General features: G+C 58.0%; 3 protein-coding genes across 13 annotated transcripts in view; all 3 read left to right on the top strand.

Annotated features, from left to right (window-relative positions):
- LOC124972230 (basic proline-rich protein-like) overlaps window positions 1-7,250 on the top strand; it is a 17,208-nt gene extending 9,958 nt beyond the window's left edge. The window contains exon 4 of the mRNA XM_047536497.1: window positions 6,195-7,250. Coding sequence (XP_047392453.1) covers window positions 6,195-6,442 — 248 coding nt within the window. The 3' untranslated portion in view covers window positions 6,443-7,250. The remainder of the gene's footprint in view (window positions 1-6,194) is intronic.
- Window positions 7,251-37,227: 29,977 nt separating this feature from the next.
- Window positions 37,228-128,378, top strand: Dhrsx (dehydrogenase/reductase X-linked). 3 transcript variants are annotated; one of them, XM_047536439.1, is made up of 7 exons: window positions 37,228-37,422; window positions 56,924-57,031; window positions 61,392-61,460; window positions 99,844-99,945; window positions 105,945-106,152; window positions 117,556-117,763; window positions 126,865-128,372. In XM_047536439.1, exons 1-7 carry the CDS (start codon window positions 37,314-37,316, stop codon window positions 127,066-127,068), a joined length of 1,008 nt encoding a protein of 335 aa, XP_047392395.1. In that variant the 5' UTR covers window positions 37,228-37,313; the 3' UTR covers window positions 127,069-128,372. The 3 variants fall into 3 exon arrangements, with proteins under 3 accessions (XP_047392395.1, XP_047392397.1, XP_047392394.1); XM_047536438.1 differs by lacking the exon at window positions 37,228-37,422 and adding an exon at window positions 52,799-52,976 and having other exon boundaries at window positions 126,865-128,375; XM_047536441.1 differs by lacking the exons at window positions 37,228-37,422; window positions 61,392-61,460 and adding an exon at window positions 52,792-52,976 and having other exon boundaries at window positions 126,865-128,378.
- Zbed1 (zinc finger BED-type containing 1) lies at window positions 37,283-45,405 on the top strand. 9 transcript variants are annotated; one of them, XM_047536422.1, is made up of 3 exons: window positions 37,886-38,096; window positions 38,606-38,745; window positions 43,134-45,405. In XM_047536422.1, the coding sequence occupies exon 3, from the start codon at window positions 43,187-43,189 to the stop codon at window positions 45,269-45,271; it is 2,085 nt and encodes a 694-aa protein (XP_047392378.1). In that variant the 5' UTR covers window positions 37,886-38,096; window positions 38,606-38,745; window positions 43,134-43,186; the 3' UTR covers window positions 45,272-45,405. The 9 variants fall into 9 exon arrangements, with proteins under 9 accessions (XP_047392374.1, XP_047392375.1, XP_047392381.1 ...); XM_047536418.1 differs by lacking the exons at window positions 37,886-38,096; window positions 38,606-38,745 and adding an exon at window positions 37,283-37,422; XM_047536419.1 differs by lacking the exons at window positions 37,886-38,096; window positions 38,606-38,745 and adding an exon at window positions 37,288-37,422 and having other exon boundaries at window positions 43,137-45,405.
- Window positions 128,379-139,447: the final 11,069 nt, after the last annotated feature.

Raw genomic sequence — 139,447 nt, 5'->3', positions numbered from 1 at the left:
TTATTTCTTTGCTGCCAGGGATTGAGCCCAAGGGTGCTTAACCACTGAGCCACATCCCCAGACCTTTCTAATTTTTTAACTTAGAGACAGGGCCTCACCAAGTTGCTCAGGGCCTCAGTAGCTGAGACTGGCCTCCAGTTTACCATCCTCCTGCCTCAGCCTCCCGAGTCTCTGGGACAACAGGCGTGTGCCACCGTGCCGGGGGTGCTGTGGCTTTATTGTTTCTCTGCAGGGAAGCTGGGAAGGGCTCAGATCTTCGTTCTCCGTGTGGACAGACATCCCGGTTTCAAAGGCAGAGCTTGGCGTTCGCTCGGCCTCACTTGCATTTCCCGTTATTTCTAGGGTGCAGACCCACGAGGCGGGGCTGTCTCTTGCCCAGGGCGTGAAATTCAGGAGATCATTATTCTTCTACCGGAATAAAAACGTCCCCGAGGTCCGTTCTGCCTCGCTCAGGGTTTTATTTAGTCCAGTGTGCTATAAAGGGAGGCTGCTTCCCGCCGGAACCGGGTGACCTGTTTCAGGGCCCAAATTTCCCTGGTCCTCAGCGGCTTTCCTGGTGGAGGGGACTTCGCGCTCGGCCAGCTTCCAGCCAACCGTGACTGTTTGGGAACGAGGAAGGAAAAAAAAAAAAAAAAAAAGAAAGAAAGAAAAGAAAAGAAGGGAGGCCGGAATGTCAGCCCTTGAAACCACCTGGGATGTCACCTCTTGTCACCACCGTCCACACTTGGTATAATCCGTGCCATGAGCACGTCTCCTCATCCTCTGGTCTCTAACTTCAGGAGATGCAGGGGCGACACGCACAGCGCCCACCTGCACCCGAGGGGGCTCCACCTGCGCGCGCGCCAGTCTCGCCGGGGGGGGCTTCTCCTGTGTCCCCTCCCCCCGCGACCCCTCCCCCCACCGCGTGCAAATGTGGACCCTTGGCTGAAAATGGATCGTATGAAACATGCTTTTCCAGTTTTGCCATTTTCACAAAGGATCGGGTCAGCAGGACGTGGCGGCACGGGGGTCCTTGGGCACAGAGGCCTGGGGGCGCTTCATGGGGAGACGAGGGGTCCCCGGGGCAGGGGAGGGCGGCTGCCTGCCCCTTGGAGGGACAGCTGGATCCGGGGAGCAGCGGGGCAGCAGCTGCGTCAATCACAGAGGGCGCGGGGTCCCCCCCTGGGAAACGCGCAGAACTGGCCGCCAGGAGCCCGCGGCGCGCACGGTGGGTCCCCGGCCCCGACGTCCCTCGCCCCTGAGCCCAGCAGGTGGCGGTGCCCGGCGGGAGCGGGGCAGCTACGTGTGCATCCGGGGTTTCTGGCAGGAGGCCCCTGTCCCCACGAGCGTGGCCGCTCCGACTCGGACACGGAACAGGCCGGTCAAGAGGCCCCAGAACCCGCCGGGCTGCCTAACAGTCATTGGAAGGGTCGCCGCAGAGTCTGGCCGCTCCCTTGGGCGCCCAGCTGCCGTCCTGATGCTGCCGCGGGTCCGATGGCCAGGCCCTGGGCCGTCCCGATGGGCTTCTGTGTCCGACGTGGCAAAGACGCTCCTCTGACGCTGCCACGCCAGAGCCTGGTGGCCGCGTCACCTCCCGCTCTCCCTCCTGGATCCCTGCGCCCCTGGTGTCAGGGCTCCCGAGAGGCCACCGTGAGTCCCGGAGCATCGCCCCGTCCACCCCTGGATTCCACCTGTCCTCCAGGTTCCTGTGGGCACATAGCTGCCAAGAAGCAGCCCCCTGGTGGGACATCGTTCTGGGTGGTGGCTCCCACAATGGCCATCGTCCCAGGAGAAGAGTGACCCCCACCCCAGGGGCCGCTTGCAAGACAGTCTCCGGTGGCCCGGGGCTCAGGGAGGTCCCCTGCCCCCGATCTGGGTCGCCCTTGCTGTCTTCCTCAAGGTCGAGCGTTCTTGGCCCTGTTGCTCTTTGAGAAGAGCCGTCAGGTGAATCCTCTAAGGACGCTGCTCTGGGGACCGTGGCGGATGCCAAGTGGCAACTTGCGAGGGGTCCGCTCTTCAGTGCCACAGGCTCAGGGAACCAGACGGACAGGGGAAAGGGGGAAACGCAGACCCAATGGCCACAACAAAATGGCGCCCACTGCACCTCCATCACCTCTGTAAGAATTCATCTCCACGCACAGGCACGTCCCAAGGTCCTGGGGTCAGGGCCACCCTGGGGACCTCCTTTACATCATCACCCCTTTAAAGGCCCCATCTCCATCCACGGTCACCTTCCGAGGTCCTGGGAGTTAGGGTTTGGACAGAGGAGCTCAGGGGAGGGACAAAATCCAGCAGAGACCTGCTCAGGCCCACCTGTCCGCTGTCCACGGCTCACAGGCCAGCGGCACCCTCTGCCCTGGCTGCTGCTGGTGCCGGGGCTCCTGGCGAGACCAGGAAAAGGGGCCGATGAGCTTTGGGTATCGAAGCTGCAAGTGCAGAGTCTCAAAGTCCCACTAGGTGGGCTCCGTGAGACGCTGCTGGGTCCCCGGGGCCGGAGAGCGGCCACCATCTGTGGCTTTGGGGGATGGCGCACAGCATGAGGTCCTGCCGGTCACAGTGACTCAGCAGGTGGTCAGTGGTTCCCAGATGCAAATTTGAGCAACTCGGAAGGAGGCTGGCCCAGCTGCTCGTCTGGAGGAAGGACACCCCTCACCATCTGGTCTGCCTTGGTCCTGGATGTGGAGACTGTGCTAACGGGGACAGCGAGTCACGTTCTGTGGAGGAGGAGGGACTGTCAGCCACAGAGGCAGGGAGCGGTCAGTAGGCCTCAGACCACACTGAGCTCCTGGGGCCCCGGAGCTCAAACCACAGATTCATCCCAGGTGCCCATCCACAGAGGAACAGAGAAAGAAAATGTGGGGTCGATGCACAATGGAATATTACTCAGCCACGAAGACAGATGAAATGATGACATTGAAATATTACTCAGCCATAAAGAAGGACGAGGTGACGACTCTGGAATATTACTCAGCCGTGAAAAGGGATGAAATGATGACATTTGCAGCTCAGGGGCGGGGACTGGAGAACATGGTGCAGAGTGAAATAAGTCAGACTCAGCCAGTCGAGGCTTGCATGTCTTTTCTGATATGTGGACCCTGGAGCAAAATAAGGGAGGAAAAAGGGGTAGGGAATCCCATGAAAGTAGAGGGGAGATGGGTGGAGCAGAGGAAGGGAACAGGGTTAGGGAGGAGGGGAGGGAAAGAGAAAGCCCTGGGGACTGAGCTGGAGCAGATTACACGCCGGGCAGGCGGGGTCGCGTCCAGATGACCCCGCTGCTGTGCATGGCTGTAAGGCACCGATGGAAATTTGTAAAAAGAAGACAGTCGAACAAAATAGATGCAGAGGCAATTTTGATACTATGTTTCAGTGGACTGCTGTGTCCAACTAGTAACACACACACACACACACACAGGCACACACGCACACATATGTAAAACCCATGAATTTGCATTTTTATTTATTAGGAGTGCCAGGGATGGAACCCAGGGCCTTGTGCATGCTGGGCAAGTGCTCTACCACTAAGACACACCCCTAGCCCCAACTCTGTGTGTGTGTGTGTGTGTGTGTGTGTGCGTGTGTGTGTGTGTATGAATAAAACAGTTGAATCCAGGGGTACACAACCTGAACTACACTCCCAGCCCTCTCTATTTTTAACTTTGAGACAGGGCCTCGCTAAGTTGCCGAGGCTGGCCTCCAACTTTCGATCCTCCTGCCTCAGCCTCCTGGGTTGCTGGGATTACAGGTCTGCGCCCCCAAACCCTGTTCCCCACATGTATTTTAAACGCATGAGCTTTTTAATTTTTAAACGTATAAAATCTATAGATTTAAAATTTATAGATCCATACATAAAAAGTGTATACATTGTATGCTTAAAATATAAAACATATATGTTTCATGTATGATTATTTTATATTCAGAGACAGGGTCTTGTCCAGTTGCTTGGGGCCTCGCTTTTGCAGAGGCTGGCTGGCTTTGAACTCGCAATCCTCCTGCCTCAGCCTCCCGAGCTGCTGGGGTGACAGGCTTGTGCCACCGTGCCCGGGCTTTTTTGCGTGTGTGTGTAATTTTGAGACAGGGTCTCCCTAAGTTGACCAGGACATTCACACGTGACGGATGTGTCCACCTCTTTGATGGATATCATCTTTTGGGGTGACCTTGGGTGCTGGGATCCCAGTGGGCCTTCGAAATGGCGGGTCTTCAAAGGCTTGGTCCACTCCAGACAGCAGAGCGCCTAGTGGCCACACGCAGGGACAGGACCTGAGAAAGGAGCAAGGTGACCCCATACCTTTGCCAAGGGTCTCCCGCCTCAGCCCCGACTCTGCACTCTCCCCTTAATGTCCCAGGATCCCCGGTGACATGAGTCCCTCGGCTCCTGGAGGTTGGTGGCGGTTTCTTAGACGTCCTTGGTTTTCAATGACCTTGGCGGTTCCCCGGAGGACCTGCCCGGTGTTCGGGAGAATGACCGTCTTCTGGGATTTGTCAGGTTTCCTTTTCGTCACGAGGGGACGGGAACTGGTTCTGCGGAGGAAGACGGCAGGGATGCAGGGCCCACCTCCTTGCGTCCTCCCGAAGGTGCGCAGGACCTGAGGACCCGTCCCTGCGGGCTGGCCCTGAGCAGCAGCCGCACGATCGTCAGGTGGATAAAATACCTGCGCAAAACACCGGGAATTCTGCGCGCGAGCCTCCCCCTCCCCTTTCATTTTATTCATTAGTAAATAACTCAGTGGACATTTATTCTGGTGACGGTCGACATCACTTTGCCTTCTTGCTGAAGAGCCTTCCCTGTGGCCGCGGGGTGGCTTTTAGGTGGGTTTCTCCGACGTCCCCTTTTGGGGGGTGTATGCGAGCATGCGCTTGGTTTCCGGTCCTACAAGATGGTCCGGGAACATCCTGTCTTTTCCGAGCCCTCGTTCTAGATGTCACAAAAATGTGTCATCACTGTGACAAAAATACTTGATAAAATCGGCTTTTCAGGACAGATCATATATCCGATTCGGAATTTCAGAGGATTCAGGCGGGTGACCCCGTTGGTGCCGGGTCCGTGGTGAGGCGGGACGTCATGATGGATCCCGTGGCGGAGCAGAAGTGCTCAGCTCACGGTTGGTGTCCAGGAAACAGAGAGAGAAGAAGAGACTGGGGTCGGTCCCAGTGTCCCCTTCAAGACCACGCCCCCATGACCTAAGCTCCTCCCCGCAGGCTCCTCCTCCTCCCCACAGGCTCCTCCTCCTCACGTCTGACCGCCGCTCACAGCACCGCCCTGAAGACCGGGTCTCCAACACCCGGCTCTTGAGCGGTGCTCCTGCTCCCGGTGCAAACGCAGCTCTAGGACTGGGGCTCCTTTAGGGTCGGGGCTCCTTTAGGGTCGGAACTCCTTTAGGGTGGGGTTCCTTTAGGGTCGGAACTCCTTTAGGGTTGGGGCTCCTTTAGGGTCGGGGCTCCTTTAGAGTGAGGCTCCTTTAGGGTCTGGGCTCCTTTAGGGTCGGAGCTCCTTTAGGGTCGGGGCTCCTTTAGGGTGGGGGTCCTTTAGGGTTGGAGCTCCTTTAGGGTGGGGGTCCTTTAGGGTCGGAGCTCCTTTAGGGTCGGGGCTCCTTTAGGGTGGGGGTCCTTTAGGGTTGGAGCTCCTTTAGGGTGGGGGTCCTTTAGGGTTGGGGCTTCTTTAGGGTCGGAGCTCCTTTAGGGTGGGGGTCCTTTAGGGTTGGGGCTTCTTTAGGGTCGGGGCTCCTTTAGGGTGGGGGTCCTTTAGGGTTGGAGCTCCTTTAGGGTGGGGGTCCTTTAGGTCGGGGCTTCTTTAGGGTCGGGGCTCCTTTAGGGTTAGGACTCCTTTAGGGTCGGGGCTCCTTTAGGGTGGGGGTCCTTTAGGGTTGGAGCTCCTTTAGGGTTGGGGCTCCTTTAGCGTGGGGGTCCTTTAGGGTTGGAGCTCCTTTAGGGTCGGGGCTCCTTTAGGGTCGGGGCTCCTTTAGGGTTGGAGCTCCTTTAGGGTTGGGGCTCCTTTAGCGTGGGGGTCCTTTAGGGTCGGGGCTCCTTTAGGGTGGGGGTCCTTTAGGGTAGGGGCTCCTTTAGGGTTGGGGCTCCTTTAGGGTCGGGGCTCCTGGTTTCCAACACAGTAGTGGGAACCGAGTCGGGTTTTCAGTAGCTCAGGAGTCGCATCTCCGTTCGCCTTGGATGGTTCCCTCTCTTACTCCTGTTTTTCTTCCCCTGTCGCACTCGTCCCTTAGGGCGTCTGAAGCCACCGAGGGCCCTGGTGGCGGCGGAGGCGTCCACCAAGCCGCACGGCAGGTCCAAGCCAGCAAGTGGTGAGTCCGGCCCGCCCAGGACCACCCGCCCGCCGGACGCCGCGCCAGCACCGGAGGCCTCCGTGCCCGGACCCGGTCACCGCCGCGCCCCGCTCCGGGGACCACCGACCAGCATGCCGCTGCAGCCGCACTGGGGGACGCGGGGAGGGGTGACCGCCAGTGAGGAGTAAGGCCATCTCCCCGCCCCCGCCCGCCACTCATCTTGGCAAAGCCATCCCCAGGTGATCAGGACTCCTGGGCAGTGTCACCTCCGGGGCCAGGCTGGCCTCTGTCACCTGCGTCCACCCCCGTGGTCCATGCAGCCATCCCTGTCCAGCTGCCTGGCTCTGTCCGTTGTGAAGTCTCCATGGCCGTCCCCTCGTCCCTAGTGCCAACAGGCAGGGGTTCCGATGCCCTCGGGCGGCGTGATGGACCCCGTGCCGGGGGGACATCAGCTTCCCACGAGTCACATGGTTAAGGTAGGTGCCACCGGGCCGGCCACCCGGTTCTCAGATGCAACCCACGCCCTGTCCCTTCCGGCTCCGTCCAGTGCGCCCAGCGTCCAGGTCCAGGGGACACGCCCGGGGACGCCCGGGAAGGTCCCCCGATGCTTCTACCCAGAAGAGAGGCGCCCTCGGAAGCAGGCGGCCCCCGGCGACGCGCGGGCGGAGAGTCCGAAGCAGCCCGAGGGAGTCTAGATGGTGACACTGGGCCTCTCCGCGGTCCCCGGGAGACACGCGGCCCGCTCCGGGCCACCAGGAGGGACCCGGCGGCTTGCGCTCGGCCGGGCGAAGCCCCCACGGCCACGAGTGACCGCGACGCTCCGGAGCCGCGCCCCCGCCCGCGCCCCGCCCCGCTGCCATCGTGGAGTCCCGTCCGTCGTCCGTCCGTCCGTCCGTCCGCCCGCCCGCGCGGCGCCCTCGGTCCCCACCCTCGCTTCGCGGGCGGCGGCGTCGCGCTCCGTGGCTGCTCCAGGGAATAAAGTATTTTTGAAAGCGCGCTCGGCCTCCTGCTGGACGCTCGCCCGCTAGCCGCCCGCCAGGGCCCTGGACGCGCCCCCGCGCCCCGCACGCGCAGCCCGGCCAGGTCCCCGCAGGGCCCGCGGGAGCCGCACCTCCAGCACCCGCTCCGGGGAGGCCGCGGGACTCCCGGCTGGACGGGGCGGCCGGGTGCTGGACGGGGCCAGCGATTCCCAATGGGGACGCTTTCCCGGGTGGCGAGCGCGCCCCCCAGGTCACCTCCGCCTCCTGTGGGGCTGTGACCACACGCCCGAGGCCGTGGCTGACGGAGCAGCTGCGCTCAGCGCTGGCCCCGGGGCCCTGGGCACTGGGAGACGTGCACTCCCGAAGGGCCGGCGCTGCCCGCCGCGTGGGGGACGTGAGTAGGCACAGGTCACACGCAGGAGGAGCCCCCGCCGGACAGAGGGGCGCGGAGGCCCCGGGACGATCAGCTCCACCCTCGAAGGGGCTGATCCGCAACCCCGGAGCTACTGCTTCCACCCCTTCGTGAATGGGGCGCGTGACCTGGTCACCTCCCAAAGCTCCCATCAGCCCGGGTGGGAAGCGCACCCCAACCTGGCTGCGGGTGGGGCTGCCCCAAGCACCCTCCCTACACCCTGAAGTGACCGTCCATCTAGGCTGGGCAGTGGTGTCCCTGGGCTCACTGCACAGTCAGCGAGGACTCGGCCCTGGGCAAGGTCACGGGACAGGTTCCCCTGGGAACGGGCTCCCTCAACGTGGGGGCGGGAGATGACACACACCTGGGAACAGGGGACAAAGGCCGAGAAGCCCAGGCCTCTACGCTTTCTCAGGGGCCCACGCGCTGCTGGGGAAGGTCCTTGAGGCCGGGAGACCCGTCCCCACATGCTGGGGCCTCAGGGTCCTGAGACGCGGAAGGAGCAGCCGCGGACACACTGTCAATCATTACGCAGGCCAGGCCCCTCCGCCTGTGTCCAGCGGCTGGGCAGCACTGGGAAGCCCCTTCCAGGCAGGGCCAGCGCCCCCCACACGGCGACCCCCAAAACGGTAGGGTCTAGACCCCAGTCCAGGCGACTGACACCTGGGGTCGGGCACCTGGTCACGGGGACATCCTGAGAATAGCAGGCCCACCATTTAGAACCCAGGGTGCATTTGCTGAGCCCCACAGGCTGACCCGACGCTCACAAGAGCAATTCCATGGTGACCGCGACCTCCAGTCCTGAATATTTTAAGTTCCCCCAGGAACAAGATGAGCACAAATAGACCTGTGACCGTAAGTGTGAGTCTCGTGGAACCAGGGGGCAGGGCTGAACACTGAGTCACTCGCCGGCTGCAGGCCGACCCCCCAACGCTGGCGAAGGAGGTGACACGTTGGCTCCTCTTTAAAACCTGCTTTAAAAATAAAAACAGAAAAAGCAGCTTCCACCGAGTCTGAGCATCAGAACGGCGAGCGTGTATTTTGCTTTTCCGTAGAGACTCGGTGTGAGGTTGAGATGGTGCAGCTGAGTTAAGAGCCAGAGGCAGTAGGCTCAGAGTGATGCAAAAATTCCGGGTGTAAATGGAAAATTCTGTCCCTCAACCAGGCCCTTGGTGGGTGAGTTCCCGGGGGGTTGAGTGACACCTCGGGCGGTCCACCACATCCCAGGGCATGCACTCCGACGCGGGCACCCTACATTCCCTGCCTGTGGCTCACACGGTATTCTTGCTAAAAGTTTCACGAACGGCCAAAGCAAAAGAAAATTCCATTTTCTTTCCTTTTTATTTATTTATTTATTTTTTCCCAGTCCTGCATATGGATCTCAGGACCTCACACATGCCAGGCAAGAGTTGTCCCCCTGAGCACCACCCCCAACTCCCAATTCCTAAGGAATTCTTAGGATCATGATTGTTAAAAAACTGTAGGGAGCTCTCACTGGTAGTTTAGAAGAAAACATTTAAGATCAAGTGCATTTTAAGGAAGTTCAGAACAACCGTAGGCACACAAAACAGAGACAGGCTAGCGTGAATGGAGGCTGAAAGAAATAACGGAGATCGGCTCTGTGGTGTTGGTTCTAAGAGAATCAAGCAAGCCATTAATTGGGCACCGATATTTCACTCGGCACAGGCTCTGTCGTAAGGCAACCCTAAATAAAAAGATAGTACAAATGTACCATGGAGCCAGGCAAGGTGGGGCACACCTGTGATCCCAGCGACTTGGGAGGCTGAGGCAGAAGGATCGCAAGTTGAGGCCAGCCTCAGCAACTTAGTGAGGCCCTCAGCAACTTCATGAGATCCTGTCTCATTAAGATGAGAGGAAAAAGACACAGAGGAAAAAGAGCTGGGGACGTGAGTCGGCCATCGAGCGCCCTGGGCTCGGTCCCCAGGACCAAATATGACGATGCCGAGGTCCGAGTTGCCTGGTTCAATCCTTCGCAAGCCGCGAGGGAGAGAGGTTGGAGCGTCTGACCGCGGATCCCTGCCTGATCCCGGCCCCGCTGCTTCATCCTGCTCCCCGAGGCAGCAGGGACAGCACGTCGACCCTCGGGTTGGCACAGAGTATTCATCTTCCCTGCCGGGCTGACAGCCCTGCGATTTCCTGATTCCTCGCTTTCCAGAGAGCTGTGGGCTCCGGCTCCTCGCCTTGAAAGAGACGTACATTTAAAAGCGAGGTCACTCGCCTTAAAACTATACGCGAGTCGACAGGCTCATGCGGCTGGGAGGCGACTGACCTCATTTCCAGCCACTGGAGAGTACTGTCCTCAAGTGCGTTTGAAGAGGCGCACTTCACGATGGCTCTTTCCACGATAGTATTGTACGCTCAGCTCTCTCGGTGCCATCGAGACCAGGTTGGCTCCAAACAACCTTTTGAAGCAGGCGCCCTGGTTATCTCTGCCTTCACCAGACAGAAAAGAAACAGAAACATTGATTCACTTGCTGAAGATAACACAGCCATTGCCTGGGGCTGCTGAGAACAGCACACCTGCTCTTAATCACTGCTTGACAGCGAGCATTATTTATTTCCTGGGCTGGGCAAACAGGGCGAGGGATGGAGAGGAGGTGGCATTAAGCCATGAGGTTAAGAATCATCCATCTATCCAATTACCTAGGCAACTACTATTGATTCATCCACCCATTCATCCACCCATCCATCCATCCACCCATGCAACTATCCATCCATCCACCCATCCACCCAGCCAACAAACCATCCAGCCATCCACCTACCTGTCCATCCATCCACCTACCCACCCACCCATCCATCCATTCATCCATCCATCCACCCATCCATCCATTCACCCACCCACCCATCCAACCATCCATTCATCCATCCACCCACCCATCCACCCATCCACCCATCCATCCACCCATCCACCCATCCACCCATCCACCCAACCACCAACCCATCCAACCATCCATCCATCCATCCATCCACCCACCCACTCATCCAACCATCCATCCATCCACCCATCCATCCACCCAGCCACCCACCCATCCATCCATCCATCCATCCATCCACCTACTTGTCCATCCATCCTTTTATCCACCCATTCATCCACCCATTCATCCACCCATCCATCCATCCACCTACCTGTCCTTCCATCCATCCACCCACCCACTCATCCAACCATCCATCCATCCACCCATCCATCCACCCAGCCACCCACCCATCCATCCTTCCATCCACCCATCCATCAACCCACCCACCCATCCATCCATCCATCCACCCATCCATCCATCCACCCAACCATTCATCCACCCATTCATCCATCCACCCATTTATCCATCCATCCATCCATCCATCCACCCATTTATCCATCCATCCATCCATCCATCCACCCATCCATCCATCCACCCATCCATCCATCCATCCATCCATCCACCCACCCATCCATCCGCCTACTATCTTCTGAGACCAAGCATTTGCACGCACGTATTTGCAAGCAAGCTTCGATACCTGGCCCCGTCTAAAGAACCTGTCTTCATGGAGTGAAGTACATTCTTCACGAATTACATTCTTCACCAACTGACTGAGTCTTAATCATGATGCAGATCCTTCCCAGAGTCCCCCGCCCCAGGGAGCTGGGGAACAGCACAGGTTGGTTGGAAATGCCTGCCTTCCTCATGCCCCCGAGAGGATCATCTCCCCGAGAGAGGGCCAAGCTCGTGACGCAACGGTCCCCGGAAGTCTCGGTGCAAAGCGCTCGGACCTCCACGCGGCCATCTCTGCTTAGCTGTTTCTTCCAGAGGAAAAAAACCAAATTAAGCTCTGCAGAGTTTTTATGGTTTCGTATATTAAATGGCAGCTACGTGTAATTGTGATGTGGATGCAGAAGTCACGATTCATAAATAACACTAAAGAGAGGGACGGTGTCCTCCTAACGGTGCAGGAAATTGGAAGTGGCCGGGGGCACTCGGGACATCCTCGTTATTCCGCCTCGGTCCACTTTCCCAGGACTGGAACGCGCTCTAGAGACTCGGGAAGCAGAGGCAGAGCGTCCCGCCCCAGGGCGACCTCTGTCCGAATGTGGCCATTGCGCGCTAAACGCTGAATACCTCTGAGAGCTGGAACCTCGGGGACTTCATTTCTTCTTCCTCTTTTTCAAAAAGCAGCGTGTGTCCTTGTATTACGCGCTTGGATTTGAGAGTGTCCACTGTGGCCCACTTGGAGCAGAGTGGGACTACATTCAGATGGCCAGTGCTTCCCCGTGAACTGGATGGGGCACCTCACCGAGGCAGACGCTGGAAAGGCAGGAGAAGGAGACGCTTCCGCACCTTCGCGCTGCAGAGTCCCTCCGTCACCCACCAGAGCTGGGGACCCGGGCGGCAGACCTCTCCGGGACGCGGAGCTGCCAGGTCCTCTGTGTGGAACAGAGCCGGCGTGACCTCCGTGGACGTGCGCAGGAAGCCTTCCGCGGTCTTTGTCTCTGCCACCGGCAATGACGCCCCCAATCACGGGGAACCTCTGCAAGGCTGAGCGGAATCTCCACAGCATCTCCAGAGCGCGATTTGCAGCCCATGCAACCAAGTCCTTAAAAGCCGCGTGTTTCGCTGCTGCGTAGAAGCTGCTCTGTGCATCGAGCTTGGAATCGTCCCCTCCGTGGGTCTAATTGGTCCTCTGTGCATCGAGCTTGGAATCGTCCCCTCCGTGGGTCTAATTGGTCCTCTGTGCATCGAGCTTGGAATCGTCCCCTCCGTGGGTCTAATTGGTCCTCTGTGCATCGAGCTTGGAATCGTCCCCTCCGTGGGTCTAATTTGTCCTCTGAGCTTGGAATCGTCCCCTCCGTGGGTCTAATTTGTCCTCTGTGCATCGTGTATGGAATCCGACCTACCTGAGGTTTCCTCATCTTCTTTCTGAAAGGTCTCCTGGACACGTCCGTCCCTGAGACAGCTCCAGGCAGCAGCTGGCCCCTCTCCGGAGTTACTGACCGAGGGACCCCTAAGCTGGGCTCTGCCCAGCATGTTTGCCTAGAGGACCAGCTGCGCCCGGAAGCCTTGAGACTTCACGTGTCTCTCCAGGAGCCAAGAGCGTCTGAGACCTGTGCAACCTCGGGTAAGAAGCAGCTCATAGTCACCTTCTAGAGACAAGGTCCGCCCCAAACCGTCATTGTCCTCTTGTCCCCAGACCACCCTGAGGATCCACGAGGGAGAAAAGGAAGACGTGAGAGTGAGCCAGGCCTGGTGGCACTCACCTGTCTGTGGGAGGCTGAGGCAGGAGGACCGCAAGAGGAGGCCAGCCTCAGCAACTGTGCAGGACCCAGTCTCAGAATGTGAAGACAGTGGATCTTGGAGCTCAAGTTGACAAATGGTGTCCCGGGTCCCCGGGGCCTGGAAGGAACTAGAGTCCCCACTCTGACGCCCTCTCTTCGTGATTTTCAGGTGATTTACAAGCTGCATCCCTAAGCCCTGTGGCCACCTCGACGTTGGGCACCGCCAGGCGTCCGCTCCTGCCCCACCAAGCCCGCGTCTTCCACCCCAGGCTCAGATGTGGACGCCCGAGGCCTGAGACAGACGGGAGGGAAGGACGCCCCTTGCGGCCGGACGCAGAGCACCAAGGTGGCCGCTCTCTGTCGCTGGAACTGGATCTCCTCGCCATCTTTATTTTGGCTCAGGATTAGAGAGGTTTCCGTCCACCGTCAACCCACCCCCTCCAGCCACGTCCGCCCCTCACAGGCTCCACCGGCTCCCAACAGTCCACTCGGCTGCGAGTCCATCAGCGGCTGAAGCCCCTGGTGAGCTCAGAGCCCTGGGGAACCCGCAGCTGCCCAAAGCCCCAGCCCTGGTCACCGCTGCTCCGGGAACCAGGCCTTCACCACGTGACCCCGCGGAGGACATCCCAGAGTCACCCGAGGTCCCTGAGTCAGGGATCCCGTTGCCGGAAAAGGACCAGCCTCCTGCTGAAGAGCCGGGGTCAGCCGGGCGGGCTCGGGCCTGGTGGCTTCTCCGACCGCGGGCGTCGGAGGCTCCGTTTCGTTGGGCTCAGGGATTGACAGGCTTGCTGGCCTAGGAGGCAGCCAGGAAGATGGGCCCGCTGGACAGTGCTGGGCAGGGGCCGCTCGTTAAATAGCGGAGTGGAGTTCAGCACCCAGAACACCTCCCTGTCCCCCACCACCCCCGATGGCCCCGTCCACCCCCCGATGGCCCGTCCACCCTGTGCCCACACCGCCCCCCGATGGCCCTGACCGAGCCCCCGCTGCAGAGAGGCAGAAGAGGAGGCAGCCAACCTCCTTCCTGTTCGCATTCCCAGCAGAGCCGGGCGCGGGCCCTTGGCCGTCAGTGAACATCTGGACAATGGAGCCGCCCGGGTCCGACTCTGCTCAGCTGAGCCACCCAACACGAGGGAGCTGAGGATGCGGGAACGAGTCCCAGACGCAGAGTGGAGGCCGAGGCCTGAGAGGGGAGGCCGGACAGGGCTTCTCCAGCCCTGACCCCATGAAACGTCTCTATCCTCCTCTCCAGCATCTGGGAATGTGTGACCCTCGGTGGCCACAGGGACTTTGCAAGTGATTAGGGGTCTTGAGATGCCAAGGTTGTCCTGGGTCTTGTGGGGGGGACACTAAGGGAGTCCCTGTAAGGGAAGGAGAGAGGCTGGGGGTCAGAGATGGAGACGGAGTCGTGGATTTGGAGGTCAGAGGGCAGAGGAGAGGCTGCGCTGGAGCCTTCGAAAGTGGAGGCCCCAAGCCAGGGAGAGCAGGCGTCCCTCGGGGCTGAGAGGGCAGGCGTGGGGTCCTCCCCTGGAGGCTGCGGAAGGACCCGCCAGCCGGCACCTGCTCTCGACCTCTCGGTCTCGCTCGTCCTCCATGCGCTCTCCCTCTGCCTCTCCCACCGTCCATTCTCTATCTTATTTGGTTTCCATTTATTTGTCTGGTAAACAAATTAGAGATCATATTATATTGTGTATTTTAAAGTCACCAGATGGTGTGATCTGGCCATGAGGTGCCCCCCAAAAGCCCATGTAAGAAAGTTTAGAGGTGAAATGCTTAGATTACGAGAGGGGCCATCTCGTCAGTGGTTAACCCACTTGAATGGACTTGGTGCGTGGCCACTGTAGGCAGGTGGGGTGTGGCTGGAGGAGCTGGGTCACTGCGGACATGCCTTGGGGACTATGTCCCGTCCCTGGCTCCTTGGGGACTATATCCCGTCCCTGGCTCCTTGGGGACCATATCCCGTCCCTGGCTCCTTGGGGACCGTATCCCGTCCCTGGCTCCTTGGGGACCGTATCCCGTCCCTGGCTCCTTGGGGACTGTATCCCGTCCCTGGCTCCTTGGGGACTGTATCCCGTCCCTGGCTCCTTGGGGACTGTATCCCGTCCCTGGCTCCTTGGGGACTGTATCCCGTCCCTGGCTCCTTGGGGACTGTATCCCGTCCCTGGCTCCTTGGGGACTGTATCCTGTCCCTGGCTCCTTGGGGACTATGTCCTGTCCCTGGCTCCTTGGGGACTATATCCTGTCCCTGGCTCCATGGGGACTATATCCTGTCCCTGGCTCCTTGGGGACTATATCCTGTCCCTGGCTCCATGGGGTTTATATCTGGTCCCTGGTGAGCAGAGCTCTCTCTTTTTCCTGGTGCCACGTCCTGAGCTGCTCTCCTCCTCCAGGCCCTTCCGCCATTTTGTTCTGCCTCACCTTGGGCCAGAGCCATGGAGTCGCCCACCATGGACTCAACCTCTGACACCATGAGCCCCAAATAAACTTCTTTTCCTCTAAGATGTTCTTGTTGGGTCTCTTTGTCACAGTGACTCAAACTGACTTAACATTTGCTTTGCACGATTTGGGGTTTATGAAGCTCCAGCTATTGGGGAATGACAACCCCAAGTAGATCTATTTTATTTCCTGCATCCGCTTTATCTGTTTAATCACCACCTATTAACTATACAACCTTTCATGTCCCTCCACATAGATAATCAGTTAACAAATTAATACAAATTCCTCGACCCACCGACGCCATATGCAATGGCTTCCTTACCTTAAATGTGCAGAAAGAATCCCCTGTTTAGCGTGCACGAGGCCCTGGGTTTGATTCCCAGCACCCATGTGCACGCACGCAGACGCACACATGTCCAAGTTGTGTTTTTAGTGAAATTTTTCCTTTGACCCCCACCTACATTTTAAAATGAACTCACAACACAAATCTCCCTCAGTGCACGACGGCGACAGAGTGCTCTCTCACCCCAGAGCAACTACAGCGGCCGGAAACGGAGCCGCTATCTGCCTGGCGTTCCCGCGTTTCCCCAACGCTCTCATTTTTAGCTGGAAGATTTTTGGTGCCACCAATAAAATGGGAAGCCAGCGCATCCTTGCTCACGGGAGGGCTCTGCAGGAGCCTGAGAGGGGACCCCGGGCCGGCCAGCGTCCTCCTCCTCACCGGCCGCAGCATGCTTGGGCGGCGCCTGCAGCCTGAGGTTCCTGGGCAGGTCTTTGTGGGACTCAGCTGACCTCTGCAAAGCAGCCTCGCACGAGGTGCCCCCAGGGGTAGGGGATCCCAGGAGACGCTTGGTTCATCTTCGGTGCTTATGCACGTTGTTGATATTCTGCATACATATACATCCTCCCCTTGAGGCGGAGTGCTGCTTCTCCTTTGGGTTTTTTTCATTTTTTTGGCATTGGAGATTAAACCTAGGACTTGGTGCTGCTGAGCACCTACCTGCTCTGCCATGGAGCCACCTCCGCAGCTGCATGGCTCTGGCCCAAGGGGAGGCAGAACAACAAGGCGGAAGGGCCTGGAGGAGGAGATCAGCTCAGGACGTGGCACCAGGAAGCAGAGAGAGCTCTGCTCACCAGGGACCAGATATAAACCCCATGGAGCCAGGGTCAGGATATAGTCCCCAAGGGAGCCGGGGACAGGATATAGTCCCCAAGGAGCCAGGGACAGGATATAGTCCCCAAGGGAGCCAGGGACAGGATATAGTCCCCAAGGAGCCAGGGACAGGATATAGTCCCCAAGGAGCCAGGGACAGGATATAGTCCCCAAGGAGCCAGGGACAGGATATAGTCCCCATGGAGCCAGGGACAGGATATAGTCCCCAAGGAGCCAGGGACAGGATATAGTCCCCAAGGAGCCAGGGACAGGATATAGTCCCCAAGGAGCCAGGGACAGGATATAGTCCCCAAGGAGCCAGGGACAGGATATAGTCCCCAAGGAGCCAGGGACAGGACATAGTCCCCATGGAGCCAGGGACAGGATACAGTCCCCAAGGAGCCAGGGACAGGGTATAGTCCCCAAGGAGCCAGGGACAGGATACAGTCCCCAAGGAGCCAGGGACAGGATATAGTCCCCAATGGATGTCCCCAGTGACCACCTCCTCCAGCCACACCCCACCTGCCTTGAGTTACTACCACCTGGTTTATTTGGGGCTCAGTCCAGAGTGGGCGACTCCATGACTCTGGCCCAAGGTGAGGCAGAACAAAATGGCGGAAGGGCCTGGAGGAGGAGAGCAGCTCAGGACGTGGCAGCAGGAAGCAGAGAGGGAGAGAGAGAGAGATTTGCTGGCGGCTGCGGGCTTTGGAGGGTTGGTGGGAATCCCTCTCCCTGAGCCTGGTGACAACAGGTCACCCACGGGTCAGCAGAAGCACCTCCGGTGAAATATGCGTGCACTGTCCGCCGGTTTATCAACCATCAAGCAACGGAGCCCCATCAGCCGTCCTCTGGATCCAGCGGAAGCCCGAGTTTCCCGGGTGCGAAGCCTGGTTCGAGGCACAGGAGATGGAAAACACCCCGGCGCCCCCCGCCGCCCCCCGCTGCGATTCCTTCCTGCGCTCGGCCCGTGGACTTAGGGCCCACGCAGGCGTCCGAATCGATCTGTGGGATCATTTTTTTCAATTCCCATTAAAGGCAGGTGTAAATAATTCAGAACCACGAATAAACTGTGGCCTTGGAGGACGGATGCGTGGAGCAGAGGTGGCCTCTCTTGGTGCAGATCGCCCTCGGGAGGCTGTGACCCGCGCCCAGGGCCGTGGCCAGGGACCCCAAGCAGAGCTGCCCACCCAGGCATAGGCTCACTGCGCGAAGCCGGCTGGTGAGGGGCCCCGAGTCCTGCCAGCTCTACCTTGTGCCCCACCTGCCTGGGTCACTGTCCATGAAGCGCAGAGTCCGGCTGCAGACCGCAGCTCTAGGTCAGCCCCAGTGTCCCTCTGTTCCTGCAGCCCCGCCACAGAACTCCAGACCCGCCACTCAGGGTGACAGGCAGGAGCTGACTGGAGGGATGGGAAGGGAAGGGGACACTCTCAAGGGACACAGGGGTCCTCTCAGAGAGGAGGGGGCAGCAGGCCTCTCCTGCGTCCAGTTTTATGGGGTCCCAGGGGAGTTTCCAGAGAGTCCCGCCCAGGTCCGCCTCCTGGCTTTTGACGGACAGCAGGGCGGCCTCAGACTGTCCAGTCCCCACGGCCATGGCCACTCTGGGTCACCTGGCCCGGGCTGGCTGGCTCTCACTGGCACCTGTTCCTGCAGGTTCTATGGTGGAGGAAGGACCCTGGTCTCCCTGAGCCCTGGGACCTGGTCTGTGTCGGGGTCACAGCGTCCCCTTCAGGGTCACTGGGTTCCTCTGGGACATGATTTCAGGCTGCGTCTCTCCTGCAGGGAGCAGGCGGTTGGTGAGGAAGGGGCCGTGGGCTGTCCACGGAGGCCAGGCAGGGCTGCCGGCCAGCGGCTCCTGGGAACAGAAAGCCCAGGGGTCAGCACCGGGCCGTGGACACGATCCTCCCCTGGACCTCACGTTGTCTGTCTGTCTCACGTCTGTCTGTCTGTCTCACGTCTGTCTGATGTCTGTCTGTCTGTCTCACATGTGTCTGACGTCTGTCTGTCTGTCTCACATCTGTCTGTCTCACGTCTGTCTGTCTCACGTCTGTCTCATGTCTGTCTGTCTCACGTCTGTCTCACGTCTGTGTGTCTCACGTCTGTCTGTCTGTGTCACGTCTGTCTGTCTGTCTGTCTCCCGTCTGTCTGTCTGTCTCACGTCTGTCTGTCTCACGTCTGTCTGTCTCACATCTGTCTGTCTCACGTCTGTCTGTCTCACGTCTGTCTCACGTCTGTCTGTCTGTCTGTCTGTCTGTCTCACATGTGTCTGACGTCTGTCTGTCTGTCTCACATCTGTCTGTCTCACGTCTGTCTGTCTGTCTCACGTCTGTCTCATGTCTGTCTGTCTCACGTCTGTCTCACGTCTGTGTGTCTCACGTCTGTCTGTGTCACGTCTGTCTGTCTGTCTGTCTCCCGTCTGTCTGTCTGTCTCACGTCTGTCTGTCTCACGTCTGTCTGTCTCACGTCTGCCTCACGTCTGTCTGTCTGTCTGTGTGTCTCACGTCTGTGTGTCTCACGTCTGTCTGTCTCACGTCTGTCTTTCTGTCTCCCGTCTGTCTGTCTGTCTCACGTCTGTCTGTCTCCCGTCTGTCTGTCTCACATCTGTCTGACGTCTGTCTCATGTCTGTCTGTCTGACGTCTGTCTGTCTGTCTGTCTCACGTCTGTCTGTCTGTGTGTCTCATGTCTGTCTGTCTCACGTCTGTCTGTCTGACGTCTGTCTGTCTGTGTGTCTCACGTCTGTCTTACGTCTGTCTGTCTGTGTGTCTCACGTCTGTCTGTCTCACGTCTGTCTGTCTGTCTGTCTCACATCTGTCTGTCTCACATCTGTCTGTCTGTCTGTCTCACGTCTGTCTGTCTGTGTGTCTCACGTCTGTCTCACGTCTGTCTGTCTGTCTGTCTCACATCTGTCTGACGTCTGTCTGTCTGTCTGTCTCACGTCTGTCTGTCTGTCTGTCTCACATCTGTCTGTCTCACGTCTGTCTGTCTGTCTGTCTGTCTCATATCTGTCTGTCTCACGTCTGTCTGTCTCACGTCTGTGTGTCTCATGTCTGTCTGTCTCACGTCTGTCTGTCTGTCTGTCTGTCTCATATCTGTCTGTCTCACGTCTGTCTGTCTCACGTCTGTCTGTCTGTGTGTCTCATGTCTGTCTGTCTCACATTTGTCTGTCTGTCTGTCTGTCTCACGTCTGCCTCACGTCTGTCTGTCTCACGTCTGTCTGTCTGTCTGTCTCACATCTGTCTGACGTCTGTCTGTCTGTCTGTCTCACGTCTGTCTGTCTGTCTGTCTCACATCTGTCTGTCTCACGTCTGTCTGTCTGTCTGTCTCACATCTGTCTGTCTCACGTCTGTCTGTCTCACGTCTGTCTGTCTGTGTGTCTCACGTCTGTCTCACGTCTGTCTGTCTGTCTCACATCTGTCTGTCTCACGTCTGTCTGTCTGTCTGTCTCACATCTGTCTGTCTCACGTCTGTCTGTCTCACGTCTGTCTGTCTGTCTGTCTGTCTCACATCTGTCTGTCTCACGTCTGTCTGTCTGTCTCACGTCTGTCTGTCTGTGTGTCTCACGTCTGTCTCACGTCTGTCTGTCTGTCTGTCTCACATCTGTCTGACGTCTGTCTGTCTGTCTGTCTCATGTCTGTCTGTCTGTCTGTCTGACTTTTCTCTCAGACACCGGGGTCTCTGCGTCCAGAGAACAAAGCGCAGTCCCCTTGGGTGGTTCCGGGGGGCTCATTATGACCAGCTGCCCCGGACAAATCCGCTCACAATGAACAGACCAGAAATCCAGGCAGCCCAGCGGCGGCCGGAGAGCTCGGCAGGCCACGGCTGCAGCCGGTCAGCGCGCCTGCCTCGGAGGTCCCCAAGGGTGCAGCCTCTTTCTGGGGCGCCTGTTCCCCGCTTCCGCTCCGATTCCCTCGCTGTTCTCCAGATTGGTGGCCTCCCTGGGATGCTCCACCTCTGCGGACTCCGCGATCGCCCAGCAGCGTGTCCTGCTTGGTCCCAGACCCTGCGGAGATCTGACGGGGTGCGGACCAGGCTGAGGCTCCAGGGGCCCTGCAGCCCCCGGCGGAGCCGCGGTTCTCTCTCTGTGTCCGACTCTTACTTTCTACTTGCAGACCACCCAGCGGAGAGGGGGGCCCTGTGCTAAGCAACGGGAAAAATAAAAGCACCCGTTGGTGTTAAGAGACGACAGGTTCACCTTCCTGCCCAGGAGTGCGCGGCTGCCTGGCGACCAGGAGAGAGGGGCTGCTGGCCGGCGCCTTGGCCTCCTGCAGAGGCTGCAGCCTCCCTGGGGAACGGAGTCCACCTCCGCCGGCCGGGCTCCCAGATGCGCTCTCGCAGGTGCTGATGCGCCCGGAACAGCGGCGTATTGATTGACAGGCCCGCCTTGGACTTGGGGGCCCAGGTCGCCGTCCCGCCCACCTGCAGATGAGGCGGGGCCGAGAGCGAGGCCGCGAGATCTGGCCAGGTCTCCGCTGCAGAGAGGCGCCGCTCCTTTGAGCGGAATGAATCCAGTTTTATTTGGGCTCAGGGTTTCAGAGGTTCGGCCCGTGGTCTCTGCTCCTCCCTGACCGTTGGCTGGGGACGGCTCTCCGTCGTCCTGGGCAGAGTCTGCCACGACTGAGTTCCATTTCTTTCTATGAGGAGCACAAAGAGCTCATATTAAACCTTCTGTGGAATGGCCCAGAACTGACTCAAATATCCAGAGAGGTCATGTTCGTACCATGGAATATTATACAGCAGTGTAAAGGAATGGATGACTGGTACACACAATTTGTGGGTGTCTCACAAGTGTATCGTGGAGCCAAAGAATGTCACATACCAGGCAAGGGGCTGAAGGTGTACCTTAGTTGTAGAGTGGTTGCCTGAAGCCCTGGGTTCAGTCCCTAGCACCGTGTGAACACATATGAATGTGTGTGTGTGTGTTTTGCTGAAAGATAAAGTAACCTTTACCATTGATCTACATCCTTAACCTTTTTAGTTCTTATTTTCAGACAGGATTTCTCTAACTTAAAGAGGCTGGCCTCCAACTTGCAATCCTCCTGCCTCAGCCTCCCTGGTAGCAGTGATTACAGGTGTGTGCACACGGCTTCCTTTGTAATTTTTTAACAGTTGCGCCCTCAAGCCCACTCAATACTTGTTACTAGACCCTGACATTGATTTTATTGATCTGTGACCACCGGGGAGCTGGGAAGACCAAACCAAGATGGCGGCACCATGGCTCGGCTGAAGTGTGCATGACTCCCAGCTCTTCCATCTCACAGGCTTGAAGTGGAACAGATTTAAGAGAGCGAGGGGAGAATTCCCTGAGTGGAAAAAATTAAACCAGAATCCAACCCCCACCCCCACACACACCTGCATCTAGTGTAGATTCAGGTCAAATATTTACACAGAGGCGAGCTGAGTTTCAACTCTAGATGCTCTGCCATCTCTGCTATTTGAAAATTTTAAGAAGAAGAAGAAGAAGAAGAAGAAGAAGAAGAGGGGGAGCAGGAGCAGGAGGAGGAGGAGCAGGAGGAGGAGGAGCAGGAGGAGGAGCAGGAGGAGGAGGAGCAGGAGGAGGAGGAGCAGGAGGAGGAGCAGGAGGAGCGGGAGGAGGAGGAACAGGAGGAGGAGGAGCAGGAGCAGGAGCAGGAGGAGGAGCAGGAGGAGCTGGAGGAGGAGGAACAGGAGGAGGAGGAGCAGGAGGAGCAGGAGGAGGAGGAGCAGGAGGAGGAGCAGGAGGAGCGGGAGGAGGAGCGGGAGGAGGAGGAGCAAGAGGAGGAGGAGCAGGAGGAGCGGGAGGAGGAGGAGCAGGAGGAGGAGCAGGAGGAGGAGGAGCAGGAGGAGGAGGAGGAGCAGGAGCAGGAGGAGGAGGAGCAGGAGGAGGAGGAGGAGAAGCAGGAGTAGGAGGAGCAGGAGCAGGAGGAGGAGCAGGAGCAGGAGGAGGAGCAGGAGGAGGAGGAGCAGGAGGAGGAGGAGCAGGAGGAGGAGCAGGAGGAGGAGCAGGAGGAGCGGGGAGGAGGAGGAGCAAGAGGAGGAGGAGAAGCAGAGGAGGAGCAGGAGGAGGAGGAGCAGGAGGAGGAGCAGGAGGAGTAGGAGGAGCTGAGTGGAAATGAAAGACAGCGATGGGCAGGAAATGGACTGTGGAAAGGAAAGAAAGGAAGGACGCTGGAGAGAGCGAGGCGGGTCTGTGAGGAGCGTGGGGGCCAGGCCCCTGGGCAGCAGCTCCTGGGCGGGAGGCCGGGGCAGGAGGATGGAGCAGGAGGCTGTGAACCCAGACACGTCGAGGCGGAGGCAGGTCCAGCAGAAGCGTCGGGCGAGCGGGATTCTCGAGCCCCACGCCGTCTGGGGGGACGGCGGCGATGCAGGTTCCCGCGGTCCCCCTCGCCGCCGTGGGGTCCGCGGCCGTCGGGCTGTATGGGGGGGGGGTCCCTCTTAGGCTGGGGCAGAGGCTGAAGGCCGGGAGGCAAGCAGGCGCCGTCAGGACTCTGCCGTCCCGTCCGTGGGTCGTTTCCGTCCTGGGCCTCGCGTTTTCAAAACCGCGTCCCAATCGCACTGAGAAGCTGCGCTGCGGGGAGCCCAGGACCGGGGACTCGGGTGACCTACGATCAGTGACTCCAGCAGCGTCTCATTCCAGGGAAGCTCCGTTGACTTATTTCTTTTCTTCAGGGAGCTTCCCGAGTCCAGGTGATGCTAAATCTTCCCCTTCTTCTTGGAGATCCTGGTTGGCTCCATTTTCCTTCTGCCGGGTGGCGCTGAACGAAATGTGCAGGATTCAGGAGCGCTCCAGGTCTCGACCAAGGCGGGGACAGAATTTAAATCGGGTGCATACAAGAGAATTCTTGCTTCTCCTAGATGAGCGCACAGGAAACTCGACTTCAGGGAGCATCTTAAAATACAAGCCACGTGGAACAGCTTGGGTGGCACACACCCAGAATCCCACCCACCCGGGAGGCTGAGGCAGGAGGATGGCAAGTTGGAGGCCAGCCTCTGCAACTTAGTGAGATCCTGTCTCAGACTAAAAACTGAACGCCACTGGGGATGTGGCTCGGTCGCAGAGCACGCCTGAGTTCAGTTCCAGTTCCAAAAGGTCAGTTCCAGTTCCACCCACTTGATACCTAGGAGAGTCAAACCAACCTGGAAAATGGAGACCGAGTGAGAAGAGGGAGCAAGGAGACAGGACACGTCGCCCAGCATCCGCACTTTCCATCAAAATGACAAAAAAGTCATTTTCTCAAATAAATCACAGATCCCAGCGGTCAAAATAAACAAGACCAAGGACACAAAGCTCGACAGAATGGGATGTCTCCCTGATGAAGATGGAAGGCACCTGAATTTTCATGGCACTAAAGAAAGGAAGATTCTGGACCCATCTGAGTGAGAAATAAAAAAAGAAAAAGAAAGAAAATTAAAAGATGCCAGGCAAGAAAGAGAGAAAGAGGGCTCGCTTGCGATTTTGAATTTTCTTCTGTATTTTAGGCACCGAGTCACAACGGCCAGCACACAGTTGCTCTCACTCGGAGGTCCTTGCGATTCCGGGAGTTACGATGACCTGAGCGTTCAGGCAAAGGGCTGGTTTGGTTGTTTCATGACCCCCAGGGTCCTGTGTTGTTATGGTTCAGACGTGGGGGGTCCCCCAAAAGCTCATGTGTGAGACAATGCAAGACCATTCGGGGATGGAAAGGTTGGGTTATGAGAGATGTCAGCCAGTGAGTGGATTAATCCACTTGAATGGATTAACTGGGTGGTAACTGTGGGCAGGTGGGTGTGGCTGGAGGAGCTGGGTCACTGGGGACATGCCTTGGGGACTATATCCTGTCCCTGGCTCCTTGGGGACTATATCCTGTCCCTGGCTCCTTGGGGACTATATCCTGTCCCTGGCTCCTTGGAGACTATGTCCTGTCCCTGGCTCCATGTGGACTATATCCTGTCCCTGGCTCCATGTGGACTATATCCTGTCCCTGGCTCCTTGGGGACTATGTCCTGTCCCTGGCTCCTTGGGGACTATATCCTGACCCTGGCTCCATGGGGTTTATATCTGGTCCCTGGTGAGCAGAGCTCTCTCTGCTTCCTGGTGCCACAACCTGAGCTGCTCTCCTCCTCCAGGCCCTTCCGCCATTTTGTTCTGCCTCACCTTGGGCCAGAGCCAGGGATAGGATATAGTCCCCAAGGCATGTCCCCAGTGACCACCTCCTCCAGCCACACCCCACCTGCCTTGAGTTACCACCTGGTTTATTTTGGCTCATGGTTTCAGAGGTTCAGCCCATGGTGGGCGACTCCATGGCTCTGGCCCAAGGTGAGGCAGAACAAAATGGCGGAAGGGCCTGGAGGAGGAGAGCAGCTCAGGACGTGGCACCAGGAAGCAGAGAGAGCTCTGCTCACCAGGGACCAGATATAAACCCCATGGAGCCAGGGACAGGATATAGTCCCCAAGGCATGTCCCCAGTGACCCACCTCCTCCAGCCACACCCCACCTGCCCACAGTCACCACCCAGTTAATCCATTCAACTGGATTAATCCACTGATTGGGTTCCACCTCCGATAACGTAACCACCTCACCTCTGAACCCTCTGGCCTTGTCTTTGGGGTCACCTCAGCTGAACCACCTTATCTAAACCGTAAGACACCCATGTGTTTAATTCTGTCCTTTAACAGGAACGAGGAGCTCGGATCCATGAGTCAGCCGGACGAGCCGACCGTCTTGAGGACGAGGACTCCTCAGAGATGCTGCTCCGCGGTCGGGGCGGGTCTCAGGCATATTTTCTCTTTTTCCATTCAAACAAGAAAACAGCCCGGTCGGTAGCGGCTCTCAGCATGTCAAAATATTTTTGCAGCTTCCTGCGCGGAGAGGAACCTGCTGAATAATTCTGCTCTCTGGTGCTGTGTCACCTTGAAGGAAAAAGGTTCCCCGTCAGAAAACTGGCAGTGTCTTTCGCCTGGAAATTGGGACAGTTTCAGCGCCTCATAGCCCTTTAGGAATCGAGCGGAAAGAAGGTGCTTGGTTGGAGGGAGGCGCGTGGGTAGCGTGCTAATCGCTTCGCAGTCGCTGTCAAGAAAATGCCTGAGAAAAACAACTGGAGGGAAGGAGGATTTATTTTCACTCCGGGTCCCTTGATCGGGATCTCAGGGAGGGAGATCGGCCTGCTGGAGGGCGCGGGAAGGTTGGGGGAGTCAGGGAGAGGTAGGAAGGAGCCGGGGACAACGTACGGTCCCCAAGGTCACCCCTTAGTGACAGCTCAGAGCCCGGGGGCAGCTGTACCGTCCCCAGCCCTCCCAGAGTCCACTCAGCTGCCCATCCATCAACGGATTGACACCCTGGCAAGGTCGCGGCTTCTCCATCCAATCGGCTCCCCGAATCCCACCTGTGGGGGACAGGATATAGTCCCCAAGGAGCCAGGGACAGGATATAGTCCCCAAGGAGCCAGGGACAGGATATAGTCCCCAGGGAGCCAGGGACAGGATATAGTCCCCAGGGAGCCAGGGACAGGACGTAGTCCCCAGGGAGCCAGGGACAGGATGTAGTCCCCAAGGATCCAGGGACAGGACATAGTCCCCAGGGAGCCAGGGACAGGACGTAGTCCCCAGGGAGCCAGGGACAGGATATAGTCCCCAAGGATCCAGGGACAGGACATAGTCCCCAGGGAGCCAGGGACAGGATATAGTCCCCAAGGATCCAGGGACAGGACATAGTCCCCAGGGAGCCAGGGACAGGATATAGTCCCCAAGGAGCCAGGGACAGGATATAGTCCCCAAGGAGCCAGGGACAGGATATAGTCCCCAGGGAGCCAGGGACAGGATATAGTCCCCAGGGAGCCAGGGACAGGATATAGTCCCCAAGGAGCCAGGGACAGGATATAGTCCCCAGGGAGCCAGGGAAGGAGCCAGGGACAGGATATAGTCCCCAAGGAGCCAGGGACAGGATATAGTCCCCAGGGAGCCAGGGAAGGAGCCAGGGACAGGATATAGTCCCCAGGGAGCCAGGGACAGGATATAGTCCCCAAGGAGCCAGGGACAGGATATAGTCCCCAGGGAGCCAGGGAAGGAGCCAGGGACAGGATATAGTCCCCAGGGAGCCAGGGACAGGATATAGTCCCCAAGGAGCCAAGGACAGGATATAGTCCCCAGGGAGCCAGGGACAGGACATAGTCCCCAAGGAGCCAGGGACAGGATATAGTCCCCAAGGAGCCAGGGACAGGATATAGTTCCCAGGGAGCCAGGGACAGGATATAGTCCCCAGGGAGCCAGGGACAGGATATAGTCCCCAAGGAGCCAGGGACAGGATATAGTCCCCAAGAAGCCAGGGACAGGATATAGTCCCCAAGGCATATCCGCAGTGACCCAGCTCCTCCAGCCACACCCCACCTGCCCACAGTCACCACCCAGTTAATCCATTCAACTGGATTAATGCACTGATTGGGTTCCACCTCCCATACCGTAACCAAACGGTTACACTGCTGCACGGGGGACCAAACGGTCAACACAAGCCTGGGGAGGACACTCCAGATCCAAGCCATAAGAGGACGGGGTGTTTTTCTCTTTTTACTTTTTGAAGAACTTTTCTGATTATTTTACAAGGTTGAAATGCACAAAGACAAAGGCAGAGCCTGGGTCTGGACTCTGAGTTCCCACCGGGAGGGAAACACGGGGGACGATGCCGGCCGGGTGTCGGCTCCGCGAGAGAAACCCGCTGTCCTCTCACGAAAGGACACCGGGCACGGGGAATGAGCGACCAAGAATCATTTATTTGTTCGATTAGGAAAAAATGGAGCCCTTCACCAAGAGGCCCCAGAGACCCAGCGCACACAGTCGACCCGGAGATAAGACGTCCAAGAGACGCGCCCCCCAGGCCGCGGAACGGGGGTTCCTTCCTGGAAGCTGCTGGCTTTTAAGCGACGATTTTTTAAGGGATCTTTGGAGCTGATGGACGGGAATCGTGCCTTTCCAAAGGGCCGGAGGAATGAGCTTGTCCTTGTGGTCCTTCCACCGAGGATCCACCTTGGGAGCCTAGAACAAGCAGGTCTGCTAGAACATTGGACTCCGCAGCCTCTAGAACCTGAGAAGAAACTTTCTGCTGATTAGAAATTCCGGGTGTCGGGTATTTTGTCACAGCAGCAGAAATGAACTGAGGCATCCGCCATGTTTGAGGGCACGGCTTCAGAGACGTACGGCCGTCCACTGGGCCATGGGCAGCCTGCTGGGACAGCGGAGAGTCACCTCGAAACAAATCCTAAAATCCTTCCACCTTGGTCATTAGATTTGCTTCTTCCATGGGTGACTCTGTGGATGTCATAGACCCAGAGTTGAGGCCCCGTCCCCGTGGGGACCCCCACTCTTTCCATCATGGAGAGCTGGAGAACTGTCCGTGCCACACGATCCCATCGGATCCCTGCTTACTCGAGGGGCTCTACGTGTATGATTTCCTTTGTTGGCTTCCTCTTGGGTTCCAGGTGGGATGGACGTTTGGAGATGCCACCACCCAGCCTCCTGAGAGGGCGATTGTGTCCCACGGGGACCCTCGGCAGTGGCTGCAGATGTTTGGGGGTGGTTAGCTGTTGGCTCTTGGTTTCTGAAGGTTTCCTAAGAAGCCTGTGAAACGAGACGCTGTGCTTTTCTCTGGTTGTGAATCTGTATCTGGGTTCAGGAGTCTTGGCCGTGAACCTTGAGAGGCAGGAGGGACAGATATTGGTACCTGACCCCGGGGTGGACACCAGGGAACTGTCCAACACTCTGCGGAGGGCACTGCCCTGCTTGGGCTATCGAGCGTGCAGGACCAAGTGGCCCCAGACAGCATGGTTCTGTCCTGATTGCCTAGAACATTCACGGTTTCCAAGGGTCGAGATGTCAGTACGTCCTCTGGGCCCAGGGGATCTCGCTGCAAGCCGTAAGAGCTCCACCCGCCACATCAGCACTTTCCGGGTGCCAGCTTCTGGGAATTTTGGGTATCGGGCCCAGGAACCTTCCCTCTGATCCACGAATCAAAGCCCAGAGCCCAATGACGGAGTACGGCCCTCCCGGAAACTCCTTCACTGTTTCATGTTCTTCGTCTGAACGTCTCTCGTGTTCCGGTCAACGCTCCGGAGCTGGGCGAGCAGTTTTCAGATATTCGGTGAAAGAATCGCTTCTTTCTGAAGGTGCCCAGTGATCGCCTCCTGGGGAAAAAAAATCCTATTCCCTTATTTATCGTAGCAAGTGTGCATTGTTATCATGGATGGGGAGCTGGAAACGCCAACCTGGAAACAGGTGCCCTTCACATACCAGGTATCTTAAGATGAAGGAAACTGAAAATCTGAGGTATCTGACGCTGGCTCTCCTGAGACCCTCTATAGAGGCTGGAACCTCTCCTCAACCCCTCTTACTTACAGTCGGGCAAGTTGCCCTGGCCAGCCACTCTCTCCTGCCCTGAAAAACAGACAAGCTCCTCCTCTTCCTCCTCCACCTGCTCCTGCTCCTCCTCCTCCTCCTGGTCCTCCTCCTCCTCCTGGTCCTCCTCCTGCTCCTGCTCCTCCTCCTTCTCCTGCTCCTCCTCCTCCTGCTCCTGCTCCTCCTGCTCCTCCTCCTCCTGCTCCTGCTCCTCCTGCTCCTCCTCCTCCTGCTCCTGCTCCTCCTCGTCCTGCTCCTGCTCCTCCTCCTCCTTCTCCTCCTCCTGCTCCTCCTCCTGCTCCTCCTCCTTCTCCTGCTCCTCCTCCTTCTCCTGCTCCTCCTCCTCCTGCTCCTCTTCCTCCTCCTCCTGCTCCTGCTCCTCCTGCTCCTCCTCCTCCTCCTCCTGCTCCTGCTCCTCCTGCTCCTGCTCCTCCTCCTCCTGCTCCTGCTCCTCCTGCTCCTCCTCCTCCTGCTCCTCCTCCTCCTCCTCCTGCTCCTGCTCCTCCTCCTCCTCCTCCTGCTCCTCCTGACTCCTGGGAAAACCACACAGAGATGCCGAGAGCAATAAGAAGAGGCAGGGCTGGCGGGTTCCTCTCTTGCCCTCCAGTTTATAAAGCACTATGTCATTCCCTGAGGGTCTGCAGACCCTTTCCAATCCCACTTCCAGATTCTTCCATGAAGAACTCTTCGGCTTCTTTCAGGATGAGTGACATGCGACATCCATCTGTAACCCCACATGATGGTCTCTGTCAGCCTCTAGTTATTTTGGTCCTAAGGGTGAGAGAAGAGAGAAGAAGGAGCAAACCCTGGGGATCCTCTTTCCAAGTTGGATGTGCTGGTCAGCTTTCCATTGCTGTGACAAAATACCTGAGATAATCCACTTGAAGGGAGGAAAGGTTTACTTGGTTCATGGTTTTGGGGTTTCAGTCCATCACTTTGGGCCTTGGGAGCTCCTGATCATGGCGGCAGCCCATGGTACAAGCTTCTCCATCCATGCAGGCTGGGAAGTAGAGGAAGAGGAAAAGGGGCTGGAGTCCCGCAGTTCCCAGAGGCACCCCAGCCACCACATCCTAGTGGTTTCCCAGCTGTGCCCCACGCTGAAGGGGACCAGGCCCCCACGGGACGTGGCCTGCACGGGACACTCACCCAAACCCTGGCTCTCATACTGCTTGGCTGGAGGGTCACCTGCCCCCACGAGTCATGCTTCGGGCCTCTTCCCGACCCTGCTCACAGCCGGGGACACCTTCTGTCTCCTCAGCAAATCCCGAAAGAGTCAGGTCTCCTGGGGATTTGGTCCTGACTGAGCAGGACGTTCCTCCTTCCTCCTCCTCCACTCTCTCTTCCTCCTCGTCCTCCTCCTCCGCTTCCTTCTCTTCTCCTCCTCCTCCACCTCCAGCTCTTCTTCCTTCCCCTCGTCCTCCTCCCGAACTTTGCTTTTGAATAAGTAAGCTAGAATTTCTTCCATCCTCCCTCCTGGTCCTCCTCCTCCTGCTCCTGCTCCTCCTCCTCCTCCTCCTCCTGCTCCTGCTCCTCCTCCTCCTGCTCCTCCTCCTCCTCCTGCTCCTGCTCCTCCTCCTCCTGCTCCTCCTCCTCCTGCTCCTGCTCCTCCTCCTCCTGCTCCTGCTCCTCCTCCTCCTCCTGCTCCTCCTCCTGCTCCTCCTGCTCCTCCTCCTCCTCCTGCTCCTGCTCCTCCTCCTCCTCCTGCTCCTGCTCCTTCTCCTCCTCCTGCTCCTCCTGCTCCTCCTCCTCCTCCTCCTGCTCCTCCTGGTACTGTTCCTCCTCCTCCTCCTCCTCCTGCTCCTGCTCCTCCTGCTCCTCCTCCTCCTCCTCCTGCTCCTCCTGGTACTGTTCCTCCTCCTCCTCCTCCTCCTCCTCCTCCTCCTCCTCCTCCTCCTCTTCCTCTTGCTCCTCCTCCTGCTCCTCTTCCTCCTGGTCCTGCTCCTTCTCCTGCTCCTCCTCCTCCTGTTCCTCCTCCTCCTCCTCCTCCTCCTGCTCCTCCTGCTCCTGTTCCTCCTGGTCCTCCTCCTCCTCCTCCTCCTCCTCCTCCTCCTCCTCCTGCTCATTCAGCCCCTGGTGCAGCGAGACCGAGCCTTTCCCCAGAGCCCTTGGAGGCGGGCGGAGCTCCTGCCTGGGAGGTTCTGTCGGGCGGAGGCCAGAGCTGGGCAGAACCAGCACCTTAACCCTGGTGGGATCGGCGCATGCCACCCAGGTGGAAGGCAGCGATTTTCCCGCAGGAAAAGACCGCGCTTCCTCTTACAGAAAGAAAGAGGAGGCCAGGGTTCAGGGTCTGCAATGCGGGACCCGCACATCTCCCGGAAAGCGGGCTGGGGTCACTGTTCCCGGAAAATGTTTGCAACCCAACGCACGGTTTAATTTAGTTGGTGCCCAGGAACACTTAACCACGGAGCCACGTCCCCAGCTCTTTCAAGATTTTATTGAGAGACAGGGTCTCGCTGAGTTGCTGAGGCTGGCCTCCAAGGTGTGATCCTCCTGCCTCAGCCTCCATTTCGCTTTTGAATATGACTCTCAGGCTTATTTTTCAAAGAGACATGTTTTCCTTTTCCTCTTCTCCCTCTCCCCCTCCCTCACCTGGGGGCAGGGAACAAGATTACCCAGAGCTCTCTGTGCTCCGCAGGAAGGAGAGGCCTGCTGAGGATCCCGGAGATGAGTATGTCCCAAATTAACAAGTGAATTCTCACCCCCCAAGGAGGGCAGGCGCCTGGAACCCCTACCAGAGCACACCTGGAATGCTCCCCTGTCCCTCCCCCATGGGGAGAGTCACAGCCTCTGGGACACAAGTCCCCTGTGCTGCCCCTTTAAAGCAACAAACCTTTTCCTTTTTCTCAAAACTGTGTCCTCACTGTGGAATTGGCATTATCTAAATTAACACTATTATAGTACATTAACCTAATTAAGTTGCCGAGACCGGCCTCCAACGTGTGATCCTCCTGCCTCAGCCTCCAGAGCCGCTGGGAGGACAGGCCTGCACCCCATGCCTGGCTAAATGGAGCGATTATATTACATTAACTTCATTAAGTTGCTTAGGGCCTCCCTACGTTTTAGAGACTGGTCTTGAACTTGTGATCCTCCTGCCTCAGCCTCCCCTGTTACTGGGACCTGAGTTTTTACAGTGGGCTTCTTTGGGTCTTCAGCACAAAGAGAAGAGGAAGAGGAGGCATTGTGGGACTTCATGCAGAGAAAGTTCCAGACTTGCCCACTCCCTTCCTTCTCCACCGGCATCCTGGGCTCACCGGCAGGCTGGGCAGGAAGGGGCCCGGGAGAAGGGAAACAGAAACCTGCTCTTGGAAGGTGAGGCGGAGCGGCAGGGAGCCAGCCGAGCCGGGAGCAGCTATTTGAAGGCGTCTTGGGCCGAGCAGCCGGGGCGGCCCCTGCATCTGGCGCAGAACAATGCCCGCCAGGCCCCCGGCCGCGAGGCGCACGTGCGTCCTTTGTTCCTGCTCCTGACAAAGGGAGACCGCGAAATTGCAGAGCAGATTTAGAAACGCATTTCAAAGGCACCGGCTCTTCCTTCCCGCCCTCCCGAAACTTCAGATGTAAACGCCACTGTGCGCTGCCCACGCCCACGTGCTGCTCCGCACCCCCAGCCTGCAAAATGCAAAATAAGACAGAACTAAACCCAAACACAGGGCACCCCGCACACCAGCGGCCCCAGCAGACCACAAGACCCTCCCCAGCGCCCCCAGCGCCCCAGCCTCCTGCATTACCTCCTGACGGTTCCGCGGAGGCCTCGGCTTTGCTTTGCACCCGGAAGGTCAGCGGCCAAACGGATCCAAGGGAACCGACGGGTCTGCGCGTGGATTCGGGTTTTCAGAGTTGCGGTTTTGCAGGACCCAGGGGCGCTTGTCCACTGAGCCACACGCGCCCAGCCCTTTTCCGGCTTTATTTAGAGACGGGGTCTGGCTAAGTTGTTTGGGGCCTTGTTAAGTTGCTGAGGCTGGCCTCCAACTTGCAAACCTCCTGCCTCAGCCTCCGGAGTGGCTGGGATGACAGGTGAGCCCAGGATGGCAGGAATGTTAGCAACCCGCTACATCCCATCCCGGAGGCAGGAAATGCCCGCTCCCAGAGCCCCCGTGTTCCTCCTCTGGGGTGAAGGGGACATTTCAAGGGGACTGAGGCACAGTGATCATGAACTTCCTTTGCAAGTAAATGTCTGAGCGCGTCCAGCAGCCACGGTGACCCATCCCAGGGGAGGATCCGCTGCCCTGTGCACACACCAGTTACTAGTTTAATGCGACCTTTATTGAGTGCCAACTGCATACCAGTCTTGGCAGCACCCTGCTCTCTTGCCGATTAAAGGCTTCTGGAATTTCAGACAATGCTTTAGAACAACGGTCTATGCAGAAAGGGGGAAAGCCAAATTGTCACAGTGAATCTCAGCATCCTCTGCACCCACAGGAAGTTAATTTAAGCTGAAGGCACAGGCCTGTCAGCATAATGGCTCAGGAGGCTGAGGTAGGAGGGCGGCAAGTTGGAGGCCAGCCTCATCAACTTGGTGTGGTTTTAAGCAACTCCGTGAAACCCTGTCTCTAAATAACATATTTAAAAGGGCTGGGGAGGTGGCTCGGTGGTCGAGCACCCCTGGGTTCAATCCCTGGTACCCCTCCCCAAAAGCGAAATTAGTTTAAAAAATAACTGTGTAAACGGCAGAAAGATCACCAGAGGGAAGGGAACGGGGAGGAGAGGTCCTGGCATCTGATTAAAATGGATTCTGCTGTCGTGTAGAACTCAAAAGAACCAATAAAGAAAAGAAAAAAACAGAAACCCTGTCACCATCCACAGGGAACCTTTCTATCAGGCGAGGAGGAAAAGCCAGGACTTGAGATCTTTGAGTATCTTAGAGGCCCTGGATTTTATTATTTTTATTTATATTTTTTGGGAGGTGGTTCTGAGGATGGAATCCAGGGGTGCTCAACCCCTGAGTCACATCCCCAGCCCTTTTTCTTATTCTGATTTTTATTTCGAGACAGGATCTCACTGAGTGGCTGAGGGTCTGGCTAAGTGGCTGAGGCTGGCCTCCAACTTGCGATCCTCCTGCCTCAGCCTCCCCAAGCCGCTGGGATGACAGGCATGCCGTTCTGCTCCACAAGTTGAAGCTCTGCTCAGCCAGCAGCCTGGTGAGTCCTGAGGAAACAATGGCTGGCACAGAACACAGGATGAGTGACAGGGGACCCTGTGGAGAATCAAAGCTGTCCACAAGGGCATGCTTGGCATTAATGGAGTCCACACCCTGCACTGGGCCTCGCCTCCGGGCACTGTGAGCTTAGGACAGGAGCAGGGCAAAACCTCACTCAGCTCCTCCGCTTGCAGGCTGATCCAGTAAGCGCCTCTGGCCGTCAGGGAGGGGACTCTGCTTTCCCAGGAGCTGGGGACAGAACCTGAACACGGGTTCCCTGGGGGCATCTTGTGCTGTGGGTCCCGGTGAGGCTGGCAGGGCTGAAATCCTTCCTTTCAATCAGCAGCTTGTAGCATGGAGAGTCCTCAGAAAACCTGGAATGGACCTGGCATTGGACCCAGCGAGCCCACTCCTCAGTTTATACCCAAAGGACTTAAAATCAGCACCCTACAGTGACGCAGCCACGTCAGTGTTTATAGCAGCTCAACTCACCACAGTTAAACTATGGAACCAAGCTGGGTGTATTCAACAGATGAATGGATGAAGAAACTGTGGTACATCTACACAATGGAATATTACTCAGCCTTGAAGAAGAATGAAGTTCTGGCATTTGCTGGTAAATGGATGGAACTGGAGACTATCATGCTGAGTGAAATAAGCCAAACCCAAAAGCACCAAAGGCCAAATGTTTGCTCTGATTTGCAGACGCTGATTCACAATAAGGCGGGGACGAACAGAAGCTCGTTGGATTAGACAAAGGGGAATGAAGGGAAGGGAGGAGATGGGAATAGGAAAGACCTTGGAATGAACAGGACAGTCACTTTCCCACGTTCATATGTGAACACACGATCAGTGAAACTCCACACCATGTCCAACCCCAAGAATGGGAAGTGACACTACATGTATGTATCATGTGTTCAAATACACCCTGCTGTCATGGATCTCTAAAAAGAACAAAAATTAAAAATTGAAAAAAAAAATCTGGGATTTCTAGGGACCACCCACCCCAGGCCGGAGCCTAGGATCTGCCCCCTGAGGGACACTCTCCGGATGCCTTTCCCTTAATAACAGATTCCACTGCTAAGCACCCCGATTTGATCATCCCACGCTGCAGACCGGGCACCCAATTATGACCCAGAACCCATAAATTTGCACCATTAAAATCAATTAAAATGTCACCATTCTGCTGGCCAAAAGAAAAGGAGCCCTATTTGCATTTGCCAGGATGAGCTAGAGTTTTGCTTTCCAGGTTTTAAGAGACCTGAAGTGGAAACACGGTTTTGCGAACCCCTAAAGAGTCTAGGGAGCGCCTGGCACTACCCTTGGGACACTGGAGCCAGAAGGGCCGGGGCGCCATCTTGGTGACATTCCTCACCCCCTCCACGAGGGGGCGCCGGGCAGCCTCACCTTCCTGGTGGGGAGGCTTTCCCGCCCGGCCTCCTCCGCGGCCACTTTCAGAGGTGGGCACGTCGTCCTTCCAGGGACCAGAACTCGCAGGCCATGGTGAGATCAGCTAAATGGTCACCTGCCCTTCCCAAAGTTGGCCCTGGAGATCTGGATGGACACGTTGGTGTTGACCTCGTCAGCGAGGGACCAGCTGGGGTCCCCTTGGGACGTCTGGCAGCACCGCGCTTTGAAGCTACCCGGCTGCAGCGATCTCCATACAAATGCACCAGCACCTGGGCCGACCAGCTAGGTGGTGTTGGGGGGACCTGCTGGCACGCCCCGGGCCCCCCAGTGCCGGGACCCGGCTACTAAGGACCCTTGCACTTTGGAGGTGCGCCCACGCACGTCCTGGACACCCGCCCTCTCCCGTGGGGAGGCGCGCGCAGGGCCGGCGGAGGAGAAGCCCCACGCTTCCTCCGCTGCTCTTGCCAGCGGAGTCGGGCGTCCCTGGGGGGCGCGCCTGCTGTGGGGTTAGCAGTGCGGGCCGGGGTCCCGGGGTCCCGGGGGTCCCAGCACACCCAGGGCCTGGCGGGGAGGGGTCCCCGCTGGTGCGGGCGGGAGCGGACGTCAGGGTTCTGGAGAGGATGCAGACGGGGCTGGGGACGGGCAGCGGGCCGGGGTCTTGGGGGTCCACCAAGGGTTTCAGCCCGTGCCCTGGCAGGGGGCTGGTGGGGCCGGAGTCTGGGTCCCAGATGGTCCAAAGTTCCCTCTGCAGATCTGGGAGGGGACGGGAGGTCCCAAGGTTCCACAGGAGTGGGGGTCAGGGCCAGGGGCTCTCTGGCAGGGGTCCTGGTGCAATGGGGATGTGGGGGATCAGGGTCAGGTGGGGATCAGGCTGTGGGGGCGCTGCAGCCCCGAGGGGTCTGAGGTCTTTGGGGCAGGGTTAGAGGGGGCACTCAGGTCCCTGCTGGAACCGAGTGGGGGGCAGTTTCTGGCCAGGGTCTGGGGCTCCTATGGGGTTCATGGAGGAACCCGAGGTCCCTGCAGCGATAGCAGGAGTGGGGTGGGGACATGGAGGGGTTGCCCGAGGGGGTCCCCCTGGGGGTGCAGCTAGGGAGGGTGGGTGGTCTGCTGCTCAGATGGGGACCCCGAGCAATGGAGGTCTGAGGCCGCAGGAAGGTCTGCCGGCCTCTGTCGGGGTCAGGGAGGGGTCAGGCTGGAGGCTGGAGGCCCCTGCGGGGCGCGGCCAGGGCTCTGCCCTCCCTGGTGGGGGTCCGCTCTTCAAGCAAGCAGGGTGGTGGGTGTAGGTCTGAGATCCACGGAGCGTCCCAGGAAGGGGAGGGGGCTCTGCTGTGCAGAAGGGGGCGGGATGGAGGTCACGGTCCCTGGGGCTCCGGGCAAGGTGGAGGGATTCTGTGCGGATGGGGGTTGGGCCGGAGGTCCGCGTTGCAGGGGCAGCGGGGACCGAGGTCTGCGGCCCCCGGGGGTCTGGGCGGGGTCTGCTGCTGGAGCAAGCGGAGGAGGTCGGATGGAGGTCTGCAGACCCTGGGGGAGGTCAGGCAGGGGGCAGGCTGGGGTCTGCGGCGCAGGTGGGGCGGGTGGAGGTCTGAGGACGCTGGTGGGGGAGGCCCGGCCGGGGGTCTGAGGTCCCTGGGAGGTCAGGGCGGGGCGGGGGGTCTCTGCTGTGCGGGTGGGGGCGGGGTGGAGGTCCCTGGGGGTTCTGGGCTGGGGTCTGGGGTCCCTGGGGGCCCGGGCGGGGTCTGCCGATGGAGGAGGGGAGGAGGTCGGGATGGAGGTCGGGGTCCCGGCTCCGGGTGGGGGCGGGGGTCCGCGCTCCCTGCGGCCCGGGGCGGGCGCGCGGCCGGCGGCGGGGCGTTTCCGCGTCCCGCTGGGCGACGCCGGGTCCCGCGGGCGGGCGGAGGGCGGCGCGGCGCGGTGGCGGCGGCGCGGCCTGGGCAGCCATGTCGCCTTTGTCTGCGGCGCTGGCGGCCCTGCGGGTGTACGCGGCGGGGGCCGCGGTGCTGGTGGCGCAGCTCCTGCGCCGCTGCCGCGGGGACTTCGCGGAGCCAGGTCAGCGGCTGGGGGCGCGGGGGCGGCCGTGACCTTGGGGGGGTCCGCGGCCGGGCCGGGCGCGCGGTCGGGGCGGTGGGGCGAGCGCGCCGGGCCGTCCGGCTGCGCCCCCCGCGCGCTCCTGCTCCGCGGCCGCCGTGCGCGCTCGCGGCCTCCCCTGCCGAGGCCGGGCGGGGGGCTGGTCCCGGGGGGCGCGCGGCTGGGGCGGCGATGGCCGAGCCCCCGGGGGCCCTGCGCCCTGCACGCTGGACCTCGGGCGGCGCTGTGCTGCGCGCTCGCCGCCGGGGGTCTGCTGGAGGCCGCGCGCCCCGGCTGGGCAGGAGCAGGGGGCGTCGGGAGCCCGCGCCCCCGGCCCGGGTGAGAGCGGCCGGGCCTTCCGGAGGCGGGCCTGGCGGGGCGGCCCCGGAGCCAGGCGGCTGCGGAGGGAGGCGCTTCCGCCCCGCGCAACTCCGTGTCCCGGCCTCTGCGGAGGCTCTGGGAGGAAGTCGGGCTGCCAGGCCCGGCCTCGGGCTGCGGGCCCTGGGGACCCGGCGGGCCTCGATTGCTCCTGGGTGCGCGCTCGGTGCACGCGCACGGGCTCGGGCCGCACCCCAGGCGCGCCCCGGAGCACCGCTTGGTTTCTAACCCTAACCACTCCCGGAGCCTCGGGAGGGCAGGCGTGGTGTGCGTTCCAGGTCGGGCCTGGGCCTCCTCCCAAACTCCCCGTGCGCCATGCGACCCTGGGCGGGCCGGGCGACTCCGAAATGGCTTCTGCTCGCTTGAGTTTGGCTTCCCGCAGGGTCGCGGTGGGAAGCGCAGCTCAGGGCCACCGTCTGCTCTCGGATCGCCCCGACTCTCCCAGCCCTGCGCCGGGGAAGGGGTATTTCAATACGAGATGAGATCACCTTTCGGTGAACTTAAACCCCTGGGCGTCCTCGCAGAGGGCGGTGCAGGGAGGTGGCCTTGGGCCCCGTGGAGGGAGCAGCCAGGCCGCTGAGTTCCTTGCAAGTCAGCAACCCTGGCAGCGCCGGGGAGGATTGCAAGCCCACCAGCCCTGGGGCGGCCCCGCCGGGTGTGTTTCTCTGTGCCATTTTTTTTGCTTTGTGCTTTTGCTCGTCCTGCGTGAGGGCGTGGCGACACCCTCAACTGAGCAGAATTAAATATAGAAAATGAGATTTTAACATGGCGGGATTGCTTCCTGCAGCCACAGGGCCAGACGCGTCCCTTGGGAAACTCGTTTGCGCCTCCGCCGTGATTCCCACCTGTTGATTAAAAAGACAAAAAGAAGTTGGTCGACGGAAAGGGGTCGGTCCCCGGGTGCGGAGGCCCCTTCCTCTGTAGCTGGTGAGCAGGTTTTGCCTTCTCGAAGCGAAGCCCTGCCCTGGTCTCGGATGGGACATTATTCGAGCTATCCACGCAGGAGTGGCCGGTGGCCTAAATGTCCCGTGCCCGTGAAACCTGGTGTTTGGTTTGATTTCGTGCGGGGCTGCGCCTCGGCCCGGTTCTGGTTTGTCGGGAAGGCGGAAGGACCGACCTTTACCCTGGGCTCCCGGGCCGCGCTGGCAAAGGGCGCCTCATTCCTGCCTCGGATGGGAAGCCTCAGAAGCGCTCTTCTTTCTTTCTCTTCCTTGTTTTGCTTAGCATTGCCCAGCAACCGTGTTCTCAGGCGTTTTACCAAGGGAACGGTTCCAGCCTGCGTTGTGTGTGCCACCCGGGGCCTGGCGCAGACCGCAGGGCGGGAAGGCACATCCAGAGTCTCCTGCAGCTTGAACTGGGTTCTTCCTGCAAAAACAAAGTCATTGCTAAGCGAATGTCGCTGCTCCTTAACCTGGAGGGCTTACAGGCGGCACGGGAGGAATTCCCCTCCGGGTCTGTCCCCACCCTTCTCCCGGTCCTTGAGGCTGGATTTAAATGGCCCATATGGTAAGGCGTGCCTGTCAGTCAGATTCTAAACAGCTCAGTTTTAATGGGTGCATTTAGTAGCCCGGGGTGCGTGCAGGGTGATTGCAAGTTGCAGATCAACCTGGACAACTCGGCAAGACCCTGACTCTACCAGACCTAAACCAGCCAGGGACAATCAAACCCCAAAGTGACATCCAAAGGTCACCTTGGAGATGTGGCCGGACCCCCTGTTGAAAATGACCAGGTGCTTTCCAGAAGGGCTCTGTGTGACACGTGGGCATAGAAATCAGGTTTCTGTTGGGACATGTGAACAAGATTTTTCTTAAAAATTCTGTCCCGAGTAGGGGGCGGGCTTTCTGCAAGGGAGCTGATCTGGTCAAAACTGAACCTGGTTTCACATGATAGAATTAAAAAAAAAAAGAAAAGAAAAAACCCAAACTGTAAAGAGAAAGTGAATTTTTATTGGGTTGGTGAGCAGTGGCCTTGGGTCTTCTGTGGGTGGAAAAATCGGCAGTATTCAAGCCGCTTGATCCCGCGGCCTTTGACTCTGGTAAAAAGCAAGGACTCCGCGTTTGCTTGCTTTAAAGTACCCATCCCGGCCGATTGCCCCTTAACACCCAAGTGCGTGTACTTAGGTATTTGGTGGGTGCCTGTGATCTAGGGGGCTTCATTCTGCTCTCCTCCCACAGGCCTGTCATGCCACGTGATCCATCTCGTTCCCCAGTAGCCTCCGTTTATTTATTTTAGTATATTTTTTCCGCACTCTATTATTACTACCATTAATATTTTGTATCGGGGATTGAATCCAGGGGCTGTATAAAAACTGAGCCGCCTCTCCAGTCCTTATTTCATTTAGAGACCGGGTCTCACTAAGTTGCTCAGGGCCTCCCTACGTTGCCGAGTCTGGCCTCCCATTTGCCATCCTCCCGCCTCGGCCTCCCAGCCACTGGAATGACGGACATGCACCGCAGCATCCAGCGTATTTTATTTTTCTTTGGAAAATAACAGTCCTAAGTACTGATGGGGTCCGGTGGGGTGTTTGGAGCTGTATCTATGTGTTGTGCAAACAGTCAAAGCCGCGGGTGACCCTACTGTCGATACTGCAGTCCGAGCAAAGGCCCAGGTCCAGGCGCCCGTCAGGACAATGGAGGTTGGACGGCAAGGCAGGGAAGGACTTGATTCTCTGCAGCCGCCCAGCGCTGGTTGATCACGGCCTCCTTCAGGTTTAGGGGCCAAGCAGTGGCTGGGCGCAGGACCTTGCAAGAGCTGGCAGATGCCCGGATGCCGGGCTGACGGTACGGCCGCTGCTGCATCCGGGCCTCCTTGTGGAAGGAGGAGGAGCGAGGTTGACAGCCAAAGTCCAAGTAGCACAGGAGACAGCCTGGTGAAAACGCATGTCCTTCCTATAAGGAATCCCATTGGTAGCCCACAAAGAAATACACATGCAGAAGAAGAGCCGGTGCTTACCTGATAGATCGGCCACGTGGAACGCTTGTTTTCCAAGTGCTATTTTTATTTCTGTCTGTTGCTTTTTTTCAGTCCTGGGGATGGAACCCAGGGCCTCGGGTGAGCTACACCTGCGGGCCTACATTTTATTTTTAATGCACTGACTTAAATTATATATATTTACAGGGTGTGATGCTTATTTGTGTTTTGGTACTGGGGGATTGGACCCAGGGGTGTTAACCACTGAGCCACCTCCCCAGTCCAGTATTTTGTATTTTATTTAGAGACAGGGTTTCACTGAGTTGCTCAGGGCCTCTCTCCGTTGCTCCGTTGGAGGTTGCTGAGGCTGACCTCCAACTTGCAATCCTCCTGCCTCCGCCTCCCAGGCTGCTGGGATTTGGGGTGGGCAACACCGTGCCTGGCTATGGGCATTCTGAAATGCTGAATTCAGGCTGCCATCTGCCATCTCATCCACTTAGCATTTTGTTTGGTGATGAGAATTTTGTGCATCTTGATCACGGAGCCGTTGATTCTTGCAAAACATTAGGAATGGAGGTGCTGCTGTTTATGTGGGTTGTGTGGGTTGATCATTTACCTTGTTAGAAATTCAAAATGTACCTAGTACTTTATTTAAAAGTTCAGTAGTGAGCCAGTTGCATGTTACTACTGAATATATACATGTAGTATGTACTTAATTGGTTCAGTATTTTAGTTTTCAATGTAAAATAGTCATATTGATGGCGTGCTGTGTGCTGTTTTGACATGTGTGTGTAAATTGTAGGACACATCAGATCCAACTAATAGCCGTTACATCAGCGTTTTTCCTTGTGAGAACATTGGAACTTTACTCCTGCAGTAACTTAGAAACTGGTAACAGATACATAATTATCGGCGAGAGTCCACTTGCAGTACAGTGGTGTCAAACAATTTTTTCTGATTTTTTTTTTCCCTGTACTAGGGATTGAACCCAGGGGTGTTCCACCACTGAGCCACCTCCCCAGTCCTTTTTAGTTTTTAAGACAAGGGCCTTGCTAAGTGGTTGAGGCTGGCCTCCAAATTGTGATCCTCCTGCCTCAGCCTCCTGAGTCCTGAGAGTCACAGGAGTGCACCCCAACGTCCAGTTTGGCTGTGTGTATACATTTTTTTTTTTTTTTTTTCCCAGAGAAAAAGTAACTATAGTTTCCAAAGGAAAAAAATATTAGCGTGCCCTTGCTTTGGGGTTTCACAGGCATCTTTAATTACCAGGCACCTGGAAGGGAGCTTCCCTCTGCTGCTTCGCCCTCCTGTCTGGGATGCGTTGCCTTGGTTGGGTCTGGGGGAGAATATCTGGAAAATCCGGGGCTTCTCTCGCACCTGTGCAATCAGGAAAGGCAAGACCTGGCGGGTTGCGGATTGCATAGGGTGGTGGCTCAGAGAGGGCTGAACCAGCCTGGGTGCCGGACCCTTCCAGCCTAGAGGGATAACAGGAAATGATAAATAGTCACAAAGTGTGTCAAAGTCTCCTCCCAGTTTCAGGACTTACATAAGAGCAGTGACAACAAGAAAAGTAATAATGATTGAGTGCAAACCTTTACTCCAGGTATCTGGAGTATTGTTTCCAAATAACAACAATCATAACAGCAAACATGGGTGTATCTGTTTTGGTGAGGTGACCCTGCGTGGCAGATCCAAGGACCTGGACCTGTGCACATTCGGCAGTAACGGCCCCCAGGGTCCTGCACGTTCTTCACCCCCAGGGCTCCCAGCTGCATCCCTGGCCCCGGCGAGCCTGCAAACCAAGGGTGTTTGGGGAAATTCCCGGGATTAAAAAGAGACCACGGCTTCTCAATCACAGACGCACCTGGGCCGCTGGGGAGCCCGGGCTGTCCCGGGAAGGATGAAGTCCGAAAAGTGAAAACAAACGCCTGGTGGCCAAACCCAGGACCGTTTTAGCCAAAGCAGAGTCTCGTTTATGCTTCTGGAATGTTCTCCACCGACCTCCCTTGCTACTGGAGGCAGGTTGCTGAGGGCTGCCAACCGTGGTGCTGGTGGGTGTCCTCGCTCCCTGGGCGATGCCCGCTCGTCTCCTCTACCTCCTGGGTAGTTGGCGCCCACCTAGGACAGGGAACAGGAGGCACCCTGGGGGACGATCCCTAAGGTCGCCGGTCTCTTCTGATGTGCCCAGGTGGCACGTCTGCAGTGGACCCAAGCAGCGCCCTCTGGGGTCACAGTCCCGGGTCTGCGTGCGAGGCAGGCCCACCGGTGGGTGGTGTCTGTGATTGACAGCCGGCTGCCCGCCCAGCGCGCACACGCCTGTCTCCCGCGCGTGCGCTTTGCGCCCTCCCTGGCGGGGCCCCGCGCGTGCCGCGGCCCTTCTCACGCTGTGTTTGTCTTGCTGCTCTTAGCAGGTCGCCACGAATGAGCGCCCGTGCAGCAGGCAGGCCCCGGCGCCAGAGCGATGGAGGCTAAAGTCCTGGAGAGCGCACAGGCCGACCTGAAGCTCGTGGCCCACCCGCGCGCCAAGAGCAAAGTGTGGAAGTACTTCGGCTTCGACACCAACGCCGAGGGATGCATCCTGCAGTGGAAGAAGATCTACTGCCGCATCTGCATGGCCCAGATCGCCTACTCGGGCAACACCTCCAACCTGTCCTACCACCTGGAGAAGAACCACCCCGAGGAGTTCTGTGAGTTCATCAAGAGCAACACCGAGCAGATGCGGGAGGCCTTCGCCACCGCCTTCTCCAAGCTCAAGCCCGAGGCCTCGCCGCCGCCGCCGCCGCCGCCGCCCCCGCCCGCGGCGCAGGACGCGCTGGCCAAGGGCGGCCCGGGCCTGGAGGGCCGCAGGCAGCAGGAGCTCACGGGCGCCGTGCTGGCGCTGCTCTGCGAGGGGCTCTTCCCCGCCTCCGTCGTGGACGAGCCCACCTTCCGCGCGCTGCTCAGGGCGGCCGAGCCGCGCTACGAGCTGCCCAGCGGCAAGTTCTTCTCCAGCAGGGCGCTGCCCGAGAAGTACGGCGCCGTGCGCGACGCCGTGCGCAAGGAGCTGGCCGACGCCGCCTGGTGCGGCGTCTCCGCCGAGCTGTGGCGCAGCGAGACCCAGAACCGCGCCTACGTGACGCTGGCCGCCCACTTCCTGGGCCTGGCGTCCCCCAACTGCCTGTCGCTGGCCTCCCGGTGCCTGAAGACCTTCGAGGTGCCCGAGGAGAACACGGCGGAGACCATCACGCGCGTGCTCTACGAGACCTTCATCCAGTGGGGCGTCAGCGCCAAGGTGGCCGGGGCCACCACCGACTGCGGCAAAGACATCGCCAAGGCCTGCTCCCTGCTGGACATCCCCGTGCAGATGCCGTGTCTGGGGCGAACCTTCAACGCGGGCATCCAGCAGGCCTTCCGGCTGCCCAAGCTGAGCGCGCTGCTGGCGCGCTGCCGCCGGCTGGTGGAGTACGTGCAGCAGTCGGCGGCGGCCATGTACATGCTGTGCCAGAAGCAGAAGCAGCTGGGCGCCCCTCACGCCATGCTGGTCAGCGACCGTGTGGCCTGGTGGGGCAGCACCCTGGCCATGCTGCGGCGGCTGCAGGAGCAGCAGTTCGCCATCGCGGGCGTCCTGGTGGAGGACAGCAACAACCACCACCTGATGCTGGAGGCCAGCGAGTGGGCCACCATCGAGGGCCTGGTGGATCTGCTGCGGCCCTTCAAGCAAGTGGCCGAGATGCTGTCCGGCTCCAGGTACCCGACCATCAGCATGGTGAAGCCGCTGCTGCACATGCTGCTCAACACCACGCTCACCGTCAAGGAGACCGACTCCAAGGAGATCAGCATGGCCAAGGAGGTCATCGCCAAAGAGCTGGCCAGGACCTACCAGGACGCGCCCGAGATCGACATGTTCCTGAACGTGGCCACCTTCCTGGACCCGCGCTACAAAAGGCTCCCCTTCCTGTCGGCCTTCGAACGGCAGCAGGTGGAGAACCGAGTGGTGGAGGAGGCCAAGGGCGTCCTGGAAAAGGTCAAGGACAGCGGCTTCGCGCCGCCGCCCGCCGAGGAGAAGATCTACCCGGCGCCCGAGGAGCCTCCGGCCAAGAAGCCGGTGCCCAGCGCGCCCGCGCCGGCCAGCGTCATCAACAGCATGCTGGCCGAGATCTTCTGCCAGGGCGGCTGCGCCGAGGACCGGGAGGAGTGGCACGCGCAGGTGGTGGAGGAGCTGAGCAACTTCAAGTCGCAGAAGGTGCTGGGCCTCCAGGAAGACCCGCTCAAGTGGTGGTCGGACCGCCTGGCGCTCTTCCCGGTGCTGCCCAAGGTGCTGCAGAAGTACTGGTGCGTGGCCGCCACGCGCGTCGGCCCCGAGCGCCTCTTCGGCTCGGCGGCCAACGTGGTCCGCGCCAAGAGGAACCGGCTGGCGCCTGCGCACGTGGACCAGCAGGTCTTCCTCTACGAGAACGCCAGGCGCGCGGGCGAGGCCGAGCCCGAGGACGAGGACGAGGGCGAGTGGGGCCTGGACCAGGAGCAGCTCTTCCCCCTCCTCGGGCTGCGGGACGGGGGCTTCCTGTAGACGGACGCTCGGGGGCTGCTGCGCTGCAAAACGCGGATTTCCTGTCAAGCCCCAAAGACCAGCGAGGGCTTCAGAACCGAGACGGAGGGACAGACGGCCCGGGAGCCCCGAGGCGCAGAGAGCTGCTTCTGGGTGCCCATCCTCTGCCATGTTCCCCAGACCAAAGGAAGCGAGTTCCTTACGTGCAGGGCGCATCTGGCTTCTCCAGGGAACGGGCTGGAGGGAGGGCTTTGCGTCACCCTGGAAGACCCCAGACAGGGCGCCCCTGCCCCTCCCGGCGCGGGGGTCCCTGTTTCAGGCGGAGGCTGGGTGGGCTCCCCTCTGGGAAGCCTGGCCTGGTTCTGTAGCCACGATGCAGAGGGACGGGGCTTCTCCCTCTCTGCCGGTGGTGGTGGTGGGGGGAAGTATTGCAGATGGAAAATGAGCCTCAGTTCCCGGCAGGCACAGAAACCAGCCAGAAAATGAAAGAAAAAGTGGGCGGAGACGTGCCCTCCCTGGGGTCAGGCTGGTGGCGATCCGCCTTCCCTTCGTTTTCTCCTGGACGTTGCTGCGTCTTTACGCACGGCAGCGGGGCTCCGGGTGGCCTCGCCCGACCCGCGCGGAAGCTCACCAGGGCCGCCTGCCCGGGCTCGGCTCCGAGTGAGCGGCGAGCGCGTGCGTCCTGGGGTCCGGGTGCCTTTTTGTGCCCGGTTGGTGAGATGGTGAGATGATTTCGGTTTTCTGGCGGCCCTACTGGGGGGCATCGTTTGTATTTATTTTTTTTAAAGCCCCCCGGCAGGGGGATGGGTGTCAGATTCCCGCATGGCAGAAGGCGTTTGAGTTCTATCCTCTAAATCTCAGTCCCCTGGGGACGTTTAAGGGGCAGAATGTTCCTTGGCATTGGGGTACCGCCATTCCCAGAAGGGCAGCCTCTGGGAACGGAATTCCGCTCCTCACTGGGTTTGGCGAGTCAGCTCCCCCGCTGAGCGGCCGCCGGACTGGACAGGCTGCAGGGTGTGCAAGGGACGCCTTGTTCTGCAGGGACCCCCCACCTCTGCTTGGATCCTGCGTTTTTAGTGGTGGGGGTGCAAGGTGGCGGGATTTTGTCCCCGGGTCCCCCTGGGCCTGTTTGCTTTTGGAAAACGGAGGGCGGGGGGGACACCAGGCGGCCCTGGTGGCGTTGTGTCGGACGCCGTTCCGCACGCAGCCGCTCAGACCTGCGCAGAGCCTGGGACCGCAGAGCGGGTCGGGGCCTCCCGTGGCCTCCGGCCAGCGACCCTGAGGCCCGTGGGAAATCGCTTTGGCTTCGTTGCATCTGGTGAAGACGCTGGACGCCCCCGGCCGTCCCGAAGGCCTCGCTGGTCTTTGTGCTGCCCAGCGCGTGGCCTTTTCCTTATTTGCTGCTTTGACGTTTGGCTGTCGCTCAATAAACCAAGAAATGAATGCTCAGCCCCGGCTGCAGAGTCTGAATGCGCCTTTTCCCTGCGCCTCGCGGCCACCGGGTGGGGAGGTTCGCCGGGGGCGGGGAGACGCTTCCAGCGCTGGGTTTTGGACCTCCATTCAGAGGTTCTTCAGCATTTTTCTCTTTTCCTTCTTTTTTCCTTTGCTTTCCAAATTTGCAAGGGAAGAAGGTGGGCGTGGCATATTCCTGGGGAACAGGGACGCTCCTGCGTGTCCCTTCCCGGGATTGGCTGTGCCAGGCCTGTGGCCCGTGGCTTGGTCAGCTGAGTCCTTTGCACCTGGACTGCTCGTGTGGTCGGCTCTCCTACGTGCAGGTTCCACCTCTGCGGATTTAGCTGGTTCAGATGGAAACAATGATTTTTTTTAAAAAAACGATTTCATCTGAGTTTGTCACTGAGGGGCTTCCAGGAGGTCCCAAGGAGGAAGACCTGAACTCAGGACAGGTGGCTGAGACTTCTGCAAAAGATGGAAAAGAATGTGGGCAGCGTTAAGGTGTGGAGGCTGGAGACTTAGTCCGGCAAGCAAGGAGGGCTTCCTGTGAGACGCAGGGCAGCCTGTCTTGAATCTGAGAGGGGCCCCTGGGGTGTGGGGTCCTTTTAAAGGGAACTTAGGACTGGTCATGATGGCCCACGCCTGTCATCCCAGAGGCTCGGGAGGCTGAGGCAGGAGGTTGGCAAGTTGGAGACCAGCCTCTGCAATTTAGTGAGGCCCTAAGAAACTTAGCAAGACCCTCCCTCTAAATAAAAACTGAAGAAGGGCTGAGGATGTGGCTCCATGGTCAAGCACCCCGGGTTCAATCCCTGGTAACTAAAAAGAATAAAAGACAAACTTGGATAAGGCAGGTGAGGAAGGCGTGGGCGTCACACCGGTCTCCGCGACCCTCAGACTGACATCTCCGCTATCCCCTCAACTCTGGGGAAAGTACCCTGCCTTGTACGTTTCTGGGAAGGTGCCCTGTATCGAAGGCTTCGGATCCCCCTGGCTCTTACTTTATTTGTTCTAATTAGCTGCACCTGACAGCAGAAGGCATGGATGCATTTTGACAGATCAGACATAAATGGAGGGTCATCTCTCATTTTTCTGATTGTCCATGTTGCAGGATCACATGGTCATGCAGTCACACATGCACATGAGTCATCACGTCTGTTCACTCTACTGTCCTTCCTGCCCCACACCCTTCCCTCCCTTCACTCCCTCTACCTAATCTAAAGTACCTCCATTCTTCCCTAGTGTCCCCCTTATTGTGAATTAGCATCTGCATATCAGACAGAACATTCCGCCTTTGGTTATTTAGGTTTGGTTTATTTCACTGAGCATGATGTTGTCCAGCTCATCCATTGACCAGCAAATCATTTCGTTCTTCTTTCTGGCTGAGTAATATTCCATTGTGTGTATGCATCACCTTTCCATCTGTGGAAGGGCACCGAGGTTGGTTGCTAAAAACACCTCCGTCCTGGGCTCATGAACAGTGCCCAGGACCCGTTTGCTAACTGAGTGAGTTTCTGGAGACTTAAGATGGTGAGTGAAGATTTGGGTTGATTTCCTAGAAACTGGGGGGGGTTGACAGGTGGCTTGGGGACAGAGGTCTGAGGAAGTCAGGGGGCACCAGGCTTCCAGGTTAAAGTCAGAACACCTTTTTCCTTTCCTCTCCTGTCTCTTATCCTGCAAGCAAGATCCTGTTTCCTTCTCATGAATCCCTAGGTCACACCCAGGAGCCGCACAGAGATGCCGCCGCCTGGCAAGCTCTGTGCCTTTCCTCCCAGGCTCTTGAGCGCAGGGGTCGGCAGCACCTCCTTCTTAGGAAAGCGCCCCGCAATCTCCAGGAAGCCGGTTCCTCCGCCTCCTGCGTGTCTGGGTGGCCTCTCCGCCATTCCTGCCTGTTTTACCGCTGCGGTTCCTGAGCAGCAGGTCCTGGCTTGTTTTCATTTCTTTATTTTGTGCAAAAACTTAGCCAGGGTCTTAGGGGGAGGCCCCTGAGAGCCACAGAGGGGCTGTCAAGGGACCTGTCAAGGGACTTGCGCAGACGGTCGGAAGCATCCCACCCAGCCCTGCAGGACTCAGGAAAAAAAAAAAAAAAAAAAGTTTTTTCTTTTAAAATTTTTCTTCCTGTTTTCCCCCTTCTGTGCGGAAGAGCTTCGTGGAGACTGTTCTGTCTTAATCCGGGCAGCTCGGGAGGGCGTGCAAGGGCGGGAGAGGAAGGCTCTCAACGGTTTTTGGTCAAGAGACCCCGGGCATTTGACCTCGCTCACTTCTCACTTGCAAACCCCGATCTGCCCTGCAGCGGGGAAGGAAAACAGAAGGAAAACAAAAAAACGAAAAACACCTGCCACTCCCTGACCTCTGGCTCTTCTTCTTTTCCGGCTTGTGGCCGGGCCTCCTCCGCCGATGCGCAGGGCTGTGCGTGGGAGGTCCCGGTGCATCGCTGGCCCGGGGCTTGTTCCTGCGGGAATCGACGTTGGAGCCTGTGTCGCTGGAGCTGCGATCGCATAGGCGTCCCCCACCCCGGCTGCTCCCGGGAACATCGCGACCACCCCCGGGGTTCGCGCCCGGGCGCGCGGGGTTCCAATCCAGCGCCCGGACCAGCGGAGACAGGAAGGGATTCGAGAGATGCCACCGGGTGGGTCCTGGGTTAGCGTCACCGCTCTGCGCAAGTCCAGGGCGCGAAGCAAACCTGACAGGAGCCATTGGGTTGAGAGACGCAATGGCATCGATTTTACGCAAGGTGGCCGCGCACCCAGGACCGATTTTGACGCCGCCTGCAGGCAGGGGACAGCTGGCTCCCTTTGGTGCCCCAGGATGTGGCCTTTCCCTCTTGGCCTCCCTTCCCGGGACCCCCTTCCCCTACTGTTGCATTGATTGATTGATTGACTTGGGGGCACCTAGGATCGAACCCAGGGGGCTTCACCACGCAGCTGCACCCCCAGCCCTTTTTATTCTTTATTTTGAGACAGTACCTCACTGTGTTGCGGAATCTGGCCTCCAACTTGTGATCCTCCTGCCCCAGCCTCCCCAGCATCTGGGATGACAGGCCTGTACCAAGACGCCCAGCTTGGGGTCTTTTTTTATCGGTTGAGAAAACCGGCGGAGCCTAATTGTGTGGAAGAGGATCGCCTGTGAGATCTGCTCGCGCCATGAGGGCCGGTTCCAGGCCTCGCTGTGGCTCGGAGGTGGAGCCCTGCCTGGCTTGGGTAAGGGCCTGGGTTCCCAGGGCCCCCTAAAAACAAACAGCAAGAACAGAAGGAGAGAAGAGAGGCAGGAATTTGCGGCTGCCTGCCGCACCCCAGGATTCCGGGAGCCCTGTTGGACAGCATCCTAGAAACCGGGTTGGGGTCAGGAACAACGCTGTTGTGCGTTTGGCAGCTGCGTTCCTAACCGAGTCATTTGTAGGCAATCTGCCTAGAAATCAAGCCTTTTTAAAACATAAATAAATAAAAAACCTGTCATCCTAGCGGCTGGGGAGGCCGAGGCTGGAGGATCTCGAGTTGGAGGCCAGCCTCAGCCAAAGCGAGGCCTTGAGTACCTCAGGGAGACCCTGTCTCTCAGTAAAATGCAAAATGGGGCTGGGGAGGGGGCTCAGTGGTTAAGCACCCCTGAGTTCAATCCCTGGTACCGAACAGGAAAAATTAGATTATATATGTAGTTGTATGTATGCATACATTGGCCAAGCATAATTGTGATGACGCCATCGGTATGTAGAAATAGGCGGGCATTAGATGATATATAAATGTACATACAATTGGCAAAGCATAATTAATAAATGGCACGCTTGTGCGGTCTTGATACGGGAATGCCCGGTGGCCGCCTCAAGTCAAGCCAGTTGGTACACCCAGCACCTCCTCTCTTAAGGCCGTGAGCCTTTAAAACGTAGCGAGGACGTTCAGACGGGCAGACCTGTCATTCTGCTTCCGCAGGGATGGACTCACCCCTAGGGAAGGCCATTCTCTGTTATCGTATTATTACGATATCATTATTACTCTCCGCCAGGCATGAGCTGGATGGCAAGGAAGCCGGAGTGTGATTTTTATCACTTCAAGAGGCAGGAGGCCGGGTGGCGGTGGCAGCTGAGGAGGCTGAGGCAGGAGGATCGCAGGTTGGAGGGCGGCCTCTGCAAAGGAGCAAGACCCTGAGCCACTAAGTAAGAGCCTGTCACCAAATAATAAAATCAAAAGGGCTGGGGAGGTGGCTCCGTGATTAAGCACCCCGGGATCCATCCCTGGTACCTGAAAAAAAACCAAAAAACAAAAAAAACTAAAACTGAACTAAACAAAAAAACAACAAAAAGAAGTTCCCGTCAATCCCGCTGCAGGGTGTGACCCCTGAGGGAGGGTTTCGCTTTCCCCTGGAGGTTGGTCCAGTTCTCCTCGCTTGCAACAATGTGACTTTAAAGAACACCTGCGGAAAGCTTCGTGTAGCCTGACCGTGAACCCCAAATGTTTCTGTGAAAAACAAGGCCCTGGTGTGTGTTGGGGCCTCCTGTCTTTGTGCATCTGGCTGTAGGGTGGATTCTTTTGTTTTAAAAATATGTATTTTTTAATATATAGATTTTTTAGTTGGCAATGGGCCTTTCTTTAATTTATTTATTTACATCCGGGGCTGAGACTCGAACCCAGCGCCTTGTGCATGTGTGGGGGGTGGATTCTTAGAAAGGGCCTTGCCGGGTGGGAGAGGAGGCCACGGTCAGGTTTCCAGGGTGTTTCAACTCCCTTCCTGTGACCCTCCAGCCTCGAAGTACCGGGATTGAACCCAGGGGCGCCTGCCCACTGAGCCCCCTCCCCAACCCCTTTTGTTTTGGACTTGGAGACGGGGTCTTGCTGAGTTGCTTAGGGCCTCACCAAGTTACTGAGGCTGGCCTCCCACTGGCGATCCTCCTGTCTCAGCCTCCGGAGTCACTGGGGTGACAGGTGTGCCCCAGCAGAGGGGAATTTTTACATCAAGTGTATCAACCTCTAGTTCCTCCGGTGCCTGACACTCTAGGGGGAAACTCCCCGGTTCTGTCCCCTGTGCGGAGTGCTTGGTGAGAACTATTAGCTGGTTTTCCTCTTGGCTCTTCCTCGAGTCTGGGTGAACCCGCCCGCCCTGAGTCTTTATTGAACACCTGGGGTTGTTTGCTCCTCTCCTCTGCACGTTGGCGGTGGGTTTGTTACAATGAGCTCTTTACCCGCTGCATTTGCAGGTTTGTTACAAGAGCTCTTTACCCGCTGCACTGTCTCTAGCCTCTGGATGTGGCTGCACCTGCTTCCTTAGGCCCTGCTGGGGTGGCTCCTGGCTCCACCCGCCTGGGCCAGGCGGAAATGCACATTGTTCCAGCGCTGCTGTGTAGTTTTCCTCTGTGCGTCTTCCTTATAAAAATAAAACATGAAAAACCCCCAGTCTTTTCTGTGCGCTTCTGGATTAAGATGTAAAACCCAGGATTTTTTTCCTTCTGCATTTCCATGACCTGACCGTGACCCCCCTCCTGTCCCAGCCCCCTCCAGCCGGCTAGCGGGGGTGGCGGGGACAGATGCCTTCCTCTAATTGGCCCACAGGGAGGCTGGCCTCCGGGAGGCCCGAGGTCAGCGTCCAGGTTGGCCGCTTGCCCACGGAGCATGACCTCAGCAGGTTCTAAACATAGCCGGTCCTGGCAGGAAGTGTGCCCGGCGCCTCGCCTGGGCCAGCGGGGGTGAGGGGAGCCAGGGCGCCTTTCTTAGTCCGCCCGCTCGGTTACCCCAGTGCAGCCCCCAGGCGGTCTTGCGGCGCCTGTGGGCTCAGGAGCAGGAAGGAGCTGGGGACCGAGACAAGGGCCCCTGGGCCCCTCGCTCTCCGGAGGCCGCTGCAGAGCCTGGGCCAGGTGGTGACCAGGGCTGGCCGACGCACCGGAGGCCAAGTTACAGCCAGGATTTGGGGAGCTGGGTCCTTCGATGTCCCTTGGGCATGAGCTGACATCTGGGGGGAGGGTCAGGGGTTAACCCAAGATTAAAAGCTGCGCAGGACGCGAAGGAGCAGAGGGAGGGCGGCAGATCTGGCCTCCGCTGGGCCCTGCGGGTGGGCTGGAAACCAGTAAGGAGGCCGCCGGGCCAGGGAGTGGCTGAGGCACCTGTCCAGCCTCAGCACGGCCCGCCCGTTTCCCCGGGGAGCCCCCGCTGGCCAGGCCGGCCGTGATCTGCGCTTAGGAGCATGAGCGTCCATGCGCCTTTGGCACGGGCGCGTCTGGGGAGGGGGCTTTCCCCTGTGCGCCCCCAAAGTAACATCCCAGGGCACCTTAACTGCCGGTCCACCAGCCTGAGTTGTAAGTGGGGCCCCTGCAGGTGGAACGGGTGCAGACGAGCTCCCGGGGTGGACTGTGCTCCAGGCCAGCAACGCAGTCTGCGCTCAGCGCCGCGCGTTCCGCATCCACGGATTCGGCCATTCGCGGGCCGGAAGCAGCGGAGGACGGGGCTCTGCTGTGCTGTGTGCGGTTGTCCTTATTCCCCAAGCGGCGTCACAGGACCCCTGTTGGCACGGCGTGGGCCTCGTGTTAGGAACCCTGAGCCACGGAGAGGGAAGGAACGGTGCAGGAGGGAGGCGCGTGATTCCTCGCACCAACGCAGCGGGAGGTGAGCGACATGTTAGGCACGCTGTCGGTCACCTTATTACACGGAGGCCACGGTGTCCTGTTGGGTCATATCGGCCTTTAGGCCAGTCCTGCGCCTCGGCATTAATCATATTACAATTATATATATTATATGCAAATGCACCTTTAGATTAGTGACATTACATCCTGCATTATTATATCATTACATGCAAGTGCTGCACCGTTGTATTATATCATACTGTACATCCATTTCCATACAGATTCTGCACCCCTGCATTAATTATGCATAATACATATTATATTATGTATATTATGGAAATACCACACTCTCATATTGATCATATTACATATTAAAAAGACGCTGCGCTACAAAGTTCCTTATATTAAATAGCATATCATATATTATGCAAATACTATGGCCTTGTATTGTATTAAATATTATACTTTCACATGTAAACACTACACCTTTATATTGATTATATTATATATTATGTACAAATGCTCTGCTGTTAATTATATGTATCACATATGCAGATACTACAGCATTATGTTAATTTTAAATAGTATATCGTATATATCACATGTAAATATGGCACTTTTATATTGAGTACATTATGTTATGTTATATGCAAATACAGCAGCTTTACATTAATCATATTAAATGTTAAATCATAAACATATGCAAATGCTGCCCCTTTGTGTTGATCGTATTATATATTGTGCCGCATGTGGCTTATATCATATAGTACATCATATTATACATTATCATATGCAAACACTGCACCTTTACACTAATCAGTAAATATTGCATCATAACTACATATGCAGATCTGCACCTTTATATCGATACATATGACATATTATATATTATGCCGGTTCATTTCAGGGACGCGGACGCCCCTGGCTGTGGGTGTCCCGGAGTCCCGGCCGCCGTCCCGGGTGCGCGCAGGGCGGAGGCGCGCAGGGCGCCCCAGGGCGCAGCGGGCTGCGTCCTCCGCCTGCCGGTCTTGGCCTCCAGGGTTTCTCTTGCCTCGTGGGAGCTGCTGGGTTTCGTGGCGCCATCCTGAGCCATGCGGCTGGTATTATGGGATGTGGCTGCGGCGGTAACGCGGAGCTCCAGGCGCGATCGAGCCCCCAGGTGGAGGGAGGCTGGGCCCGGAGACCCGTGCCGGAGAGAAGCCCCGCACCACCGAGGACGCGCGCTGGTCGCAACGTCGCACGGAACCGAGGGAGCTGGCCATGCTGGGTTTAGATGCTGGGCAGGACAGCGCTGTGGCGAGGGCCTGACCCGTCCTCGCTGCCCAGGGGGCGGCACGTGAGCAGAGGTCCGTGGGAGGGGCAGCGCCCGGCCAGAAGGACCCAGGCTGCCAAACGTGGACACATTCTCACTTCACGCGCGTTGCAAGAACGAGTCACACAACATTAAGGAAACTGCAGGGCCACCATGTATTGGCGAATCTCTGCAGACCTCCCACCCGTGGGTCCAATCGGCCGCGTCCACAGATGGGCTTTCTTACCCAGGAAGGTGCACCTGGTGTTTCAGGAAAGCCCTTTCAACTGATTGGGCGAGGCCCACCCAGCTTCTAGAGGGCCGGCTGAGGACCAGCGTGCTTAGGGCAGAGACCGGCGAGGACCTGTTGCTTCCCGGGGGACCCCGCTCCTAGAGGGTGCCGCTAGTATTTTTGGGGTGGGTCACCAGGGATGGAACTCAGGGACACTCGACCCCTGAGCCACCTCCCCAGCCCTATTTTGTGTTTTATTTAGAGACAAGTCTCCCTGCGCTGCTTAGGGCCTCGCTGTTGCTGAGGCTTGGCTTTGAACTCGCGAGCCTCCTGGCTCGGCCTCCCGGGCAGCCTCTGCGCCAGGCAGTGAAGCGTAGGTGAGGTCCGCGAGCTCGTTGGTTCCATCGGGATGCAGAGTTTTCTGGGAAGTTTTAAAAAACAATCTCACAGCGCTGCTGTGCATGCTCACGTAGGTGGGTGTGTGTGGCTGTGTGGGTGCCAGATTTCCACCCACTGGGGAGGTGCGACTCTGCTCTGGATTCTGCCTTTCATCCTTAAAGCTCCTGTCGTTGCCCGGCACCGATTTAATGCTTTAAAGAGATTGTTGTCTTGAGTGTTTTAAAAACAGAGAAGCAGAAAGGACTGGAGGCTGACCTTAATCCCGAGGCTCAATCGGTGCGGTTCAGTCTGGAGTGTGACATCCAAGCGTCTTTAATAGAAGGGGAGGCGGATTGTCTAAAGCAATATTTTTTTTTTGTTTTTAATTTTTGGCTCAGGGATTGAACCCGCGGGTGCTTAACCACTGAGCCACCTCCCCACCAGCACTTTTGATTTTTTTATTTGGAGATAGGCTCTTGCTAAGTTGCTTAGGGCCTCCCTCCGTGGCTGAGGCTGGCCTCCCACTTGCGAGCCTCCGGCCTTGGCCTCCCGAGCCGCCGGGGTGACAGGCATGCAGTATCGTCTTCCTCCGGCCGTAGGTTCACATCTTGCAACACTGTCGAGTAAGAGTTCCATCCGGGCCTTTGGTCGTGAGCTCCTTTTCCACGTGACCGCCGCCTGTTTCTGGCAGTTCTCTTTCCCGGTCCAGGTCCGTTCACACGTCTGGCCTCAACCCCCCGGGATGAGTCGGGGTTTCCTGTCTGACGTGGCGCCTGTCTTTGCACTTGAACTTGAGGCTCCCGGGGAGGGAGGGAGGCGGGGAGGAGCTGCCTCCCCGTGCTGGGGACCTGGGCCTTGCTGACCCTCAGGGACCCCTGCTCCGGCGAGGGCCCCTGGACTCCGGAGATGGCGAGGCGGAGGTGGCGTCAGTGTGGCCTCCTGGGCTCCGCGGGGGAAGAGCCCCCGCGCGTCCTCCACGCTCCACGCACGGCTTTGATGGGGCTGTGGGGCCTGGAGGGGGTCTGCCTGCTGCAGCCCAGGACCCCCGCCGCCGCCGGGTGGGACCCCTGGAGACCGGCCTCCACCCCAGAGCGCCCGAGCATGCGCAGAGCCGCCCTCGCCCAGCCCGCGCCCTGGGCCTCCTGGGGAGGCCGTGGGGCAGCCTCTGCCTGCCCTCCGGGAGATCCGGTCCCCGGCTGCGTCCCCTCCTGGTCCCCCAATGCGTTCCCTCCTGTCTCGGGCAGCGTGACCAACACTCCGCACGACCTTCCTCTTCCCGCTGGATCCACCAACCTCCTCAGACGAACTGCCTCCTGAGAACCGGCAGCAGCCAGGCCGGCTCAGGGCCACCCCCGGGCGGGGCGCTTTCCCGGGGTGTCCCCGACCAGGGGCCGGGACACCGCATGGACTCTGCAGAAGACGATCAGGACGGGTTTCACCTCCGGTCCCGACTCAGGTGGAGGCCGCTCGGTCTCATTCTTGCATCCGGAGGTTGCTGATCGAGGGACTGGAACTCCCTGCGGGTCCTGGGAGGAGCGGTTCTGCCTCTATTTAATGGTTGGCCGCGCTGGGGACGCAACTGCGCGAACCCCTGACCACACCCCGGCCTTTTTTATTCAATTTTATTTTAAAAATTTTCCAGACGGGGTCTCGCTAGGTTGCTGAGGCTGGCCTCCAACTTGCCATCCTCCTGCCTCAGCCTCCCCAATACCCAGGATGACAGGCGTGCGCCCGGCTTGGACTCTGCTTTTTTTAACCCGGCTTTTCCTCCTCCTTCCTCAGTGTTCCCCCGGCAGCCGGATCGTGTGGCTATCGTGACCGGAGGCACAGATGGGATCGGCTACTGCACCGCCAAGCACCTGGCCAGACTGGGCATGCACGTGGTCATAGGTGATCGGCTCCCGTACCTGCTTAGCTGGGGCCCGCGGGGGGCGGGGACCCCGGTTTTCAGTCCTAAGTGTGGAAACGGCGATTTCCACGGGGACCCAACAGTCAGGCCCAGCAAACCCGTAAAGGGGGATGTTCAAGGGCCAGGAAGTACCAGGGACTGGTGCCCTTGGGGACGGCCAGAGAACAGGTGGCTGCAGTCCGGGGGGCATTTTTGGTATGGGGGTCACTGGAATAAATGCCAACCCGTCCACCAAGTCCCTAGGGCCACCGCCACCAAGTCCCTAGGGCCACCGCCACCAAGTCCCACAGCCTGGGGGCACCAGCAACAGACATTGATTGATTGACAGTCCTGGAGGCTGGAGGCCCGAGGTCCAGGCGTGGGCAGGGCCGGCTCCTCCCCAGGCCTCGCTCCTGGACTTGCAGATACCGTCTTCTCCCTGGGTCCTCACGGGGTCGTCCCTCTGTGTGCGTCTGTGTCCTCACCTCCTCTTCTACCAGGACCCCAGTCCTGTGGGGTCAGGGCCACCCTGGGGACCTCACTGCCCCTCAGTCACCTCTGTAAAGACCCATCTCCACACACAGCCATGTCCCAAGGTCCTGGGGTCAGGGCCACCCTGGGGACCTCACTGCCCCTCAGTCACCTCTGTAAAGACCCCTCTCCACTCACAGGCATGTCCCAAGGTCCTGGGGTCAGGCCACCCCAGGGACCTCACTGCCCCTCAGTCACCTCTGTAAAGACCCCTCTCCACTCACAGGCATGTCCCAAGGTCCTGGGGTCAGGGCCACCCTGGGGACCTCACTGCACCTCAGTCATCTCTGTAAAGACCCCTCTCCACACAGAGGCATGTCCCAAGGTCCTGGGGTCAGGGCCACCCTGGGGACCTCACTGCCCCTCAGTCACCTCTGTAAAGACCCCTCTCCACACACAGGCATGTCCCAAGGTCCTGGGGTCAGGGCCACCCTGGGGACCTCCCTGCCCCTCAGTCACCTCTGTAAAGACCCCTCTCCACACACAGGCATGTCCCAAGGTCCTGGGGTCAGGGCCTCCCTGGGGACCTCCCTGCACCTCACTCACCTCTGTAAAGACCCCTCTCCACACACAGGCATGTCCCAAGGTCCTGGGGTCAGGACCTCCCTGGGGACCTCCCTGCACCTCACTCACCTCTGTAAAGACCCCTCTCCACACACAGGCATGTCCCAAGGTCCTGGGGTCAGGGCCTCCCTGGGGACCTCACTGCACCTCACTCACCTCTTTTTATTTATTTAAATTTTTTGGTACTAGGACTCCAACCCAGCAGTGCTTAACCACTGAGCCACATCCTCAGCCCTTTTTATTTTATTTTTTCAGAGGCAGGGTCTCTCTGAGTTGCTTAGGGTCTTGCTAAGTCGCTGAGGCTGACCTCCGACTCGCTATCCTCCTGCCTCAGCCTCCTGAGCTCCCGGGCCTCAGTGTCTCATCCGCTCATGGGTTCTTATCCTCCTGGTCTTGTCTTATTTTCCTCTTCACCGGAAGATCCTTCCTTCTTCCTTCCGCTTGGCGGGCGGCCTCTCTGGTTCTCACAGCGGCCAAACCGCCCTCTGGGGACGATCCTGATGACGGATCTGTCCTTCCGTTCCCCTTCACCCCTCCTCTCCCTCCCGCTGGTCGGGAACAAGGCAGCGACCCTACTTAACAAGCTCAGGGGCCATCGTTTGGTGACTGCTTTGGGCTCCAAGGTTTTTATTCTATTTTATTAAAAGTCTGGAAATTATATTGCTTTTTAAAATTTTTTTCTTGCTGCACCGGGGACTGAACCCAGGGTCACCCGGCCCCTGAGCCCCCTCCCCAGCCCTAGTTTGTGTTTTATTTAGAGACAGGGTCTCACTGAGGTGCTGAGGGCCTCCCTGTGCCTGAGGCTGGCTTTGAAGTCTCCGTCCTCCTGCCTCAGCCTCCCCGGCCGCTGGGATGACAGGCGTGCGCCACCACACCCGACTGTTTTTGTTTTTCTGCTTTTGGGTCTTTGCCGTCTGGTTACTACAGTGCAGTCCTGGGAGATTTCATCTGCTTACGTGTGGTCCTCTCTCTGGAACCAAGACCTAGACGTGGATTTGCCGTTTATTTCTTGGCACGGAAGACGTGGGCCGGCTCCTCTGCTAGTCCTTTTCAAATCTGTCTTGTGTGGCTTCCAACGGCAGTCGCCCGGCCGTGGATCTTGGGCATTTATTCCCCTCGCTGAGGCCTCTGATCTCTACCGCTCTCCTCTCTGCTGTGAGCTCAACTCTTCAGCTTCCACCTAGGAGGGAGGTCCTGCAGCAGCTGCCTTTCTGTACCCGGCTTATTTCCCTTAGCGTAAGGTCCTCCAGGTCCGTCGGTGTTGCGAGGCTGACAGAACAGCATCCTTTTTCATGGCTGTATACTACTCCGCCCACGTGCCACACCGGCCCAGCAGAGGGGTCTCTTGCACATGCTGATTCATTCGGGTCATGTCCCCAGTGATGAGATGAATCCACACACGCAGAGACCTGATCCCCTTGATGGGAAGAACAAGCAGCAGGCGGGTGCCCTGTGCCGGCCATGTACCAGATCCTTTCTGTGTATACAGTCGTCGCTGCATCAATGCGCGAGTGACTTCTGCAACGGCGTGAGGGCAGCCGTTCCACATCCAGCCCCAGGGGAAGGTGACCTTGAGTGTGCATTCCCTCCCGTTCTTTGATGTCCAGCGGTCACTCTGACACATCCTGCAGAGTAAAGTGACCTGGAGTCCCAGGCAGGGCCTCTCAGGAGTGACCTACGGAGGAAGCAAATCTATGGGAACCGCATTCGGGGGTGCCCGACCCAGGGAGCCCCGGGAGCCACGGAGTCGGCTTTCTGGGCTGCGACAGGTCAGCTAAGGTCGTAGGGAGTGGAGAGGAGAGGCTTCCTCGGCTCCTGGTCACCAGGTCAGTTCCTGTTGGCTCCAGGTTGTCGCTTTGTGCTGGAGGCTGCGGTGGACCAAGGTCCCTCACTTCATGGCAGACAGGAAGCAAGGAAGGGAAAAGAGGAAGAGTCTGGGGTCCCAGCTTCCCTCCAGGCCACGTCCCCTGTGGTCTAACTTCCTCCCACTGGAGGCAGGGAGGCCGGGGGCCAAGAGCGCCCGCTCATGACCGAGACTCACACACAGGGTCTCTGGGGACTTCCAAGATCCACGGTGTAGCAGGGATGCGTTTCCCTCGAGCCGCTGGCAGGTTCCAGATGACAGGGTGGCTGGTGCAGGCTGGACCCCGGAGGGCGGCTGGCGCAGGCTGGACCCTGGAGGGCGGCTGGCGCAGGCTGGACCCAGCCCGGGTCCTTGGCCTTTGCAGGACAGGTGTTTGTAGCTGGCGTCTTAGAGCCGCCCGCCTCCTCCGCAGGCCTCTGATCTCCCGTCCATCAGGCCTCTGATCTCCTGTCCGTCAGAGCTCCCCGGGGCTCATCCCAGCCGGGATTTCTGGGCTCTCCCGGGGTGCAGGCTCCCTGCCCTGGCCTCAGGGCTGTCTGCTCACCCGGCTGGACAAGGCAGACTTTCCCCAGCTCCTTTCCCCAGCAACAGTCCCTGGAGGGACAGCTTAAAATTGGGACTGTCGGGTCAAAGACAGAAGAAACTGCAAAGATGCATCTCATGTAGTAGCCGGGAGTGCCGAGGCACAGGCCTTTCATCCCAGCGGCTCTGGAGGCTGAGGCAGGAGGAGGGCAACTTGGAGGCCAGCCTCGGCAGTTTAGCGAAACCCTGAGCAACATAGCGAGACCCTGACTCAAAATAAATCGGCAGGGCGTGTGGCTCAGTGGTGAAGCACCCTGGGTTCAATCCCTGGTACCAAAAAAAAAAAAAAAAAAAAATATATATATATAAATAAAAAGCGAAAAAACAAAATCTGGAAACAGAAAAGCTCTAACCCTGTGGATGCACCTTCCTGAGGAACCAGGGAAAGCTGTGGACTCGCATCAGCTGAAACCTGCTTTTCTGCGCTGCCCTTCCCTCCCGCCCGTGCGCACCGAGGTGCCGCCCCGCGCACGTTCCTGCAAACGCGCTGGCGGTTTCCCCGCAGCGCAGGCGACGGGCTGGAAGTTCCCGCACGTGTCCTGCGGGTTCAGCGTTTGTGCCCGCAGCTGCCCGTCCTTCCCGAAAGCTCAGCGGGGGATCCACGCGCGCTCCCTGCCCATCGCGGCTGCAGAGCGGGGCCGGGTGGACAGCGGACAGCGCCGCGCGGGGCCCCAGGTCCAGTGAGGTGCAGGACGGCGGGCCGAGCCCTTGGGGCGCGCTTGGGGGTCGGGCTTCCAACGTGCAGGGGCGGATTCTGTTTCCCCGGCCCGTGGCTCCGAATGGCCTCGGTAACATTGGGCATTTGTGCTTCTTCCCGGCAGCGGGGAACAACGAGGCCCGGGCAGAGGAGGCCGTCGGCAGGATCAGAGCGGAGACCCTGAGCAGCAGAGGTAACCTGGCGGGGGGCCGCGCTCCACGCGGGAGGGCCGTGCGCAGCGGGACGCAGAGCCGTGTGCAGCGGTCACTTGGGGGTGGGGCCTGAGCTGCGTCTGACTTCCGGTGTCCTCGGGGGCTGGACAGGTCCAGTGGTAGCCACGCTGAGCCCCGCGCCCGGGGCGGCGTCTGCACGGCTGGTCCCTTGCGCCTGGTCGGCCGTTGGTGCTCCTGCAGCGGCAGCTGCGCCTGAGTTGGCAGTTTCCCATTTCGGCCGCACCTGGCGGGTCAGCGGCCCCTCTGGGCCGTGTGCAAGCTCTGAAGTCTGCACACGGCCCTCCCAGGGCTGTCCTCGTGCCCAGTGGCTCGGAAAAGTCCTTTCCGTGTGTCTGTGAAAGCCTGTGAGTCCGCCTGGCGTGCAGGCCAGCTCGGCGGGGACAGGCTTGGACCTGAGATCGGGCAAGGCCGAGCTGGGCCTTCGGCACACACCGCACCGGGGCTGGTGCAGAGCGGGACGTCCCGAGGTGCCCGGCTGGGGACAGCCCCAGTCGCCAGGTGACCTGAGGAATGGGTGCTGGGTGGGCCCGTTAAGAGCAGCGTCAGGTTCCACCTTCAGCCTGTGAGGGGCGGGTCTGGACGGGAGGCCGCCTCCAGGCCAAGGTCACTAGGCCAGCGTTAATTGGGGTGTGGACAACCCCAGATCTGCCTCCTAGCTTCAGTGCCTGGTGCACTTATCAACCGGGCTGCTCTGCTGCTCCCGGGGTCTCCACTTGGTCTTCCTGCCCAGTTGCAGATTCTCACCCCTTGATGCACATGTGCCTCCCCCCACCCGCCATGAACCCCCGGAGCGCCCAGCGGGATTTACTGTCTCCAGATCAGACGGCCCAGGCCAGGGTCCAGGGCTGAGCCCCTCCACGGGCTCAGGGAGGCTCCTTCCTGCCTCTCCAGCTCCTGGGCTCCAGGTGGCCCTGGGCTGGTGGCCCCAGCCCTCCAGCCTCTGCCTCCGTCTCCACGTGGCTGCTCCTCTGTGTCTGTGTCTCCTCTTCTGTCTCTTGTGAGGACACGGCCATGGCCTGAGGGCCACCCTGCCCAGGAGGGGCTCCCTGTGTGGAAGACACTAGTCGACTCAGTTCCATGGAGATGGACCACCATCCAACATGGCGGCCTGGCCCAATGGCTTGGCAGCCATCGGAGGAGAGAGATGGAGACCCAGGGTCGGTGGCCGGGTTGGAGGGACCCTTCGGGAGCGAACCTTTGCAGCCTCTGCAGGAGCTGGCCGCTGACACAGAGGCCCAGCACCCGCCCTGTGGTGCTGTGGGCTTCCCTTGCTCTCTCTGGCCTTCCCTCTGCTCATGTGGTTTCTTAGAGCCGCAGACACACACACACACACACACACACACACACACTCCCAGAACGTGCATCAGACACAAGCTGCAGCCGCCCCCTCCTCCCCAGGAACTTGGCCTCTGCAGCGGGAGGAGGCCCAGCCTTGCTGGAATCCTCCTCCCCCTCCCCCGAGGGAGAGGAACTTGCAAAGCAGCCTGAGGACCCTCCTCTTCCACCCCAGGAGCTGGACACCCCAGGAAGATCACACCTCCTGTTCCTAGGCGGGTGAAAACACTGCAGCCATTAAGGCCACTGCAGCCTAAGAACCTCCCGGAGGCCAACTGGGGGTCCCGGGAGCCCCGGAGGCTCCCTCCCTGAGGCCAGTGGTAGGAAAAGGCAGGAAGCAAGCGGACACCCTGCAGCAAGGCCACCGCGGGCAGAGAGGGCTCCCGAGTCTCGTGTGCGTCCAGCCGAGTCTTCCTGGGGAGCGGGAGGCCCAGCCTCACCTCTCGGGCGGTGGAGAGAGGTTGGTTTATTTCTCCCTGGGTCCCCCGGGCACAGAGGGCTCAGCTCAGCCTCACGGTGTCCCAGCGTCTGAACCTGCTTCCGGCTTGTGTGCTTTGCAGGGACGGCAGGCTGGCAGGAGGCTCCGGGTAACCCCGGGGCGCGTCTGGGCTCTGCCTGGCCAGGGTCTCCTCAGCTGCCTCTCTGAGGTCGCAGGGTCTTCTTTTAAGTGAAGCCAGATGTTGCTCTTTGCAAGCAGCTGTTCTGAGGGTGGCCGAGGGCCGTCACCTGAGCTACACAGGTGACACAGGACGGCTTCTTTGTAGAGAGGTTCTTTCTACCCCGACTCTTGTCTGGCTCTTTCTAAAACTTGCTGCCCTGAGGCTCCAGACAGAGTCCATTCAGGTCAGGATGTCACTGACCTTGTGTCTAAATTCCCTGCCGTTCCTCCCTCGGCCCCAGGAGCTGGTGTGGGAGGTGGGGCTCTGGGAGGGGCTGAGCTCATGGGTGCAGCCCAGGAAGGGGACCAGGGTCCTTCTACAGAGACCAGAGAGCCCCCTGCCCGTCCACCCTGTGAGGACCAGGAGCAGCGCCATCTGTGAGCAGGAAGCAGCCTCAGCAGCCCCGAGTCTGCCCCGCCTGGACCTGGGCTGCAGCCTGCGGGGCTGAGAGCAGCAGCTGTCAGTCATTTCAGTGCCCACTCTCTGGAATCTTCCTGTCCGGCTGCCGCTGGCCGGGTGGGCAGGGCTCCCGTGTAACAGTCATTTACCGCCCCAAGGGTAAGGGCAGTTGCTCCCAGGACTTGCTGGCTCGCTCCTTCCCGTAGGCACAGCTGGAGGAGGCTGGTGACGCCCTCCTGAGCTGGAGGGGGTGCCGTGCGTCCAGGAGGAGGCCCATCCTGGCCTGCCCCTGCCCCCTGCCCGCTCTCGGACAGAAAGCTCGCTCGGGGGCAGCGATTCAAGACTGCAGGAAACGGCGTTAGCAGGCAGAGCGTCAGGGCTCTGACGTGCATCCGGATTTATTTATCTAATCTCATTTTATTTTATTTTGGTACCAGGGATTGAACCCGGGGCTGCTTCACCACGGAACCACCTCCCCAGCCCTTTTTAGTTTTTATTTTGAGTCAGGATCTGGCTGTGTTGCTTCCGGCGTTGCTAAGTTGCTGAGGCTGGCCTCCAACTTGCGATCCTCCGGCCTCAGCCTCCCAAGCTGCTGGGATGCCAGGCAGGAGCCACCGTGCCTGGCAGTCATGCAGCTTTAAAGAGGAGCAGCCCACGGCCACTGCCCAGCCACAGCAGGGACAGCCCACCCAGCCGTGTCTGATGACCGAGCGTGAAATCCTGCAAAACCTGCCTGTCCTTTCAACCTTCCCCGGGTCTTGGTTTGAGAAAGTCTCTTTGCGTCCACACCCCGCCCCCTGCCCCGAGTTCCAAAGCCGGGTCCCTCATCTTCGGATAAAATCCCCTGTGCCTTTTCTGAACCCCCGTCTCCGAGCCGGAATGTTGCCCGGTGGTTTCAGATCCGCGGAGGCAGGGACTCAGCGGGGCAGTAGAGGCTGCAGAGGCTTGGCCTCCGCGCACGGGGAAACCAGGGCCCAGGAGAGCACAGGGTTCTGGTCAGGTTCACCCCGGGGCAACGCGGCCTTTCTACCTGTTCCTCCGGTGAATTTCCACGCGCCTTAAAGTCGCCTTATTGTGAAATGTTTCACATGCACATTCACCATGGAGACAATAATCCAAAAAAAATTATGTATCCCCTTTTCGCTTTTATCAAACCTCGATTTTCTTTTTAACGGGCACTTGGTGATTGGCACGCTCCTGGGTTCTGCTGATGGGTCTGTGCTCTGCGTAACGATCGCATCCGGGTAACAACATAGCCGTTCCTCCTACGCTTACTCTCTGTTTTTTTGTGTGAGAATATTCAAAATCCCGTCTTTGTACCGCGCGCTTCGGCTTTGTACCTGTCATCCCAGCGGCTCGGGAGGCTGAGGCAGGAGGATCGCGAGTTGGAGGCCAGCCTCAGCCAAAGCGAGGCGCTAAGCAACTCAGTGAGACCCTGTCTCTCAATAAAATGCCAAATAGGGCTGGGGAGGGGGCTCAGGGGTCGAGGGCCCCGGAGTTCAACCCCCAGTACCCCCCAAAAATTTTTTAAAAAATCCCCTCTTTTAGCTATTTTGCAATATTCTAAATAATATTTGTAACCGTCCCATAAGATACCAGAGCGCGTTCCTTCTGTATCACGGTAAGCAAAGCTGCACCTTCTGCTCAGCTGGTTTCAGGTTGTGTCTGTGTGGGTATACAGTAGGTGATTGCAGAGATCCTCGGGCCCTGGACCTCCCTCTACACTCATCCCATCTTCGTATAACAGTTGCAATGTGGGACCCGGTGCGGTGGCTCACCGCGGCTCGGGAGGCTGAGGCCGGAGGATCACAAGTTGGAGGCCAGCCTCTGATTTAGCGAGGCTCTGAGCAACTCAGCGAGACCCTGTCTCTAAATAAAATATGTTTGAACAAAAGGGCTGGGGAGGTGGCTCAGTGGTTAGGGCGCCCCTGGGTTCCGTCTCTGGTGTATTAGATAAAGACGTCAGCGGGGGTTGGTAGAAGACGTCTAAGCCCCGGCTTGGCGTGCATCAGTGGTCTCTCTGTCCACTCTTTGACCAGAGGGTCAAGGAGCTGAACACGTTCTTTTTTATTTTCTTCTTATTTTCAATTCCCAGCGATGCTTCCGTTGAAAAGTAACGAGCTCAGGGGGTCACGTCGGTCCAGGTCTGCTGAAGACCCGTCGGCTGTGGACACATGGTCTGCGGTGTTTGCCGGGGTGGGTGGTGTTTTGATCCTAAGCCTGGACAGACACGCTGGCTGTTAATGGCCATCATCAGACCCTCTCTTCGTAACGGGCATTATTTTGTTTTAACCGGACTCAGAACCAGCGCTTGGGAATAACAATAAAAATACTCATTCTTCTTTAGGGCCGAGTAATATTCCATTGTGTACATTACTAAGGGGAGTGAAGGGAGGGGAGCGGGGATGGGAACAGGAAAGGCGGCAGAATGTATTTTCTGCTCGACCCTCAGCCGTGGCAGGGCAGGGAGCTGCCTCCTGTGGAGCCCATGGGCTCAGAGGTCTCGATACTGAACCTCGGGGAGAGACCCCTGTGCAGGGCAGGCTCCGGGGAGGCGCTGGGAACGGCCTGAAGGCTCCATGTCGGGGGGGAAGGGCTCGCCGTGCCCTGTGGTGGACCCCCCGTGACCACCTGCTTTCTGCCCTGGTGCTGATGGCGAGCAGTGGCCCCAAGTCCTGGGAACCGTTGGCTTCTTTGAGTCACTTCAGGACAATGACCGAAAGCCATTGAGATAATGTTGTTGCCTCCCAGTGGATCGTGTGCTGCAGGCTTGGCCACGTCCAGGTGCTGGGAACTCTGCTTCCGCGCTGGACCTTGGACCCAGGGTCTCATGCTTCTGAGGCAGAGGCTGGATCTCCGAGCTGCATCCCCTCTACTTTGTGGTGGGAACTTGTTATGGGTTAGTGTCCTAATATCACAGGGAACATTGGGCCTTTGGATTTCGGGGACTGGCTTATTTCGCTTACCATGATAGTCTCCGGTTCCATCCATTTGCTGGCAAGTGCCATCATTTCATTCTTCTTTAAGGCTGAGTAATATTCCATCGTGTATATGTATCACATTTTCTTTATCTATTCATGTGCTGAAGGGCACCTAGGTTGGTTGTGCAATCTCGCTATGGTGAGTTGAACGGGTAAGAAAAAATTACTTTGGCTCATGGTGTCAGAGGTTCAGTCCATGGTGGGCCGACTCCATGACTCTGGCCCAAGGTGAGGCAGAACAAAATGGCGGAAGGGCCTGGAGGAGGAGAGCAGCTCAGGACGTGGCACCACGAAGCAGAGAGAGCTCTGCTCACCAGGGACCAGATATAAACCCCAAGGAGCCAGGGACACGATATAGTCCCCAAGGAGCCGGGGACAGGATATAGTCCCCAGGGAGCCGGGGACAGGATATAGTCCCCAGGGAGCCGGGGACAGGATATAGTCCCCAAGGAGCCGGGGACAGGATATAGTCCCCAAGGAGCCGGGGACAAGATACAGTCCCCAAGGAGCCGGGGACAGGATATAGTCCCCAAGGAGCCAGGGACAGGATATAGTCCCCATGGAGTCAGGGACAGGATATAGTCCCCAAGGAGCCGGGAACAGGATATAGTCCCCAAGGAGCCGGGGACAGGATATAGTCCCCAAGGAGCCGGGGACAGGATATAGTCCCCAAGGAGCCGGGGACAGGATATAGTCCCCAAGGAGCCGGGGACAGGACATAGTCCCCAAGGAGCCGGGGACAGGACATAGTCCCCAAGGAGCCGGGGACAGGACATAGTCCCCAAGGAGCCGGGGACAGGATATAGTCCCCAAGGAGCCGGGGACAGGATATAGTCCCCATGGAGCCGGGGACAGGATATAGTCCCCAAGGAGCCGGGGACAGGATATAGTCCCCAAGGAGCCGGGGACAGGATATAGTCCCCAAGGAGCCGGGGACAGGATATAGTCCCCAAGGCATGTCCCCAGGGACCCACCCCCAGCCACCTCGCAGTCACTCCGTGTCAGTGGATCAGTCCCCTCCTTAGGTCACTCCTCGTGGCCTCGCCTTCGCACCTCTGAACCTTCTTGCACGGTCACCCGCATGAGCTGCTGGGGACGCCTGACCCCTAAGCTACGAGGAGGTGGAGGGCGTACCTGTGGATCCTGGGCTCTGTGCGCACGGGAACCTGTGTGTGTCGCTGCCTGATCCTCACGTCTGCCTGGCGTCCCGTGCGGTCTCCTTGGGGCACCGTGACCTTCGCAGCCTGGGCGGCCAGACAGACTCGCCTGCGGTCCTAACACCATCCGGGACTCGGTGGGCGGCCCCTCGGAGACCTGGAGGCTTCCGTCACGGGTCCTCAGCCTCGGTGGCGTCGAGATGTTGACCTGGACGGGCCTTTGCTCTGGAAGCCACGCTGCACCTCGTGGGCGTGAAACCAGCCCAGCCTCTTCCCGAGAGAAGAGACCGGCGTGGGCGAGATCCCAGGCGCACCAGGCACGACCCATCAGCCTGTCCCCGACCCCAAACTCAGACAGGAAAGCGCAGCCCTGCACATTTGGCGGAAGGAGGCACAGCCTCAAGGACTTCCTGTGCTGCCATCGTCCATCCATGGACGTGGGAGCCAGCCCTCACGTGGCCGCCGCGCTGCGTGACGTGGAAAGGGACCGAGAAGGTGTCCTTGGCCCGCGTCGGTCGCCTTGAGAAACCTGCACCGCAGCCTCGGGCAACACCCCTTTCCAGCTGGTGTGTGGTTTAGCAGGTCGCCTGGGTTTCAGGAGCCGTCTGTGCCCACGGGCGCGAGGGGGCTTCAGCTCCCGCACCAGACACCAGACGCCAGCGCCCAGTCGAGCAGCCGCCGGATCCCAGCAGGTGGGAAGCAACTGCTCTGTGAAACATTCCTCGGATCGCTCTGTCGACTGCGGCGGGTGTTTGGGAAACACGAATTTTCGTATGTTAATATTTGTAGACCAGCATTTCTGCACCCACACTGTGAACATTTGGAGCTGCATGCATCTCGCTGCGGGGCCTGCTGTGTGCCTGGTAGTAGACTCAGCAGCTTGCGGTCTCCATGAACAGGAACCGGTACGGGTGTGACTCTCCACAACGTGTCTGCATGGTGCCAGATGGCCTCACGGTGGGCCACATCGATCCTAAGCAAGGACCGCGAGCATGAGAGGTGGGTAGATAAATGCAGCGATGGATGGGTGGGTGGATAATGATGTCAGGTAGGTAGGTAGTTAGACACAAAGAATAAAATAGATACTAGATTAAGGGAATAGACAGATATAAACACATGACAGAATTAAATAAGTTGGCAGGTAGATACACACATGGATCCTAGAGAGAGAAATAGATAAACATAGATGATAATATAGATGGTAGATATATAGATGGAGGACCGATAGGTTAACACATAAATGGAAGGATGGATGGATGGTGGATGGATGGTGGATGGATGCATGGGTGGATGAATGGGTGGATGGATGGATGGATGGATGGATGGGTGGATGGATGGGTAGATGGATGGATGGATGGATGGATGGGTAGATGGATGGATGGATAGGTAGATTGGATGGATGGATGGATGGATACATGATGGATGGATGGATGGATGGATGGATGGATAAAGGATGGATGGATGGATGGGTGGATGGATGGGTGGATGGATGGGTGGATGAATGAATGGATAGATGATGGATGGATGGATGGGTGCATGGATGGATGAATGGATGGATGGATGGGTGGATGGGTGGATGGGTGGATGGATGGATGAATGGATGGATGGGTGGATGGATGGGTGCATGGATGGATGAATGGATGGATGGATGGGTGGATGGGTTGATGGGTGGATGGATGGATGAATGGATGGATAGATAATGGATGGATGGATGGATGGATGGATAGATAGATGGATGAATGGGTAGATGCATAGATGGGTGGATGGATAGACACACACATGTTCATTTCCTGTGTTTATTCCTATAATAAAATACCTGAGACAATTTATAAAAATAAAAGGTTATTTGGGTTCAAGGATCTTGTCATAGTCCTCTGGTGAAGGGCAGCTCATCACGGTGAGAACATGTGGCATAGAAACTGCATACGTCATGAACCAGGAAGCAGAGGAAGACTAAGAGAAGGGGGTCCCATAATTTTCTTTGCAGACTTTCCCCCAACAACCTAAAGACCCCCCATTAGGCCCAATGTCCTTAAGGTTCCAGCACTTCTCAGTAGTCCATTCTGGGGACCAAGCCTTCAACACATGGGTATTTTTTGTGGATACTCATCCAAACCCAGTACCATCTTGTCCCTGAAATTAAGGTCTCAAAGTTGGATGCTCACAAAGAAAAATCACTAATATATCAGTGACACCAAATACCAAAACCTCCCTCAAGACTGAGGCCTCCACGTGCCTTTGAAGTTCCCCTTCATCTTCTCCAACCCACCTCCAAGTTCCCTTCTTCCAACTTGGGAATGAACTTTGGAAATTGTCCAGTGGGATGGAAATGTCTCCTATTTATTTTAAGCAGTTTGACTGGGGATCGGGGTCTTGTGCGGTCCTTGCTCTGTTGGTGTTTGACTCATCTTGTCATGTCGTCACTTGTCCTCATTAACTGAAGCACAGAGGATGGGGGCCCACCTTTCTCCTCAGGAAGAAAACGGAGCCCTCAGTGAAGGAAGCGTCAAAGCACTGAATGCACAGGAAAGGAGCCAGAGTCTACTTTTTGAAGGACAGAAAATCTCATGGTGACCATCTCAAGCATTTTCATGAGATGGTGCGTTTTCTGCCTGTTTAGTCGTACGAACTTCTCATGAACCTGTCAATCAAAAGTGCGTATTTAGAGCTCTCCTTGGTGGTCCTTGGATCCAGCTGAGTTCTGTTTAAGAGTGAGACAGCATCAGGGAAGACAGACAGAGCTTGGTGTGCGCCGTGAGGGCCCCTCATCCAGGGGGAGTTGATGGGACTTCAGCGTTCGGTGTCTGTTTTAGTCCGCTTCACATCACTGTGGTTAGAGACCCAACAAGAACAACAAAGAGGATAACAAATTATTTTGGTTCATAGCGCCAAAGGTTCATCCATGTGGGCTGACTCCATGGCTCTGGCCCAAGTTGAGGCAGAACATCATGGCGGAAGGGCCTGGAGGAGGAGAGCAGCTCAGGACGTGGCACCAGGAAGCAGAGAGAGAGACCTGTTCACCTCACCAGGGACAAAGTATAAACCCCAGTGACCTGCAGCCACACCCTACCAATCTAGAGTTACCACCCAGTTAATCATATTAGTGGATTAATCCACTTATTAGGCTTCACCTGATCTAATCATTTCATCTCCGAATGTTCTTGCATTCTCTCACACTTGAACTTTTGGGGGACACCTCGTATCCAAACCATGACAATCTCTTCTTTCTCTCTCCCAATACTGGGGCAGAGTTTTTCCATTAAAAAATTTAAAAAATCACTCCAATACACCAATCGAAAGGTGGAGACATGTATAAAACCTGGTAAACCAGACCCTGATGTTTGTAAGACCTTCGCAAAGCAAAGGTCCTCGAATGTGTGTATGTTGGAAACACCGTAATGGTCGTAGCAGAATCACTTAACCGTCATTTCAAAACTTATTACAGCATGCATGGAAAGTCTCCCTTCCCTGAACACTGGCATTTTCTCCTCAATGAAGCTAACACTTCGTGTGGCATGTGCCACCAACCATTAGGAGCCGGGAGGACTGGTTTCAGCCCCATGATCACTTAATGAGCGGGGAGGAGGGAAGCCATCTTTTCCATCTAGAGATCTCAACCTCAGTCTTCCCCTCAAAGTGTCCTGGGACCTGGCATTTCTGACTTCAGATATTTACTTAGTCATTCAGCCATAAAATGTACCCTGCCCTCTGCATCTGTCAGCTCACCAACCTCCGATAGAAAATATCTGAAAAAAAAAATTGTCTTTACTGAACGTGCTCTTAATTTTTGCTTGTCATGGTCCCCTAATCAGTGTGGCGGAGTAGGCATTTGCGTAGCATGTCCATCAAGTGTTTTAAATTATCTCAAGAATTACCCCTTCTGTGGATATCTTCAAGAGTCTATTTCGTGTTTGCATCTGTTCTAGGTAAAAAAATGGATTTTCTATGACTGAGCATCTTTATCTCACCACCTTTTAAGAGGTACGCATTTGACTCCTTCTCTTGTCTTCTTTTATGTTTTGGATCCTTTTGTGCTTCTGCATTGTTTATTTTCTGAGGTTTTGGGTTTACTGAGTTTCTTTGTTCTCCAGGGACTGCCATATCCCATCGCCCTGAACCTCCAATAACTTCAATTCTAAGAGTCAAAACTTGGAGAACTTTATACAATGTGCTCGCGACTTCTGTATCTTGGTGGAGCAGCATCCAAAACTCAACTGGAGCCTGGGATCTGCTCTTTGACCATGAATGAATCATAATGCAGCTCTACGACCCCACCAAATTCCATCCCTTGGTTATGGTGGGTGCTTGGGGGACTTTTTTGTCCCAATCTCTAGTAACTTTAAAGAAATAGGCACATTTCAGTTACGATGTTCTTTTGTGAAAAGTGATCGTGTGTTCACCTGTTGGCATCTCCCCAGCTACAGGATATGGTTCTCCAGCATCTTTACCTAAAAAGTGAGGCTCGTCCCGATTTGCATGGTGGTCTTGAGACACTGAATGGGCTAGTTCCTGTCCTGATACGCATTTTTTTTTTTTTGAGACACGATGAATTGCTTTTGTTTACTGAGCTCCAAAGTATTTGGGAATATCTTACTTTCTTATCTGAATTGTTCGTCTTTAGAGTCTCCCATTACTTGTTATTCAAGACTCCATCCATTTTTTTTTACATTATTATTATTATATTGGTACCAGGGATTGAACCCAGGGGAGCTCTACCTCTGAGCTACATACCCAGCCCTTTTTAATTTTGCAGCAGGGTCTGGCTAAGTTGTTGAGGCTGGCCTTGGACTTTCCATCCTCCTGCCTCAGCCACCCAAGCTGCTGGGGACAGGTGTCCACCCCATATCCAGCCTCACTAGCTACTCTCTATCTACATCTCTATCTACATCTCAATCTCACTTATCTTCTCCCTTCCCATTTACCCAGCCCTTTTCTCCCCTGATGTTTCTGAGAGTCTCTCCTTATCTTTAAAGCTCAACAGTTTTACCCAGCTGTGGTTGGTGGCCACATGGGCACTTAAAAATAATTCCTATGGTTGGTCATAACTCTTTTACTGGCAGACATAGGTGTTTCTTCATTTCAGGTCTTCTATAAAAATTTATTTCCACTAAGATTTCCATATTTTCCATTTTAATTTTTTCCCAGTGGTTTTTCTTCAGAGGTGCCAATTATCCATATGTTGGGTCTTAACTGTTCCCTCTTCCTTTCTTCCTTCTTCCTTTGCTCCCCTCCCCTCCTCCTCTTTCTCCTCCTCCTCTTTCTCCTCCTCCTCTCCTCCTCCTCCTTCTCCTCCTTCTCCTTCTCCCTCTCCTTCTCCTCCCCAACCCCTGATCACCTCCTCTCCTCACCTTTTCCTCCTGTATCCCCTCTTCGTCCCTAAGTCCCCGTCTCTGCACCACTGAGATGCTCCTCTGCCATGCTGATTCCAGTGCTTCCTCTCGTTGCGTGCCGACCTCAATACTTTCGATGCAGCCTCTCATTAGCGTACCTAACCCCATGGAATCTCATTCCATCGCTCCTTCCATTTTATCACTAAGATGGTAAAGAAGTGGTTGCTTAAGGTCCTTCACCCTCCCCTGCTGTCAGTCTTCATTTGAATCAATGTTCTTTATCCATTTTTAGCATAGTTTTCTTTCTAAATTTTTGTGTTTGCTTGTTGTTTCTTGTGGGTCCCATGATGACTATTTCCTTCTCGATTTGGGCAGTTATTTGGATGTCCACTCTTTGCCCCTGGGGGATGTGGGTTGGTGCTCTAATTTCCTTGCCGTCTTCCACTGTGATCAGCCGGATCTGTGCTTTCGAGGTCTTTGCATGATCTGTCAGGTCTCTGAGCTGCCCAGGAAGAGCAGTCGGGAGGGAAACATGTGACAGGGCTGCCCATGTCCGCCATCTGTGAGCATCTCCCTTCTCTCTTAATCCATTTGTGTAGCTGTAACAAGATGCCTGAGACTGGGTAAGGTAGAAAGATAAAAGGTCTGTCCCATGATTCTGATGGTGGGAAGGCCACAGCGGCAGTCCTCCAGCTGTGGTAAGGGCTACCCAGCTGCATGACAATATGGTGGACAATCAGAAAGGTAACCAACCACATTCAGAAGGTAGCCAGTGCGTGGTGCTTGGCACAGCCTCACCTAATACCATGCCACGCTCATGAGAGCTAATTCAGTCATCGGAGATGGCCATGTTCCCATGGGGGACAGTATTATTCCTCCCTCTTCAAAGTCCCACCACCTCAGTACCACCGTAGAGTGGACCAAGATTCCAGCAAACTGTATTCAAACCATAGCAACTCTCCAGGGTCAGCGGGTCCTGACCTGGGGCCATTCACGTCACGTTCCTTCTTTCTGGGAGCTGGACACCTGGTACGGTCAGAGCTGATGGCCACGTCATTTCCTGTCCTTCTCTTCCTGCACCAGGTCAGCCACCACACTATGGCTGCGGTCCTCTACTTTGGGTCCTCTGCTGCATCGTTGCTGGTGAGCTTTGGTGGGGACACCCCGCTTCTTCCTACGCTGTCCCCGTCTCCCCCCACTCACTTCTGCGTCCAGATTGAGGTGCACGTGTCTGTGGTCGTACCAGGCGAGTTCCTCTGCGTTCCTTGAGTCTCTGAGCTCTGTCTCGAAGACGCAGTGGAGGAGCCACCTCTGTTCGCAACAGGCAGCTCTGTATCCTCGCCTGGCGGGGCTGCTCCACTACCGACCTTGTTTGCTCCTTCCTTCTTTACCCTTCAGGGCTGGAAGCTTGCAGCTCAACTCTAACTCACTCTCGGGTCTGAAGGATGGTGTGACTCTTGAGGGACATAAATGGTACCCAGGATGTGCAACATGGAGACACATGGCCGGTACCAGCTGTCCTTAGGAAGATCTCACCAGTGACCCAGAGAAACCGTGGTTAGGAAGAACCTTAGTGTGAACTCCATCTCCTACCAGCCTGTCTCCAGAGACTCGCGGCGCAGGTGTCGAAACATCTTCCTACCTGCGGGGCTGAGGTCTCAGGAGCTCCCCATGACTCACCTCATCTCTGTGTCACCACATACGCCATCACAACACCCCTCTCCAGAGATGCATCGGATCCTTCAGACGTTCTGGGCTGCAGGATCCACCCGGGGGGCGAGAAATGACTTCATACCACTTGGTACCAACTAGTCTGTGGGAGGCATCCATTCGAGGGCGCCATCTTGGAAGGCATCAGAGTTGAAGCTCCTTAGGGTGACAGCCTGGCTCACGGGCGTCTCCGGGACCACGCGGAGGTGGGGTGGCCTCGCTTCAGAGGCTCCACGTGCAAGTAAAGGCTTCTGTGTGAAACTAGAGCAGAGCTTGAAGGCCGTCACCAGCTCAACAGATTAGAGCTTTAGTCCCCTGCTCGGGAACTAAGAATAGCACTGCAGCTAAAGCCACCACACCACAAATCCTCCTGCAAGCTACATAAGTCCGTCTAATCCCCCAAAGTTTCAGCTGAGCACCAAGGTTCAAGAGGCCAGCCCTGCCTCCCAGGAGCCGGGCATGTACGTCAGTGGTGGCTGCAAAGGAGCCATTCAGCTGCATGGGGAAATTTTAGACTTTATTATATAACAAAGTCCTGGGGATTTGTGTGATGGCCACATTCACCCCCGTCCTGTTATGCGGAGAGGGAGAAGCCCCGGGATCCAGAGCACGCTTACCATCCTCCTCAGGCACAAAGATCTGCTTGTTCACAAAGCCCGTAAAACAGCTCCGCCGACAGACGTTTCTAACAACTCGTTGGCCTTTGGGATGGTATGCAAATGAGTCACAGAGCAGCCACGGTCACATTTCAGGGAAGGATCACCGTTCGGGGTTGGAAGATTTGTCTTTGAAGGGCTGGGAACCAGGATGACTCAAGCGACGGATTCCCAGGACTTCATACCTGTCAGGGTTTGCGTTTAATATGCCCCAAAAACCTCGTGGGTCGGGCGGCCCAGGGGTTCAGAGGCGAAATGACTGGGTGACCCAAGCGGTCACCTCTTCAGTGGGTTCATCGATGGGATGGTGATTAATAATTAGAATCAACTACGGGGACGAGGTGGAAACTATCGGCAGGTGGGTTATAGTTGGAGGAAATGGGTTATGGGGGGTATGCTCCTCTTGGGGACCATATCCTGTCCCTGGCTCCTTGGGGACTATATCCTGTCCCTGGCTCCTCTTGGGGACCATATCCTGTCCCTGGCTCCTTGGGGACTATGTCCTGTCCCTGGCTCCTTGGGGACTACATCCTGTCCCTGGCTCCTTGGGGACTATATCCTGTCCCTGGCTCCTTGGGGACTATGTCCTGTCCCTGGCTCCTTGGGGACTATGTCCTGTCCCTGGCTCCTTGGGGACTATATCCTGTCCCTGGCTCCTTGGGGACCATATCCTGTCCCTGGCTCCTTGGGGACTATGTCCTGTCCCTGGCTCCTTGGGGATTATATCCTGTCCCTGGCTCCATGGGGACTATATCCTGTCCCTGGCTCCTTGGGGACTATATCTTGTCCCTGGCTCCTTGGGGACTATATCCTGTCCCTGGCTTCTTGGGGACTATACCCTGTCCCTGGCTCCTTGGGGACTATATCCTGTCCCTGACTCCATGGGGACTATATCCTGTCCCTGGCTCCTTGGGGACTATATCCTATCCCTGGCTCCATGGGGACTATATCCTGTCCCTGGCTCCTTGGGGACTATATCCTGTCCCTGGCTCCTTGGGGACTATATCCTGTCCCTGGCTCCTTGGGGACTATATCCTGTCCCTGGCTCCATGGGGTTTAGATCTGGTCCCTGGTGAGCAGAGCTCTCTCTGCTTCCTGGTGCCACGTCCTGAGCTGCTCTCCTCCTCCAGGCCCTTCCACCATCTTGTTCTGCCTCACCTTGGGCCAGAGCCATGGAGTCGCCCACCATGGACAGAACCTCTGACACCATGAGCCCCGGATGAACTTTGTTCTTGTGGGGTCTTTGGTGGCCACAGTGAACAGCCTGATTAATGCGTTCCCTGTAAGTGAAATCCGTATCATTCTGCTGAACGAAGCCTTGTCACGGTATCACCGTGTTGCTGTAGATGGCAGGGTGTCACCGTTCTGTGACGGAAGTCGGCCAGTGTTTCAGTGGGTCTTGTCCCACCCCGTCTCTGCCCACCCGTCTGCCCAGGGACACTTGGGTTCTTTCCGTTCCTTGGCCCTTTGGAATGGGGCTGGAGTGGACCGGGCAGCACACGCGTCTCTTCAGCACAGGGATTCCATTTCCCCTGGACAGGTACCCGCTCACCTGACTTTGTTCTCAGCAGATGATCTTTTTTTCATATTGTCGGTTAGACGGCACCAGGGGGGTTCCGATGGGCCAGGATTTGGTTCCCTGCCTGACATCGAACTTGGATCGGGAGCATCGCGGGTTTCTGGCTCCCCCGTCCGTTGCTGTAATAAGACGCCTGAGACTCGCTAATGTTTAGAGCAAACAGGTTCCTTTTGGTCCGAGTTCTGGAACTCCAAGGGCAGGGCACCTGATGCTGCTGCGCTCTGCCCGGGGCCCCTGGGCGCACCTGCTCCCTTGGCGCTTTGTACCGAGGCTCTCGAGGACTTTACCGGCCCCCGAGTCCGTCGCCCGCCCCATCCAGCCGCCATCCATCCGGACTCGGTGCTGACATTGGCCTCGCCTCCGACATCGCTCGGAACCCGAGCTCGTGATCCCTCCAGGGAGACGCTGGAAACCTCCCCACGCCAGCCGAGCTGGGTGCCCGTCAGGAGCAGCCTGAGGCGGGTTCCCAGAGCAGGCGGGAGGGGCTGGCGCTGCTTCGGGGAGGCAGTTTGACAAGCGCGCAGCTGGCAGGACAGGAGGCTCGGGGCGGGAAACCGGGAGGGCGGAAAATCCACACGTTTGCACACAAAGCGGTAGGAGGCTGGATGGGGAGAACAGGGCAGCCGCGGGCTCTGGAGGGCTCACCGTGTCCTGGTGCCCGCTCTCCCTCAGAGGCTGGCCGCCAGGAGTCGTGGTGGGTGACCGAGGATGGACGGGGAGCCCGGAGAAGGGACGGGGGCGCAGACGCGGTGGGGCAGGGCGGGGGCGGGGCCTGCGGACCTGGAAACGCCCGTCATAAAATGGATCAGCTTGAGCCGAGGGGAGGCAGACTGGACGCTCGCGGGCTCTGCAAGACGGACGCAGAGGGAGGACTCCGCCGTCGGAGGCTTGGTCCTTGAGGTTCCACTAGGACTTGCTCCAGGTCCTCCGGGCTCACGAGGTCTTGCAATGAGGCTGCGGCAGGAAAGCGTTCCGGCATCTGGAAGGCGGAATCACTTCTTGCTCAGGGAAGCGCACTGTTTCTCCTACTCAGATGTTCCGCTAAGAGGTGGAGGCCCAACCGTACAATGGAGGATAATCTGCTCATTGGCCTCCTGACCTCTGCCTCCACTTCAGATGTTCCGCTAAGAGGTTGAGGCCCAACTGTCTAATGGAGGATAATCTGCTCATTGGCCTCCTGACCTGTGCCTGCACTTCAGATGTTCCACTAAGAGGTTGAGGCCCAACTGTACAATGGAGGATAATCTGCTCATTGGCCTCCTGACCTCTGCCTCCACTTCAGATGTTCCGCTAAGAGGTTGAGGCCCAACCATACAATGGAGGATAATCTGCTCATTGGCCTCCTGACCTCTGCCTGCACTTCAGATGTTCCACTAAGAGGTTGAGGCCCAACTGTACAATGGAGGATAATCTGCTCATTGGCCTCCTGACCTCTGCCTCCACTTCAGATGTTCCACTAAGAGGTTGAGGCCCAACCGTCTAATGGAGGATAATCTGCTCATTGGCCTCCTGACCTCTGCCTCCACTTCAGATGTTCCACTAAGAAGTTGAGGGCCAACCAGATAATGGAGGATAATCTGCTCATTTTGACCTCCTGACCTCTGCCTCCACTTCAGATGTTCCAATAAGAGGCTGAGGCCCAACCGTCTAATGGAGGATAATCTGCTCATTGGCCTCCTGACCTCTGCCTCCACTTCAGATGTTCCACTAAGAGGTCGAGGCCAACCATACAATGGAGGATAATCTGCTCATATTGGCCTCCTGACCTCTGCCTCCACTGTAGACCAAAACATTCCAGTTGGTAAGATCCAAGATTCACGCCGAATTCAAATACACGTAAAAGTTCAAAATCATTCTCCAGTCTAGTTCGAGTCTTATTTCGACCCTTTTTTCCCCTGCTTGGCTTGGGGCACCCGATTCTTCAGGAGCTTGGTGATACAATGGTACGTGTGCAGCTGGTGCTCAATGGTGGATCGGGCCTGGACGTTTGAATGAACAGACCTGAGGTCAGACGTGAGTGTCAAGGTTCGAGTTTTGGGAAATCGGAGTCTGAAGGGCGGATCGCAGGGGTCAAAGCCTTCGCTCCTCCTCCTTCTGCACCAGGAGGTGGGAGTTGCCTAACCAGGAGGGACCGGAAGGTTCTGTCGTGTCCCTTGCTGCTGCTTGGTCCAGCCCGGGCGAGCGTGAGTGTCCGCGGAGGAGCCCACGGCTCATGAGCTCGGCAGCCGCCGGGTGAGCTCTTTTTACTCTGGGACTTGGAAGAAAGTCCACGCTGTGCCCAAAGGCAGAGAGGGCCGGCCAGATGGGCTCGGTGGGCCCTGTCAGACGCGGTGACTCTGCCTGCCCAGAGCTACAAATAGATCCCAGGTGACACAGGTGACTCAGAGACGCGGCTGGGGGTGGTGCTTCCACAGGGCAGTGAGGAGAGCGGACAGGCTTTGACCCCTGCGGTCATTAGGCTCCCAGTGAGTCCCAGGTTCCTCATCCCGCCTGTGTTTACTGGCTCTGCGGTGCAGGTAGCCATCTCTGCTCCCCGGGCCGCAGTCTGCAGCGTGCTGAGGACCAAGGGAATCTCTCGCCAGACCGGCGTGACCGCCATCATGACCTTGTAAGGCCGCCCTTCTCTCTGCAGGGCCGGGGACTTCCGCCTGCGTGAGGATGCGCAGCGAGGTGGCCCCAGCCCTCCGGCCTCTGCCTCCGTCTCCACGTGGCTCCTCCTCTGTGTCTGTGTCTCCTCTTCTGTCTCTTGTGAGGACACGGCCATGGCCTCAGGGCCACCCTGCCCAGGAGGAGCTCCTCTCAGGGTCCTGCACTCACTGCCTCTGCAGAGACCCGTGTCCACACCAGGTCCCCTGCACAGGTTCTGGGTCAAGATGTGGACAGGACCAGCCTCTTCCCATGGTGTCCAGCTGCCTCCACAGGCTCCAGGAGGCTCCTTCCTGCCTCTCCAGCTCCTGGGCTCCAGGCGGCCCTGGGCTGGTGGTCCCAGCCCTCCAGCCTCTGCCTCCGTCTCCACGTGGCTCCTCCTCTGTGTCTGTGTCTCCTCTTCTGTCTCTTGTGAGGACACGGCCATGGCCTCAGGGCCACCCTGACCAGGAGGAGCTCCTCTCAGGGTCCTGCACTCACTGCCTCTGCAGAGACCCCGTGTCCACACCAGGTCCCCTGCACAGGTTCTGGGTCAAGATGTGGACGGGCCAGCCTCTTCCCATGGTGTCCAGCTGCCTCCACAGGCTCAGGGAGGCTCCTTCCTGCCTCTCCAGCTCCTGGACTCCAGGCAGCCCTGGGCTGGTGGCCCCAGCCCTCCAGCCTCTGCCTCCATCTCCACGTGGCTCCTCCTCTGTGTCTGTGTCTCCTCTTCTGTCTCTTGTGAGGACACGGCCATGGCCTCAGGGCCACCCTGACCAGGAGGAGCTCCTCTCAGGACCCTGCACTCACTGCCTCTGCAGAGACCCCGTGTCCACACCAGGTCCCCTGCACAGGCTCTGGGTCCAGGTGTGGACAGGACCAGGCAGCGCTGGGCGGGTGGAGAGAGCAGCGTGAGGCGCGTAGCTGTTGGGTTTGCAGCGTGCGTGTCCGTCTGTCCCTCTCCGCACCCTTTGTCCCTGGGCACAGAGCTGGTGTCCTGCGCTGGTAAGAGCTGGGCGTCCTCCTCTCGGCGTGGACCTCCCGCGTTTCTGGGAACACGGACAGACCGACGGGAATATGGATGCAGAGCACGCGAGTGTGGGTCCCTCCCGGGAAGACAGGGCTCCTCTGCTTCTCCAGGCGGAAGGAATCGTTTCCCAGACCAGGTCCCCGACGTGCACCCTGGCCCTCGACGCCCGTCACACGTCCCACCTTCTCATTGCTCCTCGGCTTTTCGGCTTGTGTTCCCTAGTTTTCCCTCTCGTCTGCCCGGCGGTGACAAAGACAGAGTTTGGACAGAGGCTGAAAAGATGGGTCCACCCAGTCTTGAATTTCCAGTCTCCCCAACTGAGAGTGAAATGAACCTCTTTGCTTTATAAGGACCCACCTTCATGCGTTTTGTTATAGCAACAGAAAAGAGACCAAAACGGGGGCCTTTGGAGTTCCAGACTAGGAGTCGGGATAGAGGGCCACTCACTGATGGACTCAGCAATGGTCAGCGGTCCGTGAAGACAGTGGACTTCACGTCTAGCATAGACACTTAGGGTGGGAACAGCCAATGTTCTAGACAGTGACTGGGGCTCTCTTGGGGTGCAGTCGAATCCATGGACTCTCTGCCTCTAGTCTTCGTCTAACCTCCGGTCAGCCGGCCGGGGGAACTTCTTAGAAATGCCACTTCTCAGATCCCAGCCTAGGTGTGCACGGTGAAGGGCGCTGGGCACCCCACTTTCTGTTTCGAGAAGCCGTCCAGGTGATCTGGTGCACCCCGAGTCATTTCAGAACAACCCATCTCCTGAGTCCGAGAGATCCTCCCGGGAAAGAAAAGAACGTCCGTGAACCTCAGTTGGGATTGGCTACACCCCAGGGCTGTGTGGCTGGGACCCCCCGAACGTGATGGACCTGTTGTGTCACTCAAGCTGACAGGGTGAGGGAAGGAGAACCCAGAGCCTGTGTATCGGTCTGCTTTTTGATCCTCGGAGGGGTGCTCAGGTTGCGCACTGTGCAAAGGAGAGCGATCAGTTTTGCTCATCGTTTTGCAGCTCCGAGGGGCATGGTGGTGTCCTTGGAGGTGAGGTCTCCAAGGTGGAGGGTAGCTGAGCATTCGGGAAGGGTCAGCCGGGGTACCAGGAGGGCTTCCTTCATCCCGTGTCACCCGTGAGCGTAAATCAGGGTTCCATGATAATCCCTTTGTCCATTCCAAGGGCCTAGCGCTACACCCCACCTCTTAAGCATCCCACCCCTTCCAGCCCGCCATATTGAGGACCAAGCCTCCGACTTGGGAGCCCCGGGGGACACGTCCACCCCACCCCGAACCCCCGCCCCCTGGGGCGGGTGGTGGATTCGACGAGATGGAGGAGAACGGCTTCCATAGTCTTCTTTCCCGTTTCCCCCCAAGGCAATTCACCTTGTGGCCAGGTAAATGTCACCCCCGGTGTCCGAGATGAGAAGGTCACATTTTTCCATAAGAAAATGTGTTTGATAAAGAAAATTCCAGAAGCGGCAGGGAAAGGAGAGAGGGATGGCACGTCCTTACCTCCTGCAGATGGAACCCCAGGACTTGGTGGCGCCACGGGCCTCAGAGCCAAAGAAGAGTCAGGGAAGTTTTCACGGGAAAAGAAAACACCAAAAAAAAATAGCCCAATGTCAAAAACATGGCGTCCCATGACTCAGAGGCGCGAGGGGTTCGCGGCAGGAACACCACAGGGGTCAGACCTTCCCCGAGGCCATGCAAGTCAACGGGAAATGGAAGCGTCCTCCTCCCGATGGCGGTCACTTAGAAAGGTCGGGGTGAGCGGCCGCACGGATGATGGTGGAGTTAAAGATTAATGGATGGACTGTTCCCGTTTAAAAATAGGACAAGAAATTAAGTCTGAAAAAAAAGAGTCAGAGAAATGTTTTTACATAAAAGGTCCAAAGGCAAAGCAAAGTCCTTGGATTGGAGGACTCGAGTCTAAAACCGGTTCTCAGTGCAGTCGGTAGGGGTTGTTCCTCGTCCCCGGCAGCAGCTGTGATTCCGTGGAATGTTCTAGAAATGCTGTGCACCCTGCCGAAGGAGAAGATGCAGCCGGCGGTTCATCTCGGTCAAGAAGGTCGACGTCTTGACCAAGGTCCTTGAGAGGTGGACTCTAACTGACCTGCCTGGTCACTGTCCTTTTTCCCAGAGTCCATGCTGCCCCCCGGGTTTTTGGTGGAAGCTGAGGTCCACCGGCCGGTGGCTGGGACCAGCCGGGCAGGAGGTGGGTTGTGGCTCCGTGACCAAACTCTCATTCAAGTCTGGACACAAGACTCCAGGGAGCCACGGCTCTGAGTTAGATCTGGGATGTCACCCAAAGCCTCCCCTGTTGCAGGGCCGGCCTCCGAGAGACCGAGTTTCAGAACCACTTCTTGTGGGAGGCTGTAGGGACAGGAGGGCCCCGACCTCATCTGCAGATTAATCCCCTGATGGACCCATAGCCGCGTGAACTGTCGGAGGCAATGGAAGATGCAGCCTGAGATCTCTGACCACAGCCTGAGATCTCTGAACCTTTCCTCCGTTAAGTCCATTTTATCAGGTATTTTGTTACAGTAACAGAAAGCCAACCGACACATCCGGCCATGCCGGAGTCTGAAGGTGCGACATTTGATGATGGAATCTGGTCTTTTGGGATCCGGGGGCAGTTTCTACCCCTTGAGTGATTTCTGCAGCGGTCCAGTGACCAGGGAGGGTTTAGGATGCTGGAGGAGAGAGCAGGGTGAGAGCTGTTTGAGGAACGTGTTCCCCCGGAGAGCTGGCAGAAGTGAAAACATACGCGCCCTGGAACACATAGCATCAGCCCAATAACCAACTGCTCGTTCAATCAAACGTTGACGGAGCTCAAAGGCTGAGCATCGTAATACGGCCATGCAATATACGTGCCTGTGTTTTTCCTGCCTACCGGCACAGAAGAGCAAACAGAAACAGAATCATTTCAAAGGCACGTAGCTTCTCTGCTTTGCCCGTGTGAATTTCAGCACTGAGGCTGAGACGTGGGTTTTCTCAGGGGGAAATAAATCACAGGAGCAAAGAAACAACAGAAAGGCTGCGAGACAGGAACAGAGAACTGTCTGCTGCCTTCTCGTGAACGTGCTGGCTCACGGCTCCCTGTTTAATAGAGGGAGACCCCGCCTTCCTGCTGTCAGCCGACTCCTGCCAATTTTGGCTCAGCGAGATGTCGTTTGGTTTTGTGGAAGACCTAACGCGTCGCCTGCCAAAGGGTACGTGGTGAATAAACGTTAGACAACAAGAACAGGGGCCTCGAGCCGGGGCAGGGTCTCCCCGTGACTTGGATCTCTGCTTCCCTGAGGAAATCAAGTGGGAGTTTAAGCCCCTCATCAAATATTTCCAGTTGCCGGCTGCCGAAGGGTGATCCCAAGAAATCTCCGTCTGGAATGTTCTCACCAGAGACCAACAGATGCAGATGGAAATATTTCGATGCATGTGTGGGATCAACACTAAGAGTGATGGTTGGATGTGAGCTGTCGCTCAAAAGCTCACGCGTGAGACGATGCAAGAAGGCTCAGAGGTGAAATGATCAGATTATGAGAGGTGTAAACTAATAGTGGATTAATCCAGTTGATTGGACCAACTGGGTGGTGAATGTAGGCAGGTGGTGTGGCTGGAGGAGCTGGGTCACTGGGCACCTGCTTTTGGGATTTATAGTTAGTCCCTGGTGAGCAGAGCTCTCTCTGCTTCCTGGTGCCACGTCCTGAGCTGCTCTCCTCCTCCAGGCCCTTCCACCATTTTGTTCTGCCTCACCTTGGGCCAGAGACATAGAGTCGGCCCACCATGGACTGAATCTCTGAAACCATGAGTTGATATAAATCAGGTGGTGGCTGTAGGCAGGTGGGGTGTGGCTGGAGGAGCTGGGTCACTGGGGACATGACTTGGGGACTATATCCTATCCCTGGCTCCCTGGGGACTATATCCTGTCCCTGGCTCCCTGGGGACTATATCCTGTCCCTGGCTCCTTGGGGACTATACCCTGTCCCTGGCTCCCTGGGGACTGTATCCTGTCCCTGGCTCCATGGGAACTATATCCTGTCCCTGGCTCCATGGGGACTGTATTCTGTCCCTGACTCCATGGGGACTATATCCTGTCCCTGGCTCCTTGGGGACTATATCCTGTCCCTGGCTCCTTGGGGACTATATCCTGTCCCTGGCTCCCTGGGGACTATATCCTGTCCCTGGCTCATGGGGACTATATCCTGTCCCTGGCTCCTTGGGGACTATATCCTGTCCCTGGCTCCCTGGGGACTATATCCTGTCCCTGGCTCCATGGGGACTATATCCTGTCCCTGGCTCCATGGGGACTGTATTCTGTCCCTGACTCCATGGGGACTATATCCTGTCCCTGGCTCCTTGGGGACTATATCCTGTCCCTGGCTCCTTGGGGACTATATCCTGTCCCTGGCTCCTTGGGGACTATATCCTGTCCCTGGCTCCATGGGGTTTATATCTGGTCCCTGGTGAGCAGAGCTCTCTCTGCTTCCCGGTGCCACGTCCTGAGCTGCTCTCCTCCTCCAGGCCCTTCCGCCATTTTGTTCTGCCTCCCCTTGGGCCAGAGCCATGGAGTCGGCCCACCATGGACTGAGCCTCTGACACCATGAGCCGCAGATCACCTTGCTGCTCGACACTGCAGGTCTTTCCGTCACAGCAGCAGACAGCTGACGGAGCACTAGGAACAGCCTTAGGGAGCCAGTCTGGAGCTGGATCGGGTGGGCTGCTGCTGGGTAATGGGCCACAGCCCAGGAAGACTCCGGTGGGTGGAGGGCATAGCTGGCATTTGCAATTCAGTCCTTCCTCCTTGTCCCCCTGTCCTGAGTCTGTAGATTGACTGAACTTTCTGTTTACCAAACCTGGAAGAGCCCCTGCGTTGAGTGCTGCAGGTGGACTCCCATCCTCTTCCCTGAGCGCTAGCATCTCGCACGCAGCGTCTGCATGGCGCTCGGTGTTGTTGGGAGATGGCTTGAAACACACAGGATGCTGTGCGGGTGTCGTGCACAAATGCAGCACTGTTCTGTCCCAGGCGGGTGAGCGTGCTTGGGTTTTGTGATCGGGCGGCGTCCTGCAAACAGCCTCCTTAGGAAGTCACGCTGTCCCCCAGGAGACTGAGGTGACCATATACAGTGTGTCCCTCTCCGTGCAGCTCCCGGCATTCGGTGTGATCTGATTACCAGGAACTGTCACGGAGCCAGGGAGCCCCACGTACCCTCCCCAAGCCAGGAGCTCGTTGGGCTAATTAAAAATCCAATTGTAAAAGTGCTGTGAAAATATCCCCGGGGCCGCCCTCCTCTGGGGCTCTGGCCGCGTTTCTCCGGGGGACTCCTCGCTGCGTCCTCTGCCGTCCCCTGCGCTCCTCATCCCCTCGAGAGCCTGGCCGTGGAGCTTCATTCTGCTTAACTGGTCCTTTGCTCCCCCGCATCTGGCGCCATTGCCTTACCTTCCTGGGAAGTCCCTCCCCGGCTCTGCCAGCGCTCCTTGGTGCTCCAGAGCAGGAGCAAGTGCCACGGGTGATCTTCTCCTGGGAGGTCTTGAGCGCTGACGGCTGAGAACGTCCCATCCGGCGACCCGGCGGCCGTTGCTGTCCTTGACCTCGTCACGCAGATGAGAAAACCAGACCATCCGCGGGAATGGCGGGCAGAGGGCGTGTGCGAGCCCGGCCACCCGCGGACGCTCCTGCCACGTGGTCCCCTCCGCCTCCTGCTGACCCGCAGCTCTCTGTATCTGAGACACTCAGAACGGCCTGCGTGGAGCTTCATCTGTTGCCTCCCTCTTCTCCCGGTGCCCGTTCAAGAGCTGTCCCCACATGATCCTCGCGATCGCTGTCGTTACCTCCTCCTTCCTGTCCTTCCCCCACCAGCCTCTGCTTGACCTCCAAGTCCACACGTCTGAAATCATGGCGCTCTCTGAGTTGGTTGTCCCCGAATGGATCATTCTGTCTCTGGATCCAGTGGGAGGTGCTCCTGGGCTCCAGGGGGGCGTGATCTCTAGCGCTGGGTCCTGGGATCTGGTGGCTGTGGGCGCCATTGGTAACCAGCACGTTTCCACGTATCTATATCTGGTTCAGAGAGCTTTGTCATTGTCGTGACCAAAAGACCAAAGAGAACAATGTAGAGGAGGAAAAGTTAACCTGGGGCTCATGGTTTCAGAGGTTCAGTCCATGGTGGGCGACTCCATGGCTCTGGCCCAAGGTGAGGCAGAACAAAATGGCGGAAGGGCCTGGAGGAGGAGAGCAGCTCAGGACGTGGCACCAGGAAGCAGAGAGAGCTCTGCTCACCAGGGACCAGATCTAAACCCCATGGAGCCAGGGACAGGATATAGTCCCCAAGGAGCCAGGGACAGGATACAGTCCCCAAGGAGCCAGGGACAGGATATAGTCCCCAAGGAGCCAGGGACAGGATATAGTCCCCAAGGAGCCAGGGACAGGATATAGTCCCCAAGGAGCCAGGGACAGGACATAGTCCCCATGGAGCTAGGGACAGGATATAGTCCCCAAGGAGCCAGGGACAGGATATAGTCCCCATGGAGCCAGGGACAGGATATAGTCCCCAAGGAGCCAGGGACAGGATATAGTCCCCAAGGACCCAGGGACAGGATATAGTCCCCAAGGAGCCAGGGACAGGACATAGTCCCCATGGAGCCAGGGACAGGATATAGTCCCCAAGGAGCCGGGGACAGGATGTAATCCCCAAGGAGCCAGGGACAGGATATAGTCCCCAAGGAGCCAGGGACAGGATAGAGTCCCCAAGGCATGTCCCCAGTGACCCAGCTCCTCCAGCCACACCCACCTGCCTACAGACACCACCCGGTTAATCCATTCAAGTGGATTAATCCACTGATTAGTTTAAAACTCTCCTAACCAATCATTTATCCTCTGAATATTCTTGCTTTGTCTTGCACATGAGCTTTTGGGTGACACGTCACCTCTAAACCGTAACATGTCATTTCTAACATAAGCTTATTGCCCTGGGATATGCCAGAGACCTTCTAGTTCCAGAGAACTTCATCCTCTTTTACCTGGAATGCTTGGGACCAAAAGCGTTTCACATGTGTTTTGATTTTTCAATATCTACACGTGCACAGTGGAATCTCTTCTGCATGGGACCTAAGTGTAAGCGCACAATTGATTTTTCATTGGTGCATTATAAGTGTGCATAACTGATTGTTTTGCATGGATTGCATTAGCGGATTTTAGAGAGGACGACCCACGACCACTTAGGGCAACTTCCTCAGGTGGGGGAGATTCGGGTTTGAAGGTCACGTGAATGTCATTCTCGGGATTAACTCTCACAGGCTAGTGCACCTTGCTGTGTTTAAATGACAGCTCGTCATATCATGGGATCATTTGGTGTTTCTAAGACTATGGCCACTTTTTTGACGATGGAGCCGTCAGCGGAGGAGCCCAGGCGGGCTGAGTCTGGTGGGCTGTGGAGCCTCCGTCTGTGGGGCTGGGGTTTGGGTGCGACTCAGGTGTGTCCAGTTGGATTCGTGTGCTGGGAGTCTGGTCCTGGATTGGGTCATGTTAAAAGGTGGTGTGGTCTGAAAGAGGGGAGGTCCGTTGGCGAGTGGCCTTCAAGGGATCAGCGTCGTTCCTGGAGGCTTCAGCTCTGCTCTGACTCCCTGTCTCCGGTGGCTGCCTCTCCCTCTGAGATGCCTCCCCATGGTGATACCTTCTGCCAAGTCCTGCACCACAGCTGGTGTGACGTGGTTTGGACTTTCGGCGTTCAAAAGTGGGATCTAGCCCAACCTCTCGTCCTTAGAAGGGACCTAGCCTCGAGTGTTTTGCTACGAGTTAGAAAGCAGACCGATACACGTTGGCCGTTCTGCAACTGAGGACGGCCCGGGTGTCCATCCACATGGTTCTGAGCACTGTCGGCCATCTCCAGGAGCTGAGCAGGTCGTCCGTAGCCTTGGACCACAACCAACAAACTACTAGTGGCATCAACGTCACCACCATCACCACGTTGTTGGCATGACCCAGCTTTGGGGAACTCAGCTCTGCCTCTGGGGTACCAAAGATCAACAGTTGGATGGATACCAATATGGCGCTCGAACCTCAGTATCCAAAGGCATCATGGTGACCCCAGTTCCATGGCACCTCCTTAGGGAAGCCTTCTCTGAAGTCCCCAAACAAAGCCTTGTCTTTGAGCCCATTTGACACTCATCTCATCGGTTCCTTGGATCTAGTATTTCATTTCCTCCCATCTGAGTTCTGTGCTGACCGCCATTTGCAATTTCGCCGAATGGCTGATTTGCTCAACGAGGGAGAAGCCGTTTGTGAATGAACGTCACCCTCTGGTTTATCTCTGTGAACCTGTAACGTCAGTTAGCTGAGCAGGTACTATAGTGATTTGCATTTCTGTGGGGTTGAAAGATGTCAGGTGCCATGACCTCTCTAGACACCGGTCAGTGTTCACTCATTTCATCTCCCCAGCAATGTTTTCAGGTGAGAATCAACACTGTGTCCATTTCATAGACATGAAATCTGCCGCAGGACTGAGGACTGGTGACTGAGATGGAAGAGGTCAAGTGAGTCGCCTGTTCGTCACGCAGACAGCGAGGGGGTGAGGCCGGGACCTGGACGCTGCCCTCGGACTCTGTTTTCTGAGCTCGTACCGCGTGTGCACCTGGGAAGCGTCCGTCCTGGCTAAGACTCATCCTGGGTGGGAAGCACAGCCCTGCACCTCGCATCCGAGTCCCGACAGAGGAAGACGCCACCTCTTCTGTCTCTTGTGAGGACGTGGCCATGGCCTCAGGACCACCCTGACCAGGAGGAGCTCCTCTCAGGTTCTGCACTCACTGCCTCTGCAGAGACCCTGTGTCCACACCAGGTCCCCTGCACAGGTTCTGGGTCAAGATGTGGACAGGACCAGCCTCTTCCCATGGTGTCCAGCTGCCTCCACAGGCTCAGGGAGGCTCCTTCCTGCCTCTCCAGCTCCTGGGCTCCAGGTGGCCCTGGGCTGGTGGCCCCAGCCCTCCAGCCTCTGCCTCCATCTCCACGTGGCTCCTCCTCTGTGTCTGTGTCTCCTCTTCTGTCTCTTGTGAGGACACGGCCATGGCCTCAGGGCCACCTGACCAGGAGGAGCTCCTCTCAGGGTCCTGCACTCACTGCCTCTGCAGAGACCCGTGTCCACACCAGGTCCCCTGCACAGGTTCTGGGTCCAGATGTGGACAGGACCAGCCTCTTCCCATGGTGTCCAGCTGCCTCCACAGGCTCTAGGAGGCTCCTTCCTGCCTCTCCAGCTCCTGGGCTCCAGCCCCAGCCCTCCAGCCTCTGCCTCCGTCTCCACGTGGCTCCTCCTCTGTGTCTGTGTCTCCTCTTCTGTCTCTTGTGAGGACACGGCCATGGCCTCAGGGCCACCTGACCAGGAGGAGCTCCTCTGAGGGTCCTGCACTCACTGCCTCTGCAGAGACCCCGTGTCCACACCAGGTCCCCTGCACACTCACCAGACATCAGGACTTAGGGTCATTCTTGCAGAGAACACTGTTCATTTCATGGCCGTCATTGAGTTTTGGGGTATGAGGAGCAAACGTCCGGAGCTCGTCCTTCTCTCCCTTCTCTCCGGCAGCTTCTGGGACCTGCGTCCTGCCTGCCTGGTCAGAACTGCCCACTGGTACGGTCTTCTCTGTTCCCTCGCTCCCACACCTTCTTCGGTCCCGTCGCGGGGGCTGGACTGAGCTGTCACTGGGAATTTCTCCACTGCATTATGTAGGAGGAAACTGCTTCTTGTAAAAATAAGGAAAAAAAAAATAAGGCTTGTAAATACAGCCGGCCGAGGGACCAGGCTCTAGAGTCGAGCGAAGCTGTGGCCATTTGCAGACAGACCCAAACGAGCCTGGTGAGTCTCCCTCGCCTGCTTCGCGGGAAGACCGTCCACCCTGATGGACAGATCCGGCCGCGCCTTAATGAGCACTCTGGGACCACAGAAGCTAAATGACGGGGAAAATTGCTGTGAACCTCGGCGAGATCCTAGTCACTCGGGGCAGATGCTGGAACCTCGTCGGGCCCTGGGGGCGCGTGCCCAAGGAGGTGGGGCCCGGCCTTCACCTCGCCCGGAAAGTGCCGTGACTTCGGAGGAGGATGCAACAAATTGGGGTCCTTTCATCTTCTCCTTCGTGGTAGACAGAAGAGCCCAGGAGGCAGAGCGTGCTGGACGCGTGTCTTTATTCCCGTCCGCCTCCTCCCGGAACTCTGTCAGCTGATGCAGCTGAGGCAGAGCCGTCAGTGGCTACGGGAGTCCAGCTGCGGGTGGACGGAGAGAGCAACCACACAGAGAAGGAAATACACTGTCCCGCTCTTCGATCATCAATTACAGGTGCACACCGGTCCTCCCGGCCGCTCAGGAGGCTGAGGCAGGAGGACGGCAAGTTGGAGGCCAGCCTCAGCAACTTAGCGAGGCTGTAAGCAACTTAGTGAGCTCCTGTCTCAAAATGAACTATAAAAAGGGCTGGGGAGGTGGCTCAGTGGTGAAGTACCCCTGGGTTCCATCCCTGGTACTTAAAAAAAAAATGCTCAGTCTTATTAGTGAAACTCGTCTCTACCCCTTATTTTTGTGAGAGAAGCTTGGAGCTTTCCAAATATATCACCGTGTACTGGGCTCCGACTGCTCCGGAGAACTGCTGAATTCCGTGCCCCGTGGCACTGGGGTTTGGTCCTGGGGGCTGTGCCTTTTGGAGTGGGGCTCTCTGCCTCCTCTGCCTCACCACGAGGAGTCCAGCAGCCCTGGGAATTCTGCGGGGTGTTCCCACCAGCGAGAACGCTCTCAGCAGATTCAGCCTCTTGACCTTGGATTTCAGAGGGTAAGAAAGAAACTTCTTCATCCGTCACCCAGCCTGCGGTATTTGCTGACAGCATCCAAAGGCAGACTGAGATGCCATCGTAAACAACAGATGGTCTCGGGGAGGTGACGCATTCTCCAGTTCCCGTGGTGCCGTGAGCATTTTTAAGATCCTGGGATATTTAGGGCGTTTCATTATCGCCTCTATGTCGGAAAAGTTGAACGTAACTAAGATTTATTCAGAAAGTTTATGAGGAAAGGAAGAGGCAGGGGTCTAAAAGGAAATGTGGGATTGTTTGTGGGAAGCGAGAAATTCAGTCCACACACCGACCACTAGCAGAACCTGAAGACACAGCTTGATGCCATCCGGAGATCGTAGGGCACTGGAAATAACATGCCTTATACTTTGATTGGTACCAATTCGGTGCCAGGACTGGGGACATAGCCACCATATGCAGAAAGCAGTATCCAGTCATTGAATGGACCTGGGATGGAGTCGCCATATGCATTAGGTAGTACTGAGTCTTTGAATGGATCTGGGATGGAGGTGCCATATGCATTAGGTAGTACTGAGTCTTTGGGGACCTGGGATGAGCCACCATATGCATTAGGTAGTACTGAGTCTTTGAATGGATCTGGGATGGAGCCACTGTATGCATTGAATAGTATTGAGTCTTTGAATGGATCTGACATAGAGCTGCCATATGCATTCAGTAGTACTGAGTCTTTGAATGCACCTGGGATGGAGCTGTCATATGCATTAGGTAGTACTGAGTCTTTGAATGGATCTAGGATGGAGCCATCACAGGCACTGAATAGTACTGAGTCTTTGATTGGACCTGGGATGGAACCATCATATGCATCAGGTAGTACTGAGTCTTTAAATGGGCCTGTGATAGAGCCACCACATACACTGAATAGTACTGAGCCTTCGAATGGACCTGGGATGGAGCCATCATATGCATTAGGTAGTACTGAGTCTTTGAATGGATCTGGGATGGAGGTGCCATATGCATTAGGTAGTACTGAGTCTTTGAATGGATCTGGGATGGAGCCACTGTATGCATTGAATAGTATTGAGTCTTTGAATGGATCTGACATAGAGCTGCCATATGCATTCAGTAGTACTGAGTCTTTGAATGCACCTGGGATGGAGCTGTCATATGCATTAGGTAGTACTGAGTCTTTGAATGGATCTAGGATGGAGCCATCACAGGCACTGAATAGTACTGAGTCTTTGATTGGACCTGGGATGGAACCATCATATGCATTAGGTAGTACTGAGTCTTTAAATGGGCCTGTGATAGAGCCACCACATACACTGAATAGTACTGAGCCTTCAAATGGACCTGGGATGGAGCCATCATATGCATTAGGTAGTACTGAGTCTTTGAATGGATCTGGGATGGAGGTGCCATATGCATTAGGTAGTACTGAGTCTTTGAATGGATCTGGGATGGAGCCACCGTATGCATTGAATAGTACTGAGTCTTTGAATGGATCTGACATAGAGCTGCCATATGCATTCAGTAGTACTGAGTCTTTGAATGGACCTGGGATGGAGCCGCCATATGCATTAGGTGGTACTGAGTCTTTGAATGGACCTGGGATGGAGCCACCATTATTCACTGAATAGTACTGAACATTTGAATGGACCTGGGATGGAGCCGTCATATGCATTAGGTAGTACTGAGTCTTTGAATGAACTTGGGATAGAGCCACCATATGCATTAGGTAGTACTGAGCCTTTAAATGGACCTGGGATAGAGCCACCATTATTCACTGAATAGTACTGAGTGTTTGAATAGACCTGGGATGTAGCCACCATTTGCTTTGAATGGACCTGGGATGTAGCCACTATTTGCATTGAATAGTACTGAGTCTTTGAATGGATCTGGAATGTAGCCACCATATGCATTGAATAGTACTGAGCCTTTGAATGGGCCTGGGATGGAGCCATCATATGCATTAGGTAGTACTGAGTCTTTGAATGAACTTGGTATGGAGCCACCATATGCATTAGGTAGTACTGAGTCTGAATGGACCAGGGATGGAGCCATCATATGCATTAGGTAGTACTGAGTCTTTGAATGGATCTGAGATAGAGCTGCCATATGCATTCAGTAGTACTGAGTCTTTGAATGGACCTGGGATGGAGCCACCATATGCATTAGGTGGTACTGAGTCTTTGAATGGACCTGGGATGGAGCCACCATTATTCACTGAATAGTACTGAACATTTGAATGGACCTGGGATGGAGCCGTCATATGCATTAGGTAGTACTGAGTCTTTGAATGAACTTGGTATGGAGCCACCATATGCATTAGGTAGTACTGAGTCTGAATGGACCAGGGATGGAGCCACCATTATTCACTGAATAGTACTGAACATTTGAATGGACCTGGGATGGAGCCGTCATATGCATTAGGTAGTACTGAGTCTTTGAATGAACTTGGGATGGAGCCACCATATGCATTAGGTAGTACTGAGTCTTTGAATGGACATGGAATGGAGCCACCATATGCATTAGGTAGTACTGAGCCTTTGAATGGACCTGGGATGGAGCCACCATTATTCACTGAATAGTACTGAGCCTTTGAATGGACCTGGGATCGAGCCACCATTATTCACTGAATAGTACTGAGCCTTCGAATGGACCTGGGATGGAGCCGTCATATGCATTAGGTAGTAATGAGTCTTTGAATGAACTTGGTATGAAGCCACCATATGCATTAGGTAGTACTGAGCCTTTGAATGGACCTGGGATGGAGCCACCATTATTCACTGAATAGTACTGAGCCTTTGAATGGACCTGGGATGGAGCCAGCATTATTCACTTAGAGTACTGAGTCTGTGGACCTCAGTGCACATACTAGGGTCACACGCGCACTGAGTAGTGCTGAGTCTCTTTCTGGACTGGATAGAGAGTCCCATATGCCCTGAGCGGCACTCAGTTTTGGGAGGACCAGGGACAGAGCTGCCATGTGCTGCACTGCTCTTCTTACTGGATCAGCCTCGGCTGCGTATGGCATGACAAGTGTCGGTTATGAAACGGAGGGGACAGACGTGCCGTGTGCCCTGAATGGTCCTCGGTCACCGACGGACCCTGGGAGAAGGCGGTTGCCGCCCACGCTGAGCCGAACCGTGTCGTGGCCGGGAGCCAGCTGTAGACTCACGGTCTGCGTTTGCCCCGGGAGGACCAGGTGGTGAACATGTGGAGCCTTCCGTGCTGCGGTCTCCATAGCGATCGCTCAGCATCCGCACGGGCGGCGTGACCATGCGCCAGGGAGACTCGACTGCTGGACGCCGGAATTTGCATTTGGTACTTCCCACAAAATCCGATGGCTCCCTTGATCTCTCTTTGAAAACCGGTCGTTTCGAATACGTGGACTCCATCCTGGGTTTCGGGGTGCTGTTCGGAGCAGGCAGGGCTGGCTTCTGCGTGGGTTCTAACCTGGTCAGTCTGCCCCTCGTATTTTTGTGGCACTACCCTGTTCCCTGGAGAAGCGTCTTCTTTCGCCCAAAGACTTCTCTCCCACCCAGAGGGTCTTCTGGCGGATGCTTGGATTTCACGCCAGCCCACACCCTCCTGGCTGCTCCCCTGTGCTCTGCATCCAGGCAGGTCATCCATTTGACCTGGATGTCCTTCAGAACGCTTCCGGGTCAGGATGCCTCTCCTTTTCTCAGCACTTCCTGTTGTTTTTGTGATAATAATGGCATCCGTATCCACCTAGACTTTGAAGTTGGAGAACTGAGAGTAAGTCCCCAGGCCCCTCTGCCTCCCCAACCCTTCCTGCAGACGGGTCCATCTGCTTGGAGAGGCATCTCAGCCAACAGCCTCGGCCTCTTCGTGTCTGCATGGCGTCTTGCTGGGACCGTTGCAGTAGACCCCTCTGTGGGATCCGAGCCCTCAGCCGCTCTCATTCAATCTGGATTCAGGTTTATTGTGCTTTTCAGATAATAAGTGTGACCTTGCTCTTGTTCCTTTGGAGGGGTGTCCGGGGCAGAACCGGGCACTCTGCCCTTAGGAAGCTGGCAGGGCATATCCAGTTGGCTCCACATCCTGGGTTGACCCGGCCCCAGCTTAGTTAATCCTCTTGCCATCTCCTGGACACGCCGTAGTCTCGGGGGCTCCTCCCTTGCCCTCTGGGGCATCCTCCTCTCTCTACCCAATAGGCAGGTTCTTCTGCCATTTTACTAGTGCACTGCATGGATTGCTGGGTACAGCCGGCTTGGCTTTCTTTTTTTTTTTTCTCTTTTTCTTTTTTCTTTCTTTTTTTTCTGGTACCAGGGATTTGAAACCCAGGGGCGCTTAACCACCGAGTCCCATCCCCAGTCCTTTCTATTTTTTATTTCCAGGCAGGGTCTCACTGAATTGTTTAAGGCCTCGCTCAGTTGCTGAGGCTGGCCTCCAACTTGCAATCCTCTGGTCTCAGCCTCCCAAGCTGCTGGGAGTACAGGTGTGCACCACTGCGTCTGGCTGGCGGAATGAGTTTCAGGAGCCCTTAACGTGTGAAGACGTGTCTGAGTAGACAACCTCCCTGGAAATCATCTTAGGACTTCTTAGTTTTCTTGCTAAACAGCCTGGCTTTTCTGAACCCCTGGGGTAAGCTTTCTCTTCTATGTTTCCTTTTTCTGGGGGAGGGAACCAGGGATTGAACGCGGGGGCACTCGACCCTTGAGCCCCCTCCCCAGCCCTATTTTGCACTTTATTGAGAGACAGGGTCTCACTGAGTTGCTTAGGGCCTCGCTTGGGCTGAGGCTGGCTTTGAACCCTCGATCCTCCTTCCTCAGCCTCCCGAGCCGCTGGGATGACGGTTATGAGCCACCACGCCCGGCCACCTTTCCCTCCTGGACAACACTGATTTTTCCAGTGTTTTCTATCACAACAATGTGAACATTTAAAAATCACCTTGACTTTCTTTTCACATATTAAGTTTTTTTCTTTTCTGAATGCACACGGTCCTTGCAGGCTCGGCCGAAGCCATCAGCCCGAGTTCTTTGTGTCCGGGTGGGATTCTCCCTTCTTGGAAAACCTGAAGGGACCTGCCGAACACCATGGAAGCCCGTTCCCTTCCCTGCATGCTGGGCCTTCCTCGTTTTTTTCCTATTTCTCTTATGAGCACTGGTCTGATTAGAACCAGCTTCTTGCTTAGACTTTTCACTAACCAGTATTTTCTTGGGAAAAAAAAAAAAGTTCTTTCCTGGAGATTTTGACACCGAGGTCCTGGATTTAGCGTCACTCTGCTCTGACAACCAGCAGGAACCTGTCACCATGGGGCGGTCCTCTTGGGGTCCTTGCTGGTCTGCAGGTTTGCACATTGGCATTAACAGCCCTTCCCTGGCGTCCTGGGCAGGTGATGGGCAGGGTCCGTCAGTCACCCCGGCTGCAGAGCCCGGTGGGAGCAAAGTCCCTGCTCTCGGCCTGTCCCGAGGGCAGGCGCCGGGGGACCCGCCCCTGACCCCGTCACTTCCCTGGGACAGAAATGCTGGGGTCACTGTGTTCGGTGGCCCCGGGGACTCTGCGCACGCAGGCTTCAGCTGGGGCGACGAGGTGGCTCTAAAATCAATGCGCCGGGTGGTCCCCGTCCCGTTCCCGGGGCTGGCGACTCGGGCCCCAAGGCGAAGAGGCCCAGCACGGAGTGCGGAGGAGGAGGGGCCTCCCGGCGCCCAGTCGGCATCGCGGACGTGCGTCCCCGCCCTGGCCAAGCCCTCCGACAACGAAGGGAGGCGGCGCTCGGCCACATTTCCCTCTGGACGCGGGGACCCGCGTCTCTGTGCCCTGGGAGACTCTCCGGCCGCCGGGCGCCTGCAGGACCGTGGTGCACGGACGACGCGCTCTCCGCGGCGCTGAGGACCTGCGCTGCGTGGCCTTCGTGGAAACTGCAGCAAAGCTTTCCAGCCCCCGGTCCCTGCCCTCCCGATCCTGTGTTAGGGCTCCCAGAGGAGCAGAGGCCACAGGAAGAGTGACGACAAACGGGATTTAGCTTAGAGGACCAGAGGCTGGAGAGTCCACATGCCCGTCTGCAGCTGGAGAGCTGGAGGAACCAGCAGCTGCTCAGTCCAAGAGGCAGAAGCCCCAGAACAAGAGGGATCTGCAGGGCTACCTAGTCCCAGACCAAGGCTTCTGGAAACTCCCTGGAGAATCCCTGGCAGAGTCCACTCTGGAAGAGTGAAGAAGCGAGAGTCCGATGTCCTCAGAGGATGGAAGCAGCCATCAAGAACCCGTTCAGGAAGAGCCGAGCTGCATCTGCACCTGCTTCCTGTTCTTCCAGCTTCTATTCCATCCTATTGGGCGGAGCTGCCCAGGCTGAGGGAGAGTCTGCACTTCAGTTGGCTCTCCCACATGCCAATCATCCCTAGACCCGCCCTCATGGACACACCCAGAGCCTCTTAATCATGGGCATCTCTCAATCCAACCAAGTCGACATTTCACATTAACATGAGCTCCCCTTGGGGTCCACCCGGAACCCAGTCTCCTCCCCCTCCTCTCCCAAGCCCTTGGATGAGTCCGTTTTCAGTTGCTATCGCAAAAACCCAGAGACCAGGTGACTTATGAACAATACTTTATGTGGCTCCTGGTGGTTCCAGAGGCTCAACATCCAAGGGCACGGAGCTGGTCACCTGGTGATGGTGTTGTGCAGAGCCTAAAGTGGCTCATGCCAGCCAGGGTCTCTCTTCTTATAAAGTCACTAATGCCACCATGCGGGGCTCACCCTCTGACCTCACCTCCCAAAGGGCCCACTAGAAAATACCATCAGCACCTGAGTTTGGAGGTCAGCTTTCCACCAGGGGGACTTATGGGGCACCCGTTCCAGCCACGCAGGGCTCCTGCCTCGGACCTCTGCACCCCTGCCATGGCCTCTGGCCTCCATCCTGCCCGGTCTGCACCCTCCCGAGCTCAGGGCGGGCTGTGGACGGCCTCTCCCGGCCTCGGACCTCCCTCTGGTGGTGTCAGTCATCTTGTTGACACAGAATATGCCCCTCCCCTGAGAATCGCCGCTCGGCAAATGGCGGCCGCTTTCCATTGGTTTTCGTTGCTTTGGCTCGTGTTTCTGGTATCGTTCTCTCCTACCTCTCTGGAAGCAAGAGTCCTGGAAGCAGGGTGAACGCTGAGCCGCCCCCCAGCCTCTGCGGGGGTTGCTCCCACCCTCCGGGCCGCCAGCATCCTGGGAAGCTCACGTGCTTTGCAGAACACGGTGCCGTCCACCTCCCCTCCCGAGTGTCCAGATGACTTGGAGCTCCTCCCCGCTGCTACCTAAGTAGCTGTTTTTCTGTATCGTTTGGGGAATGATGGCAATAAAAACATCCATGCCTGTTCCACACAATGGCGACTTTCTGAAATTTGCTTCCGATCCTCAGCCGCTTTCCTTTCTGCTCCTTCTCCTCCTCCACCTGCTGGCCCTCTCCTCACCTGACCTTGCAAGGTGGCTTCCTGGCGCATCCACCCTGTAGAAAGCCCCCTGACATGAGGGGTCCATCGCAACAGAAGGGAATCCACGGTGGCGGCCACCGCCATATTGGTTATCTCTGCTGCGTAACAACATCCAGCCGCTCCGACAGCCGCCGTGGGTGACCTCCCGTGTCCGTGGCTGGGTTTCTGAGCCCCACGGGCGTGAGTCCTGCACTGTGGATCCCACGCGGCTGTAGCTGGCCCGTCGCGTGGTCAGAGGTCCTCTCTGACCTCTGAGACGGGCTCATGTGGTCGTGGGCAGAATCCAGTTTCCTGCGTTCGCAGGTCTGGGGTTCTGAGGCTGTGGGCTGGGGGCTGCTCTCAAGTGGTCACCCCTAGGTTCTGGCCCAACATGGCAGCTCAGTCCATTGCCAGTGGGAGAATCTCTCCCTCTCTCTGCTCTTCCAACAAGAGGTCACGTCCCAAGGTGGCGTCCCAACGTCTCTTCCGCGTTCTGTCCCTCGCGGGCAAGCCACACCTCTCCCCCACTCTCAGGAAGAGGGGTCACTCTCTGGGGGTCACCTTGGGATGCAGCTGCCTCATTGTCCCCACCCGAGCTGTCCTGATCCAGGGCTCTTCCCTAATGGGAGCCATGCCAGCCTGCTTAGAAATGAGGCTCGCAGCAGGCTGGACACTAACCAGGTGTCCTTGTCCCTCTGCAGTGGAGTTTTTATACTGTGACCTGGCGTCCATGAGTTCCATCCGGCAGTTCGTCCAGAAGTTCAAGATGAAGAACATCCCTCTGCACGTCCTGGTGAACAACGGTAAGTTGCGTGGAGGCGGCTGCAAGCCAGGGCTGAACCCGGGCGCGTCGCGATCCCCTGCACGTCCCTGGGGGGCGTCGCGATCCCCTGCACGTCCCTGGGGCGCATCGCGATCCCCTGCACGTCCCTGGGGCGCGTCGCGATCCCCTGCACGTCCCTGGGGGTGAGGGAGCGTCTCTGGAGGCTGGTTGCCTGCTGAACTTCACGGCCGCACTTCACGGATGCAGCCGGCTCTCCTCATGAGCTTGATCCACTTTGGCAGGCTGCTTGGACGTGATGGCAGTACGTGGGGTGTGCTGGAGGTGTGGACGCGCCTATTGGGCTGTGGGGCACGGGGCAGCCACTAAGACTCGGATCCCAGGTCTCGTGGAATCCTGATCATGCTGCCAAGGGGCCATCGCCACGAGCTCTCCAGACGTCCACGGCCAACTCTCCTGGGTGGTGCAGCCAACGCCCACAAGGAGACGTGGACAGGCTCCATGTGCCCTGCTAACCTCACCCTGCCCGTCTTCTACGCCAGCCAGCTGAAGAAGAGGAGAAGGGGAAGGTGGAGGAGGAGGAGCATAAGGTGGAGGAGGAGGAGGAGGAGAAGAAGGTGAAGGAAGAGAAGGAGAAGGAGAAGATGGAAGAGGAGAAGGTGGAGAAGGAGGGGGAGGAGGAGAAGGTGGAGGAGGAGGAGGAAGAGAAGGAGAAACAGAAGAAAGAGAAGGAGGAGGAGACAAAGAAGAGGAGAAGGTGGAGGAGGAAGAACAGAGGAAAGAGGAGATGGAGGAGGAGGAGAAACAGAAGAAGAGAACAAGGAGGAGAAGGAGGAAGAGAAGGTGGAGGAGGAGAAGGAGAAGGAGAAGGTGAAGAAGGAGAAGGAGAAGGTGGAAGTGGAGAAGGAGAAACAGAAGAAAGAGGAGAAGGAGGAGGAGACGAAGAAGAGGAGGAGAAGGTGGAGGAGGAGGAACAGAAGGAAGAGGACCGAGTGACCTTCTGCGTCCACTTTCCCTCCTCCGTGCTGACGACGTGCCCGTCCATTACCGTCTCCCCACGAAATCAATGTGACCAGGCTTTTCTTGTAAGAAGTACCCGGGACGCTGCCCAGGATGGGAGCGCAGTCAGGAAGGTCGCCAAGTGGAATCCACACGCAGCCCAGAGCTGTAATCCCCCAACCGAAGTGCCCGGCGCCACCACGGAGCTCTGCACTCCCAGACCAGGCCCGGGGGCGCGGAAGGGAAGAAGGCCATAAAGAGCAGGGACACCGAGCGGGAGCCCGTGGAGGCGCCACCGTCCTTTCCTACACGGGAAGTGTTGCTGCAGCGACTCCGCTTTCGACACAGAGGGAAAGGAACCGCGGGCGCAGTGCGGTCACTGGTGCAATTGCCCGGTTGGGACCCTAGTAATCCAAGACGGCTCCCCGCCCACATCCTTAACTGTCACATCGCAAGCCCTCTCGCCATCTGAGGCGCCGCCGTCACAGATTCGGGTCAGAAGGTGGACATGAGGCCGGGAGTGCCCTTCCTCCTCAGGAGGCTGTGGCACTTGTCCACCTGATTCTCGCTCCCGAGGCTGGCTTGCTGCCACCTCCTCCTCCCCTCCTCCTTCCCGGGCTCCCCTTCCAGTCTTCCTCCTCTTTCCGCTCCGTTTTCTCCTCCTCCTTTGATTCCTCCTCCTCAACCTTCCACTCCTCCTTCTCCTCTTGTCTCCTCCTCCTCCTCTTTCTTCTGTTTCTTCTCCTCCGCCTTCTCCTCCTCCTCCTCCTCCTCCTCCACCTTCTCCTCCTCCACCTCTTCCTCCTCCTCCTTGTTCTCTTCTCTCTTCTGTTTCTTCTCCTCCACCTTATGTTCCTCCTCCTTCTCCTCCTCCCTCTGTTCTTCCTCCTCCACCTTCTCGTTCTCCTCTTCTTTGTCTTTTCCTCCTCCTTCCTCTGTTTCTTCTCCTCTACCTTCTGTTTCTCCTCCTCCTTTATCTTCTCCTCCTCCTCCTTCTCCTCCTGCTCCTCCTCCTTCTCCACCTTCTCCTTCTGCTCCTCCTGCTTTTCCTTCTCCTCCTCCTCCTGCTCCTCCTTCTCCACCTTCTCCTCCTCCTCCTTCCTCTTCTGTCTTAATGTGTTTGATCTTCTATAAAATAAAGTTCATTGGCAGTGAGAGAGAGCAGCCCATATGCATCCTTCTTAAATCCACACTTTACTTTCAAGTTTTCACAATAGACTTTAATGGGTGCATTATTATTAAAACAGTGAGGCTCATCGTGACGTATTTGTATGAGCAACTAAGATCATTGGCTCGATGTCACTGCCCAGCTCTCTCCTTTCCCTCTCTTCCTTCCTCCTCTCGATCCCTGTCCTCTACTCTATGGGACAGCCTTCTCTGTTTATCAAATTCATTTTTCCCCTTCTTCCTGTCTCGCTTCTATATGAGAAAAAACACGTGGCCCTTGACCATCCATGTCCGGCTTATTTTAACATAACATTCTGCAGCTCCATCCATTTTCCTGCAAATGGTACAATTTCATTTTTCTCGGCTGCGTGATATTCCATCGTGTGTGTGCAGCACACGGTCTTCATCCCCCTCGGCTGAAGGACACCTTGGCTGGATCCATGGTTGGGTCGTGCCTGGTGCTCCGTGGACGTGGCGTGCGAGGCTCCCTCTGGCTGAGAACAAGCACTCTTCAGGATGAAGGCTGAGGCCACCTGGTGGCCCTGGTACTTTCAGGAACCTCCACTCCGTAGTCCATGGTGGTTCTGCTGATTTACAGTCCTGCCCACGGTGCGAAGCTGTGTCTTTTCTGCCCACGCTGTCCTGCGTTGACCACTGCCTGTGTTCTCAGTGACCGCTGTCCCTGCTGGAGCATGGCAGCCTCTAAAGGAAGGCCCGTGGTCATCAGTGGTGCATAGAGTCAGAGAAGGGCCAGGAGGACCGGGCAGCTCCCCTGCCAAACGTCCTTTTTCCCTCATCATATTTAACAGCCTGGGTCATTAGTGGCAGGGACCCTCCTCCCAGGGCCCTTAGAAAGGATAAGACAGGACCATAGCGAGAGGCAGACCTCCCGGGACTTCTTACCGTCTCCGTCCAACCTTTCATCTGCCAAGAAGCAGAACAGAGGCGGACGTTCCAGCTCTGGGATGGGAGACCCTTGCTGGGAAACCGGTAGAGTTCCCCTTTTCAGGGCTGCGTATCGGTCCATGGCGACCGCCCAAGAGGCCCGAGGGGAAAGTGGCTCCATCGTCGGCCACCTCAGAGAGGACGCCCGTGTTCCTGCCTCGGGTCCCTCTTCTTTTCCTGGGTGGATCTGAGAGCCGGCACGCGCTGGGCTCTCCGAACGGCAGCCTTCTGCGGACGGCCGAACGTGACCGCTGCCCGGCGTCTCGCGTCCTCTCTTCCGCACGTTGGCCTCTGTCTCTGTCTCTCTGTCTCTCACGCCCATCCCTTTCTCTCCGTCCTCCCGGCTCCTCTCCAGCTCTGGACCTCCTGCCTCCTTCTTTCCGCAACGTCCCTTCTGCCCAGGGACGGTCACATATTTGCAGGTCCTGGAGACGCGGGCGTGGCCATCTCTGGGGCAGTATCGAGTCTCCCGTGTGGAATCAGGACGCTCAGCCCTGAGGGCTCGGCCGGGTCGGCTGCTGGTGGCTACAGGGACGTCAAGGCCAGGCAGGCCCAGCAGGGGCTCGGCCGGAGGAGCCCAGATGCTCAGGGTGAGGTCGCCGGTGTCCCCGGGATGGACACCCACTGTCCACTCCCCCGGGTGGCCCAGGCAGGAGGCCGGGGGAGCCCAGAGACGCAGACAGGGTGCTCCCTGCAGAACAGAGCCTCAGAGACTGGTCCTGACTCAGAGGAAGCACAGGGGCTCCCTGGGTTGCACGCTTGGTCAGCCGACCTGGACTCCTGCCCCTCACCGTCCAGGCTGAACCCCTGAGCCACACGCCCGGCCCTTTTAATTTTATAGAGACAGGCTCTCCCTAAGCTACTGCGACCTCACTAAGTGGTTGAGGCTGGCCTCCAACTTGTGATCCTCCGGCCTCAGCCTCCCGAGCCACCGGGATCACCAGTGTGCCCCACAGCACCCCCGCCCCCTGCACTTGGAAGCACCTTCTCAGACCTAGCAGAACCCCGAGTTCCGACCCGTCTTTTGCAGTTCTTGAAGGAAGCCGTCTAGCGTTTGCCAACATCGAACTGATCGCAGGAGAGCCGGTCTGTGCATCTGCCGGTCTTTTAAAAATACACCTCCGTTTTCTCTTCCCGCCTCTCCTGGGTGCCGACTGGTCAGTTCTCTAGATAATCCATCAAATGCGAGGATCATGCATGATGCACCTCGTGGAGAACCAGCTCCGTATGGATGGTTTATTCACAGCGAAATCCTGCTCATCTGCCTTCCCCTGGCCGGGGGAAAACGGATAGAGTTTGGATAACCCCGAGGCTTCCGTTTGGATTATTCCGCGGAACGCTAGCGGAGGGATTTCCCGCCATCGAGCCCTGCTCCTGGTTATTCCCCCCATGGAAGCAAAGCGTCGTCCACAGGCACCGTGGAGGGGCAGCCGAGCTCGCAGGGCCGGGAACACGGTGCCGGCGGGTTTGGGGCTGGTTCTGATCACGCACTGGTCCTGGTGACGCCCGGCCGTGCAAGGGTCTGTTTGGACACAAGTCCAGTGCATCCCTCCAGGGGCCTGGGTGTGGCCAGCGTGGGGTGTGGCCTGTGTGTCCAGGGCAGAGACCTCGCAGGAGAGATGGAGAAAGCTTCTCCCCACGCCCAGCACAGACCCAAGGAGAAGCGTCTGCTGTACGCCCACAGTTCACTGCGATCCACCGGCACACGCAAATAAGGGTCCGTGTGCGTCTCAGTCACACACACAAAATATTCCTGCACAGGTACAAACACGCATCGTGTCTAAGAAGGACACACAAAGATTGAGATGCACTGACCAGTGCGCTCACGCCGACAGATACGTATGCAAAGGCCAAGCACAGGGTGCACGCCTTCCATCCTGAGTGGAGGCTGAGGCAGGAGGACCGTGAGTTCGAAGCCAGCCTCAGCCACAGCGAGGCCCTAAGCAATTCTGTGAGACCCCGTCTCTAAATAAAACACAAAATAGGGCTGGGGAGGGGGCTCAGGGGTTGAGTGCCCCTGGGTTCAATTGCCAATACCAAAAAGAAAAAGAAAAAGAAATGAAAATCATTGTTACACTCTGCTCCTTAAGGAACTGTGACCAGATAAAAACTCTGGACAGACGCGGTTTTTTCTCTGAGTATCTTTGAACCTCAGGTGGCTCAGCTGGTGGAGAGCCCTGGACAGCAGACCCGTGCGTGTCCACAGGAAGCTACATTGTGACACACCCACGCACAAAGACAGACACACAGAACACACCCGTGCCCGTGTTCACGTGGAACACACCGAGAAGTGTGCACGTACAGGCCTCCACGTGCATACGCTAACACACGCGCACAAGCGCGTTTCCAATGCACAACCAAAGGGAGGGTTTGCACACACACCTGCAGACAGGTGCGCACAGCCATCCGGAAGCACCTGTCCACGTGCTGTGCCCTGATAAACAGGCAGGTCGGCGTTGGGCCGGGGATGCGGGGACCTAGGTCTGTATTTCTGAGTGGACAGAGGCCTGGGGGCCTGGCTTGCTGGAGGGTCCCCAAGCAGGAGGTGCCCGGCGCACGCCTGTCTGTCAACGGCAGGGCTCGGGCGTCCCCGCGCCTCCCAGATGCGCCCCGCGCCGTGTGGGGACCACCAACCGCCTGCTGCACCAGGTCCGCAGAAATGGACTTTCCCGGAGGTTCTGGTGAAGCTGAAAGCCCTCGTTCGTGCGCGGGGTCCTGGGTGACATCGTTATCTGGACAGCAGGTGGTGGGCACCCGGTTCCGGCCATGACTGGCGTCCCCACTGCGCGCGCACCAAGACACCCAGGCGCAGCCAGGCCGGCGGGGCGCCCGGGGCAGCGGAATCCATCCGCCAGGCCCGCCCGCCGCCGCCGCCCGCCTCACTGTCCCCTGCAATGCCTCTTACCGCAGCCGGCGTCATGATGGTCCCTCAGCGGGAAACCAAGGACGGATTCGAGGAGCACTTCGGCCTGAACTACCTGGGACACTTCCTGCTGACCAACCTCCTGCTGGACACGCTCAGGGCATCGGGATCCCCGGGCTGCAGCGCCAGGGTAGTCACCGTGTCCTCCGCCACCCACTACGTGGGCCAGCTGGACCTGGAGGACCTTCAGGGCAGGTGAGTTCCTAGGACAGCTCACTGCAGGGTTCCAGGAGGGGACAGTGTTTCCTGTCCCTGTGTTCGGGGGACGCTGCTGCTCCGCATGCAGGAAGGCTGTGGCCTTAGCTCTGTGCTGGGCAGGGCGTGGGGTGCCGGAGACCCAGGGGAGACAGAGGCAGAGACAAATGGCTGGAGGGTTAAATGTTCTGTTTCACCCCCTGGAAACTATCAGCGGCGGACGCTGACCACTCTCGGCTCCGCAGGCTGCAGCCCAGGTCCAGGCGGGGCAGACTCGGGGCTGCTGAGGCTGCTTCCTGCTCACAGATGGCGCTGCTCCTGGTCCTCACAGGGCGGACGGCAGGGGCTGGAAGAGGCAGGAAGGACCCTGGTCCCCTTCTTGACTCCTTTGAGCCACAGTGGGAGGAACCCCATGGATTCTCTGAGCTGTGCTGGGATCTGCCACACTGATTGACAGACGCCCACGCAGGGACAGGCGGGTGGCACCTGTCAGCACCAGAGCCGGTGGCCATGCTAGCACAGCCCGGAGCGCCGCTGAGCCACCACGGAGCACAGGTCCTGGCCCCTGAGAGCTGCAGCCAAGCTGGCCGGCGGGGTGGACCCTGAGCCCCGTTGGGGCGAGTCACCGGCTTCTCTGTCCCCAGTCGCCCAGGGGCCGGCGGAGTTTCTGCGCTCCCAGGAGCGGTGCCGCGGGAGACCTGGGCCGCTGGGTGTCGCTTCCCTCCTGGGCCAGCGCGGGGGAGGGGGGCGGGGCGGGGCGGGTGTCCCTTGGGTCTCAGCAAAGTGCCGGCGTTGACTGACCCACGTGGTTTTGGTCACTTAGATGCCGAGATGGGCCGAGCAAGCGCCGCCAGCTGGGAGGAGCTTCCGGCGGCTCCAGCTGGGCTCCGGCGGCTGGTGCGTCCGTAGCGACCGGGCCACTCGTGTCCCTCAGGTGCACCAACCTGGGTCACAAGCACCCTGCAGAGGGGCCTCCAGTAGGACGGTCTCCCTCGGTCACCCAGTCCCAGGTCCCAAACCTGTAGGATCCTCAGACTTGACTCTGGAACGAAAACGACCCCAGGTGACTACGCCCGGGAAGGCCTAGATCCGTCCTGCGCAGGGAACGGGTGGCGCGGGGCGTGGCTGTTCCAGGTGCTGCGCTCGCGCATCTTTTGATCCCTTGTCGCTGCGAGCGGGGGCGTCTTTCCACGTATGCACGCGTAGCCGGGCGCGGAGGCGCACGCGGGTCATCCCAAGCAGCTCAGGAGGCTGAGGCAGGAGGACAGCAGGTTGGAGGCCAGCCTCAGCAACTTAGGGAGAAACTCAGGGAGACCCTGTCTGAAAGCAGAAAGTAAAACAGGCCGGGGATGAGGCTCAATGGTTAAGCGTCCCTGGGTTCAATCCCTGGCACCAAAATAAAAAATGAATGAATAAATAATAACAATAATAATAAAATAGAGAGAGGGAGAAAGAGCAGTTGCCTGGCACCGGCGAAGATCTGCATTCCATCCCCAGCTCGCCAAAAAAGCAGAAATAGTGCAGAGCCTTACGCACGCGGGATACCTGCTTTCATTTTCTATTTTATCCCTTCACCCAAGATCTCACTCAGCATTTAAGTGACAGAATTCTGAGCAGCCGGCCCCAATGGCTTTGTGTCTTTCAAGTTTCCCAGATGGAGCCGAATCACAAACCTGTCTTTTCAGCATTTAAAAAAAAAAAAAAAAATTTTTTTTTTTTTTTTGGCAAATGCGTTCCCAAAGGGGATGGGAGAGTGGGTCAGGACGGTGGTGTAAGTCGGGTACTAGGCAACTGCGTCGCGGAAGGAGGACTTGGTGGCCGGAGCCACCCGGGGCTGGGCATGCGGCGCAGGGCCGGGTGGGGGGTCTTCCTGGTGCGCCGGAGGCCCGGGCCTCAGTCCCTGTTTTGCAACCTAAGCAAGGCAGGCAGGAAGGAGGGCAGACCCGTTCACCCCGTCCTCCGCGGACCCAAGCTCTGGGGCGTGCCCAGCAACCCCGGGACCTGAATTCTTGCAGAAGAATTTTTTTCCCCTTTTAATTTCCTTTTTACTTTCTGGCTGGCGCCTGCTGAGATCAAAGCTTTGCCGCGCAGCCCCGCTTCTCTCTGGCACGACCCAGCGTGGCCTCTTGGTATTGCCCGGATGCAGACTCCACCTGGAGGCCGTGCTAGTGACCGAGATTGATTTGCTGGCTCTCCCCACCTGAGAAGACGTCTCCCCGGCCCCTCACCCCGCAATCCGCCTGCGCCCCGAAATCTCCCGCTAGAACGAATTCCAGGGGAACTTGCGCGCAGCGCATGCGGAGGATCCTTGCTGACCAGCGAAGCGCCGCTCACGCGCAACAGACAGGCTGGCGAAACTCGGGTTATATGTGGGGGCCGCGGGGTAGCAACACGAGGCGTTATTTCGGTTAACGTGGTCTCTGGTTGGCCCAGCCAGGCTTTGCATTTTCCAGGTACTTATTGCCAGGAATATGAGGAAAATCTCTCTGGCAAGCAGGCCCTCAGGAGGCTGAGGCAGGAGGATGGCAAGTTGGAGGCCAGCCTCCGCAAGTTAGCGGTAGTGAGGCCCGAAGCAACTCAAAATAAAATAAATCACTAAAAAGGGCTGGGGAGGCAGCTGAGTGGTTTAGCACCCCTGGGTTCCAACCCTGGTACCAAAAAATTTAAAAATTAGACGGTTCCCTGAGTCCGTCCATTAACTGACTGGGTGTGTGTTTGCTCGTTGAAACAGCAGCGGGAAGAAGCAGGTGCAGCCCATTTGGACAGTAATTCGAATTATCAGCAGGAAGAATAAGGTGGAAGTATAAAACGTGCCAGTTCTTATTTCATCCGAGCGGCCAGGCGGGGATGGCGCCTTCGTGGAAGGAAATCGGATGCGGCTTTGGAAGGTCCTCTTGGCCGGTTCTTGGATTTTGAGCAGTGCTTTCTGGTGGCTGGGTTCGCCTCTTCGTGTCCGAGGCTTGAAGGCCGCGCTCATTTTATGAAAGGGCTCCGCCTGACGCACTAGGTGGCCTCTGCTGGATCTGGAGTGTCCCCCGGGGCTCCTGCGTGGCAGGCTGGGTCCCCAGACCAGCAGTGGCCAGGGGTGCGGCTTGGGGCAGCGGGTGGACGCCGCGCTCTGGCCTTATCCCTGCACTGATCCATTCACCGGGTCAGAGCGACCAGAGGGCAGCGTGGAGACCGGGAGGGACCGCGCGGAGGGAGGGACGGGGCTCAGGTGGGCGGGCCATGTGCTGTCCGGCCCTCCCCTCCTTCCTCCCGCCTTCCTCCCGCCTTCCTCCCGCCTTCCTCCCGCCTTCCTCCCGCCTTCCTCCCGCCTTCCTTCCCTCCCGCCTTCCTCCCGCCTTCCTTCCTTCCTCCCCGCCTTCCCGCCTTCCTTCCTTCCTTCCTTCCTCCCCGCCTTCCCGCCTTCCTTCCTTCTCTCCTTCCTTCCTTCCTTCCTTCCTTCCCGCCTTCCTTCCTTCATTTCCTTTCTTTTCTTTTTTCTTTTCTTTCCTTTCTGTCTTCCTTCCTTCCTTCCTTTTTCTTTCTTCCTTCCTTCCTTCCTTTCTTTTCTTTTCTTTTCTTCCTTCCTTCATTTCTTCCTTTTCTTCTTTCTTTCTTTTTCCTCCTTCCTTCCTTCCTTTCCTTCTTTCATTCATTCCTTCCTTCCTTCCTTCCTCCCTCCCTCCCTCCCTCCCTCCCTCCCTCCCTCCCTCCCTCCTTCCTTCCCTCCTTCCTTTCCTCCTTCTCTCTCTCTGTCTCTCTCTCTCCTTCCTTCCTTCCTTCCTTCCTTCCTTCCCTCTCTCTCTTCCTTCCCTCCTTCTTTCCTTCCTCTCTCCTTCCTTCCTTCTCTCTCTTCCTCCCTCCCTCCTTCCTTCCTTCCCCCTCTCTCTTCCTCCCTCCTTCCTTCCCTCCTTCTCTCTCTCTCTCTCCCTCCTTCCTTCCTTCCTCCTTCCTTCCCTCTCTCTCTTCCTCCTTCCTTCCTTCCTTCCCTCTCTCTCTTCCTCCTTCCTTCCTTCCTCCCTCCCTCCTTCCCTCCCTCCTTCCTTCCCTCTCTCTCTTCCTCCTTCCTTCCCTCCTTCCTTCCCTCCTTCCTTCCTCCTTCCCTCCTTCCTTCCCTCCTTCCTTCCTTCTCTCTCTCTCTCTTCCTTCCCTCCTTCCTTCCTTCCTTCTCTCTCTCTTCCTCCTTCCCTCCCTCCTTCCTTCCCTCTCTCTCTTCCTCCTTCCTTCCCTCCTTCCTTCCTTCCTCCCTCCCTCCTTCCTTCCCTCCTTCCTTCCCTCCTTCCTTCCTTCCCTCTCTCTCTTCCTCCTTCCTTCCCTCCTTCCTTCCTCCCTCCCTCCTTCCTTCCCTCCTTCCTTCCCTCCTTCCTTCCTTCTCTCTCTGTCTCTCTCTCTCTCTCCTTCCTTCCAGCTGACCAGGGACAGGAACCTCTGAATGAATTCTTCCTCCCGAAGGCGTTTTCCCCAGGTATTTTGTCACAGTGACGAAACGCTGACCCCGTAGTGGCCGAGACACAGGCTCAGGGGTGAGCCGTTGGGTCCTCCGGCCTCGTCAGCCCCCAGGTGAGAACCCACCTGAGAGGTGGGGTGCGCCCGTGCCAGGCCGGGGACTCGGGCTCCTCTCTGCTTTCTTTGCCTTTCTCAGGACACTGTCCAGCCCCTAAGGGCCGAGCTCAGTGCTCACCATGCCTGCGCCCGTGTCCCCGTTCCTGGTCTACCTCCCGGGCAGAGGGTGCTTCCCGTCACCGTCCTCACTCTGCACGGGTGACACCTTGGATGTGTGACATTGTCCAGCTGCAGGGAAGGCAGATGAGTGGGCTGTGTCCAGCTGCCGCGTGGGCAGCAGTAGCTCCGCGCCTTCAGATGGACTCACGTGGACTGATGGCCGGAGGTGCTTTCCAACACATCGCGACACCTTGCCAACATCCATGCGTCCAGGGGTCCCGTCTCAGAACCTGTGCAAAAACCTCAGTCGAAAGCTGTGGACCAAATTCAAGTGCGTCTGTCAAAAGGCAAAATAAGTAGCAGACTTCAACACCTCAGCCGTTCCAAAAGGGGGTCCCGGGGTCCTTTTTTTTCTCCAGCATTTCCCAGTTTTCTCTCCAGGCTTTTTTTCTTTTTTCAATGAAGATCGCGTGTTACTCTTTCATAACTTGCCCTTTTCCCTTTCCAATCTCATGCCCTTCCGCAGTATGGGTGGGCCTCGCTCAATCAGTTGAAGGTCCTCAGAGGAAAATGATGGGGTCCCCTAAAGAAAAAAGAATTCAAAGACTCCAGATCCCGCCTGGGGCTGCAGCGTGAGCGCTTGCGTGCGTCTCCAGCCGCGGGTCTGTCCAACGCATTGTAAAAGCACCAATTATTCTTGGAGGAGAAGTCCTTCCAGCAAATCAATTGCTCGGTAAATGGATGGATTCTTTTACGGCTGGACAGGTGGGGATGGTGGATATCCCCCAGAGGCCCTTGGGGCGAAGGCTGGGTCCGGGAAGCAGCCATGATCAGAGGTAGGATCTCTGGGAAATGATTGGGTAACGAGGGCTCCTTCCCCATCTCCTCAGGGACTATATCCTGTCCCCGGCCATTTCTCTCTCTGCTTCCCGGCTGCCGTGAGCTGCCCAGCTCTGTTCCAGGGCCCCTTCGGGCATGATGTCCAGCGGACCATGCACTGACCCCTCGGAAACCATGAGCATTTTTCCCCGGGGATTTGATCCCATTGACAAAAAGCTGACGAAGGAAATTCCTGAGCCGTGCTCGCAGCCGCCGGCAGGTACAGCCGCTGAGAAACGTGGAAAAACTCGATTTCACACAAGAGGGATGACGTGAGACCAGATGTCCCCAGGCCCTTCCTTCTTGCTCCGTGAAAGGCGGACCGTTATTGGATTTCGGGGCGTCTGCAGAACACCCACAGGAAACGAGGCTGCGGTGGCGGGTGGAGTGTCCGTGATTCTGTTGGGTCTGCGTTCTGGGCTCAATGGGAACGCGAGGGGCAGGGGCACTTCTGTTAACGTCAGGTCAACGCCCGGGCCGCTTGCTCTGCATCGGCCACCAAAGCTACCGCTGCCCGTTGCTCTGTGTGAAAGCAGCCCATCCGCCAGGCGGGCGGTGTAGACGCTGAGATGTCACGACCAGAGCCGATGCGGATCCACCCAAGGAACTGAAAAGGGCTCCTTTCTTGTACCCGACCGCCAAAGCCACCCGGGCTTCACGTCTCTGCCAGCAAGAGAATCATATTTTCTATCACCAAGTAAAATGCAGAAATCCAACACCGTATCACAGACCACCTGGAGGAGCACTTGAAGGAGTGATTTTTTTTTTGCTTCCTTTGTTTTAATTTTCCATTCGAGTAGAAGGCTCCTTAGCCGGTGTAGGTTCAGCAATCTAGACATTGTTCTATGAATCCAACAGTGCTGTGCATAGATCTTGAGAGGTTTTAGTCAGCTGTTCTGTCGCTGCTGCCAAAAGACCTGACGAGAACAAGGTAGAGGAGGAAAAGTTGATTTGGGCTCATGGATTCAGAGGCTCAGTCCATGGTGGGCGACTCCATGGCTCTGGCCCAAGGTGAGGCAGAACAAAATGGCGGAAGGGCCTGGAGGAGGAGAGCAGCTCAGGATGTGGCACCAGGAAGCAGAGAGAGCTCTGCTCACCAGGGACCAGATATAAACCCCATGGAGCCAGGGACAGGATATAGTCCCCAAGGAGCCAGTGACAGGATATAGTCCCCAAGGAGCCAGTGACAGGATATAGTCCCCATGAAGCCAGGGACAGGATACAGTCCCCATGGAGCCAGGGACAGGATACAGTCCCCAAGGAGCCGGGGACAGGATACAGTCCCCAAGGAGCCGGGGACGGGATATAGTCCCGAAGGAGCCGGGGACGGGATATAGTCCCGAAGGAGCCGGGGACGGGATATAATCCCCATGGAGCCGGGGACGGGATACAGTCCCCATGGAGCCGGGGACGGGATACAGTCCCCATGGAGCCGGGGACGGGATACAGTCCCCATGGAGCCGGGGACGGGATACAGTCCCCAAGGAGCCGGGGACGGGATATAGTCCCGAAGGAGCCGGGGACGGGATATAGTCCCGAAGGAGCCGAGGACGGGATATAGTCCCGAAGGAGCCGAGGACGGGATATAGTCCCCATGGAGCCAGGGACGGGATATAGTCCCCATGGAACCAGGGACAGGATATAGTCCCCATGGAGCCAGGGACAGGATATAGTCCCCAAGGAGCCAGGGACAGGATATAGTCCCCATGGAGCCAGGGACGGGATATAGTCCCCATGGAACCAGGGACAGGATATAGTCCCCATGGAGCCAGGGACAGGATATAGTCCCCAAGGAGCCAGGGACGGGATATAGTCCCCATGGAACCAGGGACAGGATATAGTCCCCATGGAGCCAGGGACGGGATATAGTCCCCATGGAACCAGGGACAGGATATAGTCCCCATGGAGCCAGGGACAGGATATAGTCCCCAAGGAGCCAGGGACGGGATATAGTCCCCATGGAACCAGGGACAGGATATAGTCCCCATGGAGCCAGGGACGGGATATAGTCCCCATGGAACCAGGGACAGGATATAGTCCCCATGGAGCCAGGGACAGGATATAGTCCCCAAGGAGCCAGGGACAGGATACAGTCCCCATGAAGCCAGGGACAGGATACAGTCCCCATGGAGCCAGGGACAGGATACAGTCCCCATGGAGCCGGGGACAGGATATAGTCCCGAAGGAGCCGGGGACGGGATATAGTCCCGAAGGAGCCGGGGACGGGATATAGTCCCGAAGGAGCCGGGGACGGGATATAGTCCCCATGGAGCCAGGGACGGGATATAGTCCCCATGGAGCCAGGGACGGGATACAGTCCCCATGGAGCCGGGGACAGGATACAGTCCCCAAGGAGCCGGGGACGGGATATAGTCCCGAAGGAGCCGGGGACGGGATATAGTCCCGAAGGAGCCGAGGACGGGACATAGTCCCCAAGGAGCCGGGGACGGGATATAGTCCCCAACGGATGTCCCCAGTGACCCAGCTCCTCCAGCCACACCTACCTGCCAGCAGTCCATTCAAGTGGATTAATCCACTAAGAGTAGGTTACACCTCTCGTAACCGGATCATCCCACCTCTGAACATTCTTGCACGGTCTCACACATGAGCTTTTGGCGACAACTCACCTCTAAGCCATAATATATCATTTCTACCATAAAAATACCACCATGATATAATCCAGAGAATTTCTAGTACATGTTGAGCCTCTTTTATCCACGATGCTTGGGACCCAAAGTGTTTCTGATGTTTTTGGATTTTTGAGTATTTGCAGGGACACAGTGAATGGGGACCCAAGTCTAAACGCGGAGTTCATTTTTCTGGGTGCGTTATCACCGTGCATCCTAGCGGGGTTCATCGTGGTGCGTCCGTTGGCGCACAGAGCGAGTTTGGTTGCGTTCACCGTCCAGTGCCTGCCTCTTCTCTGTCCTCCTCACGCCCGTCCCCTCGTCTGCCTTCCCCACACGTTCTGCACGTACCTGAAGGTCATTTTTATGCAACGTCGCGGGGGTATCAGTGTTGACTGCCGCGGATCACAACGCGTCTGCGGCCTTCGGAACGCAGTCGCTCACCTGCCCTGCTCTGCGCCTGCCGGACAGCAAAGGGCCACCACACCGCCCTCCCCGTGTTCACGGTGGGGGTTACGGAGCTGCGGCTTCGGGGAAACCGAGGCGGCACGGAGACCCCCCCCAAACCCCAATTCTTCCAATCCAGTCGGCAATATTCCAGACCTGTCACTCAGGGTGACAGGCAGGAGCTGACTGGAGGGATGGGAAGGGAAGGGGACACTCTCAAGGGACACAGGGGGCCTCTCAGAGAGGAGGGGGCAGCAGGCCTCTCCTGCGTCCAGTTTTATGGGGTCCCAGGGGAGTTTCCAGAGAGTCCCACCCAGGTCCACCTCCTGGCTTTTGACGGACAGCAGGGCGACCTCAGACTGTCCAGTCCCCACACCATGGCCACTCTGGGTCACCCTGGCCCGGGCTGGCTGGCTCTCACTGGCACCTGTTCCTTCAGGTTCTATGGTGAAGGAAGGACCCTGGTCTCCCTGAGCCCTGGGACCTGGTCTGTGTCGGGGTCACAGCGTCCCCTTCAGGGTCACTGGGTTCCTCTGGGACATGATTTCAGGCTGCGTCTCTCCTGCAGGCAGCAGGCGGTTGGTGAGGAAGGGGACGTGGGCTGTCCACGGAGGCCAGGCAGGGCTGCCAGCCAGTGGCTCCTGGGAACGGAAAGCCTGTGGGGTCAGCTCATCCCCTGGACCTCGGGGCCCTCCACCCACATCCGTCTGTCCCGTCAGGCAGAGCTTCACAGTGACCTTTCGGCTGAGTGAGGGCGGTGAGCGAGGGTCCCGGGAAGGTGGAGCCGTGGGTCCTGAACGCGCTCGCTCGACTTCCTCTGCCCTTCATCACAGGGCAGTTGATGGACAGCCGTGCTGGCCGTGGGGTCAGCCGGGCGTGTCCTTGGTCTGTGTCCGCAGGCTGGAGTCTGCCGTCCCCCTTCCCTGGAGCTGGGGTCCCCTGCTCTCAGGGCTTCTCTGGTGAGGGTCAGCGGGGAGCCCCGGTCTCCTGTCCGTCTGCGCCTGCTCCTCCCGGTCATCGCCGGGGACTCTCTCCTGGATTAACTGTCCCCTCGGGTCCCTCTTCTCCTCGACAGCAAGGCGGGGACCGCTTGCCGGGAGGTGGCGTTCTGAAGACCTTCTGCTCCGCCCTAGGGTGACAGATGGACTTGATACCAGAGCCCGTCCGTCCCTTTCCTCTGGGGCCACCTGCATCCTGACATGCACCTTCTGCTTTTCGAAGTCCCAGCCGACCGTGTGACTTGGGAACCCATGGCTTCAGGCGTGTTGAGATGCCCGGGGCGGCTGGAGGCTCCTGCCTCGCTAGCATATCGCCTGTGTCCTGGGCCTCTCTGTCCCCGGGGAGGAAATGGAGGCAGGTGGCTTCAGAGGCTGGTTCCGCCCTATTGCTCTGAATTGCACAGTCGGCAGCACTAACACCCTGCAGGCCGGCCTCGCTGACCACTTACGCTGAGATGCCGTTTTCCCTTTTTAGCATCTGCCTGTGGCCAAGGCAGCCTCATGGTCCTTTGCTGGCCCGTCCCTGTCGGTCACTGAAGCAGTGGACCTGGGAGTGATTTTCCATTGGGAATTCAAGGGAGCCCAGGCAAACCGCAGGCGGGGCAGGTGGATTTTCCCCTGGATGTATTCACGTCGCGAATGACTCCGCGGATTGGATTTCTTTCTTCCACGGGACCTGCTGGGCCTCAGATAGGAGGCCTTGGACCTGCTGGGCCTCCGATAGGCGTCTGCTGTGCCCACTTCTGCACCCTCGTTGTGGCTTAGGTGGGAGGCGTCCCTCAAAAGCTCATGTGTGGGGCCAGCGGGCGAGTTCCGAGTGGAAGGTGGGTGATGAGAGGTGTAACCTCCTCAGTGGATTAATCCACTAATGTGGATTATCTAGGTTGTGCCTGCACCAGGCGGGGTGTGTCCCTAGGAGCCGTCCCTGGAAATGTGCCCTTTGGGTTGCATATTTTGTCTTTGTTGAATTTTGCTCTTTCTATATCGTAGTTTAAATCTGAGAGTCCCGGAAAGCCCATGTTTCCAGGCTTCTTCCGCAGCTTGCTTGGTGTTGGACGTGCAGGGGGCGGAGCCTAGTGGAGGAAGTTACGTCACTGGGGCGTGGCCTTGGAGCTGCCGCTGGGACCCCAGTCTCTTCCTCTCCCTCTCTTTTTACTGAGACCATGAGCCAGCTTAAACCTTCCGTTCTTACAAGTGTTCTTGGGTATTTTTCTCACAACGACAGGATGCTAACCCATACCGTGACTAAGGGACCAGAGGCACATTTTACCTCCCAAATCATCTCAGGTTTCAATGTGTGTAAGAATCCCAAGGAGCTGGACACTCTTCCCTGCAAACTCCCAGAGCACCCGGGGTCACTGTGCATTCAAATACCGCCAGGGACAGAGGAATGGCCCTGAGGGAACTTGTCTGGACATCAGGGACGGGATTTCAAATGCAGCCCGGCCTGCGCAGGCCCGGCTGAGGCTGGCTCCTTGGGAGGACAAAGCCAAGGTCACCGGGGGTTTAACTGAGATGCAGCCATGTCTGTCAAGGACTCGGAAAGCGCGTTTCTTCCGGGCTCTTGGCTGCCCTGCCTTCCGGAGCCGGCGAGCCTGGTGGGCGAGCCTGACCTGCAGGTCGTTGGTGGTTTGAGCAGCAGTTGCACAAAATCGAGATGTTCCCGAGGACAGCGCGGGTGGCCTCCGGCGCATTTCAGGGGTGGCCAGGGTGCGTTGCGCATGCGCAGCGTGCACGCGGGCGGGCAGGCGGGGAATTCGCACCCGGCACCCAGGAGTGACCTGTCCCCATCGTTGCGTCCGCAGCGGCAGCTACTCGCCCCACGCGGCCTACGCGCAGAGCAAGCTGGCCCTGGTGCTCTTCACCTACCGGCTGCAGCGGCTGCTGGCCGCCCAGGGCAGCCCCGTGACGGCCAACGTGGTGGACCCCGGGGTGGTGGACACCGACCTCTACCGGCACGTCTTCTGGGGCACGCGTCTGGTCAAGAGAGCCCTGGGCTGGCTGCTGTTCAAGGTAAGACCCGCGCGGGCCTCCGGGCCGCGACGCCAACCGCAGCGCCGGTGGAATTCTCCAGTGGACGCTGCGTGCTCACCGGTGGCCCTGCGCTGCGTGGGTCACCCGGCCGACCTTTATAGCAAGCCCCGGGGAAGACCCGTGGGGGTCCGGCCGCCCCCAGCCCCGGTCACGGGATGCTGGCCACGCCATGCCCCTCGGTCAGGACCGGTCAACTCAAGTCCCGAGGCCTCTGGGGTCTGGTGGCTGCAATCCGGTGGCTCAGGTCTAAGCTGCAGGGCCGCCCGAGTGTGGAAGGAGCTGCTGGCCTTTGACACGGAGGAGAAGATACATGCGAGGACCGCGGGGTCTTCTAAACCCAGATGGGTTCAGAAGGCAGCTTCTGGCCATCCTGCAACCCATGGAGGGACCAGGGGTCTTCTCTTCCCATCCGGTTCGCGCCTGTGGCCAAGGACAGGTTAACAAGGTGTCTCGGTGGGTTTCATCAGGTTCCACTGGGCACGGGACCTGCAGAGGCCAGAACCCAGAGGCAGGGCCGGGCAGGGCCACGCTCAGCGGGCGAAGACCTGGGCAGCCGAGCAGCGTGGGCAGAGGGTCAGCCCTCCTGGGCGCAGCCGGGGCTCAGCCCCTGGGCTCAGAGTCCTCTGTGTCCTCGGAGAGAAGGAGGCTCCTTCCTCCAGGTGCAGGGAGGCCCCTGTCCAGGAGGGTCTCATGGCCTCTCCAGGGGAGGCCAGAGGGTCCTTCCCAGGTGTGACCTGCCCCAGGGGAGGCCAGAGGGTCCTTCCCAGGTGTGACCTGCCCCAGGGGAGGTCAGAGGGTCCTTCCCAGGTGTGACCTGCCCCAGGGGAGGTGACAGGATCCTTCCCAGGTGTGGACCTGCCCCAGGGGAGGCCAGAGGGTCCTTCCCAGCTGTGACCTGCCCCAGAGGTGGTGAGAGGGTCCTTCCCAGGTGTGACCTGCCCCAGGGGAGGCCAGAGGGTCCTTCCCGGGTGTGACCTGCCCCAGGGGAGGCCAGAGGGTCCTTCCCAGGTGTGACCTGCCCCAGGGGAGGCCAGAGGGTCCTTCCCGGGTGTGACCTGCCCCAGGGGAGGCCAGAGGGCCCTTCCCAGGTGTGACCTGCCCCAGGGGAGGCCAGAGGGTCCTTCCCAGCTGTGACCTGCCCCAGAGGTGGTGAGAGGGTCCTTCCCGGGTGTGACCTGCTCCAGAGCAGGTCAGAGAGTGCTTCCCAGGCATGTGGCCCTACTCCAGGGCGGGTCACGGCGTCCTTCCCGGGTACCTGACCTACTTCTCTAACTCAGCAGACAGGATAATGCTGCATGTGCACATCCTGATCCGGTGGAGGAGACGGAACCGTGTCAGGCCCTAATCCCTGGTTCCTATACGTGAGCTCACAAAGCCAAAGGGACTTTTCCGCGTGCTTCCTCGAGGTTGCTGAGCCAGGAGGTTGTCCTGGATCATCCCCGTGGGTCTGATCGCGTCACAAGAGTTCTCGCGAGAACCCAGCAGGAAAGGCGGATGGGGCGGGGCCCGAGTATGGGAGCAGAGGTCCCGGGGGTCAGGACCCTGCTGAGGACCGTAGTGGAAGAGCCAGGCGGAGCCTCCTCTCGAGCCCCCAAGAAGGACAGCCTTTTAAAATTCAAGACCTGGCTGTAGCCCAGGGACACGGGCTTGGGATTTCCAACCTCTAGAGTTCAGGGATAGTGAGTCCGAGCCGTCGGAAGCTGTCATGTCGTGAGTGACAGCAGCCGCAGGCTTGTGTTCCACAGAGCTCAGCGGAGGGCTTGGGTCAGGAAGGCGCTGACCTCAGCCGCGGATGAATCCACTGACACAGGAATGGAGTACTAGGAGGCTGAGAAAAATGCACGCGGAAGGAGCTAGTTGAAGGAGAGATCTTGAGGGTGTCCTTGAGGACTCTGTCCTGTCCCTGGCGCCTCCTCCTCTGCTGGCTGCCCGCCGCCGCGCCCTTCGGCCCTGACGTTTCTGCCTGGGAGCCAGCGCCCCCCGCTGGGCCGGATCCTCAGAAACCGGGAGCGCAGATCAGACCTTCCCGCTGGAGGTCAGGGGTTCTGGCCAAAGGACGGAACGCGGACGCGAGGCCTGGGGTCCCCGGGATTGCAGACTCGCCATCTGGCTTTGCACACGCGATGTCCCTTTTCGCCCAGGCTCCTGGGAGGCCCCTCATTTTTCTAACGTCTCTCTGACGGTCGTGCAAGTGGCTGAGGCCGGGCCTGGCAGCGTTTGCGGGACCGTGTGGCTCCGCGATCGTGTCCTTAGGCCCACTCGGGGGCAGCAGGGGCTGTTTTGCCGGGTCCCCCTCTGCCCCAGGAGCCCCCCGTGACCCGCGCAGCTCTGACCCACTTCTGCTGCGTGGCGCTGAGCTGCTTCCCAGCCCGGAGCTGCAGCAACCTCTGGGTTTCCGGGGGCTCCGTGCCGAACCACAAGGAGCTGCTCCCTGGGGCGCGGGGCGGGGTCCTCCCTTGATGTCACAAGGAGCCCCATTTCTCAGAACCCTGTCCCGTCTCCAGGACGCAGGGTCTTCTCCCCTCTGCACGACGCTCCCGGGGGCACAGTCTGTCACTCTGACAGTGTGCCCCAGGCCACTCCTCCCGAGAGAGAGGGCAGGTCCCCCAGCTCCAGTCTCGCGGTTCCTTGGTCTGAGCCAGGAGGTCGCCACGGAGGACATGGCTTCCCGCCTTGCAGCTTCCTCCGGGTGCTTCGCCATAGTCCTCTTTCTTTTTGGGGCCACCTGTTAAGAAACAGGAATCGGGCTTGACCCACACAGCGAGGGGCTGAAGGTAGCCCTGCACCTGCTCTGCAGGTTGCACAAAGGGTGTGCGAGCTGAGCAGTTTCCTACGCAGGGTCCCCGGGCCATCAGACGCTGGGCATCCCTGGCTCTCCATGTTCCACGCAGCACCGCGTTTTGACTTACAGTAGCTCAGGTTAACCATATTTCTATTTGGGGCGACTGCAGAAAGGCACCCACCCCTGCCTACCCTCTTCTATTTCCAGTATGGCTTTCAAAAAGTTATGGGGTGGGCTGCATATTCTACTATGAAACCCGCTCTGCGTTGGATGTTTCTGCCTCGCTGTCATCTTAGGCGACTATTCGGAGCATGTCAGAAGCAGGCGGGGCTCAGGTAAGACGTGTGGTGAATCTCGGAAATGCATTTCTGCTTCAAATGTTTGACCCAAGATGGGTTTATTGGGATGCAACTCTGTCATAAGATAAACAGCATCGAGACCCTCGGAGGGAGCCAACAGCCTGGATGGAGGGAGCCCTTTGGAGCCTCTTTCCAAAGCCCTGCAGGTGACGCGACGTGTGCTCAGCCAGACCTCAGAGCTGCAGGGAACAGACCCCCTAAGCAGGGGAGGAAGGATCCGTGACTCCAGCTCCCCTGTGTGTCCTGGGCAGCATCGAGTTGTGTATGAAAGTTCACTCAGGATACTGACAGCCCGAGATGTGTAAATGAGTCCAGTTAGAGTTTGAAATGAGATTTAGGGAGTAGAAGAGTGTGGCCTGAAGGTGGACTGATTCTTAGCAAAGCCCTGGAGTCTGTAAATCAGCTGTAGGAGGGAGGGGGAGGAGGAGGAGGGGGAGGGGGAGGAGGAGCTGGAGGAGGACAAAGAGAAAGAGGAGCGGGAAGGAGGAAAAGAAGGAGGAGGAGGAGGAAAAGAAGGAGGAGGAGGAAAAGAAGGAGGAGGAGGGGGAGGAGGAGGAGGAGGAGGAAAAAGGGGGGAGGAGGAGGAGCTGGAGGAGAAGGAAAAAAAGGAGGAGGAGGGGGAGGAGGAGGAGGAGGAAGAGGAGCTGGAAGAGAAGGAAGAGGAGGAAGAGGTGGAGGAGGTGGAAGAGGAGCTGGAGAAGGAGGAGGAGGAGGAGGAGGAAGAGGAGCTGGAGGAGGAGGAGGAAGAGGAGCTGGAGGAGGAGCTGGAGGAGGAGGAGCTGGAGGAGGAAAAGAAGGAGGAGGAGGAGGAAGAGGAGCTGGAGGGGGAGGAGGAGGGGGAGGAGGAGGGGGAGGAGGAGGAGGTGGAAGAAGTGGAGGAAGAGGAGCTGGAGGAGGAGGTGGAGGAGCTGGAAGAGGAGCTGGAGGAGAAGGAAGAGGAGGAGGAGGTGGAGGAGGAGGAGGTGGAGGAGGAGGTGGAGATGGAGGAGGAGGAGGAGGTGGAGGAGCTGGAAGAGGAGCTGGAGGAGAAGGAAGAGGAGGAGGAGGTGGAGGAGGAGGTGGAGATGGAGGAGGAGGAGGAGGTGGTGGAGGAGGTGGAGGAAGAGGAGCTGGAGGAGAAGGAAGAGGAGAAGGAAGAGGAGGTGGAGGTGGAGGTGGAGCAGTAGGAGGTGGAAGAGGTGGAGGAGGAGGAGGTGGAGGGAGGAGAATGAGAAAAGAAGAGGAGGAGGAACAGGAGGAGGAAAAAGAGCAGGAGTACGAGAAAGAGGAGGAGAAGGAGGGACAGGGAGGAGCAGGAAGAGGGGGAGGAGGAGGGGGAGGAGGAGGAACAGGAGGAGCAGGAGGAGGAGCAGGGGAGGAGGAGGAGGAGCAAAAGGAGGAGGAGGAGTGGGGAGGAGAATGAGAAAAGAGGAGAAAGAGGAGGAGGAGGGAGAGAAGAGGAGGAGGAGAAGGAGGAGAAAGAGAAAGACCGAGAGGGACAGAAGAGCAAGAGGAGAAGAAAGAAGAGAAGAGGTGGAAGAAGAGAGGGAGGAAGAGGAGAAGGAGGAGGTCAACAAGGAGGCAATAGAAGAAAAAGAGGAAGAGGAGCAGGAGGAAGAAGCTGAAGAGAAGAGGGGAGGAGCCCGCTGCTCCTTTGGCCCCACGCCGTGTCCATTGAAGACCCCAAGTCCGTTTCCTGCAGGGGCAGCTTCCTGCTCTCGCTGCCTCTGCTCCAGTGGGCACACGCCTCCCGAGAACTGTCACCCAGACAAACCTGGGGAAACAGGAGCCCCTGACGCTGCCCTCAGGGAGCTACAAGGAAAAAGCCACTCAACCCGGGGTCCAGTGTTTCCAACTGAAGCAGCCACAAGCCAGGCTCTTGGAGGAAGAGTGTCCTGGGGCTGGAGACCAGAGGGGTCTGCATGGCTGGCGGGGGCGTTGCTACCCAGTGAGATGCAGGCAGGAGGCTCTGCACAGAGGGCTGGGAATCTTCAGGGTGGATGAGGCATCGTTTGTGAAATAAACTGACTCCAGGAGCTAATTTAAGGATTTGTTTGCAGAGGTGGCTCAGCACTAAATATAAAATGGTACCAGTCAACGTCCAAGATTCCAGGAAAATGTAGAAGCCTGTGTGCTGCGAGCCATAGTCTCTGCAGGGACCCAGAACGGCCCCACCTGGCCTCTCCGGCCTCTTCCACCAGAGCAGCAGTGTGGGAAGTGGTGCCATATTGGATTTATGGGACGTGGCACCATATTGGATTTAGAGCTGCACTCATCCATACCTGGAAAACAAGACTGGAGCTGGTGGCCTCAGCCAAAGTTCTCATGGGAGCCTCCTCCTACTCTGCCTGCCCCTTAAGGAACTCAGATGTCCCTCTCTATGGGGGAGGGTACTGGTTTCAGGAGAGATTCTGAATCACCCAACTCAAAGTTAGCGGTGTGGGAGGAGAGATGTTGCTGCCTCTTAGCATCAGCTCCTGCCCAAGCATGATGCATAACGCAGGCTGGAGAAGCAAGAACGGACCCTTGAAGCCCCTTCCTGGATTGGGGGCTGCCCCACCCTCAAACAGGATGGATGGGTCCATGCCTTCCACTGGTCTGACCTTCTCTCTCCCTTGCCTTCACTTCTGTTGTGGGTTAGATATGAGGTGTCCCCTAAAAGTTCATATATCAGACGATGGAAGAATATTCAGAGGTGAGATGATTGGGAAATGAGAGGTGTAAACTAGTCAGTGGATTAATCCACTTGAATGGACTAACTGGATGGTGACTTCAGGCAGGTGGGGTGTGACTGGAGAAACTGGGTCACTGGGGACATCCCTTGGGGACTATATCCTGTCCTTGGCTCCTTGGGGACTATATCCTGTCCCTGGCTCCATGGGGTTTATATCTGGTCCCTGGTGAGCAGAGCTCTCTCTGCTTCCTGGTGCCACATCCTGAGCTGCTCTCCTCCTCCAGGCCCTTCCGCCATTTTGTTCTGCCTCACCTTGGGCCAGAGCCATGGAGTCGCCCACCATGGACTCAACCTCTGAAACCATGAGCCACAATAAACCAGGTGGTAACTCAAGGCAGGTGGGGTGTGGCTGGAGGAGGTGGGTCACTGGGGACATCCCTTGGGGACTATATCCTGTCCCTGGCTCCTTGGGAACTATATCCAGCCCCTGGCTTCTCTCTCTCTCTGCTTCCTGGTGCCTCCCAAGAGAAGGTTCTCAAAATCAATGCTATTCTTCCCGGCGGGGCAGAATATCACTATGTCATCCTGAGACCCAGGTATGTCGGTGGGAAGTCTAGCTGAACTATCCCTGGCAATACCCCATCATGGCCATGCTAGCGACTTTGGGAGAGTAGATAATCTACGACGGAGGGACTGGGGGAGAATGTCGTCTCATGCGTATCACCACAGCCACAACTCTGAAGCCCGTGGAGTTCTGCAGATAAAGGAATCCTCCTGACCTGGCCATTTGCCCGTAAATTAGATATTTAGGGGCTTAGAAGAAGGTCCAGGGTTGGATTCAGCAGGTGGATTGTAATACAAATGTATTACACCAGGTAAACTCCAGGAGGACTTCATGACGTTTAGAACTGTAGGAGAGTCTGTCATCTCATGGGTCACTGAATCCTGGTCCCAGAAGTCCTTCAGTTCCCATTGCTTCCGAAAGCTCCCACTGCTTTCTTCCCACTGACCACGCTCAAGGGCCAATGCCCAGCAGGAAGGAAGCCTGTTTCATTCAGGGTTTTAGTCACTTGACCAAAATAGTAGACAAGAACAACTTTAGAGGAAGAAAAATGTATTTGGGGCTCATGGATTCAGAGGTTCAGTCCATGGTGGGCGACTCCATGGCTCTGGCCCAAGGTGAGGCAGAACAAAATGGCGGAAGGGCCTGGAGGAGGAGAGCAGCTCAGGACGTGGCACCAGGAAGCAGAGAGAGCTCTGCTCACCAGGGACCAGATATGAACCCCATGGAGCCAGGGACAGGATATAGTCCCCAAGGAGCCAGGGACGGGATATAGTCCCCATGGAGCCAGGGACGGGATATAGTCCCCAAGGAGCCAGGGACAGGATAGAGTCCCCAAGGAGCCACGGACGGGATATAGTCCCCAAGGAGCCAGGGACGGAATATAGTCCCCAAGGAGCCAGGGACAGGATAGAGTCCCCAAGGAGCCACGGACGGGATATAGTCCCCAAGGAGCCAGGGACGGAATATAGTCCCCAAGGAGCCAGGGACAGGATAGAGTCCCCAAGGAGCCAGGGACAGGACATGGTCCCCAAGGAGCCAGGGACAGGATATAGTCCCCATGGAGCCAGGGACGGGATACAATCCCCAAGGAACCAGGGACGGGATACAGTCCCCATGGAGCCAGGGACGGGATACAGTCCCCAAGGAGCCATGGACGGGTTATAGTCCCCATGGAGCCAGGGACGGGTTATAGTCCCCATGGAGCCAGGGACGGGTTATAGTCCCCATGGAGCCAGGGACGGGATACAGTCCCCAAGGAGCCAGGGACGGGATACAGTCCCCATGGAGCCAGGGACGGGATATAGTCCCCAAGGAGCCAGGGACGGGATATAGTCCCCAAGGAGCCAGGGACGGGATATAGTCCCCATGGAGCCAGGGACGGGATATAGTCCCCAAGGAGCCAGGGACGGGATATAGTCCCCAAGGAGCCAGGGACGGGATATAGTCCCCATGGAGCCAGGGACGGGATATAGTCTCCAAGGAGCCAGGGACGGGATATAGTCCCCAAGGAGCCAGGGACGGGATATAGTCTCCAAGGAGCCAGGGACGGGATATAGTCCCCAAGGAGCCAGGGACAGGATATAGTCCCCAAGGAGCCAGGGACGGGATATAGTCCCCAAGGAGCCAGGGACAGGATATAGTCTCCAAGGAGCCAGGGACGGGATATAGTCCCCAAGGAGCCAGGGACGGGATATAGTCCCCAAGGAGCCAGGGACAGGACATAGTCCCCAAGGAGCCAGGGACAGGATACAGTCCCCAAGGAGCCAGGGACAGGATATAGTCCCCAAGGAGCCAGGGACAGGATATAGTCTCCAAGGAGCCAGGGACGGGATATAGTCCCCAAGGAGCCAGGGACAGGATATAGTCCCCAAGGAGCCAGGGACAGGATATAGTCCCCAAGGAGCCAGGGACAGGATATAGTCCCCAAGGAGCCAGGGACAGGACATAGTCCCCAAGGAGCCAGGGACAGGATATAGTCCCCAAGGAGCCAGGGACAGGACATAGTCCCCAAGGAGCCAGGGACAGGATATAGTCCCCAAGGAGCCAGGGACAGGACATAGTCCCCAAGGAGCCAGGGACAGGATATAGTCCCCAAGGCAGGTCCGCAGTGACCAGCTCCTCCAGCCACACCCCCGCCTGCAGTCAGCACCCATTCGTCCGTGTGGGCGGATTAATCCCCGGGTTCCGTCACCCTCTCGCAGTCTAACGTCCCACCTCTGGGCATCCCGCGTCCCCTCCTGAGCATTCGGAGGCACCGCGTCTCTGAACCACAGCACCATCCCTGCCCGCTTGGCGCCACTGTCCGCCGCAGGGGGAGGATCCCGGGGCTGCGACAGTCTGTTCTCCGTCCTCCCTGCTCCTCTCCGAAGCGTGTGTTCCCGCCCTTCCTGGGACCCCAGCCCACATGGGCTGCGCCAGAGGGAAACCCGGAGCCCCCGAGGTCCTGGCAGGGGCTGCCCCCGTGGTTCCACCTGGTTCGCAGACACAGGGTCCAGCGCGGCCCATTGCTCTCTGTCACTGAAGGAGCTGCGGTTTGTGGAGTTGCGGGCGGCGTGCCTGCGCTTCCCCAGATTTCTTCAGGTACCATGGCAACGCAGCCCCCGGTGACCACCGCTGTCAGTCCCTGGTGACAGGTAGCGGGAGGAGGGAGTCCTGGCCGGTGTGGGGCACCGGCGTGGGCTCCGCGAATGACGCGTCCCCCCGCTGCCCTTCTTCCCGCAGACGCCCGACGAGGGAGCCTGGACCTCCGTCTACGCGGCAGTGGCCCCGGAGCTGGAGGGAGTGGGTGGCCGCTACCTCTACAACGAGAAGGAGACCAAGTCCCTCAAGGTCACCTACGATCAGAAGCTGCAGCAGCAACTGTGGACCAAAAGCTGCCAGATGACGGGCATCGCGGATGGCAGCCCCGAGGGCATCTCGGGATAGCAGTGGCCCCGGGTCTCTGAGCCGAGCCCCGCGGGAACTCAGAGCCAGGGAAACGTGGGCGACCGCCACCCAGCCACGGGCGGAACCTCAGCCTCCAGTCTTGTCCTCCCTCAGTGCCAAATTGTCGCAGGTGCCGTGAGCCATTAAACCATTCCACCTCAAGGCGCAGTTGTGATTGCTTGGCCAACAGGGACCAGAGGAGGATTAGCGGAGGCCCGGCGAGGAGACTCCCTTATGGGAGACCACGTGGCAGGTCCGTAACCTGCTGGCGTGGCGGGGGCTGCGGCGTCTCCTCTCTGGGACCCCGAGTCACGTTCCGAGAGAGCCTGGTGGAGGTAGGAGCCCCAGATGCAGAGAGGTGAGCTGCACCTCGGGACCCAGGATGGGCTCAGGGTGCAGCCTCAGCATCTGGTCGACCTCAGTCCAGCGTGGCTCAGGCAACAGGTGCCTTGTGACACTGAGACCAGACCCATGCGGGACATGAGCTGGCCAAGTGGGGGCTCAGGAGAACTGGGGACAGGGACAGGATCCGGGTGGCTTCCCCAGGAAATTCCATAGGGCAGGGATGGACAAGGCTGGGTGGCATCACCATGAGATTCCGTGGGACAGGTCAGGAATGGACTGGGAGAGTGTGTCCCTGGGCTTCTCTGGGTCAGGACACATGGGTGCACTGCGCACAGGACACCTCTCCTCTTGGATCTTCTCTTCTCAGACATCGTCTGGGAGGGCTTCCGTTCCATCCTCTGGTAGCATCTTCAGGTCTTGGATTGTCATAGGTCTGTGATTCTAGAATAATAATAACCATATTCAGTGCCCAGAGGGGCCCTAGATGTTTGTCCCTAGGTGTCTGTACTGACCCAGCGCCGCTGGACATTTCCTCCTGAGTCCTCCTGAATCTGCAGGTGCTGCCGGTCACCCACTTGGGACCCTGAACGTGGCTCTCCATCCCTGGAACTAATGGGAATTTCATTCCAATGGATCTTTTATGAAATCAGTGGTTGCTCCACGTTCTAGTCCACGTTCTAGTCCCAGATCATGAACATGACCTTGTTTGCAATGGAATCTTTGCATCTACCATGAAGAATTCCAAGATGAGAAAGTCATTCTGGTTTGCTCAAGTGTGCACAGTGTAACCACAGGAGAACTTCGCTACAGAGAAGCCGGCCACAAGAGACGGCTCAGCAAAGTCCACAGCCACCAACCGTGTACCTTCTGGAAGAATCAGGCTCCGGGAGGCTCCTTCCTGCCTCTCCAGCTCCTGGGCTCCAGGTGGCCCTGGGCTGGTGGCCCCAGCCCTCCAGCCTCTGCCTCCGTCTCCACGTGGCTCCTCCTCTGTGTCTGTGTCTCCTCTTTTGTCTCTTGTGAGGACACGGCCATGGCCTCAGGGCCACCCTGACCAGGAGGGGCTCCTCTCAGGACCCTGCACTCACTGCCTCTGCAGAGATCCTGTGTCCAAACCAGGTCCCCTGCACAGGTTCTGGGCCAAGACGGGGACAGGACCAACCTCTTCCCATGGTGTCCAGCTGCCTCCACAGGCTCAGGGAGGCTCCTTCCTGCCTCTCCAGCTCCTGGGCTCCAGGCGGCCCTGGGCTGGTGGCCCCAGCCCTCCAGCCTCTGCCTCCGTCTCCACGTGGCTCCTCCTCTGTGTCTGTGTCTCCTCTTCTGTCTCTTGTGAGGACACGGCCATGGCCTCAGGGCCACCCTGACCAGAAGGAGCTCCTCTTAGGGTCCTGCACTCACTGCCTCTGCAGAGACCCTGTGTCCACACCAGGTCCCCTGCACAGGCTCTGGAGGTCAGGACATAGACATGTATTTTAGGGGAGACACTCTTCAGTCTATGAAATGCCAGAGGCGGCAGAGGTCAAGGGGGTCACAGGAAGCACATGTCCCCTCTCTGGCAATCTGGAAATCGTCAGGAGTCATGACTTCTCTGTCAGGTATCCAGAGTTTCACCATTTTGCAACTGTGCACCAGGCTCCGTGCCCAGAATGGCACCATGTTGGTTGAATACTCTACTGCTGCCATCTTGGAATTCCTTAGTTTGAACTTGCCCTGCAAATTCGGTAGCTCGTGCCCCTTCCTTCATGATGGGAAATGAGCCAACCTGCAGCCAGCAATGGCACCTCCCGCCTTAGCATCTCTCTGCAAAGCCATTGGCCTGGCTGTGGTGTTCGTTGCCTCTGAAGATTTCCACATCACCCAGCGGGTGTCGTCTGCTCACTTGGGGGTCCTCCGATGACACCTGACGTTCAGCTCCAGCCCCGACGGCGCTCCAGAGTCGGTGCCTCAGGGAGCCAGCGTGTGCTCGGAGCTGCCTCAGTTGCCCTCCCGTGTGGGCCACTTTGAGGTCTGCTCGGTCAGGCCAGTGCCAACCCCAGCTTCCAGCTCCGTGCAGCCCCCGTCTAGCCGCTTTCACCAGGGTCCTCCAAGGATCTGCTCAGCCCGGAGACCAGGCGGACGTGTTTCTGGCCTCCAGTGGCTTCCTGCGTCAATCCAAGGTGGAGGCACCCTGTCCATCCGCCAGGATGAGGCTCCACCAGAGAGATCCCGAGCTCTAGCACGACAACCGACCTCTGCATACCTGTCCACCCACAGAGCCCTGGGCTTGAGGTCACTGTGCACACGGGCCAGTTGGTTTCAGCACCACAAAAGAAGTTCCAGGTGCAGAGCCTGATGGGGTAGCAGCACGTCTCGCCCACACCAGCGTTCCCTTGCTGGCCGCACCCTGACCCGCTTGGTGCCATTCCCAGACCGAGGAGACGGGCACAGAGCACACTTCACGTCTGGTACGACTCTGAGGAACAGAGCGTGGATTACTGGGTGAGTAGAGCCGATCCTGTGGCATGGCTGACTTCTGCGGATCGTGGGTTTGAGTCTAAATGTCATGTTATAGGAGCGAGCAGGGCCGTGTGCAGAGCACGGTTGATACACTGATTCCCCGGATTCAGGAGACAGACGCAAGATGTGTGTGCACCAAGCGAAACTGCGCTTGTATTACTTTCCAGTAGCATCAGTGGGTTTGTTCAGGTCTACCAATGGATGGAACCCCTTCATTCATTTATCCATCCATCCATCCACCCACCCACCCATCCATCCACCCACCCATCCATCCATCCACCCATCCATCCACCCATTCACCCACCCATCTATCCATCCACCCATCCACCCATCCACCCACCCATCCATCCATCCATCCACCCACCCACCCATCCATCCACCCACCCATCCATCCATCCACCCATCCATCCACCCATTCACCCACCCACCCATCCATCCACCCACCCATCCATCCATCCACCCATCCATCCACCCATTCACCCACCCATCTATCCATCCACCCATCCACTCATCCACCCACCCATGCACCCATCCATCCATCCACCCACCCATCCACCCATCCACCCATCCACCCACCCACCCATCCATCCATCCATCCACTCATCCACCCACCCATCCACCCACCCATGCACCCATCCACCCATCCACCGATCCACCCACCCACCCATCCATCCACCCATCCACCCACCCACCCATCCACCCATCCACCCACCCATCCACCCATCCACCCACCCATCCACCCATCCACCCACCCATCCATCCATCCACCCACCCATCCATCCATCCACCCATCCATCCATCCATCCACCCACCCATCCATCCATCCATCCACCCATCCATCCATCCATCCACCTACCCATCCATCTTCCCATCCATCCACCCATCCACCCATCCATCCACCCATCCACCCATCCACCCACCCATCCACTAACCCATCCACCCATCCATCCATCCACCCATCCACCCATCCACCCACCCACCCACTCATCCACCCACCCACCCATCCATCCATCCACCCACCCACCCATCCTCCCATCCACCCATCCACCCATCCACCCATCCATCCATCCACCCATCCACCCACCCATCCATCCATCCATCCACCCATCCACCCATCCACCCACCCATCCATCCATCCACCCACCCATCCACCCACCCACCCATCCATCCATCCACCCACTCACCCATCCTCCCATCCATCCATCCATCCACCCACCCATCCATCCATCCATCCACCCATCCATCCACCCACCCATCCACCCACCCACCCATCCTCCCATCCATCCACCCACCCACCCATCCTCCCATCCATCCACCCACCCATCCATCCACCCACCCATCCATCCACCCACCCACCCATCCATCCATCCATCCACCCATCCACCCATCCACCCACCCATCCACCCACCCACCCATCCATCCACCCATCCACCCATCCACCCATCCATCCACTCACCCATCCACCCATCCACCCATCCACCCATCCATCCACCAATCCATCCATCCACCCACCCATCCATCCTCCCACCCACCCATCCATCCATCCTCCCATCCACCCATCCACCCATCCATCCATCCATCCATCCACCCACCCATCCATCCACCCATCCAACCACCCATCCACTCATGTAACTACCTACCCATCCACCCATTCTGTCTGTCTACCTACCTACCTACCTACCTACCTACCTACGGATCTGCTCCAGGTGGGTCACAACAATCCTTCCTCGAGTGACACCCGCGGAGGGCGAGGCAGCCCACTCAGCGGTCAAGCTGGCTGTGAGAGACCCGCGCTTCCTGCGCTGGAGGCTGAGGTCGGCTCAGGAGTGGCTCCCAGAGAAAGCGGTTCCGAGTCCTGGGACCTGGGGACGCCGCGCGAGCTCAAAGACGCTTTAGGAAGAAATCCTGAGCTCGGGGGAGCCGGGTGGCCGCAGGCACCTGCTACCCGGGCTCTCTCTGGGTGCAGTCCGTCTCGGGGGCGTCCTCGTCATGGCCCGTGGGGTGGCCATCTCCCATCTCGGACTTTGGGCAGGACACCTGGGTGCGAGGCCCGGCCCTTCAGAGGCCGTCCGGGAGGCTGGACCGCGGATCGTCCCTGAAGAGAGAGAAGGGGCGCCTTGATCCCTCGGGCGGCGGGGGAAGCGTCGTCTCTTCCAGGGACGCAGCGCGAAGTGCCTGGGCATCTGTCTGCGGTTCCTCCTGCGGCGGACGACGGCGAAGGCGCCCCGTGGGCTGCCCGGCGCTGCAGGCGGAGCTCGGGGGACCCGGCGCTGCAGGCGGAGCTCGGGGACCCGGCGCTGCAGGCGGAGCTCGGGGGACCCGGCGCTGCAGGCGGAGCTCGGGGGACCCGGCGCTGGAGACGGAGCTCGGGGACCCGGCGCTGCAGGCGGAGCTCGGGGACCCGGCGCTGCAGGCGGAGCTCGGGGACCCGGCGCTGCAGACGGAGCTCGGGGACCCGGCGCTGGAGACGGAGCTCGGGGACCCGGCGCTGGAGACGGAGCTCGGGGGACCCGGCGCTGGAGACGGAGCTCGGGGGACCCGGCGCTGGAGACGGAGCTCGCTGGAGACGGAGCTCGGGGGACCCGGCGCTGCAGATGGAGCTCGCTGGAGACGGAGCTCGGGGACCCGGCGCTGGAGACGGAGCTCGGGGGACCCGGCGCTGGAGACGGAGCTCGGGGGACCCGGCGCTGGAGACGGAGCTCGCTGGAGACGGAGCTCGGGGACCCGGCGCTGGAGACGGAGCTCGCTGGAGACGGAGCTCGGGGACCCGGCGCTGGAGACGGAGCTCGCTGGAGACGGAGCTCGGGGGACCCGGCGCTGGAGACGGAGCTCGCTGGAGACGGAGCTCGGGGACCCGGCGCTGGAGACGGAGCTCGCTGGAGACGGAGCTCGGGGGACCCGGCGCTGGAGACGGAGCTCGCTGGAGACGGAGCTCGGGGACCCAGCGCTGCAGACAGAGCTCGGGGGACCCGGCGCTGGAGACGGAGCTTGGGGGACCCGGCGCTGCAGACGGAGCTCGCTGGAGACGGAGCTCGGGGACCCGGCGCTGGAGACGGAGCTCGCTGCAGATGGAGCTCGGGGACCCAGCGCTGCAGACAGAGCTCGGGGGACCCGGCGCTGGAGACGGAGCTTGGGGGACCCGGCGCTGCAGACAGAGCTCGCTGGAGACGGAGCTCGGGGACCCGGCGCTGGAGACGGAGGTCGGGGCGGAGCGCTCCCCAGCCGACCGGGAGGACCTGGCTCGACCCCAGCACCACCAAGAGGAGGAAAAGAAAAGGGAGAGAAATTCCACCTCCCAGTGGCGTCCCAGGCTGGGGTCGCCGGAGGCTGGGGTGGGCGGAGCAGGACCCCACGGTTCCGAGTCTCCTTTGATTTCGCCATGGAGCAGGGACCTCGGCTGGGCCTTGTGTCGCCTGGACTTTCCATACAGCCCCCTGAACGGCTGGCCCTGGGGGACGTTTTCACCTAGGAAAGCTGCGGCCTCTGAGCCTCGGAGGCTGCGTCCCTGGACGCGCGTTGGGTTTCGGGGACGCGCGTCTGGGTTTCGGATCGCGCGTTGGGTTTCGGGGACGCTCCTCTGACCCCTCTTCGTGTTCAGGCCGCCTCTCTGTGACTTTGGATCCCGTCTCCCGCACACCCTCCTTGGCTTCGTCCCCACCCGTCCATCTCTGCCTCCCTTCTGGGAAGCGGTACCCCAGACTCCCGATGTGACGCCTGTTCATTTCTGAGTTTCTCATTTCCAGGACCCGCGGTCACCCCGAGGGCATCTGGTCCACGGCTAGTTCGGAGGTTTTCTTCCTCTTCTGGGCAACCGGCACATTCCGTGAGAGGGCGGTCTCCGTGACAGGGGCCTGGCCTCGCAGCAGCTTTGGAGGCTGAGGCTGGAGGATGACAAGGTTGGAGGCCAGCCTCAGCCACTTAGGGAGACCCTGTTTCAAAATTAAAAAAAAAAAAAAAAAAAAAAAAAAAAAAAAAAAAAAAAACGGGGTCTGAGGTGGATCAGTGGTAGGGCACCCCTGGGTTCAAGCCCCAGTACTGAAAAAGAAAAAAAGAGGGTATTTTAACCTTCCCAAGAGCTTCAGATTACAAAGTATCATTTGCAATGATGTTTCACCTACTGATTTCAGAAGGTGCTTTGGTGGCCTCTGTGATTGGCAAGCACTGGATTTTAACAGAGTCAGGCTTTAGTTTTGAGGTGCCAAGTGCCTCCCTGGGGTTACACAGAGCTGTCCCTCGGTTTCCAGAGATCAGCTCTGGGAGCCCTTTGGGATACCCCAGTGGAGGATGCTCAAGTCTCTCCTATAACGCGGGGTAGCATTTGCATAAAACCTACTCACGGCCCCTCCTGGACTTAAAATTTCTTTCTTTCTTTCTTTTTTCTTTCTTTCTTCCCTCCCTCCCTCCTTCCTCTTTATTCTTTGCAGTGCTAGAATTGGAACCCAGAGCCCGGTTCACCCCTGAGCTCGCCCACAGCTCCACCATCTCCTGTGGTCCCTCGCACAGTGTGAATCCTGCTCATCCTGTTTTTTTTTTTAAGGGTCATCGTGCATGATCCACGGCTGTTGGGTTCATCTGGACAAAACCCGCCATGCCAGGAATTTGCTGGCAGTTCCCGAGGTCCGGGCCCCTTCACTGCACGTACCGTGTCTTTTCCTGACATTTCCCGCAGAGGTCGGCTGAGGGAGCCCCCGGATCACTCTCTGCTCCCCCCGGGGTCATGCACAGCCCGTGACTAGTGCCGGGACGTGGGGTGTGGCTGATTCTGTCCCCAGCCCAGCGTCCCTGGGACGGCCTCCTTTAACAGCCCAGGGGCAGGGGTCCTGGTGCCTCCCCCTCGGCCTGGGTACTGGGTAGGTGCAAGCTTCGACGTGTTCAGATCCACAGGACCCCGTCTCGTCGTGAGTCCCATTCCGTGCGTCTCATTGAGCGTGTTCATTGAGGATCGTGTGTAGGATTTCATTAGGAGGAGGAAAGAGACCATGGAGAATGGGGGATGGTGCATCCATAAAATGGAATATTATTTGGCCATGAAAAAGGAGAGGTTGCTGACATCCGCTCCGATGAGAGTCAACCTAAGAAAACAACCACGGGAGAAAGGGGTCAGACCCCGGAGCCACGCGTTGTACGATCGTCTTGCAGCCGGATATCCAGTGTGGCTAAGTTCAAAGAAACAGGGCTGGATGCTGAGCGACGGCTGGATGAGAGCAAGACCTCCTTCAGGGGCAGTGGAGGTCCTTTGGAGGTTGCGGTGTAGTGACTCGGGAGGCTGAAGCAGAAGGCCGGCCTCAGCAACTTAGCAAGACTCTGTCTCGAAATAAAAAATAAAAAGGGCTGGGGGTGTGGCTCAGTGGTTAGGCACCCCTGGGTTCCATCCCTGGTACCAAAAGGAAAAGATGCTGCTTTAACCCAGGGAGAACGGACCCTGCACCAGGGTATTTCCACGCATCTGTGTCTGCACGCCCCAGCCTCCTCCCTGAGCCTCGCCGCCTGCCTCCCTGGAAGGACCACGCCCCTGCTCTCCAATTCCGGCCCAGGGACCATCTCTTGTCAGTGTGCCTCAGGCCCTGGTCTCGGCAGAGTCTGCCTCTGTGGGTAGCCAACCCCAGATGGAAAATATTCAGGAAAAGCTCGCATCTGAACTCAGCACTTATGCCCTTGTTTTTAATCTGTCTTCCGGGACAGCGCGGCTGAACTGTTATTCCCGTGGCGTTGACCTGTAGGGACGGGAGGCCCCAGGGCATTGGCTTCTCCTTTTCCACCGGGCATTTGAACATGCAGGGCGTCCAGCAGGGGACCTGGACCCAAGCCCCAGTGGGAACCCAGGGACGAGCAAGCTCAAACCTTTCCCTGCCAGGAAGCCGGGCCGCCCGAGCCCCTGGCCTGGCCTCCCCTCCAGGTTGCTCAGGTTGCAGACTTTGATACATTTTCCCCTTGAGCCTCGCTCTCAAAGGCCAGGGCGGGCAGGTTTCCAGGCTGAGTGCTGCCAGAGCCCCGTGTCTGCGCGGCTCCAGCCCGGCGGCCAAGGGGGGATGATGGACAGGCGTCCCCAGCCACCTTGGCAACGCACCCGGCAGATCCGGGCCTCCCTGCCTTTCTCTGCCCGGGCGGGAGATTCTCTCCTTGCAGTTTCTTTTTCCAAGTGGAGAAGCAGCGTGAGAGGCGACCCGATTCTCAAAGTTCAGACCCTGGAGGAGGCGAGCTGAGCCGCAGGAGCGAGGCCGGGGGCGGTTCTGGAAGGCGGAGCGACGCAGCCCGGCCCTGGCCGGTGCTGGAGAACGCGGGGCGGAGGCGCCAGAGCCGCAGCCGGGCCGAAGCGAGACCGGGAACAGCGAGGCAGCCTGCGGCTCGGACGGGCTCGTCCAGCAGAGGAGCGCGGATCTCAGCCCAGGGGAAGCCGCGGGAAACCCGCAAACAGGCGGGGCAGGCGCGCAGAGGCGGGGCAGAGGCGGGGCAGAGGCCGGGCAGGGCCACAGAGGCCGGCTCCTCCCTGCTGCGCGTCAGCCGGTGGCCCTGTGTGAGGGTCTGGGACGGTCGTGGCCCGGGCCGCGCTGGGCTGCTGCGCTGTACTGTGCTGCAGGAGGTGGAGCAACCTCTCTGGGCTGCACACACCAGGAGCCAGTAGCAATCCCACCCAGGGTGTGACAGCCACCTAGACAGACAGAATTGGTAGATGACAGATAGACAGACAGATAGATCAAGTGAGCTAGATGGACAGATGATAGACAGAGACTCTGTCCTGCAGGTTTTCTCTGCACTGTGGCATCTGGGGCTGGGGGTTCTCTGTGCTGGGCTGTGCTGTGCACTGCAGGCTGTGGAGCAGCCTCTCTGGGCTCCACACACCAGGGGCCAGGAGCAGCCCCACCCAGGGTGTGACAGCCACCTAGACAGACAGAAGTGGTAGATGACAGATAGATAGATAGGTAGATAGACAGTCCCTGGGTTCAATGTGAGGTGTCCCCCAAAAGCTCACGTCTGAGACAACACAAGAAAGTTCGGAGGCGACATGACCGGGTCACGAGAGCCCAACCTCATCAGGAGATTCACCCACTTTCACTGGGCAGCCTCCGATCTGTCCGTGTAGACACCAGAGTCCAGGAGTGAGCGATGCCCGCTCTCTGTCCTTTTGTCTCCATCTCCCCTCTCTTGGTCTCTCTGTCTCTCCCTGGCCTCCCGTCTCTCCTCTGCCTCTCTGTCTCTCCCGTCTCTCCAGGGCGGTGGGCCGTCTCCCTCCTTGCTCTGTCCGCCTACCGTCTTCCAAAGATGCCCACATCATCCTCTCCGGAGCCTGGGAATCCGTGAGTGCCTGGCGAAGGGACTGTGCAGATGCGAGGGACGGAAGATGATCCTAGGTTCTTAGAGGCAGGTGTCTCAGACACAGAGGAGGCCAGCTTGGCAGTAGCTTCCAAGCCACCAAAAGTCTAGCCAAGAGGCTCAGAGATGCCACCCTGGGAGCTTTGAGGAGGGGCGACTCCTTTAACGCCTTTCACTGAAGATATTTCAAGGGCGCAGCCTCCGGGATCTTTCAGAGGACTTGACTCGGCCTCCGCCCTGGAGCCTCCATCACCCGGCTGTTAGCCCAGGAAGAGCCGCTTCAGACTCTGGGCTGCCGGAGCCCTAGGAGAATCCATGCGTGTTGTTTTAAGCCACTAAGTCACTCCGTGGTTCTCTCTGTCACCTCAGCCTCCGGAAACCCAGGCAGCGGCTGGTCCTCCGCCTGCATGGTCCCCGGGCCAACCTGATCTCCGAGGGGCTCGTCTCCCGGTGGCCTGGGGTTCCCCTGCTCCGTGACCTCACGCGGCATTTAAATCACTCAGACCCAGAAACGCAAGTGCCTAGAAACGCAGTGACCCCGCCTCCTGTCCTCATCCGCGGGCGGCCCGGTGGCCTCCCCTCCCCTCCTACCCCGCCCGAGGCCCCGGGTTCGAATTCCTCCCGCTTTACTCGCAGCCGCACCTAGTGTCCCGCCGTCCCGGGAAATGACTTCCGTCTCTTTCGCCCCCCGACGTCATTGCTCAGCCCCAAAGTGCCCGTCGTCGCCGACGCCAAAGGCGCGGTCAGAGCCGCGTCCCTCCGGGTCCCTCTGCCGCAGAGGACGCCGTGAGCGACGCCCCAGCCGGCTCCTGAGCGCAGGGCTCCCTCCGTCCTCTGGAAATCCTGCAAGTCACTGCATGTCTGTCAACGTGAATGACAGGCTGGGGAAAGAGCAGCGAGACAAGGAGAAAAAGGACCTTCCCGTAATCAAACAAAAGGCTGCGAGTGACCCGCGGCCCTCGCCCACCCGGCGGGCCGCACCCCAGCCTGCAGGACCTGCTTGGTACGGGAGCCCCGGGTGGGTCCTTGCTGCGCTGCGCGTCCCCAGAGCAGGGGGCAGGCGCCGCCTCCCGCCAAGCTGCCTGTTGAAGTCCTGCAGTAGCCCAGGCACGGTGACCATCACAATGAGGCCCAGGGCAAAGGGACCCAAGGTTGTGGCCATGCTGAGGTCAGGCGGAGACCCACAGCGTGATCCCGAGGCTGTTTGCAGCTGGATCTCGCGGTTTCGGGCGGATTCTCCCCGACCTCCTGTTTGTGCATCAGAAATTAAAGACCTTGAGGTGGCTCCGTCCCCTAGACCAGGGCTTCGTGACCTTGACCCTGGCGACGTTTGGGGCTGGGTGGGGGCTGTGCTGTGCACTGCAGGGTGTGGAGCAGCCTCTCTGGGCTCTGCCCACCAGATGCTGGGACCTTCCTGCCTCCCCAGCCATGATGCAGGGGTCCTGCAGATATTGACACACGTCCCCTAAGGGACAGAGCACTGTGGTAGACGGACAGATGATAGAGACAGACGAGAGGCAGGAGAGAGAGAGAGAGAGAGAGAGAGAGAGAGAGAGAGAGAGAGAGATGAGAGACGAGAGAGAGAGAGAGAGAGAGAGAGAGACAAGAGAGGAGAGAGAGAGAGATGGGAGACGAGAGAGAGAGATGAGAGACAAGAGAGGAGAGAGAGAGAGAGAGAGAGAGAGAGAGAGAGAGAGTAGATGGTTAATGAACAAATGGAAGGATGGGTAGATGGATGGGTGGATGGGTGGATGGATGGATGGGTAGATGGATGGGTGGATGGGTGGATGGATGGATGGGTAGATGGATGGGTGGATGGGTGGATGGATGGATGGATGGATGGGTGGATGGGTGGATGGATGGATGGGTGGGTGGATGGGTGGGTGGGTGAATGGATGGGTGGATGGGTGGGTGGGTGAATGGATAGGTGGATAGATGGGTGAATGGATGGATGGATGGATGGATGGGTGGATGGATGGATGGATGGGTGGATGGATGGATGGGTGGGTGGATGGATGGATGGATGGGTGGATGGATGGATGGGTGGATGGATGGATGGGTGGATGGATGGGTGGGTGGGTGGATGGATGGGTGGATGGATGGATGGGTGGATGGATGGGTGGGTGGATGGATGGATGGATGGATGGATGAATGGATGGGTGGATGGATGGATGGATGAATGGATGGGTGGGTGGATGGGTGGATGGATGGATGGGTGGGTGGGTGGATG

Source organism: Sciurus carolinensis, chromosome X (assembly GCF_902686445.1).
Source record: "Sciurus carolinensis chromosome X, mSciCar1.2, whole genome shotgun sequence".
Classification (NCBI taxonomy): domain Eukaryota; kingdom Metazoa; phylum Chordata; class Mammalia; order Rodentia; family Sciuridae; genus Sciurus; species Sciurus carolinensis.
This window is presented reverse-complemented; position numbering and strand designations above follow the sequence as displayed.

Excerpts from the sequence above, each read along its gene's own strand:
- Zbed1 (XM_047536418.1), top strand. The coding sequence starts at position 43,187 with ATGGAGGCTAAAGTCCTGGAGAGCGCACAGGCCGACCTGAAGCTCGTG.
- Dhrsx (XM_047536438.1), top strand. The coding sequence starts at position 52,865 with ATGAGCGTCCATGCGCCTTTGGCACGGGCGCGTCTGGGGAGGGGGCTT. Across the intron at positions 52,977-56,923 it reads CCGGTCCACCAGCCTGAGTT|TGTTCCCCCGGCAGCCGGAT; the intron begins GTAAGTGGGGCC and ends CTCCTTCCTCAG. Across the intron at positions 61,461-99,843 it reads GGAGACCCTGAGCAGCAGAG|TGGAGTTTTTATACTGTGAC; the intron begins GTAACCTGGCGG and ends GTCCCTCTGCAG.